At 45.6% G+C, this 125,558-nt stretch overlaps 1 protein-coding gene and 2 long non-coding RNA genes across 3 annotated transcripts; all 3 read right to left on the bottom strand.

Moving 5' to 3' along the window:
- Positions 1-7,454: 7,454 nt before the first annotated feature.
- On the bottom strand, positions 7,455-16,111 carry LOC119402768 (uncharacterized). Its single transcript, XM_037669843.2, has 3 exons — positions 15,876-16,111; positions 11,448-11,773; positions 7,455-7,928 (listed from the first exon to the last, which is right to left on the bottom strand). The coding sequence occupies exons 2-3, from the start codon at positions 11,579-11,581 to the stop codon at positions 7,538-7,540; spliced, it is 525 nt and encodes a 174-aa protein (XP_037525771.1). The 5' UTR covers positions 11,582-11,773; positions 15,876-16,111; the 3' UTR covers positions 7,455-7,537.
- A 10,738-nt stretch (positions 16,112-26,849) lies between these two features.
- On the bottom strand, positions 26,850-49,195 carry LOC119402767 (uncharacterized). Its single transcript, XR_005185917.2, has 4 exons — positions 48,982-49,195; positions 45,020-45,107; positions 35,121-35,199; positions 26,850-26,987 (listed from the first exon to the last, which is right to left on the bottom strand). It is a non-coding gene; the product is annotated as an uncharacterized LOC119402767 (long non-coding RNA).
- A 15,415-nt stretch (positions 49,196-64,610) lies between these two features.
- LOC119402766 (uncharacterized) lies at positions 64,611-75,150 on the bottom strand. The gene is made up of 4 exons (XR_005185916.2): positions 75,093-75,150; positions 70,990-71,043; positions 67,355-67,433; positions 64,611-64,738 (listed from the first exon to the last, which is right to left on the bottom strand). It is a non-coding gene; the product is annotated as an uncharacterized LOC119402766 (long non-coding RNA).
- Between the last annotated feature and the right edge of the window lie 50,408 nt (positions 75,151-125,558).

The following is a 125,558-nucleotide window of genomic DNA, read 5'->3' as shown; positions in this document are numbered from 1 at the left end:
ATCTGTGAAAAAAATAACGCCGTTACATACGCGGGTGAAACAGTCTCAGTGTCGAAATGTGGCCGAAAGAAGTTGTTGCGCTAAATATTTGTATTTTCTATCCAAAAATGTGGGATGATGGTAAGAACTTTCGCAGAACGTGAAGATAAAAGCCTAGCAGAATCCATGGCGATGCGGAATGAAGCTTTCAGTCTACTCGGTGACGTATAGGCACCATAGAGTGCAGCTTTCGGAATGCGGCAGAGACGATGTGGGCGAAGTAGACGCGCAGCTTGAGTGCTCACTTTTATTGGGTCAGCCATATTTGCTCTACCGAGGAGGTGAAGCATAGATATATAAGACCAGGCAAAGTAACCACAAAAAAAGGAACTAAGATATGAAAAGAGACAACATGAATCTACGCCTTGTCTCTTTCTGCGTACCGCGCACATTTGCGGCCAGTTTTCCTGGTAATGAATCTCCATACGGCTTACGCCCACACTTCTCCAAGGTGTACATAGATCTTTCGCCTTGAAAGTCATGCTTCGAACATATTCGGTTATTTACTGCCTATATGTGCTACTCGTCTACGTGGTGTGACAAACGACGCGTATATAAGCTTGCTTGTAATAATTCTTGCAGGCTTGAACGCATATTAGAAGCAACAAGGGGCACGCCCTCTGTGGAGGAGATCATCATCGCACACAATACTGGTGTTGCATCACATCACCCGAACGATATCACGGTTAACTTGTCTAACGACGGTTCCAGCGAGGCAAGATGGCTCAAATACGAGATCGATGCATACAGCGCTTATGCGCTGCATTGCAAGCCTACTGAAGATCTTGGAGTCAACACGAGGGTCAACCTTCAGACACGCATGCTCCCGAGTCTTTGCGCCCGCCGAGAACTCCCTGGCTCTCTCGGCGCATTCAAGACGTGCTCGCATACAGTGACACGCCATCAACGACCTTTTGATTTTATGCTTTGTGTCATAGCGCATATACACAGACGCGACGAAGATCATATATTGGTATATTAAAATTAGGCGGACATTAGGGATGGATTTCGTTTGGGTCCGGGGAATGAGGTGGATGAACGGCACAAATATACACCGCCAGCCAGTCTAGAGTTTATTGACGACCCTCGCAAGGCTCAAAAATGCGCAAATATTTCGCAGCACTAAACTATACAGCATACCAAACATATAGTGGTGTATAGCTAAACTTTATGATGTACACCAGCAACACCGCCAGCGCATTTCGTGTAAATAACTTCCTGCCACGCCAGCTACACGTATAAATTCATAGGGACGTTGTGGCGCGCTTCAATATGTGTCACAGATATTCAAGCAGCCAACTGATTGTCACTATAAAGAAAATTATTGAATGCTTTTAAATAGAGAGGGAATTAGTGCATTGTTAATTGCTTATCCTTCAGGTTATTTTAAGACAGGTCAGTACTTCTTGCTCTTAGAAGTAGTTTGAAGCCGTTGCTATGTGAATCAGGCTTTCAAGCTTGTTTTCTTGGAATTATAAGGACGCGAACATAAACTGAGATATTACCGTTGTGGCAACGTAGCGTACTGTCAGTCGCAAAAGCTTGCGGGACCTCAAGCTGGTGGCGGAGCGACAACAAACTGCGTCGGTGCGCCACCTACCTTCAAATGACGGGGTGTTTAGGCTATCGGCAATGACCTCCGCGATTAGCTCCGCAACGCGCCTTTGCCGGAACTAATTGCGGAGGTCACAGTGGATAGCCGCAACACCACGCCGCGTAAAATGCTGCACACATGGTGCGAATGCGGATGCGATTCGCCCTACGGCTCTTCGCGCCAACAGCCGCATCCGAAAGACGTCCAAGAGGTTCCAACAGCATGCGGAGACGATTCGCACGCCGCACAGGCATCCAGGTTGCTGAATGTAGTCGCACGGCTGTCGTGTCCGTCTACGGCCGCAGCAAACGGCAGCGCGGCAGACGTCCGACGTCATGCCTCTGGTGGTGCTCTTGCTGATGGTCCATTCCTTGCCGCTCCCACGACACCGATGGCTCCCATCACCTTGGCATGCCGATATCGCCGTTGACGGCGGCATGAAAAATATTGGCTTTACTCTGCTTATGACTTCAAATATTTCATGATCGAGTAAAGTGATGTTAGAAGCGTGCGCTTTCTGCAAGGCGACGCCCGTTTCCGAACCACTAAGGAGTTATCGAGCCCCGATACAAGGCCATTTCGCATGTAAACAGTGGCACTAGCCGCCGTCTCGGCGAGACAGCTCGCTTCGCTTCCATCTTTGCTCTTCACTTCGAGGCCACCAAGAAAGGCAATTGCACGTGTAAACGCGTCAAATAAGAGTACAAGTCTTAATTATGTTGGCCAAAATGAGTTCTTTACGATGAGCACGCGTTTGGTCACGACCCGCTCTAGCGACGCCTCCCGCCTTGCTAGGCCAACTCTGGGAGTCATGAGTGAATGCGGGCTCTTACGATGTTTGTTGCTCACGAAGGCATAGCTTCAGTGACAATGTTCTTATAGAATCAAGAAGAACTGTACAATGTTGTTTGCTTTGTACTCAATGAAGAGGTACGATATCCACCGAGTGTGCATGGAGAGGCGCCGGATGTGGGCGGAGCTTGCGAGCAGCTCGTTCGCCTCGTGCGAGCTGAATCGTCGTACACCGCGTGCGGCGTCGTCCGTCGGATCAGATGCCTAATTGCACCTTTTGTCTTGCGCCTAACGGTAGTTGGAGCAGCAATTCAGCTTCCCGTACGGCGCCTCGATGCATCCGCGTCCTCTGCTACAGGACGGAGACACTGCATTTGTGAGTGGCATATAGTTTCAAATGTTCCCATTCGCTGACACTGCCTGACATGCAGCGATGGAGCACTCTCAGTGGAATGCGTGAAGTTTTGTCAAGTTTGTCTCTTTTGAAAGTAGAGCTTGGACATAATTGTTGGTAACCAGTAGGTTATGCATTCATTTTTAAACAAAGCATTTCAATGGCGAGGCAAAGGCAATGTGTGCGTATCTATATCTATCTAATTGACCGTCTAGGCCTTAGTGCTTTCGCGGCCGTTTCCTTATTTGATGCATACAAAAAATGGCATGACATGAAAAGAGTGTATGACGAACTTAAATGACGTCATGACATACATTACACGGTCATGGTGCTCTAGCAGTCGTCATGGTGCGGAAATGGGTGTTTAACACTGCACGGCTTTGTCAGTGATGCTCTTGTCGGTTCTATCCGGATTAGCTTAGTCCGGGCTGATTCGGATTAAGATAATCTGGAATCCACCCATGTATTTGTGGACTCAGCACTGGATTTTTCACAAGACTCCACAGCCAGGACCGCTTTCGCGCCGCCTGCCGTCTCTGTGTTCGTTTTTGCACTCTCATTACTCGGGATCGTCCGCTCTTCGCAACCGTTTCGACGCGGCAGCTTCGTCACGGTAGGACGACCAGGGTCGCAGGCGTTTCGATCGCTCGCGAGTGGCGGTTTGAAAAGCTTCCCGATGAGTGGCCTCTTCCTCGGGCCAGTGTACTTCTTCGGCCGCTCCATGTTCGGTGACAGGCTCGACGCGCAGACTCCGGGAATTCTTTCGCCGAAGCTGTGACACCGATATATATCGTCCGAGTGTCGTCATGGCTAAGTTTCAACCACGCAGCTTCCGGCCAGAGCTAGACGAAGCCCACACCAGCCGCGAACGAAGCCGATGCTCAATGAGGTCACGGTCTTTGCTACGCCAACGCAGATGCGGGAGCTACCCTGGGTACGAGCGACACGGCTGGGAGAAGCGAAGTAACGCCACGGCTCGGCACACCTGTAAGAAGCTGAGTGACGGCTATATACAGCTAGGGCAAGCGTAGTCTCGGCTCGGCACAGCTATGATAAGCGGTTGCACTAATGACGCCATGGCTGGACACCTGTGCGAAGTTCGGCGAAGCCATGCGCGGATTTGCTAGGTGGCTGAGAGGATACTTTCAGAGTGCATTTTGTCCGCCATGAAATGCTTCGCATTTATAGCCAACTTTTGACGCACGAAAAGCGTCCCGTTCATGTTTGTTTACAAAATCAATAAAGCATTTAAATAATTCAGGTCCAGTTAATTTCCTCCTCGCTTGAGCAGCGGCATTGAGCGATTTGTCTTCTACCGCTAGGGAACAGTCCCTTTGTGCTGTGGGCTCTAGATAGGATAGCACTACTGATTCGGAGTCCTGGGGTAGCATAGGTAATGCCGCTACAGCCTCAAGAGGACAAATGATTAAAGACAGTTAAGGCAGCTTCGAGTCGCTCATACCAAGAACGCATACTAATTTATTTTATTTTGACAGGCTTTTTGCTTGGTCCAGCAAAACTATTACGCGTTTAATTGATACGTGTTCTAAAGCTCTAAAGTATATATGCAGCACCTGCACGCACAAGCATAGGATTGCCCATGTGGAAGGGCAGTGAACCTCCACCCACTACCCCGTAATCACCTGAGGGGGGGGGTTGAAAGTGTGGCCCATACTTTGACTCAGTCGGACCTGTCCCGCTATACTTAAAGAGGAGGGTTATCACGACGCATATCTTTGATGATAATGGCGGCCGAAAGCACCTGAGCACGGTGTAAGACTATACTCATGTGCTGACACTCACTCCCCAACGCGTGGAAAACCGCAATCCACGCGCCGCCCGATTATGTTCGGGTTCTTATCAGTTGACTTGCAGTTTCATCGGCGCCTTCTTGGAGGGCGCTAGGAAAAGGGGGACAGTCGTCTCCACAGCAACGCGCATGCTGCTGATAATGCGCCTTTTGCTGGCATGTGCAGCCGCGTTGTTTTGAAGCCAGGCCATTTTGTCCGTGTTCGTTTATGCACGGCTGTTTTATGCTCTTCAATCGACGAAGGTGAGAGGTGTTTGCAATGGGTACGACGTGCTTAGTACAGAACTGCCGTTCTGGCTGTCGGACTCGCGCGGAGCGTGTGCCTTTCTACAAAGCGCCGTCCGACAGGGATCGTCTGGAGCAGTGGAACAGACTTGGTTGTGTCTGAAACTTTCGACTGCCAAAATAGAGGCACCCCACAGGCGGCCATACTATCCCCGATACTTTTTAATGTAGGGCTCGTAAAGCTAGCATGTGGGCTGAAAAATCTGAAAGGTAGGGACAGGTCTTCATAAAGGCGATGTAACTTTATGGGCCATAGGTGGGTACTATGCGGAAAAATAAAACGAGTGCAAACGTAGCCATGGACTTAGGGCCCGGCCATAAGTGCCTGAATTTATTTTTTTCTGGATAAAACTTCTTTTTCGTCCTAGTATGCCAGTTGACTAGGGTGCAAATCATTGCTCCGGTAAAATCGTATGCACAGTTTATTTCATTGTTACTTCTGTTACTGCCGTAGCAACAACTTCGATCAGCGTTTGTGATTCTATATAGCAGAAGACCAAAAAAGAGCGAAAGGTCGGCGCCTGGGCGGCGGACAGCGTCGTCTGCATTGTGCGCGGTGTGGCTTGGCGGCTCTGCGCCGCTAGAATTCCTGTAAATGCTACGTTTAGGTATATCCTATCTAAAGGTAGCATACACAGTAACTCTACGCGGCGCTTGGCGCAGAGCCGCCAGGTGGCGTCGAGGGGCGAAATTGAGAGAGTAACAGGAGAGGGCACGGCGGCGCTCACGCAGCACCACCGTGGATCGGCTACTCGCGGGCGCTCACTGCCTGGATCCATAATATGGCGCCAGGCTCAACGGATCCATGACCGAACATACTTTCGCCGCCTAGGCGCGCGCAGTGTCAACACCTGAATATTCTTACACTGCGCTCCGCACGCTGCATTTTAAGATGACCTTACCTACCATCGCTACTCTGTGAAACAAAGGGACCTAAGACAGTCCGTTGTGAGAATCGCTTCATCCCTTGATATTCATTTTTTCATACATTGAAAAGCATGTTGTCTTTTCGACTCGACCAAAGGAGGGGGGGGCTGTGATGAAACTTTGCCCCCCAGAAGGAGAACCCAGCGCGCGTCTGTGCACACGAGCACTCAGCACTGAATAGTTTAGAGCTTTTACGTTTCTGGTGACTGATTCTGCTTCATTCTTGAGGACTCGAACTAGTTTACAGAAAATACAAAAAAAAGGGGATAAGTAGCACGAAGAGTCGTCGTTGCATGCACCGCCAGTCACTATGTGTGCCACTTCTCTCCTATGTGCTTCCTTACTGGCTGGTTGAAATCTTTCAAGAATATGCGCAAATAACACAGATTGGAACTTTGGTACAATATTTTTATTGCGTAGCTCTTATTACGATGAAAAAGAGATACCTACGATATTGATAAGCACCACACCCGCTGATGAGCAAGCACCATTTATAAATGCTTTATAAATGCTTCAGTGACAACACAGGTTTGAGACATAGGCAAAGAGTAATGTATGTATTCCTTTGCCCAACTGATAAAAACTTTTGTACGGGCAAGCTCGTGGACATATATAGTGACAGGAGAGGCCCGTTTAAGAAAGTCTGTGCAATAAAAGCACGTTGTAAAAAGGTACAGGTAATAAAATACAGGTAAAATACAGGTAAAATAAAGGTATAAATCATAAAAGTAACTCTGGATGCGAAAGAAGGTGAACATGCTAAGACAAATAGCCCAAGCGGGTGATTAAAACATGAACGCATTTTACAGGCTTGGTATTGTGAGATGCTGTACAGTTACAAAAAAAGAAGGCAAGTAAAAGGTAGAATCATAAGGTTCATTACATATTCAAAGTTAGGATGCTCGAGTAGCTACAGAGGAGTTACATAGTTCCCGGTGGTTTAACTTGTTGCATTATAATCGTGCGTACATTGCTATTTTCTGTTTGTGCCAGAAGATAATATTTATGCGGACGCTTTGCGTTATCATATAATGTTATTCTGATTGGATGATAGCCCACAAAATAAGTTGCATGTAGCTCATCCATATTACAATTGAGGTTAGGATGAGATGCGTATATTTGGCACTTATTTTTCTCTCATTATAAAAGGAGGAGCCGGGTATTCGTTATTTAAACAAACATTTGGAGCTCAAAACAAGCAAGCAGGAGCTCGAATGTTTGAAGGGAGTTTGGCATAAATAGGCCTGACAATCAAGGTGTCGCAGCCCTTCATATGCTTTCTATTCATTGGACACAAACTGTTTTTTTTTTTTGGAGAAGTGAGGTTCACTAGCGAATATATTTCTCCACATATAAGTGGCTTATAATCAGAGATATTTTTGATGAACTGGTGGGTATGTTACCGAATATCGTTGTTCTAACAAACCGTTGCTTATTTGGCACCAGCAATATCAGGCATATTTGCGAAGAGAAAATATGGTAACTTCCAATGCCGCAAACGATTCGGAATATCGGAAAGGCGCACTAAACTGTGATCAATCACTTCACGGCCGCACCAAAGTGAATTTTATAGGCATCCCATTCATAGTACTGTCTTCTAGCGTTTTTAGGGAATGGCGTACAAACGTAAGTAGGACGAAGCTCTGGTTTGTTGGTCGGCCTCCGCAAAAAAAAAGGAAGATATGCTTCGAAATTCTCAGTCTGAATCCGATTCGTCGCTACTGCGCCTGCGTACAATCGCATTCACACGAAGAACATGATGATGCGGCAATAACGGCAGCTCGACGGTGACAATGTAGGGTCCCATGTCGCGCGGGGATCCTGTCAGTTCTCGAAGGGCGCAGAGTTTAGGGAGTGCGACTGTCTGAACTCCAAACGTTCCACCAACCGCCAACTTGTTAGTGCAGAGCAGATCAGCGTAGTCTGGGTCGACCTCGTATTTGAGCTTCTGAAGTTCGCCGGAACCACTGAGGGCAAAGCTTAGGGCGATTTCCATTCGGCGGAGGGCAACCTGTTCAGTCTGGAGCTCTATTACGAAATGCTGCAGGTAGGGCATCTCGAAGGTTGCTTCCAATATTTGTACAAGCCTGCGATGAATATCGTGAGCACAATCATCATTAACTGCATCCAAGATACGCCTTACACCGCTCACATATCTTGAATATGGGTGGAGCTGGGTGATAGACCAGTCACGAGGGTCATATATATGTGGGAGAATATGCAAGGGGGAGGTCAGAAGCAGCAGAAAATAAACATGCCATAAAACGAATGCAAGAGCTGACACACGATTATTTCGAATACATAAAGACGAAATGAAAAAAGCATACATTCTTCTTAATACAACTGGTGTAGTAATAGCATTTGCACTATATTTCAACCCCTTCCTTTCCGTTGACGAGTATAGTCCTCATGCGATCGTGTACCAAAATGATCGATGACGACTGTACTCGTCGTCAACAAGAGTTGGTCCCACAGGAACCAATGAAGACTATACTCGTCATAGTTGCGTTGCTTGACGCTAGATGTCCGCACTTGTCAATGTTGTGCCATATGTGTCTCGGCTTTGATTGTACATTGTCATGTTTAATTTTATTACCATGCGATGAAGCCATCTTCGAGCTATCTTTTCGCAATTTGCCAAATAAAGGAATCCCATTGAATTGAAATAATGGTACCATTTTGTTCAGAAAATTAGCTCTACAACATCACCGAAAAAAAAATTCCGCGAAATTCGGTACAATTTGCTGTTTCTGTGGTCAACGTACACTTAGATGTGTACGTTGTGATGTGAAGTATCTCGGCGTTCATTTTACCGAATCGATTACATGAAACAAACATACTGACACGACTATAGCAAAAACTAGTAGGATGCTTCACTTTATCCGCAGGAATTTCAAACAGCTGATGCGCAAAATCAAGAAAACTTTATATTTTTTTGCAAGTAAGGTCTATACTGGATTATGCATGCGTAATAAAGGATACCCACCAAGACTATCTGATAAATAGACTAGAAAATCTTCAGATCCAAGCGGCAAGGTTTGTTTGAAATGAAGGCAACTGTGGGATGGGATCTGCTCCGTGTACGTAGACGGAAACTGTGGCTTAAACTGCTGCGCCAGATATATATTTCTAACACAGGTATCAATCGTCCCAGCTGCCTTGTTGAACCATACTAAACATCCACTCACTGTGATAATAGCAAAAAGATTTCTACCTTTAAATGCAGATCCCACACATCTTTCTACTCGTTCTTTCCTAAAACAATAAGAGTTTGGAACAGCTTAACAGACGACATAGTAAATATAATAGATAATGATTTATTTTTTTATGCTGTGCAATTCTTTCATTAACGAATGTACATTCTACGTGTCTCGAAAATGTATTTGGTGATCCAGACTCATGTTACTTCTGATAACGTCACAGTGATGTTTGTTTATGTGTGTATATATCTCTTTGTGCAAAGCATTTCTTTGTAATGGTTATGTTTTTGTCCCCCCCCCCCCTACATATTGCCTGTATGGCGATTTAGGTAATCTGTAAATAAATAAATAAAGTTTACTTCTTTTTTACGGCAGGGAAGGGGTTTAGCAAGGTAACGTGATGATTAGTCAGAATATATAATATTGTAGCAAGATGGATTGCGCACATAAACAAACCGAAAGCTGTGTCCATAAATAAAAAAAACATTAATAGTAAAACTTCACAGGATTAAACAAAAACCAGGCAGCTTCAAGGCAGCATTATTGTTGCTGTGGCTTGGTTCACTTTGAACTTGAAATGCGGCAGCGCACGGAAATCGAGCAGGGGTGGTCCATGGTTAAATGATAAGCCGGCAGCGTTACTGCGTTTAGCGACCTTTGTCCCACATGATAAACCGTGTGCTAATGTACGGGAAACATGCCCTGAACCGATAATAAGTCATGACATGAGGCGTCGTTTCCGGTGCGCTAGGCATCGCAGATAGTTCATTTGGTGAGCTTGCTATCACTTTTTCTAGAGACCTGTGTGCTCAGATTTAGGTGCATGTCAGTAAATCTCAGATGCTCCAAATTTCTCGAGCCCTCCACTACGGCGTTTCCCATAATCATGTCGAGGTTTTACGACATCAAACACGAACAGTTATTGCCGTAAAATCTGGAGCAAGCACCATATTCTCAGCAAACGTCCCCCTCCCCTCTCGCAATTTGTTTTCAACCTGTTCTCCGCTACCGAATTCTGCAGCAGTGGTTCCTAGGAACCCAAGTTCAAAGCGTCTGTAGATATGCGCACGATTTCTTAGTACGTTTACAGTGTGATGCCCCCGGATTGCATTCTCAGATTGACTAGTTGTCGAAACGTTAAAAGAACGTCTCTCCCCCCTTCTCATAACACATCAAATTTTACGCGAGGATTCCCTTTGATGCAGTGAAACATTAAATGCAAGCGTATTCGAGAAATCCTTTGATTTGAAGCGCAGGTGTAAATTTTGCTTAGAGGCTCTTCCGCAGCTTATCTTTGCCGATTATCCTTCAACGTGAGGGCGAGGGGTGCTTGCTCGTGACTTGATGGTATGCTCTCACGTTCGATCAAAAGTAACAGGGTGGTAAGTCAAATTAACGCCGATTTCTCGACACGAAAAAAAGGAATGAAAGCGAACGCAAAAACCGGTACTTATCCTTGCAGAAAGGAGCATCCTATTCAGCGGAGTGGGCTTGCAAATTTTTTGTTACGAAGAAAAAAAATGGCGTTTAATTTTCCCATCGTGACGGAAATTTTTATATTTCTAAAGAAGCGACTTTTGACACAGACGCAAAGACGTACTTTTGATCGTGATGAAGGCCGATGCAAATCGCAATTCTTCATCGCGATCAACAATGGTCGCTTCAAGGCGGTCCAAACTAATCAGCATCGAGTTTTGTGCAGAAGTCAGTGAAATCACGATATGGTAGCCACATCGCTATGCCCAGATGACGATCGTCCTTTTCTCGCGGGGCATTATCACGCATAAAATTGACCATGCCGCATCTTATTCGGATCGAGCATGCCCGGGTCGACCCTGATTGCGAATAAAAGTGTCCATGCGATATATTTATCACGCTAATAGAAAAATGCATGTCCGATCCTACGGCGGATGGCGAGGAATGTCACTCTGAACAGCGAATTTTATTATTATATGCGTGCGGCATATAGTTGGTACTTCCTGAAGTCTTGATTCGCCCTGGATCTTAGTTGTGTAACTGAATGAAGCTTCGACAATTAAACTACCGCAAACTACATTCTACACACTAATTAGTACAGGTGTTACGTACGACTAACTGAGTTGCAGCAAATTAGTATTGGTGAGTGGTAAAGTATCAAGACAGACCAAAATGTGTCATTATCATGAAATTTATAATTAGGCCATCAAAAAGAGAACTCAGACCCTAAAAGGTCCCACTGAAACAAAAGTGACCGTTGCACTTTATGATTTACGAGTTGAGAGCACATGAAATGATAATAAAGGAAACGTTACGTAAAATTTTACCAACCATCAAATTAATGTTATTGCTTAAATTTATGGGCCATTTCTTGAAACTAATTACTTCGACTCCCCCTTGCACAAGCAAAAAAGAGGGCCAAGATGGTACCTGCGATCTTGGAATTCAGGAGGTCCATCCTTAAGAATCTCTTGAGAACAGATGTCGTAAAGGAGACCGCCAACTTTAATTTTCACCTGTTCAGGATTTCGTGCTTGCCGCAGGCGACGCAAGTACGGCAGCATAAAATCTAGACACGGGTCAGCATACGTCGCCACTTCAACAGTGATCAGTGCGGTACCATCTTCCAAACTGAAGCACTTGTAGAAGCGCTTCGGTAGCAGTGAAGTGGTCAAAATTCTGCAGGCACAAGCAACGGATGCAAACGTGAATGGTCAACAGAGCTCTTGTAAGCGATTCCCACCCGACGAGAGGATCTGTAAATGAACAAGAGATAATTTGATATGTAGACGAGATCATTTTTCCCAGCCTACAGCTACTTAATGAACAAAAGCTCAAGACAGGAATGGAGGCTCGCGACTGCTATCGAGCTGTCAACTTTGCCTATTGAAAACCCGCTGAACAAAGCTGTAGTCGGATACAGTTTAACAAGTCAAGATGGGCCGGCCCTGATGATCGAAGCGTGGCAGCCGATCGCCTCTGCGGCTGGCGAATAGTTCCACTTGTAGCGAAGCGTTCCTACTCAGTAATAGGTCGTCATCTTCAGCGCCTTCTAGTGGGTCGTCCTCTTCTCGGAGAGCACGCCACTCGTGCAGAGAGTCCGCCCCGCTTTAACTGTCGCTGTCGTGCGCCGTCGCCGAGTGCCCGCTAATAAACGTCTTGACAATTTTGTGGAGAGTGCTGTGCCCTTTAAAGGGCCCCTCACCAGGTTTGACAATTTTGAGCTGACGAGCGCAATCCATGCACTAGGCGTTCACCATTACGTCTGCCAAAATTTGCAACGCTACGCGCCGCGTAAATAGGTCAAATTTCAAGCTGAACGCTGCTTGCCCTCCTTCTCGCGTCCACGCGCCCAGAGAATGAGGGGATGACGTGCATGAGAGAATGGCCCTACGTAGATAGTAGTGCTGTGACGTCGCTCCTCTACGTAGACGAGTGTGCTCTGACGTCGCCAACAGTAGCACGTGACACTGCGATAATTATTTGACACGACGCGTAGTTTTTGTAATTTGTTGCTTGAGTGGATGAATAAAACTTGAGAGCAATAATAAAACACACAAACGGAATGTGTGCGTTTTCTTTTTTAATTTTTACTGCGAATCGCAGCGAGATTCGAGACTAATCTACCTCCGTTTCGCACGCGTTCGTGTTCTCGCGCTTTGCGCATCGTGCAGACGCCACCCTTTACAACGAAACTAATTTTCTACTGCGTTCCAGCGCTCATTAGGCTCATTTATCCTCCCGCGTCTAACTAGATGTTCATGCGGCACACCGCTAGTCTCGCGTCCGTACAAATGTTGCAGCTTTCGTGCTCAGTAATAGGTTGAAAGCCAAGTGATCGGCCAGGGCGCATTCGGCATAACTTGCAGAGACGAAGCGCAAAGAACGCCGCCACAACACCGCTCGCGTCTCGGGGGCTCGGGCTGGTTCGGGCGCGTCATGCGCTCGTGACATTCTGTGCGCATGACGTATTCATGCGTATGCGTTATGTGATCCTTCCGCTCGCGTGCCGAAGAGGGCAGGGAAGGGATTTGGCTTGCGAAGGCTACGCGGTGCGAGCGGCGAGGGTTTGCAGCTCGCCTCCTCGCATCATGGTTTCGCGCCGCTACAAATTATTGTTTTTCTCAGCTTCTAACCGACCGATTAGAAAAATTCTTGTGACATAATGCTCTTTATTGGGCTCGCAACAACTTGCAATGTGTAACTAAAATTCGTTAGGTCACCTGGTGAGGGGCCCTTTAAACAACTACGGCCCGCATTCGATGCCCTTGGAGCTTCGATCCCGTACCGTACCTGCTACCATGACTCAAGACGCCTCCCGGCAAACGCCTCCTCTTGCACCGACGCCATGTCCAGGTGTCCCCCGCATGCCGCGACGCTCCTGTCTACACCAGCGCGGATGGCACCGACGTCGAGGACTGGCTCGCGATTTGCGAGCGTGTGAGTGTCCCCAATAAATGGGACGAGGCAGCAAATTGAGCAACCTCGTTTTCTACCTAGCGGGTGTGGCAAGTCTATGGTACAACAGCCACGCATTGATTTCGCTACGTGGTCCCACTTTCAAGACCGCCATCATCGACGTGTTTGGCCGCCCTGCCGTTCGCAAGCTGCAAGCCGAACAGCGTTTACGTGAACGAGCCCAGCAGTCCGGCGAGTCTTTCACGAGCTACATTGAAGACGTGTTCGACTTGTGCAAGAAAGCCAACGCGACCATGTCTGAAGCCGACAAGATCTGGAACGTCATGAAAGGCATCGACGAGGATGCCTTCACCATGCTGCTCGCCAAAAACGCTCGCACTGTGACAGAGGTCATCACATTGTGCCAAAGCTACGAGGAGCTGCGCCGGCAGCTGTTGATGACGCGTAGACCTCCTATAACGCGACGCCGATCTCGCAGGCTTGTCGGCCGTGTCGGACGACTCCGTCTTAGTCGCCGAGATCAAGTCATTCGTGCGTGAGGAAATTACCCGCTAGTTCTCTTTACTGGCCTTCTCTCACCCGCAGCATGTTGATCAGCCGTCGACCACACTGCTGCCTCCCCTACGCCGGGCTATTGAGCAGGAAATCGCGGAGGTCATGCCGGAATACCACCAGCCTCCTCCGGCGCGTGCGCTACTCAGTTACGCGCAAGTTGTAGCCAGACCGCCCCCACCACTCCCTGTAGTGCCCCCGCTTACATACGCCGGAGCCGTCCCCAGGCCTCAGGCCTTCGAAGCGAGTGTGCCGGCTCGTGTGGCTCGAGGTGGGCTGCTCGAGTGTGGGCTGCATACGCCCCGACTGCAGCCCACCATGCAGTCGTCATATCAGCAGCTGCTCCGTCCTTCGCGTGCTACGACGTGGAAGGGACCTAGCCCGGCAAACCGATGGCGCACTTCCGACAACCGCCCGATCTGCTTTGAGTGCGGTTGCGTCGGTCGCATCGCCCGCTATCGCAATCGCGTGCAGCCGCCTCGAGTCGGATCAGCCGTCAGCAACTAGTCCAGCCGCCCGTATTACGACCCGCCGCCGCCTATGTCACCGACGTCGCGCCCAGGTCCATCTACCCGTCGTTCACCGTCCCCACAACGCCGCTCACTGTCACCGATGCGGCCTCGTCCGGTCGCACGAGACCAGGAAAACTAGTCGTCGCAGTCCAAGAGGCAAGGGCTGCGACGCTATCGAACTGCGAAAGTCCATCAAACGTGGTATACGTGTTTGTAGATGGTGTGCGCACATTGGCCCTTGTAGACACTAGAGCTGCCGTATCTGTTATGAACGCTAAGTTTAGCCGACTACTAGGAAAAGTGACGACGCCACTTTCCGGGCTCTCCCTCCGTACAGCCAGCGCCCAAAGAATTCACCCGACAGCGGTGTGCACAGCCCGTGGCATCATTCAGGACGCTCAGTACGCCGTTGAATTCATAATTTCTTCATGCTCTCACGACGTCATCCTGGGATGGGATTTTCTCGCCCGTCACGCCACCGTAATTTGTTGCGCACCAGCCCAAATAGAGCTCTCACCATTCTAGGATTTGACGCCGATGGATAGTCTACCGGCAGCGACCAAGGTACTCGTCAAAGACACCACAGTTCCTGCAAACTCGTCAACGGCTGCGTCAGTCTATTGCACCGGTCTCGCCGACGCCGTTGCACTCCTTTCTCCATCTGATCGCGTTTTCACTAGGAAAGGCTTGTTGGTGCCATTTGCGACCGTGCAAGTCATTCAGGGCGACACCAATATTTTTGTTACGGACCCATTCCCGTACATTGTTAGGTTCGTGCAAGAGAGAAAAGAGGTTGGTCAAGAGAGGGAGCAAGAGAGAAAAGCGGCGTCTCTCAAGCGGTGAGCCGCGCGTGGTTAAGTGCCACGCCGCCAGGATGTTCGTACCTTTACAAAATTCTAACGAAATCGCGATTCAGAATGAAGGTATCGAAATCTTCCATCGTGTTCTGGCATTCATGAGTTCTACCACTATTACGAAAAAGTCGGCCTCAATAATTGATCTTACGATTTCTCCTGCCGGCGAATGATAAGCTCGCAAGGCTACGCCACGCGAGTAATCCAAAATTAACGCAATGTTAATCGGCTTGAATGAGCTTATCTGCATTCTGCGAATTGCGGGGCGTACAACGGAGACATATGTTATGGTACACTATGCGCAAGACCTACAAGACGCTTTCAGAAAGGCCGGCAATGTCTTGCCGGTGGAAGGTTCGCATTTTTCGTAAACAAGGCAAACTCCCGCCTATTTGTGACCCGTAGCACACACTACCGGTAAAAAAAGGCGATGTCAAAACAGACTGACTGTATATCTGAATTCCAAATGAAAGCTTTGTTACAATATCGACTGCCTTCCTTTGACAGTTGAAACTGCCCACCTGTTCTTTCAGCACAGACATTTGTGCTGGAATCTTCGCCGCCATGCATCAGGGTGAAGCAGCAGGGCCCTTCTACGCTGTCCACGAGGTCAGAGGGAATATACACTCTTCGCGGTGCTTCAAGCTGCTGGCTGGGCAACACTCTTCGTGCGTGTAATCCAGCATAGCGTTCTAACGTCTGCCACATGGCGTAATTCGGCGAACTCCGAGATACCTCACAAGCACGTCCTTCCGGTGTTTCCGAACAAGAGGGTTCGTCGACCAGTACAGAGTGGGCGCTGCTGGATTCCGTGGCCTGCCTAGTATCTGCGGTGACCTGCGGAAGCAACGCAATGTTCCGGTACACCGCAAACGGAGAACCAGTGATGTGTAACACAAGAGCAAACAGCCCGTTTTGTGCTGCAGCACATGCAAGAACATCAACGTAAGCACGTCTTCTTCTTCGGAGAATGTCTCGTTCCGCGAGACCGTCAGAGCGCGCATCATCTTCGTTGCCTACATAGAGCGGGCAGGCAATATTTGCCTTTCTAAACAGATGAAGCAACCGGCCCTCACCACACGACGAGCGACTTGTCGCTTCCAAGTGATGAAAGTTAATTCCGGTAGATCACACGCATTGTAGGAATCGTTATGTCAAGCCACATTGTTTGGCTTCGGGAGCGATAAACTTTGTTTTGAATATTACGTAGTTGAGTGCATATCGGGGGCTTACCAGGTCAGTCGGCTACAATAACGCCTAAGAGATACCTATGAGCCGAAGTGATGTCGGCACTCGCGTTAGAATACAAGCATCATATTTACAGCAATGAAATAGGTGGTAGGGTGCGCTGATGCGCATGTCATAAGCAGCACTATTTAGCGTGTTCCTGCGGGCTCGAGCAACTAGGCTATATATTCCTGTGTCATAGTATTAGATGTGTAACGTTTATCAGATTGGAATAAGAGTGGATGGCCAACACTGCAATCGCACTTGACTTTAAAAAAACCACAACCCGCGCCACGTCTGATGTAAGACAAGCATATTCGTAACTGCTAAGGTAATGCATTTATCACCGTAGCAGTTATGCATTAGCATTGCATTAATAATACAAGTAGGTAATTAACGAATTGCTGTTTGACGAGCCGCTCCGTCAACGGCGCGTGCAAAATGCATGTGTCCACCGCCGACTTTCCTTTTCACACCCCTCAAGGTCGTTCGTAATGTGCAGCAAACTCGGCAGATCTACGTTAGCCTATGCCTCCAGCACACCGCTGCTGGTCTGCTTATACAAGTTGCATTCTTTATATGACTCTTCAACCATTACTGCAGTGTATGACAGCTTTCTTTTTCTTCGTTGAACTTCTTGTGAGAAGGGCGAAATATTGAAAGAACAGATGCATTACGCCCATTCATTGATTCATGCTCAAGAAAAACGGCGTATAAACACAGAACATAATTTTATATAGGCCTAATTTCCTAGGAACAGGTGCAATAAAGAATACCAATAGTGGTATTCACAGACGCAGCTTTACACAGACCGCGCACCCTTAATATTATGACTTCAACATCATGCTCACACCCACTGGAAGGTACCGTGTTCTTGTCCGATAAGAATTGTTGTGTACCATTACCTGAGGCGGCAGATGAACTGCCCTAGAAAGCCTAAATGAAGCGACTTAGGAACTATCTTAAGCCTTCAGCCAGAAATTCGGACGAGGCCAACCGTTTGCATGAGAATCGAGCTTGTGGGACGGACCGGGGCATTGGAAGAAGTAGTCCGTGGGCGCTACCAATTTTACGCAACAGAAATTGAACGTGCAGTCATTTAATAGGGTATCTATTAATATACCTTGCACTAAAACAGTTGTCTGTATCGCAAATTCATGCATGACACATTCACGTTGCTTTCGGTCAGCGTTCCGGTCGCTATGTTTTAACATTAGCGTGAGCATCTGAACCGTCCCCCACAATTCATTTGCACTGGTGTCGTGAGGCTTCGAGTGTAATCGCGATTCTCTTGCGTTTGGCTTTACGGACGGCAAACTATATTCTCAAAAATCAACGGCAGGCATAACCGAACTCAACAAACCATAACAACCATACGCCCTCGAAACCCGTCGAAAATGTATATATTATCGTAATAAAAATTTCCATTTAACCAAGTAACGGTACTTGCCTTTGTAGTGCCTAATTCTGTCGCTGGAACTGTTGTATCGTCTTTGGTCTTTGGGACTTGATCATAGCGAGCTCGTTCCATAATTTCCGGCAGTCATCCGTTGGATTTAGCTGTTGAATTTCTTTGAGGGAACCCGCCCCATTCGTCCGTAATCTTTCACGTTTAGCAAATTTGAGCTACTCCGCCAGAGCGACCGTTCCAAGCGCCTTTCGGTAGCGTCACGTGTCCAAACCGCATTGACGTCACCAAAGAAAACTACGCATACGCGACCTGTGGTATGCAGAGATGATAACATTTCAGATTACGCGCGCTCGCTGTTGGTAACTCTCATAGGCATTATAAGGCATTTTCGATACAGTGCAATGTTTATCAGAAACGTTGTACTTTAATCTAAGTACGCATTGTGTAGGCTACACTATACACAAAATGAAATACGTACTCACAGTGAAGAACATCGCTCCCGGTTTCTTTCTTCAAATCGGCTGAACCCATTTATTTCGATTATCTAATTTCAATATGAATGGACAGAAAATGACAAAAATATTCCATAAATTTCAACGTATATTCGTAGTGCGAGAAACTGTGTGTAGGCAGCTCTGGGATCGTTTTCCACCGAAAGACGTCACTACGTGCGGTCACATGGAAAGCAGGTCTCGCAGCCTCTCAAATCTGCAGCGATGACAGAAAAGGACATCTACAGTGTTTGCATTTACTCGAAGTACTTCCCGTCGCAGCAACTACAGCGCGTGTGCTATAACACCCTCGCGCGATATTCACTACTGTACCACACTAACGTGAGCGTTTGGGTGATTTGGTGACTTATCGTCAAGAAAATTTTCCACGGCGCGCAAAAAAAACACGACTGGACGAAGGAAGGTGAGACGGGCAAGGCCTAACTTATGGCTAAGGTTTGATTATGGAAAAGAGACGTATATGCAGTTGAAAAAAAATGCGAAACTGCGCAAGAAAAGCATTAGACACAACAAGGAAGCCGATATTATTTTCTATGCAGATTTACATGTCGGATAATGCTTTTCACTTTGTCACCAGTTTGCTTTTATGAGCAGTGCTTGTCGCATGCTTTTTGCGCAATTTTGCTATTTTTGGAAATTACATGTGCGCAGGGGCGGAGCCAGAATTTTTTTTTTTAGGGGGGGGGGGAGGATCAACCATACTTTATGTATGTTCGTGTGTGCGTTTGTATGTGTGCGTGTATATAGACACAAGCTAAATTGAACATTTTCGGGGGGGGGGGGGTGAAACTGCGCTACCCCTGCCCCCTTGGCTACGCCCTTGCACATGCTTGTCTTTCCCGAATTGAACCCATACTTGGAAGTCACCGGCTCCCGTGTCGCCTCTCTTCGTCCGTTCGTACTTTTCCGCGCTGTTGAAATATTTATAGATTATACTAGCGAATACTGAATCTGACGTCACCGCTGACATGACAGCCTGTATTCATAACATTCGCAACCGACGAGAACGTCTTCTCAGCATCGCTGTGCTGTTGGCGCACATCTGTACGCCCGTTTCGGCCGTGGACTCTGTAGCCTGAACACAGGTGTGAAACACAAGGACCGCTTTGTTCTTTTGGAGAAGCTCTTGAGTGGCATGGAGTCCGCCAGCTTAATTTAGATTTGCGGACATTCTGACACCGCTCCTTCCATGCGCTGTTTAATCCTCGTGTCAGTTGATGGTAACGTTACCGTAAACAGATGCTGCTGTGCTTTATTTGTGGCGTGAGCGTCCCTTTATTTGCTGCCCAGGCTTCTGCGATAGCCCATACGAAACGCTTACAGGCCTCTCTCGCGCCCGCTCATGTCGATCACGAACTGTGCCTGCATGGTTGCTACAAAACACTGAATAATTCCTACGCATAAGTTATAAAAACTTCTCTTAAAATGAGAACAAGATTCCGTGGTCGGTGAGTGTCTGACGTGGCCATAAAACTACATACGCCAGGAACAATTTGATACAATGTTGGCCCCTTCGTATTTGAGGTTCATTTTGGAGAGACCTAATGCAGCGGTTCACTTTGCAATTTTTGACAGAGGCAGCAGCGTGATATCAAAAACGATGGACTAAGCTAAGTTTTTTTTTTTCTACCGTAGTAAGCTTATGGTGTAATTGGCCGCCTGCAGTTATGTGGACGTCTCTAAACGATTTACCACAAATTCTAGCAAGTCAAATTTTTATTGTTGCGTGTAACTGGTTTTTCATTAGGCGACACGCTAGTTCTTCGTTCTTCGTGGTCGCGAGCTTTAGTACGTTACCGCATGTAACTATGCATTTTATTTATTATATGTTTCCATGATGCTTCACGTGGCCTCTCCATCGGGTCATGAATGTCACTGTTACACCAGCGTTTTCGCTTTCTCTTTGCTTTCCAGACAACGTTCTGCTTCTCTTTCCTTATTTCGATCGTGATTAGATGTAGGAGCTCACTATACCCCAGTCCTCGCCTCGTATTTCTTCTACTCTTACCTCGACTCTTCAGGTTATATTTGTTACTTATGTATTTACTTATTTACATTACCCTCAGGGAGCTTAAAGGTGTTATCGAGGGGCGAGTAATATAACAAAAAATCACCGCTACGCCACTACTGTGAATCATGACGAGTGGCGAAGCGCTGGGTATCGTACCAGTATGTCACCGTACGTCACCCGCGCGTTGCCACCGCGAATATAAATTGAGTGGCTTAACGCGTTCATGTGTAGAAATGTATTTATTTTGTTCCTCCTAATGTTCCACTATTTTAATCCTCTTGTTAATTTTCGTATATCGTCTTGAATTCTGGGTTCCGTTTTCCCTTCAATATTACTGCTTTGTGGTCTGGGAAATGGAGAGCCCGTGTCCAAACTGTGAGGTACGACTTCTTCCAGATTCCACTGTGCACATCCTTCGAAATTGTGATAGCCAGATTTGTTGATTTCGACAACATAGTTCCTTCGATTATTATTCGATTTCATTTTTATTAAGATAATTAGGAGTGTATTGAAGCCTCCGATAAGAGATATGACTCTTATTTGAGACTTCATAGTCGTAATCGTAATCGCAACTCATAATTCGTATATCGTCTTGAGTTATGGATTGCGTTTTTCCTTCATTTCGTTTTTGTTTTTCGTTGTGCAGGTGGTCAGTTTCGGTTTCGGTTTTGTGTAGCGTGACGGACGCCGACAAGACTAGGCCCCAAGAGAGCTACGCCCCTATAAATTCAGCAAAAGAGAACACAATAGTGCAGCAAACAATGAGAATACATGTTCAAATAATACTCAGTTATTAGAGGCTTAAGATATCGCCACACACTCTCCTTTCTTTCTCTTTTCTGTTACCGGCCCATTGCACGTGTAGCTGCTGCCTTGCGCAAAGCGCGCCAGAATGTCTGAGAACATTCTAGATTGTAGTAGATCATTTTGTTCAGATTGCGCACATGACGCGAATAGTCAAGATTATTCCAGAGCTTGCGCGACCACCAGTGATAAGGCTGGAAAGTTCGATGCTTGACGTATAAAAGACGGCGCACCCAGCGATGTTCAGTTGTATCGACGGTCGACGCTCTGTTCGCCGCTATCAGTGCATGCCGTGTGTAATACATGCAAATTAACTTTCCAGTTCTAGGCGACAAGTTCAGCCAAACAGATTGTTTCATCTTGGACACGTCGCCTGCGGTCTTCGTCGACGTCACGACCACGTGACATCTGGCGGAGCGTGCTGCTTCTTTTATGTACCGGACGCCCCCGTCGCGAAGAAAACACTGACACCATCAGCGACAGTAGAGCCAGCCGCAGACTGAAAGGACTTCCCCCTCAATTTGGACTCCTACCGGACAAGCTGAGAGCCACGGCGATGAAGACAACAGCTACGTTGACAGCCACTGTGCCGCTTGCACCGATTCTGCTCCGGCAACCAAGGGAGCCGCCAACGTTCCGCTGTTCATCATTCGAGGACCCGGAAACCTGGGTTGAAAGGTACGACCGTGTCGCCGCCTTTAACAATTGGAGCACTGAAGACAAGCTGCGCCACGTCTACTTCTACCTGGAAGACGCGGCAAGAACCTGGTTTGAGAATCAAGAGTCCTCCCTCCAAACCTGGGACCTATTCCGCAGCGCATTCCTGCACACGTTCGCAAGCGTTGTCCCCAATGAAAGTGCCGCTTCCTTGCTGGAGACCCGGTTGCAGCTGATGAAAACGTCACCATCTTCACGGAAGAGATGACTCGACTGTTCCGCCAAGCCAACGCTGTGGTGCCCGAGGACAAAAAAGTTCGCCTGCTTATGCGGGGTGTAAACCAAGAACTGTTCGCGGGACTGGTCCGCCACCCGCCCACGTCGGTCGCCGAATTCCTCGCCGAGGCTTTGAAAATCGAGAAAACGCTTGAGCTGCGAACGCGGCAATACAACCGCAGCTTCTCGGGCACAAGCTACGCATAAGTTCACATAATCTTGCATAAGTTCATATGTTTTTCCCGGGCTAGAATTCACGTTTGAAATGTCAACTGAGTCTTCTTTAAAATTTCTAGACGTTCAGATTCTAAATTGTGATCATACATGTTGGACGTACTTAACAAAAGAAACAAATGCTATCATGAGATAGAGTTCTGCGCATTCAAAGTTAATCAAAAGGGGAGTACCATTTTCTAGTCTAAAGGAAAGTTTGCAGAAATCCTGTCCTCATATAATAGCGCAGAGCGTCAACATACAGGTGGAAAGGCTGAAGTGCAGTGAATTTCCTGATTGTGTGATTACGTCGGTGGCTGAAAAGCTGCTAAAGACAATTAACGGAAAAAAAGAATTGTAAAAGTGACGAATCCCGCTACCGAAAAGGCAGGATCAATAGTTCTTGTCATATATCCACACAGTCTCACATAAGCTAAAAAAGATTGCAAATGCACAGCATGCCGAACTGGTTTTCTCGGCTCCAGAAAAACTAATATGAATGTGTCGAAGGGTTAACAGCTGCAAGGAAAGAAGCCGCAGAAACAATTGCGGTATAAACCACATTAGAAAGTGTGTGGCATGCAATAAGGAAGTGATTTACGACATTCCCTTGACATGCGGTAGGAGATACGTCGGACCGACGAAAAGATGTTTAAATACAAGATAAAGAGAGCATCGAAATAACTGCCAACTAATCACGCATCCGCGAAATCTAGCAACACATGTTTGGCAGTGTAAATGTGAGCCGCTTTTCGAGAAAACCACTAATCTTGTCACAGGTACACGATAAAATGGAACGAGTTATAACCGAATCTTATATGACGACGCAGGCACATGCAGACGAATGTATCGGCGCACCATCCATTAATCTTTATTCAAAAGAAATCCACTTCATCGGAACAAACTAACTATTGCCATGTGTATGCCCATTTGAATATTTTATCTTGCTTCGGGTTTTCGCGACGCTTTCCATTAGGTATATATGTAAGGAAAATGTCTTGAAATAAAACAGTTGGTCTGCGCTTTGTGTTTGTGTGTACTCAGTCCGTCCTCGTACAATAAAAAGCGCAAATTTCCAAGATGCAACACCAACTAGCCCCTGTTGCTTCTCTTATTGTCATAAAGAGCTCACGCATTTTTGTAATTTGTGATGTCATATGACTTCACATGGGACGTCATTACGTGAAGATAACTTTACGCATCACTCACGTTGACGCCAACGCCGCGGGACTCCGCTGGAGACTGACGCCGCAGACTGTCAATTTTGGCATTTGATGAGACATCTAAGACTTTCGCCTTAAAATGCAAGTAGCGCTGAAAACATTTATGAAAGACAAAAAAGCTATCCCTTCGTTAATGGCCACATCCGCGATTTTCAGCCAACCTCTCGGGGGGAAAAATCCTGCGGCGATTACATGAGTATATCCGGCTTATTTTCAGCAGTTTTTTAAAATATCTTGCTGCCATGAGACAATAATCAATGTTCGATTCCTCTCTCCGACGTCACACGTGATCTGCCTATCACACTTAGGCCGTATGTTACCTATCACAAAAATATGTTGCTCCTAGAGATCTACTAATAAATTTTTATTGGTATCTCTATAACTGTCATGTTGTTTTATGTGGTCAATCATGTTTCCTAAGAGGATGATTTCGGCCGCATTTCATTTTTTTAAATATCCGTGCTTACGGAAATCGCAACTCCCGATTCTTTTCTCTGGTGTTCTCTGCCATCGAGAAGAAAGCTACTCCTAGCAACGTTTTCTTTCCATTTACTGTGCCCGAAACCTAGTGGTGCTCTGAACACGAGATCAATTAGCATTATAGTACCCCCACCATTCATTTCTGATATTGTGTTGCGCACTTCCTAAACATAATTTCCAATGTGTGGTCGGTCATCCAAATTTCTCAGATGTGTTTTTTAACCGCGTAAATACCCGTGTTCTATTTGTCGAATTGTTTCTCAATTCCTAACCATTTATCCTTCTCCGTACCGCCATGCATGTTTACGTAACTTATTGCAACACGCGTGCTCTTCGTTTTTCTCTTACATTTGCTTCGGTTCTTCACGCTGCCACGTGTCGAATAATTGCTATGCTTGTTTTCTTTGTTACAAGCTACCCTGGCCTTTAAAGGACCCGCGTGCGCTACCGCGCGTCCGCGCGTCCTGCCAAGCACCAGTTCACCTCCTGACCAAGAATTATGTCTCTCAGGGAATTCACTCGCTTCCGAATACACCCCACCACTGCACCTCCATCTTTATTTCCACTGCCTAGAAACTTTTCTTTCGACCCATTCGATATCATTTTCTTGGCGGAGACACCCGCTTTTTGCAGGTTGCCGTCGTGCACTGGCACATCATGCAATGTAGTACATACGGCAATGTGCACTTGGCGGAGCACTGCGAGCATCTCATTGACCCCTTCTGTCAAGTTCATCGCTTGTCCTCACGATGCTTCGTTCAAGACGCTGTTTAGTCCTCCCGCAAATACCACGAGGTAGCGTTCTTGAGCTCTGACTGCGAGGTTTAATGAAGCTTTATGTCCCTCTCAGTTGTCCATGAGAACCGAAAACACAATTCATGAAAGTACACATACAAAATGGAAATATCTGCATATCTGCAGAAACTATACGGGACTATATACGCATCTGCGCACACGAGAGCAATGCCACGCGACATAGGTACCTTATAACCCCACAGTTCAAAAGCCCATCAGCAGTTATACCTACAAGAACTGTCTACGCATCTTAACACTGAATAGAATAATGGCGCATGGCATGTCTATAGTAAAACACTACAGTTGGCACACCAAATTGTACCGATACGAACATGAGAACTGCAACGCCACGCTACCAAAACGAACTGCACATATCGTATGTGCATTGCATTACGCGCATCACGCAATGCGTTCCCAGCCTACACAATAGGTAGGCCGCAGGTGCAGCGCACAGCAGAAGAGGCTGCGTGCGTGAACGTAAGCGCGATCGCGATCGTGCCCGTGTGACCGATCTCGTGTATCGGCAACGGCATGCAGAAGCCATGCGTATCCGTTGGCAATCCGATCTCAGCGTCCGCATCAAGAATACGGAAGCCAGATGTCGTCGAGGCGCTGATCACGATGTTCGCAACCGGGACAACGCGGCCAAACGCCAGTGACTGGACGCGGAACCACCTGAAGAGGTGCTTTCAAGCGCGGCCCCCGAACCATCAAGTAGCACGAGTGAGGGAACCGAAGGAGGTCTTTGAACAATAGTACATTCAGGCGAAGCATCGCATCGGGTCGCTCAGAATTTCTTGGGTTCGTTGCGTGGTCGCTAGCATTCGTATTTGATTCAGTTTGTATGAGGGAAAACTTTATGTTCAGCCATATTTCTTTATTAGAGGGACTTCAGTTTTTTTCTCTCCCTTGCCTTACGCCCTACCCCAGCTTATGTTCTGTGAATGTCCCAATCGGAACTCTTTTATCGCTCTTAACCCTCTCCTTGATTACATCTGTGCATCTTTCTCGTCACCGGCAATAATGACGTGTTCAAGCTTCCTAGCCCAATGACCTGCACCTCGCAACTGCCCTGGTGACTAGCATGGGTCACGGCCGAAATTTTACCTCCTGCTTTCCTCAAAAATAATTCCCGATAGCTCGGCCTTGTTGTCCGTGCACCTGCCTTTGCCATGTCCGATCCCTTTTCGTAGTTTTCATGCTCGAAATCAACGACCTAGTGTTTCTGCCGTCACCTGCCTCTTCTCTGTTAACCTTGACGACCTCCAATGCCTCTGCGTCCGTCGCTTTAAGTCGTTCTCTTATAGCCTTTGTTCGGTCTCATTCTGTTGCCAGAGTATTCCGAGCTCTACGATTCTCATCATGACCTCCCACTGCGCAGCTATCATTTTCTCTATTTTCGCCTCGACCTCACAGCAAACAAAGGTTTAAACAAACAAGAACAAGCAAAACCAGCCTGTCACTCGAAAACCATAGGTTAACCGCATTGCAATATTTTATTTGTTATGAAATCAATCCACGACATTTTATGAGGGGTCAGTTTCCACTCATTATCTTCCAGCAAACGATACAATCGGTTTGGGTCGTGGTGCACTTTCGCGAAGGACGAGTGTGCACTGAGGTGAAGAGGCGAAGCGTGCAAGAATAGAAAGCTTGAGTTCCTGCACTAGACCGCCATGCGCACGAGCTTCAACAGCGTCATATTGCCAAAACTCTGTTGTTTGCTGATAGCATGACGTGCATATAATATAAAGCCAATGTAAGGTAGTCGCATATGGCGGAATTCTAACCGGTCCGCTTTACTTTTATCGTATTACATTACCAGTTAAAGCTCCAAATATGCATATTTTTATTTGAGTGTGGAAGTAACACAGGCATTGCGACACTGCCAGACCATTCTTTATTTTCAAGAAGAAACATTTGTTGAGTAGTACTCAGTAGCAGAATGCTCGCGGTTTTAGAAAAAGGATTGTACCGCTACAACCGTGGCAATGAGGTGGGCAGACGTGCCCATTCTCGCATTTCTGAAAAAAATACCAAACGCAAATTACAGAGGTACCGCATGGTACATATATATAAACCCACATAAGAAAACTCAAATTCCACGAAACGTGCGTTGGTATAGCCGATATTTGTTACAGACGGGTTGCAATACTGAAGAAAAGTAGGGGCACGGTCGGTTTTTTTTTTATTCAACTATAATATCGACGCACAAAAGAGCGTAGTAGCACATAAAGCTATTTTTTGCCAACTTGCTTTACTTAGAATAAGCGACGGGTTTAGTAAAGCATTGGTTATGCCCTGCTCTTCACAAATGTAGCGTCCTGAGTAAATGCAAGTGTATTCAAAGATTTCACGTTTTTAACGCGAAAGTGGTTTACGCCGGGGTCCACCCGGCATAAACCACTTTTCGTCACCAATATGACGTCGTAAAGTATACACTAACAGATGGCAAAGAAAGATATCGAAGAAAATGTTCCGTCGCCGGGAGTCGAACATAGGACCCCTCGCTCCGCAGCGCGCGGCGCGAAACCACTCGGCCACAGAGCGCACGTTGTTAAACTCAATAACGGCAAGCTATTTATATAGGGAACCAGCGCTGGAGATTCCGCGGTGTGGGCAGTGCCGCCCTGGCGGTCAAAGCGCGCATACTAAAGCCGCTCCCGCGGACGAGAGTGGCGACTGGTTGTGGCGATGCGGGCGCGTATCGCCGAAACAAAGCTAAAGGGTGCTTGCGGTACTGTTGCGCATTCAAGTGCCACAATACGTAGAAATGAGGGAGGACGTATCCTTCTATGCTTTTCCTTATAAAACATATGAAGAGGAATGGATGCGGCGTTGCATCCCTGTAGTCATGCCAGCACAATATGTTCTGCGCTTGCTTTCCTGTCTAGTGGCGTCGGGCTGGTTTCTAAACCGAATTGCGCGTGCCTGCAAGATTTATTCGATAGTGAGCGCCACCAGTGGAAACCGGGGCCAACAAACAGAATTTAATCGGCGTTTTGTAGTAAATAAAACGTACATATTATACGTCATGCGGCATATGTAACAATCTTTTCATCTGACCACGACTAAGCTCCTTCTGATGCCTCCGCGTGCAGTGAATATGATACGATAGGCAGGGAGTCTACAGTATTTGCAAACAGTTACGCAGAATGAAAGCTGTCTGTCTACGAGATGCGTACGGGGGCACGTTCGCGGAAGCCGCTGAACTGTTATGAGAAATACGCACGCGATGGATGCCTCTGTTGAACGTCACTTGTGCTACAGACAGAGTTGTCACGAACAAGGCAGCGGACTACTCGAAGCTTTGCATTCTGGAGTCAGCCGATGCGGTAACGCTTCTTTGTGCATCGGCTGCCGCGGTGAAGTGACATCGCAATTTATGCCTTGCTAAAAAAGGGTCAAATATCTTGGATTTTTACTCGCCCTTTTTTTCGCCTAACGTACTGTGTTAGTTTTTTCGCTTGCCTGTGACTGCTCAGAATAAACGTGTTTGATCAACATCGACGATTGCTGGTGTTTTACGCGTCAAACAAGGTATGATTATGAGACACGCTGTAGTGTGGGAATCAGGATTAATTTTGACCACTTGGGTTTCTTTATTGTGAACATAAATCTCAGTGTGCGGGTGTTGTTTGTATTTGAACCCCATCGAAATGCGGCCACCATGCCTGGGAATCTATACCGCGCCCTCGAGCATTACAGCGCGACACCATACATGCTTTGCTAGCACGGTGATTTGCTTGATCAACGTCCGAGTGCATACATACCGCGGGCTGGGCAGACATGCCACGGCAGAAAAACGTTGACGCAGCCACCCCTTTCCTCTTATTTTAATTTTACTGCAGTTGTGGGCAGCTGCTATCGACGCAGCATGTACTTATTTTATGGAGGCTTGTGAGCCTGCACTAGCTTGACACAAATCCCAGGACGCAAAAAGAAAATTGTGACGACGGAGTCGCCACCACGGCACAGCACTGTCTCTTCGACGCCGTATGCACAGACGTAGTATGCTTTGCAGGGCTTCTCTCCGTTTTCCAGTGCTTTCCTGAGAAAGTAGCCTTCGGACAAAGTTATTTTTCACTAGACCATAGAGCACTATTACTGGCGCAATGGCTGCTAGAGCTGTTCGCGCCAAAATGAAGCACGGCAACGGCGCACGCGCGTGCGCTCACCGCTGTACAGTGCTGCCGGTCGTCTGAGTGCGAGCGGCATGGCCTCCGAGATTAGCTTGCGGCGCGGAGGCCATGCGAGTTGTGTCGCGACGCCCCGCCAGGCGCCCTTTTTCGGCGCGCCACATATCCAGCGCTGGTCTCCCATACACCATTTACCGTTCACGGTACTGAGAGCTCGGTGTCTTTAGCGTGTTCTTGTTATCACTAGCGAGATGGCGTGAAGAGCGTGAAGAGCGCGCAGGGCGCGCTTTAAAGGTCGACGCCCCGCGCGTCGCGATGCGAGCGCGTTTCTACAGGGGTGTCTCGTGCGCGCTTTTACCTCGTGATGGGGGCGCCTTGTAACGTCTTGTCCTTTCACCGCAAGTTTCCATTGACGATTCAGAGAGAACACAGGTCAGTTCGCTCGCTGCAGTGGGCGCGTTTCCGAAAAGAGCGCGCTGCTCACACGCAAAGAACTAACATTTCTGACAGTTGTTAGTTCGCGCTCTTCCTTTACATGTTGTTTTCATGCCTCCTTTCTGCTTTAGAGCGCGCTGCAAGTTTCGAGCTGCTTGCCGTTATTCGCGCGACATTAGAAATTGTTGCTGTGGCATTAATTCATTCGCCCTTGTGGCGAAACAATGCACAATAAACGCTCAACTACCCCTGTGAAGACATGTTTCACTTTCGTGTTATACCGATTCCTATGAAAGGGGGATCAGCCACGTTTTGTAATAAGCACTCCTTGCCAATACGAGGCCAATTTTACAGCGAAGCTACGGCGAAGCCGTACTGACGCCCCGTCCCAGACCTTGGAATCGGTGACAGAGCGCAGGCTTTGCCGTGTTAGTAATTCATCTACTATTTTAACGCACTTAGTAGCAACAGAGTGGACAGAAGCACGACGCGCACACATCACTCTGAATGGGCTTGACAGAATAGCGAGAGATGCGTTGCATACGCGGGTGCTCATACGGTCGTTCTGCGGATTCACAGAACCTGGCCTCCGGGCATTAGATGCGAAATGCCGTTACCAGTGGCCATGTATTACGAAACTATTACATGACCGGTGTTTCGACTGAGGCACTTGTGAGTCCTTGATGAAACAAGCAAAGGTTTACTGTTCAGTCCCCCATCACTACAAAAGTTCGCAAGCTACGTGACTCATAGTTGATGAGGACTCATTAACAAGGTGTTGCACAGCTATCTAACTTTGAGTGAAGTTGACTGCACAGTAAAGGTTCTGTTGTGAAAAATGTCTTTACTTTTTGAGAAATCCCTATGAATGTGATTGCAATTTTTAGCTTGTAAGATGTGCGTTTAGCAAGTTTGCTTCCCGCGTCGCGCAGCTTTGCAGTATTGCTCCCTAAGATGTTGTTGAAGGACTACATTTTAAACATGAATAATTTCACTGTTTCGACGCAAGGAGAAAGTAACAAATAAGATAGCAAAAAATTGCAACGTCACACAAAGTAATGCGAGGAGCTTACCAGGCGCAACTCAAACTCTGCCATTATAAAACGTAGCTTGTATAGCGGCCTCATTGCTGCTCATGCATTATAGAAAAACTTAGCGGTGTGAGCACAAAATACACAGGGGTGGGTGCTGTCTGGTGGTCCTTGCAAAGGCAGCGCGTGCGATTTCTTAACACTTTAGTGACCGCGCCGATTCCCATCGTTAGTAAGCTAACGATGACTTCAACTTCAAATTTTGGCGCTCTCTGAGCGCTTCTGGACAGTTCACTCCCTCCAAAGGGTAAAAGAAGAAGTACTTCATCCGTTTCGCTTGTGAGTTTCTTTTTTCCGCCGCGGGGAGACCTTTAAAGCTCCTTCGAAGTCGGGGAGGAGAGCGCTCGATGTTTCGGGCGTGTCGTCGACATCGCTCGCGGGTGGTACACGAAAACGGTGAATATTGAGCGACTCCGTGAATCTGAGCGGGAACCTCTGGATGATGATAGCAGCACAGGCTCGGAAGACGACTTTAATTATTCCGACTTCAGCACGGACAGCGACATGGCTTCAAACCGCGCCGCAACATCAGCGGGCATCCACCGGTAAATTTCGATCTCCTCTCGGGGCGTTTTGTTGCTGTCGCTCCTTGACGTAAACGTATCCAGTGCGTATCAAAGGTCATAGTTCTGATCTGCAAGGTGTCAACGTCGTTCGCGCGGGAGCGTTTGGCGCAGCCTGCAGAAGGAGCGGAGTTTTCTCCGCGAAGACGGCGCGGAGTGGAAGTTGACCTAGCGCTCCGGAGTGCCGCGCAGTGGTTTGTTCGTGTAGTTTTTCATCGCAGAAGATATCAGAGAGATATGCAACCGCATAAATAAGTACGCTTGGATGCATATTTTCAAAAACCAACGCACAGTAAGAGGGACGGGCCCTGAAAGGAGGTCACTGAGAAGGAGATTCGCCAGTTCGTGAGAATTTTGGTGTACACGGGAATCGTCCAAGTCCCGCGCCTAAATTGCTAGTGGAGTCGACGACCCATATTTCCGGGCCTTCCACCATCAGTGATGCCACGGAAAAAGTTCAAGGCGTTGTTTGCCTTCTTGAGCCTCTAATCTAAAGAAACACCAACGTCGCATCTGACGGGAAGTTTCACCGCGGGTTTTCTCTGCTGCAACACGTGAACGATTCATTCGCGCTATTTTCTCAACCACGTCGGAACCTTTCCGTGGACAAGAAATGATGAAATCAAAAGGTCCGTCTGGTATTCGGCAGTACATGAGGGACAAAGTGGTGAAATGAGAATGCAAGTTTTGGGTTTTGGAAGATTCGGAAACGGGGTACACTGTTCATATCAGCGTATACACGGGAAGGCGACTCAGGGTCCCCTGCACCAACCACAAAAAAAAATTGAAAAATACCAGAACAGCTACGATGAAAGAAAAGTTGAACAGAAAAAAAATGTTTTATGCAAAACATGTGCAACCAGCCTTTGTTTGACAGCGTCGAGAAACTACGTCGCGCGGTAGCATGATAGGCACAGTGCTTACATTTGTGTATGCATGTAAGTAAATTTTGCACTTACAGAGCCTATATTTCAGGTATTATTCTATTAGGATCTTAGGCTGAAAACATATATTTGGAATTCTTTATGTTTACCCTGTGCAGAGTAGCATTGATGTTTGCATGCATTTTTTTCTTGCTACATGATATCAGGGGTTTAACGTCCGAAAACCACGATATGATTATGAAAGACGCCGTAGTGGAGGGATCAGGAAATTTTGACTACCTGGGGTTCTTCAACGTGCACCTAAATCTAAGTACACGGGCCTCAAACATTTTCGCCTCTATCGAAAATGCAGCTGCCGCGCCCGGTATTCGATCCCGCGACTTTTGGGTAAGCAGTCAAGTGCCATAAGAACTAGACCACTGTGGCGCAACGTTGTTTCAAATTAACGCTGTTGGAAAATCCAATTCCTCCTCTCTCATTTGATTCCTAAACTTTAGCATCAATTAATTTCTGTGGCAGGGAACACATATTTCCTGGACTAGACAAAAACAGCCGAATTTTTCGTGGTCACGAAAGTGTTAAAGTAGGCAGTTTCTGCCAGGACCATGCGGCGCCCCTAAGGGACCTCTCCCCCTCGCCCCTCTCTCACTTGAGCCTTCCACGCGGTGAAAGAGCCACGATCGTGGGCTGTTCTTGCACGCTTTCACTCGCACATTTAAGATACGGCAAGCGGGGTGGTGTTCTCGCCCTTCGAATTTATAACGAACCTCACAGCGATGCTGACGGCGACGGAAAACTGAGGTCGGGGAGTTCATATAAATGCTATCACAATGACGAAATGTTTGGCAGTCTTCACATACGTTGACTCTAATTGTCTCGTTTTAAATGTAGAAGGTTCTACCAAGGTAAGTAAATGCCACAAGGAAGATGTTCCGTTTCGTAGCATTGTTAGCGAGTGTGAATCTTGGCAACGTCATGTAAGCCAGTTTCTTAAAACACCTGAAAACGGTGAACGTAGTCGATTCATTCGAGACAAAGAACTCAAGTGATGTAATAGTTTTTTTTTTAATCTTGTGGCACTATAGGGACTTTTTTCTCGGTCGATATTAAAGACCTTTTTTACTCTATTCCGCACAAAGAGCTGTTCGTAGCCGTTCAGTCCTGCATTGAAAGCAAAGGTGCTGTGTTCTTTCAGAATTCGGTTGGAATGTCAGTGGATAAGTTTCTTAGTTTACTACAGTTCTACCTGAGTGCTACGTTAGTACAGTTCAAGGATCGAGTGTACAGTAACGAAAGGGCATCTGTATAGGGTCCTGTGTAGCCCCAGTGCTAAGCAGTATCTTCCTCTCTGCAGTTGATGGAATTTTAGATAAGATGTTTGACAAAAGGAAGGTTCTTAAAGTATTTAGGTACGTTGACGATTTTGTAATAGTGTTAAACAAACAGGATCCATCAGAACATCCAGGCACTGTTGAAGAAATTCTGAAAGTGTTCAGAGAAAATATTCACGGGTTGGAATACACTTACAAACTACCGGAAAGCAATAAGTTACAATTTTTAGACCCGGAACTAACCTTGGGAAAAGAAGAGGTGCACTGGATGTACAACCCCCGAGCACAAAAAGAGCTCTTGTCGTATCAGTCAGCGTGCTCAAAGACCATTAAAAGAGGCATCGCCAAAGCGGCATTGGAGTCCGCTAACAAAAATCATGTAAACATTGCATGCAAGGCAGTTTTCAACACCAAGTTGAACGACTACAAAGGACAGGCTATCCTCACACAGTGCTCACAGCAATAGTGGAGTCCTTGCTCCAGAAAAAGAAAGGAAAACAAACAAGAATACACACACCAGAAGAATACAGGAGTGTGAGACCAGTAGTACTACCCTAATCTCACCGCGTAGCTCACAACCTCAAGAAAGTCGCAAATAAGTACATGGTTTTCAGCCCCTTTTAAACTTGCTTCCCTGTGCCCTCGGATTAACAACACGAAAAAATAAACAAGAAGACCTGCGGAACCCAGCACGCAAGACCATTTGTCGCGTGCAAGGAAATTGTGGTGTAGATTTACATAGGACAAACGGGACGTTGTCTAAATGAGCGGTTGAGAGAACATGAGCGTTCACTTGACAAAGGTAGTGGGTCCAATTTAGCAATTCATTGTAAAGCCTGCGCGTGCGTTCCTCGTCTAAAGGAAACTTTGGTTTTGGGTAGGAGTCGAGAGAAACTTGCACGCGAGCTCAAATAAGCCTTCTGTATCAGAGGAAAGGGCGATAACTGCGTCTGCGAACCATCAAAAGTGTTATACGAATGCGAAATCTCCTTTTTAGAAGCACTAGGGTAAAGTAACTTGTCGCATTAGGTGGTATACCGACCGTGCATGTCTGGAAGAGGAAAAATGTTCTTTATGGGGGGTTCCGTGCAATCAGTTTCCATGTTTTGTTGCTGTTATCATTTATTCAATTGTTGCTCTTTCATATTCATGTTGTATTCGCCTTATACACCACGTGTCATCGATCATATGTGCTTTTTTGTTAAACACACGTCATCACGTATAGTTTTATCGCTTTTAAGGATACCATGTGATTAGCGCTGTCGAAATGTGAGCCTATATGTATTCCCGTTTTCTTCGAATAAAATAAGTTGTCAGTAGGCGTTCGCCAATGTCACTTCTTGTGTTCGTCTCTTTTGCGCCTGATTCCTTTCGTTAAAGGTAGTTAAATGCTATGTAAGTAAATGCGCCTAGAGTGTTTTGTAATGGTTGTCGCAATAAAACGAACTCAGTGAGAGTCTTTAGGTACTACGTCGTCTATACGTGTCTTCTTTTAGAGATATAAGGTCATGCCAAGGTAAATAAATGCTAGGTTTGTCTTCATTCTCTCTACAAGTTACCTGTAATGACGCTAATGCAGCTTATAGTTGTTTGTACTGTGTAAAACACTGTACTCATTGGAATGGGAGCATAAAGTAGGAACAGGAAGTTTGATTGTCATCTGTCTTGTATGAATCCTCAATGTTTTTATATTTGCCATAATACTGTTACTCACATATCTGTAGCAGGTCGATGTATCAATTCGCTCTTCAATTTTCCCATTTATTGCTATGTCTTGTGGCCGACTTTCGCATCTGAAATGTTTCGAGATGTGCAATAAAAGACTTACATCATTACCAGAAAATAATGTAGTACGATTCACTTTCATACCTATGTTCATAGAAGTTTGGATACAGAAGGTAACACTTCATTTACAAGTAAAAGCTCAGGGGAGAGCTCTGATATAGCAGCTCAGTAGACATAATTTGTACTGTCGAGCATTGAGATTGCAGGTTATGAGGACCCCGCGACCCATATTAAGGGAATATAAATGAAAACGCGTGTTTAGCGTGCACGGATCGCAGGACCAAGGACTCAATCATTTTTTACGCTGTGGGCTGACCTGAAAGAATCTTCGTTCAATGGATAGTGCTTCGGTCTGTCTTATTTTTATTCTCATAAATAGGCGATAGTGTGGTTGCTGCCTCGATATTCGCACGGACTTGGCTCTACCTTGTATATCAGGCTCCGAGTCTCTGTATATAATATGCAAATATATTTGCGACGCTTTTTCTCTCCGTGACATTTCGGCAGAGAGTGCGGGTCACCAGATTCGACATTCACGACGATAATTCGTAGTGGACGCTCCATGGCTGCCTCTGCGATGTCTGCTCAAGACGGGAATGAGAATGAACTGGAAACATCACCAACCATGCCTCGACGAACCGAGCCGTAACCAACAGCCACTAGCCACACCATAATCCTGACAACCGCATGACCCAGGCACCTTTTTCGGCACCGGCAACGCTGATGTCGAGGATTGCCTTGAGCTTTACGAACGGGTGATCGCACTCTACAACTGGGATCCGACGTTCATGCTGGCCAGTATCCTATTATACGTTGAGAGAACGGCTAAAGTGTGGTTTTGCAAACACGAGCAAGAGATCGCGAGTTGAGACGTCTCCAAGCAAAAACTCATTGATCTGCTCGGCAAGCCCGTTGGGCACCGTCATGCTGCGCAGAAAGAACTGGCGTACCATAACTGTACCGAGTCATACGCGACCTATATTGAAGATGTTCTCACCCTCTGCCGCAAGGTCGATGAGAGGATGCCGGAAGCTGAAGAGGCCGCGCAAATTTTCAAAGGAATCGCGCATGATGCGTTCACTGTACTGACGTTCAAAACTCGTCGACAGTGGACGGCATCAATAATGAATGCCGACGCTATGTAGAAGCGAAGAGGCATTGGATTACTCAACACTTTTCACGTCATCCCCATTGCGAGGACATCCGTCCACCGTGCGAGGACATCCGTCCACCACCTGTTCCTGCTCCAACCGATAATATTGTACGCCTCGTCCACCCCTAAATTGAAGCTGCTTTTCCAGTTCCTACGCAAGCACGTGCCCCCGACCATTCACGATGTACGCCAGGTGCTCGCCAACGCAGCACTCCAGACGTTCTTCGCGGTGGACAGACCCGATTACCGTCATCCCGGTCTACCTTATGGGCTCCAAAATTTGTACGCCCGTCCTCGTTACCAAAACTCGGCCAAATGCCTCTTTTGCGGGCGCGTCATAGTTGCTGCCACTGCCACAGTTCATGGAACTCACAGCCCTGGCCGAGGTATTCCAACAACCAACGTTCCCGCGGTAGTTTCCACCTGCCCGCGCACCTTGAAGACTATGCTGCTACACCCTTATCGCCCGCACGACCAAACAGTTTTTCTTCGCCGTGAAATTGCCTGTTCCGCTCTCCTATTCACCGTTGCTCTCTTTCGCCATTGTACTCTCTCCGCTCCTCGGAAAACAAATGGGCGCAGATCCTAGAGGTGAGGCGGCCTCGACGACCCAACACCAAATTCCTCTGCTTACACTGCTTGGACAAAACAACCTGATGATTGTAGATGTCTAAGACGCACCTGTCATAGCACTCAACATCGGCGCTCACGTGTCTGTTATGAACGTGAACCTCCATGATCAGCTAAAGCAGGTTCTCGCACTCGCTCCGATTGCTGTAGTCGCCGTACACCAGTTATCACTGGAACGTGTACTGCCCTTGTCACTAATGCTGGACGCCACATTCTGCTTTTTTTACGTATTGGAGCAGTGTCCGCATAAAATCACCTTAGGAATTGATTTTTTGTCGTCTGATTCAGCTCTCATCTAATGTGCCCCGGGTGTTGTCGCACTCGCCCTACCGTATGCATTAAGCCTCCTGATCCTGCACCGAGCAGGCGGGGCTCTGCCGATTACATTCGTGTACCCACTCTGGCCGTTACGTATATTGACGTCTCCTGATTCACCTGTGGCGGACGGTAATTATGTCGTGTGTCCCAACGCTGCCTTACTCTGCTCGCCAAATGGCATGTTCCTGCATACGGTCATCAGTGTACAGGACAATGCAGCATGTCTCCCTATCATAAATTTTGAACTATATATGCTCTCAAGTGCTGCCCAGGGTATCTCTTTCGCGACCCTGCCAAGGCCTGCGACTGCCGTTTTTCCGCCTTAATCGGGAATAAACCATCACCTACCAGTCCTTATTTGGCCGAACTATCTTAGAAAGCAAGACGAAAATGATCACCTCTCACCTACCGACAGAATATGTGCAAGCCCTTTCTGCCCTTCTCGCATCGTATCAGGACATATTTTACCCCAATGACCGAACACTGGACTAGACAATCGTTGTGAAGCATCGAATCAACACCGGTGATGCTAACCCGTTATACCGACGGCTCTCTTGTGCTTCCTCTATTGAGCGGAAGTCATACAAAAAGACATGGTTGATCCCTCTGTCATTGGAATCGGTATAACACGAAAGTAAAACGTGTCTTCACAGACGTAGTTGAGCGTTTGTTGTGCATTGTTTCGCCCCGAGGGCGAAGGAATGAATGCTATACCAACAAGTTGTAATGTCACGCGAGGAACAGCAAGCAGCTCGAAACTTCCAACGCGTTGCTCAAGCAGAAAAGACGCATGGAACGAACATAAACAGGATGAGCCTGAACTAACAACTGTCACAGCTCGACAGTTAAAGCGCGCTGGTCAAATACAAAGGAGGACGCACGAAACGAACGCACAAGTATACACAGGGTGAGCGCGAACTGTCACAGTTGTAACTTATTTGTTTGTGAGCAGCGCGCTCCTTTCGCAAAAGCGGCCGCTGCGGTCAGCGAAATGACCTTCCTGCTCCCTGTAACTTGAACGCAAGCTTGCGGCGAAAGCGCAAGACATACAAGATAAGCGCGCGCGCAGGAGCGACCACGCCCTGTAGAGGCACACGCTCATCTCAACGCGTGGGCGACGACATTTAAAGCGCTCTCTTCCAGCCCTTCGCGCCATCTCGCTAGTGATAACGAAAACACGCTGATGTACCCTGATCTCTGAGTACCGCCACTGGCAAATGGTGTACATAAATAGAACGCCGTTAGAATGACGAAAAACGTGCCGTTTGTGGCAGAGTCCTTTTGCGCTGCGCGCTGGGGATCGAGAGGTCGGAAGTTCGATTCCAAGTGACGGAACTTTTAGGGGCGAACCACCTTAAGGCGGCACCCGTTCGTCCCTCGTAGTCGTAGTAGTCGTAGTGCGTAACCAGTCGTAACGCTAGTACCAGATCTTGACCTCCAAGGTGGTGCCGGTGGGAGATTTTTCCTGTGCGTTGTTGAACAATAAAAAATTCGCAGCGTCCGCGTTAACTAAAAGCCGAATTCTTCTGTCTCTCATTCCCCATTAGCAGCCATTGGCATGTTCCAGTAGGAAACGTTAGTAGAAGTGTAAGTGTTAGCTAAAAGTCGACTTCTTCTGTCTCTCATTCCCATTAGCAGCCATTGTTTACCTCCAAGGTAGTGCCTGGTGAGATTTCTCCTGTACGTGATTAAACAATAAATATTTTGTTCAGAACGCCGTTGATAGATGAAATAAACCAACGAAAGACGCCAGATGTTTTCTAAAAGCAAAACAAAATAACGCCAGATGTTTCTAAAGCAAAACGAAAAGACGCCAGCTGCTTAACGAAAGACGCCAGAAGTTTTCTAAAGCAATGGTTTTCTAAACAATGAAAATTCACAGCGTACATGTAAAATTAAAGTGAGCTGCAAGTCGTCATAACTCTCATCGAACCTTTAGTATAAACGCGCCCGATCTCACGTCGGTGATGATGTACTGGGCAGAATTCACGGAAGATTCACGGTTTACCGATGAACCTCCTCAGCTTCGCCCACTCATCATCATTCACTCCGTGGGTATGCTGTGATTTTTTTCTTCAAGATTTTTCTTTGCCATATGTTAGTCTTTATATTTTACAACGTCATATCCGTGACAGAAATGCGTCAGTGGAGCCGTGGTGGACCCCGGCATAAAACACTTTCGTGTTAAAAGAAGTCGACAGCATGATTGCTCGAGACATCACTGGACATTCAAGACCTTGAGCTTTCCATGTCGTGCTCATCCGGAAGAAGGACAACAGCTGGCGCTTCTGTGTCGATCACCGAAATCTCAACAAGGTAACAAAAAATACGTGTACCCCCTACCCCGGATCGATAACACCCTTGACTGTCTCAGTGGTGCAAAGTATTTCTCTCTAATAGAACTTCGTTCCGAGTACTGGGAGATTACAGTTGACAAGGACCGCGTAAAGACCGCTTTTATTACACCTCATGGCGTTTATCAGAATAAATTGAGGTCGCTCCGGTTATGCAACTCTCCAGCTACAATCGAATCATTATTCGACGCTCTCCTTCACGGTTTTAATGGTCAATCTGCTTGCGCTATCTCGATGACGTGATTGTCTATTCGCCTACTTTTGAGACATACCTTGAGTGTCTTTCGAGAATTCTTTCGGTTTTCTGCAAGGCAGGACATCAGCTCAACTCGTCAAAATGTCACTTCGGCCGCCGGACACGTACTGTCCTCGGACACCTTGTCGAATCTTCTGGTGTTCGTTCCGATCCCGATATAGTTCGCGCAGTCTAGGATATCCCTGCACCGTCCTGTTCGAACAACATTTGAAGCTTTGTAGGGCTCTGCTCCTACTTCAGAAGATTTGTGCGCAAATTCACTGACGTTGGACGCCCTCTCACAGAATTACTCAAGAAGGATGCGGCTTTTGTCTGGGGTCCTGCACAAGCCAATACATTCGCTGAACTAACCATGCGACTGACGTCGCAGTCGACTCTTCGCCACTTTGATATGTCCGCTCCAACATAAGTGCGCACCAATGCCAGTGGCCGTGATACTGGCGCTGTTTTGGCTCGACAATTGCATGGTAGTGACCATGTCATTGTATACGCTAGTTGTTCTCTCGCCAGCGGAGCGAAATTTTTCGATCACCAAACGCAAATGCCTCGCGCTCTTCTGGGCAGTGGCTGGGTTGCGAGGGCGAAAAGGCAAAAACTAGATACGCGGGTGTGGGAGAACAACTCTGAGGTTTTTATTTAAACAGCTAAATGGAAAAGCATTTTCGCCAAAATGCAAGTATGCACAGCATGACCACTTCAAAACTAGTATTTCCAATATTCAAGCATAAATTGTTCTCTTTAGCAAAATGATCCTAAAGTTGCTTGCGCTGTTGAAATAAAATTTCACCATCTCCCACTAAAGGGAACCATGTGGGGATGCGAAGGAGAGCATGGGTCGACTTAAAGTTCTGTTCATCACGGGCACCTTGCCCGATGTTAACACGTCCTTGTATGTGGAACACACAATGAATTTACTGTAGTTGCTGTTGCTGTTACCCGTCCCGAACTCTTGTTGGAGCATGCTACGTGCGTTCATTGCGCATCTGCAGAATCTCGTTCCCCGACGCCATTACCTGATTGCCGAGAGAGTGCTAGGGGGAGAGGTCACAGCGTTTTACCCAGCCCCTTACTAGAGTGTACTATAATATTCTGGTACACTCGACCCTTACACAGGACCGAACGTGCTAGCGCGTGCCAGCACACGTGGTTTTGTCTGCGTTACGCCAAGCTAGGACAGCATACGGCAGCCCGGGCCCCTGAAGTGCTCTGCACATATCATCATCAAGGCGGCCGAAGAACAAGACGAACAAGTTTTGTTTTCTATATTGTACTACGAAGTTTCTCACCATGTTTATTACCGTAGCCAGAATAAGTTGCCAGAAGATATATATATATATATATATATATATATATATATATATATATATATATATATATATATATATATATATATATATATATAAGGTCCCCGTTTAAGCCGGGGACCTCCCTTTATCAGTGCACACATGATGGAAGGGGCCCCTAACATGTGATCTATAACTATCACACAATATTCACTGCAGTAAGGCGAGTCATGCACGGTGAGAACAGCAGATCACTGCAAAGGCGTGTAAACACATCTGACTGAACTGGTGCTTCCATGAAAGAGATCGTGTGACTACCAATTTGGAAACCAGTGACAAGAACAAACAAAAACGACAGTTCTGCAAACGCCTATAGTAAAAGAAAATCGCTTGAACAAGACAAGATGCGTTACTAAACAATTTGAAAGGGTGCAACCATTGACATCAAAAAGCAAAGAAAACCCATCCAACGAAAGCGTGCAGCAAAAATCTACGTATACATCGATTATGATTAGATTGTGATGATGCTAGAACTTAGTTCTGCGCCGAAAGAAACGTCAGCTTGCCTGGAATTTCATTTATGCCAGGTGAGACAGCATATTGAACTTGTGTATGAAGAATGACTCGCGAATTTCTCTATCATGGTGCGAAGGGAAACGTGATTCGTATATAGTTGCTGTGAGTCTATCGAAAAAGTGGCCAGGCATATTATCGTGCCTGGACAGAGGTACATTAGGTAGGCTTATCGCATGTTACTTCTGGTTATTGAAACGCAGTCTAAAAGCGGTTTCAGTTTGCCCGATATATTGAAGTTTTCACACAGAGCATTAAAGCATGTACACAACGTTGCTTGTGCCACAATCAAAATACCTTTTTATTTTGAGATGAATGTTTGAAGCCGTGCTGTTTATATAACTTATGTTGGTCATGTGGTTGGATACGGTGCAACAGGGTTGTTGCAAGGTTGACAACCAGAATAATTTGCGGGGGTAATTTTTGACGATGTCAGTAAGTCGCGTAAGTTCCTCGATCTACGATATACCACACGTGGGGGGTCAGGAAAGATAGTTTTAAAGGAGCCATACACAACGTCTACGAAATATCAAGGGCCAATATAGCCTAGAACATAATTAAAATAAATTTTAAAGCGCATGCCGCACGACTGAGCGAGATGCGAGCACCTCGCGACGCCGACATCAACGCGGCGGATATGTAAACAAACCTACGTCACGAGTTTGTGTTGGCTGGTTGCTGGTTGTGCCCTGCGCTTGTGCGCTTGTGCTACCTGCCATGTCTTCCTGCGTGCCTGTGGCTTTGCGTGTGTTGGTTTTGCTCCCTTCCGCTGTTCGCTGGTCGTGCCATTTGGCAGATGTTATGGCCGCTCACGCTAGCGGCAAGCCTGCCGCAACGGCGTGTTGCCGCAGAACGTCGGCCGTCGGCGCATGCGCAAGAGCTGTCCAACGTGTACGGCAAGCTTCTTCGGCGAGGCATTCGCGCCTCAGAAAAACATGGCCGTACTGTCAAAAGCGGTTGTCGCCCACTTCGAATCTATCAAGTGGCCGCCGTGCGCTCTGTAGCGTGTAAGCTCCAAACTGATGCTTCCATTTGCTTTAGATTCGTGTCCTTAAGCTTCGAGAGCAATGTATTCGTCCGATTCGGCGCCGTTTTTGAGAGCCATAATCAAATAATCGATGCTGTAGGGTTAACGAGTTGAAATGGGCGCTTCCGAATGCTCGGAGGACATAGATTACGCGTTTTTTGGTTTCTAATCCTACATAGCTGGCGCCACATGACCTAGTGACACCTTGGGGACACTTTATTTGGTTTTACGCGACGCCTTTTCTAATACCGGACAGGCTAAAACGCTCTATTGACTGCTAGAACCATGCCTGGCAACGACACGGACGACGTCCACACTTCTAGCGTGAAAAACGCGGATCAAAAAGCAAGCAGCTCGAAGCGTCCCGCGTGAGACGAACTGGCGTAGCAGATGAACCGTAAGTGCGGCACCCGCCGCATCCGCTCTCGCGCGTCGCCTACGTCACAATTTCGCGTGGTCACGTGGCCAGCTGTGTTTACCCGTCCTCCGGAAGTAGTGCTGCCTAGCTCGGTGCGCTTTGAAACCGAAACTGCGACTGGGCGATCTAAAAACGTCTCTAAATAAATAACCGTCGTGCACTCGCGCAAACACAGTTTGCAGCCGTGGTAAGTGGATCATAAGCTATCTCTTGCAACAAAAAAAGCAAGGTGCAAAAGTTTTGTGTCAGTGCTCCTTTAAGGTGCTCGCTGTGCAAATGTAAGTTGTAATGATTCTGAAGAACTCTGTTTATGTTAGGTGCCGATGCGTATTGTGTTAAAACCACATTAGTGTTGTACTGCGCAGCGTTCTTCTTTCGAATAAAAAGTTATGTGCGGTCAACACCATAAGCCCGTTTAATAGCATCGTCAATACTCTCGGGTTGATATTTTTGTTTCTTTAGTGCGTCCCGATGTTTCTTGTAGCTTTCGGTGAAGTCCGAATCGGTGGAACATATCATTTGAAAAGGTAGCGCTCGACCGTAAGGGATCGCCGTTTCTTCATCTGTATATTTCAGTGGTACAGCGAGAGATACACGTTAAATGTCGAGGAAGAACGTCAAAAATGCCGCCCGTGGCCTCACACCGGAAGGTGCAATACTAAATATTCGGGGTCATTACACTGTCCGTTTTGGGAAAGGTGGGGCGCGGAGGCTGTATTGTTTTCAAAATATGGCACCGCTTCCTAAACTAACACACTATTCGCGTTAAGCAAAATCATTCTTACTAACCCCCATGACATCCTGTTCCTTTTTTTTTTCTTGTTACGTTCCTCTTGTCCCCTCCTTTCCGCCCATTCCCCTCTACTCATAAGATGTTATAAGGGGACACACACACGCTGTAAATATTATGCATTGAAGAAGACGGGGCTCCCGCCGAAACGTCAACAAAAACAACAACCAGTTTTTTGATGCGGGCGCATCTACGTTATGCTTATAACCTTGGGGCAACCGAAGCTACTCTCACGCATATAAGCCTTATATATATATATATATATATATATATATATATATATATATATATATATATATATATATATATATATATATATATATATATATATATATATATTCACCTTCTCTCTCCAGCTTTATAGACCCTGCTCTTGTATTCACGGGGTGCCATTTCCTGTATTTCTCACATCTAAAACAGGTTGTAACGCAGAAGGTTGTCTTCATCCTACTTCTCATGAAATACGCTAACATTCTGTTTTTTCAGAAGTTAGTATTTTAATTACCCGAAGCTCCACGCTCTACTACTTCTGGCGCAAAAATTAATGATAAAAAATTATTAACCGTCCAATTTTTTCTCAATTTGGAATGGAACTTCAGGCAGTTATTTAAGGGATCAGTGCTGCGCCAAACTATGTCAGGTTTATTGCATTTGAGAATCTCACACGTTATAATTGTTGCTGGCTTCCAGTTCTGCTTGCTGTGTCAGCTATTAGCCTACATATGAAGGCAGGTCCGCAGCGACGATGATATTGTCTTTAATTCTATTACTTTTAAATTTCATCATTTTAGCAGTGGTCCACTGTAGAGCACGTTTATTAGCTCGAAATGTTATAGCGAAAAGTTATCTGACACAGTCAATAACTTACAAATATAGGAAATACTGTAACATGTACCACTTTTCGCAATAAATATCGCAGTCTAATTGAAAACACCAACCTAAATTTTAAGCAAGCGAGTAGTTCAAAAAACACACTGTTTTCATGGCGCAGCATTGAGAGGTCAAACAATTTGTTTTTTTGCTTACCTCATTATGCAGAAGACAACTAATATTACCAGAAATGCCTTCATCTTGTCCATACGAAATGATAATTTCAGTTTTCAGGATAGAAAACCTGCGAAGGTCAAATTATACATTCTCTACAGAGGTTGAATATGCACTTGAAAAAAAGTATTTTCCTCGATATGGTTTATCTTGTATCGAAAAAAATTATGGTCGTGTACATTGCGTGCCTTTCAGTTTGTCCATTGCGCCAGAGAGCAATTTTCACAAAACTGTCGAAAGCTCAGCGTTTTAAAGGAAGTAAAGTGTGCTGGACAGATGACGGGGATTGCTCTTCAAGACACCGTAAAGAAGGCGATCATTTCTATCATTTCTAAAGCACATTGGAATTGAATGTTTAGGGAAATCGTTAGTTTTTAGTTTGAAATTAAAAAAGGCAGCGCGTACAAAAACTTGCATTTTCAGCAAAGGGTTTTGGGACCCTGGCCGAGTCCATCGTCAGCACAGAAGGCTTTAAAAGCATTATTGCGCTTCTTCCGGACAACTGGTCTTAGAGACAGACTCTAAGAAGTGACATATTCTCGTTTCCTTTTTTTCCCATCTCTTTTTCTTTTTCCTTTTCTGGCTCTCCTTTTTTCTAACATCTCTCTTCTATCATCTTTTATCCCCCTTACCCCTTCCCTCAGCACAGGGTAGCCAGCCGGTCTAAGAACTGGCTAACCTCCCTGTATTTCCGCTTGTTTCTTCCTTTCCTTTCCTTCAGCATACACAGTGTATAATGATATATTGAGAGGCAGGATAAGGATCGAGGGTGACTGCCGTATGCGCACAGAAAGTGCACTATTTATCTACTTGCACTTTCGCACTTAAAAGTAAAGCTCGAAACCAACCTACGCAATTGGCTTCCCGAATATAAGCTATCGTAGCTCAGCAGGAAAGTTGTCACGCCGCTTAGACCAAAAGCGAAGGCAATAATTCCGGCCACACGAATCGCTTTTGTGTACAGGTAAAATGAAGGAACAGCCAAGTCACTAAAACAACGCGAGATATAGGTGCATGGTAAATGGGCTCTAATTGTTCAGGAATAATCTGAATTGACCCACTACGTCGTTCCTCATGCATAGTTCTGGCATGTACTGCGGTTGTCCCACGTCAAACCAAATACTAATCTTTTTTTCTTTTGTGGTAGTTTTTTTTCCAAAGCTGGTTGCAAAGTGGACACTAAGGCGCGGTAATGTGCATATCACAGGCAGCGCCCGCTCGCGTATTTCTTTGGGGTCGAACAGCGCATCGGTATACCTGGCTATTCATATGAATATATATGAAATTTTGATTGCATTCTTATATAAGCGGATATCCAGCACTTCATCCACACCCGATAATGCCGCGACATGGCGCCTGCATAGGTTTTTCGCAAATAACTTCGGAGACCTGGCATAGCTCTATAACACGTTACCTGAACGCCACGCTGAATGCCTGCGTTTGATTCCGCCTCGAATTTAGATTTTGATAATACGCTTCCGTCGGGATTTTTCTCTCACTGATAACGCCGACACCGGATTTTGTGCGGAACGGGCTCCTTAAAGCTCTCTCATCAAAATGCCCAACGTCTTCTCTCCATGCTCCTGGATTTACATAGACTGTGAATCACCTGTGGCGCTCACGTACATTCCACAGCCCCTATTATGTTGGTCTATCCCACACGTGACGGGAGGAAACGGTCTCGTGCCGCACGCGACAGGCTAGTCATATTATTTATGTGATAACCTCTTAGTCATGTGCGTTATGTATTCATACCCTTCTGAGCCAACTTTGATATTGCCACGCCCGCTACTTTTTTTTATTTTGATGTGTTCGAGTTTGACCAGCAAGGACGGTTGTCAACGCTGGACGCTGGCCGCGATGCAGTGTTCGAGAAGCTTCACGATTTTTGTAGATCGTTTTGTTAAGATTGCGCGCCGCACGCGAATGTTCCAGCTTTGTCGAGAGATAACGCCGCCACCAGCGATATTGCTGGAAAGTTCCATAGCGCCTGTATAAAAGCCGACGCGCTTGATCGCTTGTCAGTTGATCGACGGACGACGCCCTGTTCGCCGTTATCTTTGTACAGCGTGTATTGCTGTAGTTCTAGTTCTCATTTTCCGGCCACAAGTTCGGCCAAATAAACAGTTTCATCCTGCAAACGCCGACTGCTGCCTTCGTCGACGTCACGACCACTTGACAATATACACCAAGTTAAGGGGATGACAATGAGAGCATCTGACGTAGACAACTAGATTGGTAGAAACGGTCGAAAGGCCATTGGTCCGCTGATAAACGCTTCACATTTAAAAAGACAGCAGGTTCTCGTACTTCATTGTACTGGAAACACAAGTGCGCTCTGCGATTCATACGCACTATCTGAGATGCAAGGAAACAGGTGTGTCGCATGGCTGAGGAGTCTTATTTCACTGCGACCATGCTGTGGCGCAGTTGTAGTCGCTTGGAAAGCCGACATTTTGACTGTAGATTGCTGGCGCATACCGGAACCAGTAACGATTCAGCCTGTCTGAAATGCCTCCAGGATTACATGCTGTGGAAGGTATTCACAGTATAAATGTATCATATTTGATTCGATATTAACAAGAGATACGAATCTGGGTGGTTTAAAACTGCTGTTACAATCTCTAGCTCAAAAACGTGCAGGGCATGTTCTATGGCATTTATAGCGGCGTGTGCAAAATTGCATTGATGAGCTACTCAGGAACAAGTTGCAACCAATGATTACCGAATTGGACAAGGAACGCAGAATGGTAGGTCTGAAAATTAATATGCAGAAAACTTAAGTAATGTGCAACAGTCCGGGAAGAGAGCAGTGCTTTGCGATCGAAAGCAACGCACTGGAATTGGTAAAACAATACGTCTACTTAGGACAGTTCATAACCGGGGAGCCATATCGTGGCACCGACGCTACTAGAAAAAGTAGGATGGGATGGAGCACATTCGGCAAGCGCTCTCAAATCATGAATGGTAGTTTAACACGATCACTCAAGAGGAAAGTATATAACAGCTACGTCTTACCAGTGCTTACCTACGGAGCAGAAACCTGGAGGCTTACATATAGGGTTCAACCTCAACTGAGGACGACGCAGCGAGTAATCGAGAGGAATATGATATGTGTAACCTTAGGGACAAGAGAGAGCAGAATGGGTCATGGAACAAACGGGCGTTAAGGAGGTCTTGGTTGAAATCAAGAAGAAGAAATGGTCATGGACAGTGCATGTAGCGCGACGGCAGGACAGCCGCTGTTCATTAAGAGAAACTGAGTAGGTACCAATAGAAGGGAAATGCGTGACGGGAGACAGAAAGCTAGGTTGGCAGTTGATATTAAAAAGTTTACGGATATAACGTGGCAGCAGCAAGCACGGGACCTGGTTGAACGGCCGAACATGGCAGCGGTTTTCGCCCTGCGGTGAGCGTAGTCAAGCATTCTCAAATCATGAATTGTAGTTTACCACTGTCACTCAAAAGGAAGGTATATAACAAGTGTATTTTACCGGTACTTACCTAAGCAGCAGAAACCTGGTGGTTCACAAAGAGGGCTCAACTTAACTGAGTCAGGCTATGTTAGTACCTCGGGCTTAAACGTAATCAGGTTAATTATGATGATGATGGTGATAGTGTCGGATCACTATCATTCCTCATATTGCTCTTTGAAATGAGAAGAAAATATGTTGGCAAGAGGGATAGCAAGTAGTGGGGACCCCGTTTTGATTGCGTATTTTCGTTATTGCATTCAAACCCAACGTTGTCAAGCTGGCAGAACGAGAAAGCTTTCCAGTGCCATGGACACTAATTCCGGCGTACCGTTTAGAAAATTTGTAAATACTTAAGCGCTTCTACGTCGACTGAATAAGAAACCTGTCTATCCTTTTGTGTGTCCCTCTGTCACGCAAAGTAATCGATGCTGTAAAGAAATATATGAATAACAGAAAAGAAATATTTACCCTGGTGCTTCACCTTCAGAGTGGTTACAAGCTATAAGGCGGCAAACCTTTGGGCAGTCCTAAAAATTTTCTCTGCGAGAACTTGGAGATAAAGTACAGCACTAGTGACGGTGACCACCTCGCATCAGTAAAACCTTAATCAACTTACTGCTAGTTTCACTGTTGCCAAAACCCAACAAATACCCCGAAGCGTGGTATAGTATTGGGGTAATCAGCTGATTGAGAACGCTACAGTTGTGTAGGCAGAGCGCCTATATATACTAAAATTTACTGTTTGCGCAACGCGATCGCAGCAATGTTGGGTATAATACCAGGCTCAATTAGCATATGCTGCTCTTAACACAAATAGTTATGTTGTCGTGCTGAAATACAGTGGATCAGGCTAATTATTCATTTCATGCTGATGTTGGTACCAGCTTATGTGTTCTCATCAATACTTCCTCGTTGCCGCATTTATCTTGTGATGTATAGGCAGCGATGCACTAGAGATCTGTGAGGGCGGTGTTCTGCGCACATGTTTAGAAGTTACGTTAATCATAAAAACGAAAAAACTCGGCCTATCACCTGCACGTCATTGCACGTGCTCTTCTTTTTGTTCTTTTATACTTCGAAATTTCGGACCTAAATCTATTGACGGCTTTCGAGGCCTTCTTCAGACGTTGTTTTATATCACAGGCTCCTTCCCTTTCCCACAAGGCGAAGGAAACGTCATTTCATCATGAGTGTGCGTGTCTGGCTGGAGTTGCAAATATGTTCGTTCGAGTTAGCCGAAACATTGCTGACTTTCTCGAAATTATCTTGACAGTAATGTCCGCCGCGGTGGTCTCGTGGGTATGGAGCTCGACTGCTGACCCGAAGGTTGCGGGTTGGAATCCGGGCCAAGGCGGTGGCATTTCGGTGGAGGCGTTATAGTAAGAGAACGTGTGCTGAGATTTAGGGGCACGTTAAAGAAACGCAAGTGGTCGATATTTCCGAAGCTCTCCACTATGACGTTTCTCATAATCATATTGTGGTTTTGCGACGTAAAACTCACATAATAATAATAATGATAATAATAATAATAATAATAATAATAATAATAATAATAATAATAATAATAATAACAATAATAATATTAATAATAATAATAGTAGTAGTAGTAGTAGTAGTAATAATAATAATAATAATAATAATAACTATTATTATTATTATTATTATTATTATTATTATTATTATTATTATCTAAGCCGAATTGCTGTTTAATGCCAGCGACTATAACGGCTAATAACAAGGGTGGCTCAGCGGAAAGCCGGCGTGTGGTACCAAAAGTCACATGACCACCCACGCGTCTCTACCTCGAAGCTCTCGGTCTGCGCGTTCACTTCGCCTACGCGGCGTTCGCATGAATAGGCGAACTTAGTCATTGGGAAAGTGCGATGGTCGCTCACTTCATTGCGAAAGCCTGAAACATAGGCGATAAAAAGTATGAAGACGATGCGGCTACAGCAGACACCATGGAAAGATTCCGCGAAGTGATGCCCGCCGATTCGAGCGTATGAAGGAAGCGGTGTATGGTTTTCGTCTTCCAATAATCTTAGGCAAATGTATGGGACCCTGCAAGTCTTTTCGTATCGAAAGCATCGCCTACTTTATTTTGGCTCATTTTTACGAAAGCGTGGATATCGATCCTCAGGGCGCATTTTAGCAGTCGGCTGTCATGTTCCGAATGAGCTCGAAATCGATAACATGGCCCCCGCGTGTGGTGTGTTCTGTGTGCGCATGAAAGCGGGCGAGGGTTGCCGACGGTCGCATGTCAAGCAGATATGAAACGCGCCGGCAGTCTTCGTCGAGCCGACGGAGCATGAAGGGACGGCCGAAAAGGGGTGGGTGGTGTGTCACTGGAAATGATACTGCAAGGGTTAATAAAACGGTCGCGGTGGTGTATAGTGCTGCACCCGCTATCTCGACAGGCATCAGCAGACGCCTGATACATTTGTATGTACGCTGTGTGATTTTACCACTTAGTTATGTTGCCGCAATCGAGAACAACAAAGTTGCTTTGGTCGTTGCAGCGGCCGTATTCCGAGCGTTTTGTAGAGTTACGACGGGATGGGATCCTAGATAAGTGAGATCCGAGGCTTACTTCGCATAACATTTTAATTTAGTTCGGTTGCATTCACTGTTTCGCCCTTGCGGCGAAACGGTGACTTTTCTTTCAGATTCATGCTTTGCGTACAGAAAAATAAAGAATATTGAGTTCAGAACGCTTGTCCGCAAGTGTGGTGCAAGGCCGCTGACGTGACTGTCTACACTTCACAGTTGTACCAGGAGTTGACAATAGTGCTATTACTACGTGCGTCAAGAACATGGCGCCAATAAGGTGGTGAGGATTGCGACGCGAAGCTCGACGACAACTGGATCGCCTCCTGTGCTCAATCACTTTGCTCTTGGGACGCGGTGCGTATTCTGAGACGTGGTGCAGATACAGTAGATGCATTTGTGTCAAGATGTATATGCCACACTTGATTCATTAAAGCGCTCTATTGCATCGTTAAGCGGCACCTCGAGAACGCACATGTTCGCTGAATATTATCAATATATTATCATGTTACAACATGCAGTAGCAAAGAGTATACGTACCTTGCCTCCGATGTAGCATTCGTTGTTCGTAATTTTATGGTCTATGACACAATCGCCTGCAAGAAAGGCACACAGATAAAGATACGTTGTTATAATATTCATGAAAATTGTAAGAATGACGTAATCTTGTATGAGAAATTAATATTTTTTTTCGAAATACAGGCGCAGATGATGACGGAGCAGTTTCAGACACACTTGGCTTGGGGAAGCTCTGCACTTGATGTCTTACTGCTGATGAGCACTACTGCTTTGGACAACACGTAAGGCAGGCCACAGGTACAATGCAGCATACCCACCACGGACAGGCACATCATACGAGTGGGATACGCGCTCATTTCACTAATCAAGCATTCTCACAAAATACCAATCAGAAAGACAATGGCCGTCACTCAGGCGAAGCAGCTGGCACTGCGGTCGCCGGGGACACCTGATCCTGGAGTGATCTCTTTGCTTGTCTATAGGCCACAGGCCTTCTGCGACGTTGCTCCCTTACGCCCATTGTGCGCGTACTCTGCAATTAAATGATTACACACCGCGCTTAAGCAATGAAGATTTGCCTCTCATTTGGTCTTCGATTATGTTTCTGGCACGCATTGAAGGTCTTCAGCACAGTCTGCATCCAGGTGACATCACACTACGGGTGACGGGTGCAAGCAACGGTCACATCTAAGAGATTTTACGGCAAGAAATACGGTAGAGCGATACGTGACGAACTAAAATATTCTCCCCAGAAATCGGAGTTACTACTCTACAAACCTAGAGCAGAGGAGGCAGGCGCTTTCAAGAAAGATCCAACATGACAATCTAATCCGGGGACTAGCCCGATTCCTCGGGTAGAAACCATAGGCTTACTGGGACCTCACCTACAATACCCAGCCAACCATCACATTTGAAGAATCGGCAACAACAACTACGGCATTAAAGACCACAACCTAGTGCAAGTGATCGGGCAGGCAGAAGGTGGGGCTAGGACCGAAGGACTCATAGTTAAATTTAATTCGATTCAAGTTTTATTCCATTTTTCTTGGTATGCACAAAAGAGCATAAAATGTTGCCACCTAAGAGAGAGGAGACAAACACCGCTGACACTTGCGCTTTAATAAAATTCGTTACTCTCTCTTTTCTACTAAGGACAAGAAGCAGACCAGGCTTGATACTCCCATTCCCAGATTGTACCATGGAGCGCAGCCTTACAGTTGTATAAGGTGTGTTCGTGGTCACTCGATGTAGCATCAGGGGGGCGGCCTCGGCAGTTTCACGAACCATAGCTGCATTTTCCGGCGTTTGCCTTAACTGTGCAAGGCGCGCTCAGCTGGCGCCATCGTCTGCTTCACGCAATCTCGAAGATTTGGGTGGCTGCACGCTGTTTTGTATCACGAAAAAGGGTGAGCATGCAAACAAGGACGCAGAAGTGATTCAGGAACACAGGGCGTGTGTGTTATCTAGTATTCTTCACCTGTGCCCCCGTTTTGGACACCCACCTTTTCTCGTGATGAACAACTACGGCTTAGCTCAACTGCCTCTCAATCTAAGGTATTTTAGATGTTTTTACGTAAACTGCATCGAATAAATCAAGGTGACTGATGACGCAAAATTTAGAATGAGGTATTTTTTTCGCCATTTTCATTGTTGACGTTACTTTTGGCACTTTGAGTACGTAATATATTTTTGAACATCTAGAACGTCATGTTTCGCAGCTGCGGGAGATCGGCGTCAAGTATCACACCTTGTCTCGTGTTGATTAAGTATTCTGGTGTCTCTAGGGTTGGAACGTCAACGAGTGATGAAATGGTCGAAGTTACCACGTTGCTGATAATCGCCAGCGCTGAGAAGGAAGTCGCCGCTATCTAGTTCGCTTTGCATCCGAGAGTTATAGTGTAGAATAGTTACTTTGCGTCCATGAACGAAACAGTTCTGCCTGTCTTTCGTGGGCTTCTTATGTGTTGTACAGAAGAAGGAAATATTTTTTCGACAGGAGAAAAACCTTGAAGTTTCTTCATTGTGTCATTAGGCAGTAGAGGAAGTATTTTGGAAAGTTAAAGTAAAAACCACTAATGAATACGTAATTTCGGTAATGATGCCAGCTCCCCAGCACGGAGTCCGAGAGCGGGACGCGACAACACTACTTTAAACGAAGGCGACGTGTGCCATCGGCGCAATACCACTGAACTAACTGATAATTTTAACCGAATCTGAAAATTTAGACAATATGAAACGTCGCCTCTACGAAATTTTCAAACAATGGCATGGGAAGTCCAAGCACGAGGCCTTCTTCATCAAGCAGTCTCCTTCGCTGTTGCAGTAAAAAAAGTGGTTTCCATAGAGCGCGTAAAACCAGCCCTTGTGGCCCGCGCCAGCGAAGTACTTGCAAGACCTCGAGCTCCATCACCACAGGGACCCCCAGCAGACCAGACACGGTAGGCCGAACAAGATGTGCAAAGGTTCACGCGGAGTGGACAATGTACAAGACCTCCGTTGCGCATGAGCACATGTAACACAGCGTGTCGTCCGCGCGCTGTCATTTTTCGGCCTCACAATAAAGGGTAGACACTTTTAGACAATGGAACGGACAACACACACTTTTAGATAACGGAATTGTTTCGGTGATCTCGTTTCCGGGTGGGTGATATTTCGCCAGTCTGCCCGGTTGCGCTTCGCCCTGGCAACGTGAATGAAAACGCTATCTAGTCTCTATGCGTTTTTTTTGGCAGAGAAAACCATGAAAAAGACCAATGCTGCAGCTTCTCAAGAACAGGGCCCTGTCGAGCGACGCCGTAAGCTCTCCTGTCCATACATCACCATTCGCCTTCCTCTTTACTTTGGGTTATATCTTTCGGCGCAGTTTTCATATACTGAACGACTATTTCATATCGCTCACCTCACATTTGAAGCCATGAAGATTCACTACGATTTCATTCACTTTCACTACGATTCGATTTCAAAGTGAAGCGTACTCTGTCCCTTCATCGCGTTTGTGGCCATGAGTTACCCGCTATTTATCTGGCTGTCTATACACGTGAGCAGCGTTCTCCTAGCAAGGGGCGCCAAGTCTCGCCGCTGCTCTCCCCCCCCCCCACTTCTGTTGAGTCTGAAACAAACAAACAGGCTGAAAATTAAGCTGATTGCGTGCTTCTCAGATCGGCCGGACATAAACCCTTCCTTTACAGATGCAAACGTAGGAAGTAAACTGTTCTTTGAATCTGACATCATGGGTGCGCGGTCGAAATTATTGTCAAAAATCACAATGTAGCCATAACCCTGCACATTAAAATGGCCTAAGAGGTACATCTGAGTAAGGTAGAATTAGGTGCCCCCCTTAAGATAATTCATACGCACGCATATGTGGCTGTCTGACCTTAGGGCCATTTCATCGCCGGCCGTACGTTAATTTCTGTGGCCGCAACTTTAACCCCTTCTGCAGAGAACCTGTTGAGCTTCCGAATACTCGGCGCGTGAGAATGGGCCATTTACTACATGTCGGAGCTCAGAAGGCCAGCCCAGTCATTTCAAAGGGCACCCACAAAGTACCAGCCGGCGTTCTCAGTCTCGTCAGCTCCGTTTCCATGTCAGTGTCAAATTCTTTCATCAGTGTGTCTGTCCAACCTACTCGCCACTCACATGCGTGAAATCACCGAATGTTGTACCCCCTCGTTGCGTAAATCGGCCCTGACATTAGAAGACGTTGTGTTGTGTCCAGATACACCGATATCTACGTGCCCGCAGTTAGATCAGGTCCCGTGCCGTATGTGGATTGCGTAGTTCAGCTGCACATCCACAATAGTCAGCGAATGCAGTCCGAGTTCGACTAGAACCCTTCAAGCGAGTTCCTCATGCTCATTTCAAGAACGCGCCTCGCATAATCGCGTACCACCCACTTTCAAATGAACTTGTTGAGCGCCTTCACTGACATCTCAAATCTTTCAATTATGATAAATGCGTAGCCGCACAAGTGGGTACTTCAATTTACGCTCCTCTTGCTCGGCATCAGAGGTACGCTCAAGAACGACTTAGGTTAAACATGTTCTCACTGGGCATGCGGCACTCTGCTACGTATTGCGTGTTATTTCGATCAGCATACTTATGTCATTACATTTTTAACTACCTTTTTGAAATACGGTTCTTTACTTCGAGCATGTTTCAGCCAGTGATGTACCTTGCTAAGGGATCGCAAGAAATATGTTCGCCCTACGTTTTTTCCGGCTTTCCCCAGTGCCATTGTAGCGGCCTGTCCACGCCGAACGGGTCATTTCACGCCAGCTTAAGAGGCCGCGAATTCAACGTGCTGCGCTCTCTGTCGCGGCCATAAAATCCGCCGCTGAAGCTTAGAACGTAGAGTGTCGCACTGCTAAACTCGAGGTCGCGTTATGTATTCCCGGCCATGGCGACCGTATTTCGCTGGGGACGAAATGCAAAGACAAACCGTGTACTTAGATTTACGTGCTCGGTACATAACCCCATTTGGTCGAAATTTGTGGAGCCCCTCACAAGGGCGTCTCATAATAATATTTTGGTTTTGGGACGGGAAGAACATAAAAGCCCCAAAACAATTATCAACATTATATCTTCGCCATAATGTGACCAATGTAAATGTGTTTTTAGTTAGAAATGATGCCTAAACTTGAACTTTTGTGTTTCTATACGTGCTGCCCATACAACGTAGTCTGAAAATCGCGGCGTAAGCCTCTTTTTGTGAAATAAAGACACGACATTTTGTAAAAGGTGAATTTCAACTGATTCCCATCTACCAAGAAGACACCTTGTGTACGTCGTGCTGTACATCTCTTTTACAGATGATGAGGCCCTACTGTGGTGAGCAGCGAAGTGCACATGTCCACGCAGGCAGTAGTACGATGAAGTTGCTGCCACAGTTGGTCAGGCACGAAAGCTCCTCGAACGTTATACGCCAAAACGATCCTGGTTACTACTGGCAAGATTTGGTTACATATTTCAGGCCGGTGAAGAGTTGTTTCGTAGCTTGGACTTCTTACTTTTAACCCAGGCAGCACACAAGCTCGGGCCGATATTGGTTTTACGGCGGCTGTGCGCGGCCCCACCTCGGGCCAGCATTGCCAGCCTGGCGCCGACATCGGCGGAGCCGGTGACTTCTGCCGGCAAAATTGGCCCGATTTTGCGGCCTTTCAGCCGATGTTGGTCTTTCACCGGCAACATTGGGCCGAGTTATCCGGCCCTCTGCCGTCTTCCCGCCGATATCGGCTTAGCCGATTTCTTTCAGCGGCAACATTGGGCCGAGTTTGCCGGCGTTTTGCTGTTCTTCCGCCGATATCGGCTTAGCCGATGGCTTTAACCGGCAACATTGGGCCGTGTTAGCCGCCGTTTTGCCGTACTTTCGCCGATATCGGCTTAGCCGATGGCTTTCACCGGCAACATTGGGCCGAGCATGCCGTCATTCTGCCGTGCTTCAGCTGACATCGGCGGAGCCGATGGGTTATCGACGATGTTGGAACTTTCTTGTCTCCCTTCAGACAGTTATACATGCCCTGTTGAGTACGTCCTCCTGCGTCGCGGCGCTCCAAAAGTCCTCGTCACCGACAGAGGTACGGCTTTTACGGCAGAGCTAACGCAAACCATCTTCAAAATAGAGCCACACAAGTCACCGACCGACATCACCCGAAGGCGAATGGCCTCACCGAGCGGCTAAATGAAGCCCTCGCCGACATGCTGGCAATGTACTGCACGTACGTCGAACACATGACATGGGACGCCATAATATCTTCCGCACATAACCTGAAGTTAACACGGCAGTCTAAGAAATGGCGCACATATGACGCCGTTCAATCTAGTTGACGGAAGCCCCTCAACGATGCTGGACGCCGTGTTGCCGGCCGTCAGTGACGAGAATAACCTCGACGTTGCGCTCTACCTTCAGCCCGCCGAAGAAACACGGCATCTCGCCCGCCTAGGATACAATCGTAATGCAATAGAGCATTAGGCGCTTGAATATTTGTAGCTTAAGCTGTAGAATACCGCTACATGGATTGCTGCACTAGCACAAATAACAAAGTTCAAATATTGTACCGTGCTAATGCCGCACGTACGACTCGGGGCGCGAAGTATCGCCGACTGAACAGCTTGCATTCTCTTATTAGTTTCTGCTATGACAATGACTAACAACTATCACTAGCACAGTTACTTTTCTACCAAAAAGATGGTCTTTAGAAGAAAAACTGACTGAAAATAGATGGCCACTTCGTTGACCAGTTGTTCAACGCTATCAAAAATGTTGAAACGTTATAACACATACCATTAACTTCATGGGCCAAATTCGAAGTACTTCTGTTTTGTAAATGATTTTGCCACTGGTCGGCCGACTTCACTGATGTATCCAGCATCAAAATTCACCCAAACATTCCCGCACGAATGCTTTTAGCGGAAGAAGTTTTATGTGAATACTAATTCTGTGCATAAATCGAGCCTGTCATCATATTTATAGCGCTATATCCTTTCAGCCGCTGAATGTCTGGCGCGAGCGCTCATATACTACACGGACAGTTTCCGATCTCTGTGTTTACACGTATTTACTCACGTGCGTGTCTGGGTCAAGCGTAACAAGCGCATTTGCTTCAGTGATGTCACATAATTTTACTTTATGAAAATAGTAAAAAGCTCAGCAAGGCGTGTTGCTGAGCTAGTTGGTTCATTACTTGAGAAAAATAGGTATGGTGCAAAAAAGACCGGGCGAAGTGAAGACACGTTTTTTGGCGTTTGAATGTTTACAAATCAACTAGCCCGCTGACCATCTTTAACGAACTGACAAACAAGTGTTTGCCACGTGTTTGTCAGTTCGCATTTGCACTTCGTTGCCGTCCATTTTGTGACATACATATCTTTTTCAAGTAAAAATCTCGCTCAACGATTGCTTCCCACGTGCTTTCAGAAACAGTCGTATAAAATTATTATGGCACGTGAAATACGATGAGAAATGCGGCTCCAACGTGGTGTACGCAAAGTTTTCATGTAGCGACATGTGGCAACAAGTGATGCATTGAAAATTCGACGAACGCCTTTCTCAAACGGCATGCCCATAGACATGCTGGGGGGGATCGCACACCATTGTGGTAGGCTGAGCCATGCTTTCAAGAAGGGAGAATTCGCATTTTTTTTTCGTCTCCTTCAACCTCTACCCCCACCCCTCCCTCCCTTCCCCTCGTTCAGCGTCATTGTCGCGAAACTCGCTTGACCAGGCAGGGTAGGGTAGCCGTCCAGACGGAGGGACAATCGTAGCTGCGGGAGCAGGTTTTTTTCACTCCGACCAGCAGAATTCTTCAAGAAGTGCGGTGTGTGGACATGTGTGGTGGAAAGTCAAATCGTGCACGAGACGGATACGCGGCAGGATTCCGGCATTGTTTTCGGCAGAGATCACCGCAGCGAGAAACCAGTGGCCCCCTGCGTCCATGTTGAACTCGCTCACCTCATATAAGGCCACCACGCGTTTACTACTGTTTACGTGTCATCAGATTTTTGTTCTCTTCTTCTCGCGTATTCTCTATTGACCATCGTGTTTTGTGTATTCTGATATGGTGCGCTTGCATTTTTTATTCGCTCGTGTTTTAGCGATCCAACGGGCACACGTGAGTGGTTTTTATGCACGATTCCTCTCTGTTACAATCTTACCTTTAGATTAGGAATGCGTGCGTGTCTATCTTGTTTAGATGTAGAGTTCATGGGATCTTGTGGTACCGCTCGCAATGTTTCTCGCGTCGTGTGCAGCAGTTTATCCATCTTTTTGGCTCTAAAGTTATCACTGAAAAATTGCAATTCCCGCTTAAAGGATAACGCTAATTTAATTGCCAGTCATGTGTTGCGAATGCCTACCGTTCCTTGGTGAACTTAATAAACGTGGGGGGGGGTGCTCCTCTGCTCGTAATTAGCTCACGCGTGTACACAATCTTCTAGTCTAGTTCTCGCTTTTTCGGCAAGCCGCCTAACATTATCTTTCTTTTCTTCGGGTCCGTGTTTAATCCTACTTTAATGCTGCCTTCGTTTACATCTCCAGAATTTTTTTCGTGATTCGGCACCGTCGTTACTGAAAAGCGCGATATCGTCCGCAAAACGCAAGTAGCTAAGGTATTCTTCGTTAATCCTTATTCCTATTTTTGTCCGTTTTAGTTCTTTCAATATTTATAGTGAATGTGCCGCGCATAACGTTGAAGAGATTGTAACTCTTCGCATAGGCGTGCGCACAGTGGGGCAGGGGGGCGGCCGGCCCACGTAGTCACCAAAGAAGAGGTGGGCGCAAGGTCTGCCAAACACATTGACTTAATAGGGAGGGCGGGGGGGGGCGATGAACCTTCGCCCCCCACCCCCTCTGAAGGGGAACCCTGCTCACGCCTATGATTTTGCGCCCGATCCCATTCTCGATTAGGATTGTCCTGCTTTTTTTGAGGAATACGGTGGCTGTGGGGTTGTTTTAGATGTTGGCTACGGTATCTATAGATGTTTAGATATTCCTTTATGGCATAATTATTCCGGAACTGCTGGCGTGTGTTGATATCTGTGAATAAATTTGTGTTTATCACCTTGCAAATGTGTTGCTCCTTAATTTCTCAGACAGTTGGTGCAGCAGGCCTTTCATCAATTTAGTTTTGTTAGAGACAATATTGACTTTCGTTCTCGGCCTTGCACGGTTCGACAGAATTGTGGGTCTTAATCGCACACTAAGACATCAGTGGAGCAGTCTACCGCCGGTGTCTCCATATAAACTAGCTATGTGCCGACCACGACGGTACAGTACTACTGTACTTAACGCACGGTAAGCCACCACTGCTAAAACATAATAACGGGTGTAAACGGTCACGCCGGCGGCTACCCGACGTCGGCGGGGCCGACGCCGCGCCAGCATCGGCTAGCATACATAGGCCCAATGACGGCTTGCCATCATCGGCTGAATAACGGCAGGCCCGTCTCGGACCGACGCTGGCAGGCCCACGTCGGCCCGAAGCCGGCAAGCCCGCATCGGCCCAAAGGCGGCTAGCCGACGTCGGGCCGATGCGGGTGAAAGTAGCGCGAGCGTGATTTGCCGACGTGGGGCCAATATTGCTGCCGTCATTACCCGACGTTGGGCCGAGATCGGTCCAATGGCGGCGTGCTGCCTGGGAATGGACACCACTTTTAACGACATTGGATTGCATGTATTCCCTGCAGGTATGTACGACCTTTAACACCGGAAGTAGCTGAGTCATTGCAAACAGTGTTTAACCATGTCTTATTTTTATATTGACTACATTTTTAGGATTGTCTACAGGAGCACTGTGTTCAAAATATACCTCTACAACTGCAATGAAGGCGGCAGCCGTTAGCACAATTCGGCAAAAAGCAAGTCGACAATTAGACATATGCCGCAGCAATATATATATATATATATGTATATATATATATATATATATATATATATATATATATATATATATATATATGTATATATATATATTATTGTAGTAGCGCGAAGAGGCATGAAAGGGCACCATGAAGGTGCGGTCGGGCTGCCACTGCGAATTTCAATCAAAATGGCGCGCTACCTCGATAGGCATGGCACAAGGATCATATAGTCTTGTTCGCGTTGTGCTCTTGCCGGTTGCTTCGTATTGAGACAGGAGACAGTACGAAAGTAGCCTCGCTGCCTGGAGCCGTCGTATTCCTTTACGCTATCGGTTTGTAGTTAAACGAGATTGGCTCATAAGAAGTTAGCTGCTAGCCTTAGTTTGTATAACGTTCCTAGTTGTCGACGCAGCATCCAATTCTGCGCCCTTGCGGCGAGAGTGAGGTTTTTGTTTTGTAATAAAATTCCTCAAAATGCTATAGATTCCTCGAACTTACCTATTTGCGTAAGAGATAAAACAATAAGAAGCTCAGTGAAACTGTGTTATGTGGTGGCGGGCGAAATAAGACACACCTATTAACGGCTTTAACCTAACATTAAGAAGTGTCAATGCTTTCGTGAGCACGTTCAGAAAGCAGCGCAAGAACTGTCCGAAATAGAAGAAAATCGCAAGGAGCATTCTTATGTTTATCGGCTGATACAGTTACCGCCGTTGTGAGTGTGAACATAGAAGGCAGATTTCGATGTTTTTCACTGGGCTCCAGCGTCCAAAAGTTGTCAACTTCGAAGGGGATTCTGATCTTTTGTCAAGGAATATACATAAGCAAAATGTCATCAGTGTGGTGGTGGTGGTGTCTTGACCACTTTTGCTGAACATCATTTTTGGTGCTTGACTCACGGTTACATTTACATTCAAGGCACGCCGCACTTTTCGTTATCAAGGATGCAAAATATTTCGTGTATTTTTAAAATCATGAATGACAAGGCTATTTTCGAGATTGTTCAATACGGTTCATTATTCATTTCAGCGCAATAGCACGTTCCAGAATACACATCCGTATACACGTCACGTACAAAATCTGATTATATGGCATAAGTGTGGATATCATGAGCAATACTTTTGTGACTAGATTAGGCGATAGAATTTTGTGACTAGATTAGGTGATACAAAGTAGGTATGAAGTGATCCGCCTGGGTCGGCATGTCCGCGGCTGGTAAAGTTTAATGCTCTAGCCAGGCGGTCCGCCCGTTGGTTTGCGGCTACATTTTCGTGAGCGGGTCACCATGTGATGTCATGGTCTTTTTGAAGGTTGGATCTTAGTATCCTAGGATGCTCTGGGGAAGGACGCCTCAGAGAAACAGTCGACAAGCGTCTCGTGAATCTTGGATAACCTGCGCAGATTGTCCGTTGTCCCCTGCTGCCCGGATGGCTAGTGCTATGACCGCCGCTTCTGCTACCGCGGTTCTCTTCGTACGTATTGTCGCCGACGTGATCGTTTGGTTTCCATTGGCGACGATCGCTGCAAATGCTTTTTGCCTCGTTGGGTATGGGCTGGAATCTGTATAGCAGGTGTCTGGGTCATTTCGTAACTGTTCCAACGCCACCGCTCTTGGTCGTCTGCGGCCGGCATTAACCGTGCGGTGTGTGTTTTTCGGAACCGGGCCGACGTGCATGCGTCCGCTCTGCTATTCAACATAGGAATGCGGAAATTGGCTCTAATGTTGGAGGATGACACTGAACTTGGAGTAGACATCTACGCCGAAGACATCACCTTTTGGGTGACGAAAGGTTCCTATGGAGACCGACAATACACTCTACGAAGAGCAGTCGACACAATTGACGAATACGCCAAGAGGGCAGGCATGGCAGGCGCGCCGGAAAAATCTGAATTCATACAAACCAGGCCCAAGAACACCCGCCGCACGCGCTCCCCAACATTCAACCTGGAGCTGAGCGGAAACCAGATAAAACAAGTGTCGGAGCTCAAGGTGCTGGGAATGCAGATAGAGGTGACTGACAGCGTGTTGTTAACGCTAAAGAAACTTAAGCACACAACCAGGAGCGTAGCGAGACTCATAAGGAGAGTAACCTGCAGTAATGAGAACATGACTGAAGGAGACACCAGAAGGCTGGTACATGCCTTCATCATTAGCTGCATTACATATGCTATCCCGTACCAACTCACACGCAGATGGGAAGCAGAGCTGGCCAACATACTCATACGCATTGCCTACAAAGCCGCACTGGGCCTCCCTGACTGCACTGACACAGAGCGCTTGGAAAGCTTGGGAATTTATAATACATACTACGAACACGCTGCAGCCGTGATCGCGCAGTGAGAGAGTCTCAACTCGGCGATGCAAGGCAGAGTATTGCTAAAAAGATCCCACGGTGCGCAACCGGGAGAACGCAGCCAAACGCCAGTGACTCGACGCAAACCCACCTCCAAATATGCTACCAAGGGCGGCACCAGACACACTAGCAACATCAAGGAGGTCTTTGCGGGACCACGAGTCAGTTGAGGCGATGCCTCGCATCGGGTCGCTCAGCAGTTCTTTGCCTCCTTGCGTGGTCGTTGCCTTTGGATATTGACATTGATCCAATTTGTATGAGGGGAAGCTTCGCGTTCAGCCATATTTCTTTAAGAAAAAGAGGCAGATTTTCTTCTCTCGCCTGCCTTACGACTACCCCAGCTAATGCCCTGCGAACATCCCTATCGAATCTCTTGCATCGCGCTTCCCCCTTTCCGTGATTGCCTTTGCGCATCCGAACGAATTCGAGTCGTAGAAAATAATGACGTGCTGTAGCTTTCGAGACGAAGTGACCTGGGCTTGGCTGTTTACCTTTTGAGCCTCATGAGTCACGGCTGAGGCTTTCTCCCCTTCTTCCCTCAAAACTACTTCCGAAAAGCTGGACCTTGTGGTCATTGCCCCGTCTTTGCCATGTCCGATTCTCTTTTCGCATCTCGCGTGCTCTGGATCGACGCCATCATCTTTCCGCCATCACCTGCCTCTTCTTTGTTCACCTTGACGACCTTCCATAACTCTTCTGCAATTGTTTAAGACTTTCTCATATAGCCTTCGTTATGTCTCGCTCTGTTGCTAGTGCACTCTCTAAGCCTGCGAGTTTCGTCAGTCCGGGCTGCCATCACTCACCATTTCCGCCTCTACCTCAAAATAAACCAACGTTTATAAACTAAACTTAACCGAGCAAACCGGAGATGTCGCTTGGCACTCATAGTTTGCCGCATTGCATTTTCTTATTTTGGTATGAAATAAAAAATAAATTTTTTGAGGCTTCAGTTTCCACTCGTTACCTTCAAGCAAACCGTACAATGTGTTTAGGTCGTGGTGCACATATTTTCACGAAGGGCGAGTCTGCACTCTGTCCAACCGGTGAAGCGTCCAAGCCATTCCAGGGAGTTCCAGTTAGTTGAATGATGAACTGGGCACTCAGACGCAGCAGCTTCAATTGCATCATACTGCGAAAACTGGGCTGGTCACTAATAGCATGACATGTATATCGTTAACGCCTAGGAAGAGTAGTCACACATGTCGGACTTCTGAGCCGTCCACTATTATTTTTACCCGTATTTCACTAGAAGTATTCGCTTGAAATATCTATTTTTTAAACTGTAGAAGTAACACAGAAATTGCAACACTGCACGGCCATTCTTTATTTTCAAAAATAACCGATTTGGTGAGTAGTAATCAGTAGCAATATGCTCGTGGTTTTAGAAAAACGATTGTGCCACTACATCCATGGCAATGAGGTGGGCAGGTGTATCCATTCTCGCATTTCTGAAAAAAAAAAACCAGCGCACAATAACAACCGTGACACACACACACACACATACACACACATATATATATATATATATATATATATATATATATATATATATATATATATATATATATATATATAATTCAGACCTACTTATAAGAATACTCGCATACCGCGAAAGTTCCATTGTAATAGCCGATCATTGTCATAAGCGGGTTCCATTATGAAACGTAGGGGTACGGCAGGCTGTTGTGAGAAAAGTATAACATCGATTGGAATATGCCAGCACAGATCAGTACTAAGGACTACGCTGTTGCAGATTTTTCGCACACGCTTCACCGACGCTTTCACGGCGCAGCCACAAGACCCACAGAGTCAATCTATAGCTTTACGAATTGGTTTCGGTTGCGCCATAGTGTGCCTTGTTAATGTTGCCGTTTTGTATCCAGGGTAGCTCCTCTAATACCACATAATTTCAATTTCGTCTCATAGAACGATTCCTGAAAGGTGCCTTTAAGAGGCTCCGGGATGGTGCAAGCTCTGGTTTGAAGGCACCTCAAGTCAGCCAACTTAAACCTCTCCATTACTGTGCTGGGGGGTGGCTACATACACCTCCAATTTCTGCTGAATTGGATAGTGTCACCAAATGAGAAGAGTCTAGACCTATCGTTCCGTTCCATCTCCTCCACGGCCACTGTGCCACCCCCCCCCCCTCCTTTCTAAATCACTGTGCATATTTCAACACAAGTGCGTAGTAATGCTTCAAGTTCATAGAGCTTTTGCCAAGTTGAACAATATTACAATAACCCATGGGTATAGTGGAGCATCCGTTACGTTCGGCTCCGCAGACCTAACGCGGCTTCAGTAAATGCAGGTGAATTATAAATTTATTTTTTTATCCGCACTCTTTACCAAGACGAGGTCAACGTTGCAACGAAACAGCGGCTCGCCGTGGGGGCTCGCCGTCACTGTCTCTCAAATGGGACTTGAACGTAGGCTTTGGCGTGTTGCTAATCCATTTCACTATTCTAACGCACTTGTTAACAACGCAAACGACAGAAGAACGTCACGGTTACATGACTCTGGATGGGCTGGACAGGGTAGCTAGAGATGGCTGAGCATGCGGAAGCACATGGTCGTTCTCGAGACTCGCAATGCTTGGCCACTGGCCATGAATGTCATATACCGTTGCCACTGGGCATGTAATACGATACTATCACATGACCCGTGTTTCCACTCAGCCATATGTGGGGCCTTGATGAAGCAAGCGAAGGTTTACTGTTCAGTCACCTTCGCTCGAAATGTTCGCGAGCTACGTGACTCGTGGTTAACTAGGACTCATTTAAAAGGTGTAGCAAAGCTCGCAATCGTTTGGGGTGAACGTGAATGAACAGTAAATATTGTGTGGGGAAAATTGCTTTACTTTTTGAGAAATGCCTGGGGCTGTACTTTTCACTTTCTGCTTGTAAAATGTGCGTTTAGCAAGCATGCTGCCCGCGTAGCACCGAAGCCTTGCGGTATTGTTCTCGGGGATATTGCTCAATAAGAAGAGTTAAACATGAATAATATGACAGTTTCACCGCAAAGGCAAATCAATGAATGCGATAGCAGCAAATTGGAATGATACGCAATGTAACTCTAGCCGCTAACGACTTTATCACACAACCTGGCGCAATTCAACAGAATGCGCTCGTAAGGAAAAGTGCCCAGTTTAGCGACCGAAGCGACCTTCTTGGTGTTCACGCCTTCAAGAAAAAATTAGCTGCGAAAATACAGGAGATAGAAAGGTGGGAGCCGTCTGCTGACCGCTGCAAAGACAGGGCGCGTGCGACTGTTAAAAGTACGCTGTTTTTGCCAGAGACTAGCTCCTAAAGACGACAGACACATTTACTTTCGGCATGAGCTGCGATCGTCGGCTGCTCTTTTACACTTTCACTTGCACATTTAAGATTCGGCAAGCGGGGTGGTGTTATCGCACTTAGCGTCTATTAGGAACATCACGGCGACGCTTACTGCGATGCAAATAATGCGCCTGGAGTGTTCATTTATTGGTTATCGCAATAAAACAAACGGTGTGGCAGTCCTTGGATACGTTGACTATATTTGTCTTTTAAGGAAAGAAGGCTCTACCAAGGTAGGCAAATGCTAAGTAGGTAAATGTTCCTGGGGTATTCGTATATTGGCTATCGCAATGATACAAAATGTTTGGCAGTCTTCTGATACGTTGACTATATTTGTCTTCTTCTGAAGATAGAAGGCTGTACCAAGTAAAAGTTAGGTACGTATATGAACTTGGAGTGCTTATATAATGGCTATCACAATAAAAGGAACTGTTGCCGTCTTTAGGGACGTTAACTACATATGCTTCCTTTAAATGTAGAAAAATGAGCCAAGGTAGGTGAATCCTAGGTTCAGCTTCGCTCTCGCTACAAGTAACCTGTGACGACACTAACACACGTTATAGTTGGTTATACTGTGTACTTATGCTGTATACTGTGTATTTGGTTATAGTGTATATACTGTACTCGTTGAAATGAGAGCATACAATAGGGACAAAAAGTTTGGTACGTTGTCATCTGTCTTGTACGAATCCTCATTGTTTTCACATTTGTCATAATACTGTTACTCACATATTTATAGCAGCTCTCGCTAGCAATTCGCTCTTCAACTTTCCCATTTACTGACAGGTCCTGCGGCCGGCCTTCGCATCTGAAATGTTTCAAAGTATGCATTAGAAGGCTTGCATAATTCTCAAGAAATGTTCTGTATTTAACTTGCATACCTACGACCATAGGTCGGCAAACTCACTCATGAGTCGACTCACTCAGACTCACTCAGGCTCAGATCGGGACGTGAGTGTGAGTCTGAGTGAGCCCGAGTGAGTAATGTTTTTGTGAGTCTGAGTCCGAGTGAGTCCGGTTGAGAAAAAAATATAGTGAGTCTGAGTCCGAGTGAGTCCAGTTGAAAATTTTTGTGAGTCTGAGTCCGAGTCAACACTAAGGACAAGATATATTTCATGAGTGAGTCTGAGTGAGCTCCACATGTTTTGCTGACCTATGGTCCTATCACCTCAACTTCAGCGTTACTATCAGCCTTATGTCGGCTCACGTTTATACTCACGTCTACTCACATATACTTCCACGCGCTACCGTTCATACGTAAGCTCGATATTTATTGAGAGGCGTGAGTTACAGAGGGAGAGGGGGCGTCCTGACCTCTCCCCGCAAACTTTTTCACGGGAAGTTATTGATAAAAATATCTCGTGTGAGTCATCTCTTTCAATAAAATGTCCTTACTGAATTGCAAACTCTGATAACTCGTATTCGAAGGTACGAGATCAAAATGTCCAAAGTAGAGCATCGATAATGCGAGATGTTGGTGTGAAAGAGCATTGAAACTACGGCAGAAAAAGCTAATTACATGCGAACGGACTCATGAGTCGACTCACTCAGACTCACTCAGACTCAGATCGAGCTGTGAGTCTGAGTCTGAGTGAGTCCGAGTGAATTAAATTTTGGTGAGTCTGAGTCCGAGTGAGTCCGGTCGAGAAGAATTATAGTGAGCCTGAGTCCAAGTGAGTCCAGTTGAGGAAAAGTTTGGTGAGTCTGAGTTCGAGTGAGCCCTAAGGGCAAAATACATTTCGTGAGTGAGTCTGAGTGATCCCCAGAATTTTTGCCGACCTATGCCTACGACCATAGAAGTCTGGATACAGAACTTTACACTTCATTTAAAATAAAAGGTCAAGAGGGAGCTCTGTTATAGGAGTCGAGCTTGAGATTGCAGGCTCTTGCTCTGTTGTCAGCTGCGGCCGCGACACGCCGCCTCCACTGCAGCGGTAGGCCGATAAGTTTACGGTGGCTTCTTGGCCCAGGCTCGCTACAACTTGCACCGTCAGGCGCGCCAACTAGCTGACGCGGGCCAAGAAACCATCGCCAGCTAATCGGCCGGCCACTGCAACAGAGCCGGGGAGTGGCAGCCTCAGCTGATTTGCTTCGCTCAAGCCACGGCTGAGAGCAGCACCTTCGCTCCCGCGCGAATGCGCTAGTCACGTGGTTCTTTTTTGTATTTCGAGGACTTTCTTTGCGGCTTGGAAGAACTGGTGTACGTGAGACTTTCTTTATCGCAAATAATGCAATTGCGGTTTCTGAAGACGGTCTCGAACTTTGCAAATCGCATTTCTTGTCTAAATCAATGTTTAGAAATTTAGTTAAACAATTCTAATGAACAAACTGGTTATTAACCGAACAAAAAAAATATCTGTGCTGCGCAGGATGACTGTCAGCAATTTGCAACTGAGTTGAGTCGCCTGCCTCTAATATTGTATTTGTATGTAGCCCTTGGCTAAATATAACTGGGGCACCCGGTATATATATATATATATATATATATATATATATATATATATATATATATATATATATATATATATGTATATATATATATAGAATTTCTGGCTACCGTAATAAAAAAAATTGTGAAAAACTTCGTACAATAATTTAGGAAATAGGAAACAAAACACACAATTATTTTACCCTAACAATTTCGGCGGGCGGTCCAGCCTTATTCGGCGGATATATATATATATATATATATATATATATATATATATATAGAGAGAGAGAGAGAGAGAGAGAGAAAATATTAATAAGAACTAACAGACAATAACGCCAAGAAATATATAGTGTTGTTTGTAGTAATTTGAATATAAATATGAAGAAATTAAAGTGGACGAAAAGATAACTTGCCCCGAGAAAGGACCGAACCTGCGATTTTCGAATAACGCGTCCGATGCTCTACCACTGAGCTACTGCGGCATTCATCCTCTCGTCCACTTTATGGGGTATATATGTGGATTTAAAGGGACAATAAAGAGCAAAACGATTTTTCTCGCATTAGTAAAGTAGTCTTCCACGATACCAAAAACACCACGCTTTCTACGCGAAGACGCTTAATAAGCGAGAAAACGCGCAGAAAGGAAATACAGGTGGCGACGCCACCTTGGAATTCCCGCACCATTTGCCGTGACGTCACATATTTTTGATGGCGCCTGCTTGGGCCTACCTAGCCCCTAATCGGTTAAATCGAAGTACATTGTCATCTGAAGCGGCCAGACACTTGACATAACGAGTTTGTTGAAATTTTGTCGAGCCAGTGGCGCCAAAATACGTTAAATGCTATTGGAAGTCTCTTACGTCACGAATTACAAAGTTCGGCGCGAAATTTAAAAATGAAACTTTGAACTTGGTTTTCTCCTCTAACAATAAACCTATGGTGGTGAAATAAACTACACAAGAGTTCTCCGAGCACACTTTATCAATCTAAACCAATTCATTGTTTCTCTTTAGTGTCCCTTTAAACCTAGGAGCGTTAGCCAGTGCCGATCGCAGCCATGGCGGCGAGCGTGGTGCACTCTTTTTCTGCCTGTTGGCGTCACGTCGTACATCATGTTTTTTAGGAGCGGGCAGCTGACTTTACGTTTTCACATTTATCTTCTAATTACTACAAATAGCACGCCCTATATTTTCCTTGGCATTATTGCCTGTCAGTTCCCTACTGAAACGTTCCGTATGCCATTCCAATAATTGTTTCCATACGGAATCCATATATTTTCCGTATATTTTCCATATATTCCCGTAAGATTCTTACGGAAACATGCGGAATTATTGCAATGGCATACGCAAAGTTTTAGTATGATTATGATTCTATATATATATATATATATATATATATATATATATATATATATATATATATATATATATATATATATATATATATATAGCTTTATAGACCCTGCTCTTGTTTTCACAGGTTGCCAGTTTCCTATAATTCTCGCATTTAAAAGATGGTGTTCCGCTGTAGGTTCTCTTCATCCTACTCCTCATGAAATACTTTAACATTAGGTTTTTTTCTGAATTTCGTACTTTAATTAACCGTCCAGTTGTCTATTCCCGAATTGGAAAGGAATTTAAGGCAGGTATTTAGGGATCGGTGGTGCGCCACAGTACGCCACATTTATTGCGTTTGAGAATCTCACACCTTTTAGTTGCTGACTCTTCTTTTTGTGTCAGCTATTAACGTACACCTGTCGGCGGGTCTGTAGCGACGATAATATTCTTCCTAATCTATATATGTACCACTTTTCGCGATCAATATCACTCATTGAAAACACCAACATAGGTTTAGGGTAATAGAGCACTTCAAAAAATGAACTGTGATTTAATGGCAGAGCGTTGAAATATCAATAAGACTTGTTTTTGCTTACCTCATTGTGCAGAATACAAGTAATATTACTAAAAATGTGCTCATCTTGTCCATACTGAAACAGTAATTTAGGTTTTCAGGATATAAAGCATGTGAAGGTCAAATTATACAGTCTGTACACATGTTGAATACGCACTTGAAAAACATTTTTCTAATAAAGTGTATATCTTGTATCGAAAAAAATTATCGTCATGTGCATTGCGTGCCTTTCAGTTAGTCGAAATCGCAGTCTTCACGAAACTGTTGAAAGCTCAGGGGTTTCAAGGAGTGCGCTGCACAGATGACGGTGATTTCTCTTCAGTACGCCGTAATGCAGGCGATCATTTCTAAAGCACATCCGAAAAGAACATTTAAGGAAGTTGCTAGTTTTGCGTTTGAAACTGAAATGTAATGCATCCAAATACTTGGATTTTCAGCATGCACAATGTAAAATGATATACTGAGACGCAGGGTACGGAACGAGGGAGACAGCTGTATGCGCACAGAAACTGCTTAGTTACCTGTTTGCAATTTTGCACTAAAAACTAGAGCTCAAAACCAACATAGATAATTGGCTTACGAAATATCAGCTATCGTAGCTTAGCAGGTCAGTTGTCACGCCGCTAACCTCGAGAATGAAGGTCATATTTCCGGCCACATGGACCGATTTTGTATGCTGGTAAAATGCAAAAACAGGCAAGTCACTAAAACACAGGCGAGATATAGGTGCATGGTAAGTGACTCAAGCTCTTCAGGATTAATCTGAATTGCCCCGCTATGCCGTTTGCCATGCATGGTTCAGGTATGTACCGCGGTTGTCCCACGCCAAACCAAATACTAATCTTCTTTAATCTTAGTGTAGCTTTTTGGCGAAGCTCGTTGCAAAGTGGACACTCTGGTCCCGTGATCTGCATCTCGCACCCATCGTCCCCTTGCGTATGTTTTCGGGGTTGAGCAACGCATCGGTATAAATACAGTGAAACCTCGGTGATACGAATCTCACGGGACCACCAAAAATATTCGTATCATCCGAAATTCGTATCACCAGAAAGCATGGAAAATTAGCATGCGACAAAACAAAGCTGGCGTACATTTTCATTGTTTTTCAGGGCCGCAGCAACGTCAGGAAGAACCCTGAATGATTGTCAGTTAACGTTTTAGATATCGGCAATCATACCAGCACTCGTAAATATATGACCGGTACGCGCGTATTTAATTAATGAACCAGGTGCGTCGTGATCCGCGACAGCAGTAGCCGCTTCCAAATTTAGTATGCTTTTTTGCATGACACCCGCGTACTGCAGCGAAAGTAACAAAAGAAGCGCTTTGACGCGATGGATTAAGGCCACAAAATTACAGAACCACGGTCCTGTGTTATGATTTTGTTATCGCGAAGGTTTTTGGGTTGTTTTTTGGGAGATTTACGGCCGTGCCCGCACAAGTGCGACGTCAACGGTCGCGCATGTTGAGGTTGTGAGGCCTGACTCCATCACCAAGACCGTCCTCGCCTGCTTTCGGTCCTGGTCCTCCTTTCATAGGATTTATGATGCACGAGGCAGGCACGTGTTCACACAGTACAACGACAGGAGCCCACGTCGACGCGTTAAAAAAAAAGCAGGGAGCTAATGCCCTCTACATGTAATCTAAACGCGAAGGCACATGGAGGCACATGAGAGCCTCAAAGATTCGCACACACTATCTCGGAGGCCGTGACGCGTGTCTGAAGGTTTTTTCTGACCGCAAGAAAAGTGTTTTTCTTACACCGTGACTCGGACGATTTGGCGGTGCTGCGCGCATGCCCACACTTGCTTTCCCGCGCTCGCACGTGCTTGGCGCGCCTTCCGCGACAGCGCGGACAGCACCTCTTCGTACCTGGGCGGTAGCGTACGTTCGTATCAAACGTCGCTGGGTGAAAATCGGTTCGCAACAACCGTACTCCATTACACTGCAGGCCAATGGGCCTTGGCCGGGACCAAGGAAAAATTTGTGTCACCCGGAAATTCGTATGAGCTGTGATCGTATCACCGAGGTTTAACTGTAGTTCGTCCTATGAGTACATATTGAAATTTTTGATTCAATCTTATAAAAGCGTATAGCCACACTTCATCCACAATCCCACATCTGATAATGCCCCAACATGATGCCTGCATAGGGTTCTTTCCAATACACTTTCGAGACACGCCATAGCTTTATGGAAAATTACCTGAGCGTCACACTGATGCGTGTGTTGGATTCCACCTCGAATTCAGATTTTGATCATTTGCTTCCGCCGGAATTTTTCCCTCACTGATAACGCCGACACCGGATTTTCTGCGGCAGGGGCCCCTTAAAGCTCTCTCGTCAAAATGCCCAACGTCTGCTTTCGATGTTCCTGGATTTACATAGACTATTATGTTGGTATGTCCCACACGTGTCTGGGAGAAACGGGCTCCTGGCGTAAACGACAGGCATTTCATATTATTTATGTTATGAACTCTGGGTCATGTTCGTCATATACTCATGCCCTTGTGGTTCAATTTTGGTATACGCCAAGTTAAGGAGATCCCGATGAGAGCGCCTAACGTCGACGCCTGGATAACGGTTGAAAAGCCTTTTGTCCCCTGAGAAATGCTTCACATTTAAAAACAGAGCCGTTTTTCGCACTGGATTGCACAGGAAACACAAGTACGCTCTCGGATTCATATGCACTACTGCGAGATGCCAGGAAACAGGTGTGTCGCATGGCTGAGGAGACTTATTTCACTGCGACCATGCTGTGGCGCACTGCTTGGCGCTTGATACGCTGACACTTTAGGTGCAGACTGCTGGCACATACTGGAGCCAGTAATGATTCATCCTCTCTGAAATGCCTCCAGGATTACATGCTGTGGAAGGTATTCACATTATAAGAGGAAAGTGTGTAACAGCTACATCTTACCAGTGCTTACCTACGGAGCAGAAACCTGGAGGCTTACATATAGGGTTCAACTTCAACTGAGGGCGACGCAGCGAGGAATCGAGAGGAATATGATAGGTGTAACCTTAGGGACAAGAGAGAGCAGAGTGGGTCATGGAACAAACGGGCGTTAAGGACGTTTTGGTTGAAATGAAGAAGAAGAAATGGTCATGGGCAGTGCATGTAGCGCGACGGCAAGAAACCGCTGGTCAGTAGAAAAAATTGACTGGATTCCAAGAGAAGAGAAATGCGTGAGGGGGAGACAAAAAGTTAGGTTCGCAGTTGATATTAAGAAGTTTGGGGATATGACGTGGCAGGAGCAAGCACGGGACCCGGTCGATCGGCGGGGCATGGGAGAGGTTTTTACCCGGTGGTGGGCGTAGTCAAGCATTCTCAAATCATGAATTGTAGTGTGCCACTATCACTCAAAAGGAAGATATATGACAGCTGCATCTTACTCGTACGTACCCACGAAGCAGAAACCTGGCGGTTCACAAAGAGGGCTCAACTTAAATGTGTCAGGCTATGTTAGTAACCCAGGCTTAACCGTAGTCAGGTTCATGACGATGATGATGACCATGATAGTGTAAGATCACTATCGTTTCGCATATACCTCTTTGAAATGCGAGGAAAATATGTTGGCAAGATGAATAGCAAGCTGCGATGACCCCATTTTGAATGTGTATTGTCATTATTGCATTCAAGCCCATCGTCGTCAAGCTGGTTGAACGAGAAGGCTTTACAATGCCATGGACACTAATTGCGGTATACCCTTTAGAAAATTTCAAATATTAAGCATTTCTACGCTGCCCGAGTAAGAAAACGGTCTATTCGTCTATGTGTCCCTCTGTCACGCAAGGCGATCGAAGCTGTAAGGAAATAAATGAATAACAGAAAAGAAATATTTACCCGGATGCTTCACTTTGAACCAGGCCCGCAATCCGAAAGCGAGTGTCTAAACTATTAGGGTTAACGCTTATTTTTTCTTTATTACTAGGCGGAAAGCCGCTACACTTCTAACATCACGTTACAATCATGATGGCAGGATCCAATACGTTCAGAGTGGTTACGAGCTGCAAGGCGGCAAACCATTTGGCAGTCCTAAAAATTCTCTCTACAAGAACTTGGACATAAAGTAAAGCAATAGTGACGGTGACCACCTCGCGTCAGTAAAACCTTAATAAACTTACTGCTTGTTTCACTGTTGCAAAAACCCAACAAATACCCCGAAGTGTGATGAAGTGTTGGGGTAATCAGCTGAATGAGAACGCTACAGTTCTGTAGACAGAGCGCCTTTATATACTAGAATTTAATGCGATCGCAGCAGTGTTGAATATTATACAAGGCTAAATTAGCATAGGCTGCTCTTAACATAAATAGTTATGATGTCGTGCTGGAACACAGTGGATCAGGCTAACTATTCATTTCATGCTGATGTTGCTACCAGCTTATGTGTTCTCAGCAATACTTCCTCGTTGCCGCATTTATCATGTGATGTAGATGCAGTGATGCACTAGAGATCTGTGAGGGCGGTATTCTGCGCATATATTAGGAAGTTATGTTAATCATAAATACGAAAGAACTCGGCCTATCCACTGCACGTCATTGCACGTGCTCTTCTTTTTTTTATTTTATACTTCGAAATTTCAGCCTTAAATCCATTGACGGCATTCGAGACCTTCTTCAGACGTTGTGTTATATCACAGGCTCCTTCCCTTTCCCACAAGGCGAAGGAAACGTCATTTCATCATGGGTGTGCGTGTCTGGCTAGAGTTGCAAATATGTTCGTTCGAGTTAGCCGAAACATTGCCGACTTTCTCGAAATTATCTTGGCAGTAATGTCCGCCGCGGTGGTCTCGTGGTTATGGAGCTCGACTGCTGACCCGAAGGTTGCGGGTTCGAATCCGGGCCAAGGCGGCCGCATTTAGGTGGAGGCGTTATAGTATGAGCCCGTGTGCTGAGATTTAGGGGCACGTTAAAGAAACGCAAGTGGTCGATATTTCCGGAGCCCTCCACTACGACGTTTCTCATAATCATATAGTGTGTGTAATAATAATAATAATAATAATAATAATAATAATATATTATTATTATTATTATTATTATTATTATTATTATTATTATTATTATTATTATTATTATTATTATTATTATTATTATTATTATCTGAGCAGTATTGCTGATTAAAGCCAGCAAATATAACGGCTAATAAGAAGGGTGGGTTAGCCGAAAGCCGGCGTGTGGTACGAAAAGTCGCATCACCACCCACGCGTCTCTTTCCTCGAGGCTCTCGCTCTGCGCGTTCACTTCGCCTACACGGTGTTCGCATGAATAGGCAACATCGTCTTTGATAAAGTGTGATTGTCGCTCTCTTCTTTGCGAAAGCCTGAAACCTAGGCGATAAAAAGCATAAAGACGATGCCGTCAGAGCAGACGCCACTGAAAGCTTCCACGGACGGATGCTGGCCGACTGGAGAGTATGAAGGAAGCGGTGGATGGTTTCCGTCTTCCATTGATCTTAGGCAAATGCATGGGACCCTGTGAGTCTTTCCATATCGAAAGCATCCTCTACTTCATTTAGGCTCATTTTTATGAAACCACAGATATTGACACGCAAGCGCATTTCTGGAGTAGCTATCATGTTCCGAATAACCCCCAAATCGATAACATGGCCCCCGCGTGTGATGTGTTATATGTGCACATGAGAGCGTGCCAGGACTGCCGATCATCGAACCTGAAGCAGATATGAAACGCGCCGGCAGTCTCCGTCTCGCGCGGAGGCGCATGAAGGGGCGGCCGAAGGGGGGGGGGATGTCTCACAAGTAAAGGTACTGGAAATGTTACTAAAACAGTCGCGGTGGAGAGTAGTGTCGCACTCGCTACCTCGACAGGGATCAGCAGACACCTCATACATTCGTATGTACGCTGTCTGCGTTTACCACTTAGTTATGTTGAAGCAAAAGACAGCAAGAAAGTCGCTTCGCTCGCTGCAGCAGCCGCGTTCCGAGGAGCGTTTTGTAGAGTTATGACTGATCGGATCCTAGATAAGTAAGAAGCCAGACTTGCTTCATATAATATTCTAATTTATTGCGGTTACATTCACTGCTTCGCCATTGCGGCAAAATGGTGACTTCTCTTTCAGATTCATTCTTTGCGGTCACAAGAATAAAAAAAAATGGAGTTGAGAACATTTGTCCGCAGGTGCGGTGCAAGAGTGCTGACGTGACTGTCTACAGTTCACAGTTCCACCAGGTGTTGACATTTGTGCTATTACAACGTGCGTCAAGAACATGGCGCCAATTAGGCGGTGAGGACTGCGACGCGAACATTGACAAAAACTGGATCACCTCCCGTACTCAATCATCTTGCCCATGGGAGGCAGTGCGTATTCTTAGACGTGGTGTTGTTATAGTCGATGTAATTGTATCAAGAGGTAGATCTCACACTTGAGTCATTAAATCGCTCTTTTATATTGTTAAGCGGCACCTCAAGAGCACGCATGTTCCCGGAATATTATGTATATGTCATATCATTACGACAAGCAGTAACAAGGAGGATACCTTGCATTTCAAGTGGCATCCGTTGTCCGTAGTTTTATGCTACATGACACAATCGTCCGCAGGAAAGGCACATACATGAACATATGTCATTACAGTCGAAACCCGCGATAACGAAATCCCGAGCGAACGAATTTCTCACCGCAACGAAATATTTTCAGAGCACCAGCGAACGCCCATAGGAGTCAACGCATTTCGTAACTCGCGACCACGAAAGATATTCATACCGCAGTCCCTCATTAACGAAATTTTCGAAACACGAGTGCGCAAATCTACTTTCTCAGCATTCACTACATTCGAAAACTACTGAAATGCATTCATGCTACACTTAAATTCTGCAAAACTATCGCTACAGCGCACTTGAGAAGTAGCCGCCATCATTGTTTACAAAAAAAAACATAAAGCTGGCGACAATGATGATGATGATGGCTTGCCGAAACACCTGCTCGTTATCGCCGACTACGTAGTCAAATCCACATTCCGTTTGGAGTTTCGTTCGTTGGCTAGGCTCGGTGCTTGGCTCGGTGCTTGGCTTTGTCGGCTTTGCGTGCACATGGTCGCGTCTGTGGAGCCCTTTGTGGAGCGTTTGCTTGGTCGATTGGCGCAACGCGAACTGTATGTTCCGATTGCTTCGTCCGATTTCGCTGCCTGCGAAGACGCCGCCTCCAACGAAAAAGCGGAAGTTCATCACGCTGGAAGATAAGGCTGCAGTCGTCAGTGAGGTGGAAAAGGGCAGGGAAAAAATGGACATCGCCGAAGAATTCGGCGTTGCGTGCAGCTTGCTGTCCACGATTCTGCGCTGATACTCGCTGCGCCAGCAGAGCCGGAAGAAGGTTCGCCTGTAGGCGCACTTGATGACGGTACTGGTGACAACGCAGTGCCACCATCGCTGACCAGTGCATGGGGCGGACTTTGTTCCGTGGCAAACGAGACTCCCGATGGCGAGTCATGAAACTGCTGCATGGTGAGACCCGCCAAAGCAAACTTACTGACGTCCCGAAATAAAAGGTGTTTTTTGTAAATTCCATGTCTTTTCTGCCGCATTCTCGCGCCAACGAAATTCCCGTAAGAGCGAAATTTTGTGCTTTCCCCGCCGATTTTCTTATTGCGGGTTTCAACTGCATAACAGTCATAAAAAGTATACGAATAACGTATTCTTATCTGTGGCATTAATATTTTTATTGTATCATCATCTTTTTATCGTCATCATCTATGCCAAAATACAGCCGTAGATGATGACGGAGCACTTTAAGACACTCTTGGCTGTGGGAATCTTTGCATTTGATGTAGTACTGCTGATGAACACTACTGCTTTGCTCAACAGGTACGGCAGGTCATCGGTGCAATGTGGCATCCCCCCACAGACAGACATATCATTCGAGTGGGATACGTGATCATTTAATTAATCAAGCATTCTGACCAAATATCAACCACGAAGACAATGGCCGTCACTCAGGCGCAGCAGCTGGTTCTGTGGTCTCTAGGGCACATTATCCTGGAGCGATTTCTTCGCTTGTTTCACGGCTACGAGCCTTCTGCGACGTTGCTTCCTTACGCCCCTTGTCTGCGTACTTTGCAATTAGAAGATTACAGACCGCGTTTAAGCAATAAATTGCCGCGTCTTATTTGAATTTCTATTATGTTTTTGAAACGCATCGAAGGACAGCACCACAGTATGTGTGCGGTGACATCATCCTCTGGGTGACGGGCGGAAGCAACCAGTTACATCGCAGAGACTTTGCAGCAAGAAGTAAATAGGGTGGAGCGAGACGTAGCGAACAAAAGCCTAAAATGTTTTCCCCAGAAACCGGAGCTACTGCTACAAAAACCTACGAGCAGAGGAGGCAAGCGCATTCAAGAAAGAGCCAACATAAAAGTCTAATCCGGGGATTACCCAATTCTTCAGGTAGAAACCAGTAGCTTACTGGGACCTGACGTACAATACCCAGCAAACCATCAGATTTGAATAATAGCCAACAAGAACTACGGCATGAAAGAGCACAACGTAGTGACCCTGATCGGGCAAGCCGAAGATGCGGATAGGACGCAAGGACTCGTAGTTGCCATCTAAGGGAGAGGAGAAAAACGCCGCTGACACTTCCGCTTGAGTAAAATTTGCTACTCTCTCTTTTATACTTAGGACAGGAAGCAGAGCAGGCTTGATACTAATATTCCTAGATTGTACCATAGAGCACAACCCTACGGTTGCATAAGGAGTGTTCGTGTACACTCGATGTAGCATAGGGGAGGCAGCTTCGGCAGTTGCACGATCCATGGCTACATTTTCCGGTGTTTGCCTTAACTGCGCGAGTTCGCAGTGTACAGCCGACCATATGTTTAACTGGAACGCGAGAGCGACGACTTTTCCTTGCGTCAGTGCCATATAACGGAGACAAGTAGCATACAAGGCGAGTTTAAGCGCATGCCCACAAGGTGCGCTCAGCTGGCGCCATCGTCTGCTTCACGCAATCTCGAAGATTTGGGTGGATGTACGCTCTTTTGTATCACGAAAAAGGGTGAGATGCAAACAAGGACACAGAGGTGAATGAGGAACACACGGCGTTTGTGTTATTTGGTATTCTTCTCCTGTGCCCGTGTTTGGACACCCATTTTTTTCTAGTGATGAACATCTACGGGCTAGCGCAACTCCCTCTCAATGTTTTATGTTTTAGATGTTGCGTAAACTGTACCGAATGAATCTATTTGATTGCTGACATACAATTGAAAATGGGGCATTTCAATTTCTTCTTTTCATTCTCGACGTTACTCATGACACTTTGAGAACGCGTTACTCTTTTTGAACATCTGGAAGTTCATGTGTTGCAGCTGCGGGAGATCACCGTCCACCATCACACCTTGTCTAGCGTTGAGTAAGCATACTGGTGTAGCTAGGGATGGAACATCAACGAGTGATACAATGTTCAAAGTACCACGTTGTTGATAATCGCCAGCGCTGAGAAGGAGGTTGCCGCTATGTAGTTCGCTTCGTATCCGAGAGTTATAGTGCCGAATAGTTCCTTCGCAACTATGAAGAAAATAGTTCAATCTGTCTTTTATGGGCTTCTAAAGTGTTGTACAGAAGAAGTAAATACTTTGTCTAGAGGAAAAGCGCATGGAACACAGCGTGTCGTCCGCGCGCAATCATTGAAAGGCACACAGTAGAGGGGTGGACACATTTTCAGACAAGCGAATTGTTTCGGTTCACTTGTTTTCGGGAGGGCGAGGCTTCGCCAGTCTGCGCGGTTGCGCTTCGCCGTAACAACGTGAAATAGGGCACGACGCTCTCCACACGCTCCTCTGGAAAGAAAGACCATTGAACAGACCAAAGCTGCGACTTCTCAAGACCAGGGCCCCCTGGAGTGATGCCGTAAGCTCTCCTCTTTATGTATCACCGTTCGGCTTCCTTTGTACTTGGAGTAATATCCGTCTGCGTGGTTTCCACATCCTGAACGACAATATCACATCACTCGCATTACATTTCAAGCCATGAAGATTCACTACCATTTTTTTTGCCGGTCTTTTTTTCTCCTTGAATGAGTTGAGCGCATACGAGGACACGGACAGAAGGAAGAGACGTACACACACTGGCGCTAGTGTGTGTACGTCTCTTCCTTCTGTCCGTGTCCTCGTATGCGCTCAACTCATTCAAGTATGACCAACCAACAAGCCCGCATCGCCACCCTCGTCGACTTCATTTCTCGTTCTTCGGGCCCTTTCTTATATGTGTTTCAAGATCCTAGCCGCACTGTCGCCATCCTTGCCACGGCCGTTTGCAAAACACGTTCTCTCAGCTTTTGTATACGCAACGGTTTTCTACCAGAAGACGTTTTGGCCATCTTTGGCTATTTTACTCCGTCCATTGGTCACGCCAAAAGAATATTGAAGATATTGCGCTCGGAATGGCAGCGGCAAGCCCGCCTGCTTCGGACCTTCCTCAGCGGTCAGCTACACAGGGCCTTTGAACCCAGTGTCGCGTCCTGTCTTCTCAAGAAGCACCTCCGTCTGGCGGATCAAGTTACGGAACACCTCTGGGTTATCCAGCTAAAGCATCTTCGTCGCCGCTGCGCAGAGGCTCGCCAAAAGGTCAGCAGCAGTGGTTGCATTCCTGAAGGTTTTAGCCTCCCTGCGGATGTGCGCCACGTTCTTAGCCTCGGACCTAAGTTTGGTGTTGAGACTAAGCTGAGTAACTCTGAGCTGCTTACCGTAGTTCGGCAGGTTTCAAAGCGCGTTCCCCCTGAGGACGAGCCGAGAATCAACTCGGAGGGAGTTGACGTGTTGCTCCGCTGCAAACCATCAGCTTCTAGACTTCCTGTGAAACGCGCGTGCTCCTACCTTCAAGAACATTCTCTCTGTGTAATACCCGCCGATAAAGAAGGCGGCTTTGCCGTCTTCTCGCGCAGTTGTTTTAACGAAAAAGCATGCAAAGCGGTGTCGGAAGTGTTTAACGAGCACAACAATGTTTCCTTGGCCAAAGTCAAGGCAAGAGCAGTGAAAATGTGCAAGAGCTTAGGCCTTGATAGACTACGCAAAAGTGTTGAAAAAAGTGACAAATTATCCTTAGATGTGTTCTTCAGCGCGAAGACCCACAAATTGAACATACCCTTCAGGGTTATCATATCCGAAAAAGGGACGTGGCAGAAGGAGATTGCTGTGTATCTACTCGATAAGCTTAGGCTTCTCGAAGTCCGGGATCCATTTCTTATCAAAAATTCTAACCAGGTTTTAGAGTTTTTAGCCACTCATGCTAAGGAAGGCCTGAAAACCTTTTCTGTCGACGTAAAAGACCTCTACTATTCTCTGCCCCATGACAAGCTTTTGCTTTGCATTGAAGAATCTATTGACGAATTTGGCTCCGTTAAGTTTTCCGGCGAAGCCGGTGTTTCGGTGGGTGCTTTCTTGGAGCTGCTCCAATTTTATCTAACTTCCACTTTCATCCAAAGGAAGGAAGTTTCCTTCCTACAGAAAGCAGGAGTATGTATCGGCTCCTGCCTAGCACCTATTTTAAGCGATCTGTTTTTAGCTAGAATTGACCGACAGATGTCCACGCAGCTTGACGCAAGGGGTAGCAGTGTAACAGTTTTTAGGTTCGTTGACGATTTTATTGTGTTTTTTAAATGTACGACTAATCATTTCAATGATCAGTGTAATGACCTTGTATCATTGATACGTAACTGTCTTTGTCCCTTGGTTGTGACTGTTGAGCAGCCTGCAGATGGTGTCATCAGATTTCTTGACGTATCGCTCACACTTGCAGATGATCTAATTTGCTGGTGTTACGAGCCCAGGGCAAATAAGTCGTTATTGGCGTTTAACTCGAGTCACTCTAAGCTCGTTAAAAGGGGCATCGTAAAAATGTGTCTCAAAAATGCCCTCAGTAAGTCCTGTGTGCACATGCTTGACGAGAGCTTTAGGAAGCAAGCTTCACGTTTACAAACAGCAGGGTACCCGACCTACCTCATAGTTGCAGTAGCCGAGTGTTTGCTTAAAGAATGTAAAGGTATGCACTGTAATGCCAGCACCAATCATCGCCCCTCGCCTGAAAATAGAAACGTGGCAGTCGTTCCGTATATCCATCAAGTATCGCACAATCTCAAAAAAAATAGCCGCCAGAGTTAACACCCGTGTTGTCTTTTCCGCCCCGTTTAAACTCAGTAAGTTGTGCAAGAAAACTAATCCAGATAAGACATCTCAGTCTGAATGCTCCATTAAGCACAGAAAACCTTTTGTGCAGTGTGTGACTAACGTTGTATACCGCATTCCTCTGTCTTGTGGCCGTGCTTACATTGGGCAGACTGGCCGCTGCCTAAATGTCCGGCTTGGTGAGCACTGTAATAAAGTGGGCAACTTCCCACCTGACGGCTTCCTGGCGCAACACTGCCATGGTTGTGCGTGCAAACCGAACTTTCAGGGAACCGTTGTCGTCAGCAGGAACCGGTCCGAAATTACTAGGCTGATCATTGAAGCCGAACAAATCGATTATCTTGGAGACGCTTGTGTTAGCAATCCCTCAATGTCCCTGAGTGCTAAAGAATTACACTTTCTGCGCATGAATGATTAAATTTGCTTGTCATTGCCTGTGCACCCTGTTTATCTTCTCGTGAGGTGAATTCCCTGGTTGTTATCAAATTGTTGTTTTTTATGAAAGAGTGTTCACGTGACTGTCGTGCGCAAAACTGGTATATGAATCGGCAGGAGAATGAAATAAACCATTGTTGTTAGAAGCGTCAGTGTGTGTACGTCTCTTCCTTCTGTCCGTGTCCTCGTATGCGCTCAACTCATTCAAGTATGACCAACCAACAAGCCCGCATCGCCACCCTCGTCTTTTTTTCTCCAACAAGTAAAACCTACGCTGTCGATCTGTTGCGTTTTGCCATGAGTTACGCGCTGTTTATCAGGCTGACCACAGATGTGCGCAGGGTTCTCCATCAGGGGGTGCCAGTCTCACCGTCCGCCCCCCCCCCTTCCTGCGTTTGTCGAGTACAAAAAAAAACAAGCTCTATCGTGGCTGCAAAACTGAAAGAGAAGTGATAGCGTGCTTCTCATATCAGCGTGACACACGCCCCGCATTTCCAAGTGTAAAGACGCGAACTAAACTGTCCTTTAAATGCCCCACCAAGGGTCCTCGGTGGCAATTGTCATTAAGCATGCGTAGCCCCAACCCTGCACATTAAAAACTGGCGTGAAATATGCGGCCTGGTAAAGGTGTGGGGCAGAATTGGCACCTCCTTCAGATAATTAGGAGGGGGTTCGCAACGCCCATGCGCCCCTGGTACGCACGCCTATGCGGCTGTCTGACGTTTAGCCATTTCATCGCTGGCCGTACATTTACTTCTGTAGCCGACCATTAACCCCCCCTTCTGCAGACAATCTGTTCAGCGTCCTGATGCTCGACGCGTGAGAACTGGCACATTTACTGCATGTCGCAGCTCAGAGCGACAACCCGTCATGTCAAGGGCACCCACACAGTACCAGCCGATGTTGTTCGTCTCGTCAGCTCCGTTTCCATGTTAGTGTCAAAGCCTTTCCTCATCGGTGTGGACCTACTCGCCACTCACATGCGCGACTACACCGACCTTTGTACCCTCCTTAATGCGTAAATCGCCCTGACATTGGGAAACGTGGTACTGTGTCCAGATAAACCGATATCTACGTGCCCGCAGTTAGATCAGGCCCCGTGCCTATGTGGTGTGCGTAGTTCAGCTGCACATCCACAATAGTCAGTGACTGCAGTCCTAGCTTGACTAGAACCCTTCAACGAGTTCCTCATGCTTCTTTCAAGAACCCGCCTCGCATAATCGCGTACTACCCACTTTCAAATGAATTTGTTGAGCGCTTTCACTGACATCTCAAATCTTTCATAACGGTGAATGCGTAGCCGATCGAGTGGGTACTTAAATTTTCACTCCTCTTGCTGGGCATCAGAGGTACGCTCAAGAACGACTTGGGTTAAACCTGTACTCAGTGGGACTGCAGTACTCAGCTATGTATTGCGTGCTATGTAAGCATACTTCTGCCCTTACATTTTCAACTACCTTTGCGAACTACGGTTCTTCGAACATTGTTCAGCCAGTGATGTACCTTGCCTAAGCGTTCGCAAGAAATATCTTCGCCCTACATTTTTTTCGGCTTTCCCCTGTGCCATTGTAGCAACCTGTCACCTGTCGATCGGGTCATTTCACGCTCGCTTAACAGGCGACGAATTCAACGAGCGGCACTTTCTCTCGTGGCCATAAAAGCCGCCGTCAAAGCTTAAAACGTAGAGTGTCGCGCTTCTTAACTCGAGGGCGCGTGATGGATTTCCCGCCTTGGCAGCCGCATTTCGCTTTGGGCGAAACGCAAAGAACAACCGTGTACTTAGATTTACGTGCACGGATAAGAACCCCATGTGGTCGCAATTTATGGAGCCCCTCACACCGGCGTCTCAATCATATCGTCGTTTTAGGACGTACAAAACGTAAAAGCCCAAACACAATTATTCACATTATCTCATCGCCATAATGTGGCAAAATAAATAAGCTTGTAGTCGGAAATGACGCCTAAATTTTTAGCTTTATGGTTTTCATTACGTGCTGCCCATACACCTTGTCTAATAATCGCGGTGTAAGCCTTTCTTCCTGAAATAAAGATATAAAATTTAGTGAAAATTGAATTTAAACTCATTCCTGTCTACGATGGAGACATTTTGTGCACGTCATGCTGTACTTTTATTTCGCGCAGAATGCGGCCGTACTGTAGTGAGCAGCGAAATGCACATGTCCACGCAGGCAGTAGCACGATAGAGTTCCTGCCACAGTTCGTCAGGCACAAAAGCTCTTGCAGCGGTATACGCCAAAACAATGCTGGTCACTACAGGTATGAGTTATGTACATGTTTCACGCCGATGAAGAGTACTTTCGTAGCTTGAACTTCTAACCTGTAACGGCCACCACTTTTAATCACATTGGACTGCAAGTATTCCCTGCAGATATGTATGATCTATAACACTGGAAGTAGCTGAACCATTGCAAACAGTGTTTAACCATGCTTTATTTCTATGTAGAATAGATTTGTACAATAGTCTTCAAGAGCAATGTGTGCGCAATATACCGCTACAACTGCAAGGAGGGGGGCAGCCGTTACCACAGTTCTGCAAAAAAGCAAGTGCACAATTACACAGATGCCGCAGCAAGATATATATATATATATATATATATATATATATATATATATATATATATATATATATATATATATATATATATATATATATATATATATATAGATAGATAGATAGATAGATAGATAGATAGATAGATAGATAGATAGATAGATAGATAGATAGATAGATAGATAGATAGATAGATAGATAGATAGATAGATAGATAATGAGAAAGACTGCCCGATGTTTCGATCTAAGACCGAGCTTCCATAAGGTAAAATTCAAATATAAGGAGCTTTCTATTAACATTTATAGTATCGTCACTGCCAAATGGCTCCAAGGTGGCCAAGACACGCGCAAAAGCATGTTTTGTCGGAAGAATAAAGTGCTGGAAGAGAATGAGAAGCACACCAGTAAAGAAGTTTCAGCATCGGCCAAAATAGCTATTTTGCCTAGTAAAAGATTTTCATCGCCGGGCGAAGCGACGTGAAAGGGCACCGTGAAAGGGCGGTCGGGCAGCCACTGCGAACTTTATTCAAAATGGCGCCTCGTCTGGACAGACATCACGACAAGGGTCGTATACTCTTGTTCGTGTTGTACTGCCAGCGCTTACTTCACATTGAGACAAGATGAGTTTGAGTTTGAGTTTATTCAACCACGTGACAAGTACATGAAAATACACTGTATACGTGGTTTGGTGCGAAGGGAAAAACGTTGCATTTCACAGCTTGACTGGCTCCTTCACCCAGAAAAAATCTAAATTACAATTTTACAAAAAATTACAAAAATCACGAACAATAAAGGCAGCGGAAAGCGACAATACAAAAAGAAACACGCATGTGGCCCATGACAGCAAATAATAGAATGACAACTCTGAAATACATACAAAAATATTCATAACAAAGCAATGCATGAAAGATATGAAACTAAATAACCATGACAGAAATCACCCATTATTCATGAACAACACAATCAGCACATCCGATTTAACGTTTCAGTTTTAGATAAAATACGCAGATTATCAATTGTTAGTTTCCATTTGTCCATCACACTTGGAAGACGGTAACGTAGTGTTTCAAATCCATAGTTTGTGCGAGGACATGGTACATGCCAAGTCTCCGTATACCGGGTAATGCGACTGGCAGGATTTGGTTGCAAGGTGGCCAAGGTGCATAAAAAGATACTTCCTCTGCGTATTTCTGATTTAAAAGCTGACAGAAGCTGGTATTCGTAATAACTGGTAATTCTTAAAATTCTATATTTTGCAAATATTGAAGCAGTGTGTGCGTTATAGGATACACCTTCAATGCATCGCAAGGCATTTTTGTAACACAACCAGGTTCTTTAAAGATGCTTTAGAGCCTGTAGACCAGACCAGATGACAATAGTGTGAATGTGAAGAAAAAAGAGCATTGTACACTAGTTTTTTTGTTTCACAGGTAGTATGTTCTGGCATCGACGCAACACACCTAAAACTTTACAAAGTTTGTGACTAATGTGTTCGGCATGGTAATTCCATGCCATGTGTTCGTGAAAATGCAGCACGAAAACAGCTTGGCTGCATGGAGTAGTCGTATTTATGTACGCCATCGGTTTGTAGAGTTACGCGAGATAGGCTCCGAGAGAAGTTACCTGCTAGCCTTAGTTCGTATAGAGTTCATATTTCCCGATGCAGGATCCCTTGCGTCGCCCTTGCAACTAAACTGAGTTCTTTCGTTTTGTGATAAAAATTCCTTAAAATGCTATAGGTTGCTCAAATTTACCTCTTTGCGTAGGATTTAAAACAATACGTAACTTTGTGAAAGCGTCGTAGAATAACGGCTTTAACGAAACTTTAGGAGTTGTGAATATCTGCATGAGGACGGTCAGAAATTAGTGAAATATTTGTTCGAAACAGAAGCAAATGGCAAGAAATGTTCTTGTGTTTATCAGCTGATACGCGTACCGCCGTTGTGAGTTTGAACATAGAAGGTAGATTTCAATGTTTGCGCTGGGCTCAAGGGAACAAATGTTGTCAGCTTGCGAGGGGTTTGTGATCGTTTGTCAGGGAACATGCATATGCAAAATGTCATCATCGTGGTGGTGGTGTTGTGTTAACCACTTTTGCTGAACATCTTTTTCGTTGGTTCACAAAGGGGCACATTTACATTCAAGGCATGCCTGAATTTTCGCTATCGACGAAATATTTGAAGTGATTTGTAAAGTCATGAATGACAAAGTGATTTTCGAGGTTGTTCAATGCGGTTCATTATTTATTTCAGCGTAACTCTGCTTTCCAGAATGCAGATCCCTATCTGAGTCGACTGAGTCAGCCTTACTCAGGCTCAGATCGGGCCGTGATACTGGGTTTGAGTGAGTCCGGGTGAGTAATATTTTGGGGAGTTTGAAGCCGAGTGAGTCCTGCTCAGGAAAGTTTTAGTGCGTTTGAGTCTGAGTACAAGTGAACCATATATTTCTCGAGTGAATCTTAGTGAGCTCCACAATTTTTGCCGACCTATGCGCATCCCTGTGCACGTGACGCACAAAATCTGATTATATGGCGAAAGTACGAATGTTATTCGCAATACTTTTCTGACTAAATTAGGTGATAAAATAAGGACTAAAATTGATTTTCGCCCACAATGCTATAGCTTCGTAACCGGTGACAAAATTGGGCCTGCAATAAAAGGTAATATTGCACGCATGCATATGTGTTAATATTAACCTTATAGATATAGCACCACAGCATAATATAGTCCGACCAGCGGCCACTCTTCAGTTTAAACCTTTGAAGCCTTATCCAATGTCTATTATGGCACTTGCAAAATAGAACAGCACGAAGGACGAGACGAAATACACAATAACCACAGGGCGAGTGCTGACTAACAACTGAGGTTTATTTGATGAAAGTGCATTTTTATAGTGTCACATGTCACCACCGTCAAGAGGCCCCCTCACGAAACCACTAATAGCACTAATCATGGACGCTGTCTGATAACAAAACCTGAATCGACGCACAGTTAAAACCCGGAACAGCACACACAGATGCAGCACACACGCATGGCAATTGTCGAAACACACTTAAAGAGCCGTTGTCACAGTTCAACAAGTAAGTGGACACATCTCGTTAAAACGCTGCATTGGGCATGCTGCTCCCTACCAGCAAAGACAGCAAGACAACACGGCGACTAAAACGTGGCAGCTGGGACAGACGATGAAACCATAACAGCTAAAACACAAGTGTGCTCTGTCACACAGATGATCAACAAATGAAACCCAGCCCTAATTAAAACTGAAAGGTTTCTCATAGATGGCCTTCCAAAAACCCAAAAACGCCATCTCGTCTTTGGAGAGAAATAAGGAAGGTTCACTAACACATTGACCACCAGCTTTGTTGATAAGAAACGCCTCCATTATCTCTCTCTCCAATTTGTTGCTCGCTCTTTTTAAAAAACTACTTCTCTCAAATTCTGGTGCACAACCACACCAGCAGCAGTGGTCTGCCAGGTGCCCTCCTGGCTTCTTTTGCACATTCAACCTGTGCTCTCGAACTGTATCATTAAAACATCGGCCCGTTTGGCCGATGTGTTTCCGTCCGCAACTGAGCGGGATTTCATAAACGACCTGAAACTGGCAATCAGTGAACTTGTTCCTGTTCTCTTCTCACACACCTCGGGCACCCTGTCTACTAGGGAACAATCTTTAGACAGCTTTCGAGGGGCAGAGAAAACAACATTGACTCCGTATCTTGATGCTACCTCTTTTTTTATTGTGCGATACTTTATTTAGGATGACTGCCAGTTGGGCGTGTTGGTATAGGTTCATGATGAAACAAGCGCAAAATATACGAAGACTCAGAAAGGACACAGGACGGAGCGCTTAAGCGCTCCGTCCTGTGTCCTTTCTGAGTCTTCGTATCACGCTTGTGCTTAAGCACAAGCGCTCCGTCCTGTGTCCTTTCTGAGTCTTCGTATATTTTGCGCTTGTTTCATCATGAACCGATACTTTATGTAGGTACGGAATTGCCTGTACTCTCTTCTTTGCTTTCTTGTTTCTCCTTCCCTCAGGGTGTTTTATTGTCTGCAGCAGCTGCTCACACACGGAAGTAATTGTTAATTCCGGGTATCCTGAACGCAAAAGGCGCGTAATTTGGGAGGAAAAGTCTGATTGCATATAGTGGGTACAAGACTTTCTTAACGACGCGCCTAGACAAGTGATGGCGATCCCTCTTTTGATAGTTTTAGAAGAAGCACTATCGTATGGTAGAAACCCTTTTGCAGAGCGCGGATTGTAAATTTAGCAGACACGAGCTTCATGAAAATGCACGCGTACATCTAAGAACTGAAGGACGTCATTATCTGGTTTCTCAAAAGTAAAGCGTAAACCACTGCCGTACAACCTAAAAGTGCTGATCACACCATCAATACATTCGTCAAGATCAAAACTAGCAACATCTTTCAGTACAACCAAAAAATAATCCGCATACCTAAAAATTTTTATTACTCTTGAATCAGATAGATTAGCCTGAACATCGGGATCTATATCCGACAAAAATATATTGTACAATGTGGGTGCGACACAATACATGTACCACTTCTTTGCACGTAATGCTTGTCCTCAAAGATTACAACAGTCGACTGAACATAGAATTCCAACAAAGTCATAAAATTTTCACTAGTCATGCCCGAGCTATTTTGAAATTTTGCGTCCTCCACTTCCTCAATGTTTGCTCTATCCGCACGTAAAGATTCCGCGTGCGGCACTGAGTAATATACGTCCTCTATGTCGATCGAGAAAGCCGTCAACCCAAATTCCTTTTCCATGTACTCCATAAATTCGACCAACTGAAATTAACTGCCGATACCGAACGGATCGTCACAGGGCAACGAGCTAAGCTGGGGCTGGAGAAAAAGACTGAGGTTAATCAACCACAAACGGCCTTCCGACACAATTGCATGAAACGGACAAGCAGGCTTATGGGTTTTGGATGGGACAAGCAGGCTTATGGGCCGCTGAGCCGCATCGTCGCTTGAATTCGAGAGGAGTGGCTTTCCTACTAAACGCTGAGGCGTCGACGCGCAAGATGGCAGACATAAGCGCAACTCTGCTCTTGCAGGGAGCATATACAGTAATTCTAGAGGATGGGTGGGTTTCTGCTCATTTGGTCGGGCAGCGGCTCACGCCACCTAGCCGTAACACATAAAGTTTATGAAGTCAAATACTGAATTTCCCTCGTGCCTTGATTTTAGCCACTAATCTGATAACCTCGTCTTTGTTATTTCTACCTGCTTAAAGTCTATTTTTCCTTCACTGTCCCTAAGCCCCAATGCTTGAAAAGTTTAATCTCATCGCCTTGGACTGTAGGGGGAAGCCCTTTGCCGAAAAGTAGCAGGTGTTCAGTCATTTCCTCTTCCTCTCCACATGCATCCCATAGTGTGTCTATCCCTTCGTAGATGGCTCGGTAGGTCTTATTCTGTAACACTCTCGGTCTGGCTTTAAACAAATGAGAGCTACTCCGATAGTTATCGGAAATATTCTTTTTGGCAGTGTTCTGCTTCAAATCATTGTACGTTTCTAGTGTTGATTTTGTAAGAGCATAGCTTTCTTTGCCAGGTCCATCTTGCTTCTTTAACTTTCTTTTACATCATGCTCATTTTTCGCTACGTCTCGTGCTGTTGTTTGAGTACTTACTTCACAGTTTTCTGGTTCAATTTCTCCGTTTTAAGCAGGGTTTGGTTCCAGAGACCTGGAAGTCCGCATCGGTGGTACTCATTCCAAAGCCGGGAAAACCTCCAGCACTCGCAAACCTTCGACCCATCTCCATCACGTCATGCGTTGGGAAGGTTGCAGATCACGTCATTCACAAACGCATGTATTTTGGTTCATGTAGAGAAGAGCAATTTATTTCCATACAACATGATTGGCTTCCGTTCGGCTTTGTCGACGCAGGATGTGATGAAGCTCATAAAGTGTCAAATAATCGACAATCGAACTAGAGACGTCGGGGCTATTCTGGATTTAGATTTGGATAAAGCTTTTAACAACGTCTCTCACGCACACATTCTGAATAGCATATCGGGTCTTAATTTGGGCGCAGCCTTTCACGATTACATCAGCTCCTTTCTCAAGGGGTGGAAAGCGGCACTAAAAATCGGATACCTAACAACAAAGGCTTTCGAGCTTGGCCCTAGACGCACGCCGCAGGAAGCGGTTGTTTCAGCGCTATTATTTAACATAGCAATGAGCGCACTCTCGCAAAAGCTCTCTGCTATAGACGGTGTTAGTCACACAATCTATGCAGACGACAAAACTATATGGTGCACCAAGAGATGTGAAGGAGATGTTGAGGCGAGTCTCCAATCGGCAGTCGATGAGGTTGAATCATACCTGGAAAACACGGTGCTAAAATGTTCCCCAGTAAGTCCGAGTTACTCCTTTATAGACCAATCAGACGAGGTCCCAAGCCCAGGGGATGGAAGCCACTCGCAGATGTCGATATCAGGTTATCCACACGTGACGGAAATCTCATTCCTAGAGTCGAGTCCACACGCATGTTGGGCATGGTTATTGAATCCAATGGATCCAATAGGCTTACGTTAGATAGGATTACCGAGAAAACGTAAATGGTCATCAGACTGCTAGGGCGTCTATTAGAAGAGGAGGCCTGAAAGAAGACAATTTACTGCGGATTTTCCATGCCTTCCTCATGAGCCACATTCATCTACGTAGCGGCCATGCGCACCTGGCACGACCTCGAGAAAAAGAAGCTTAACACCCTCATTCGGAAAAACATCAAAAGGGTGCTAGGCATTCCGATGACGGCTAGCACAGAACGCCTCTGTCAATTAGGCGTGCACAATACGATGGACCAAATCATCGAAGCACAAGAATCAGCCCAGTTTGCTCGACTGTCCTGCTCTTTGCCAGGGAGAAGAATCTTAGCCATTCTGTGCCTCAGTCAAGTGTTGGCAGAGGAAAGAAGCCATTGAATCACCATGGAGCAAAGAGAAAATATTCTTGTCGCACCGATTCCTCGCTAGATGCGGCTCAATATGGCCGCTCATCTCACTATGCCGTGGTCGCAATAGGTAATACAGGTGAAATAATCTCGTCGGCCTCCCTCGCTGGGACCACTTCTTCTAAAGCGGACAGGTTGCTATTGCATTAGCACTCTTGGATGACAAGAGGACGCAAATCTATTCAGATTCTAGATCGGCAGTCAGGGCGTTTGCCTCGGGCTCCATAGCGAAAGAGGCACACGGCGTTCTTAAGGACAGGACCATAACTATGCGCACGATCACTTGGTTCCCGGCACGCCTAGGTCAAAATTTGGACTCGCTCATCAACCTCAACGACATCGCCCACTCCCAAGCGCGTGCACTAACTCTCCGCGCGGGAAGAGAAACCTTGTCACAGAGCAGGGTTCAAGAGGTCTGAGACACTCTATTCACATTTAATCAATTCACAAATCATTTCTATCTGGAAAGAAGAGTATTTCCTCCACCACACAAAAAGCTCACGAGTCCACAGGCGACGACCCTTAGGATGCTACAAACTAATTCTTATCCGAATCTCGCTTTCATGCACTGTGTATTCCCAAGTGATTTAAGCTAGGAATGCCCTGGCTGCGGGGGAACGTGCGATTTAGAGCACATGTTTTGGCAGTGCCCCTCGTTACGTGGGGATAAGGACCTCACAGAGCAGATCTGGAGCTCGGCCCTCAAGAGCTCGGAATATCAGCATCAACTTTGGGCTCTCCAGAGAGCCTGCGATGTGGCGGTCAGGCTAGGTCTAACTGTCCCCACGTGGGAGCGGCCCGCGGTATCACCCTAAGGGATGGCACTTCTCCGGATCTTTAAATAAAGTTATCAGTACCGTACCGTATCTACACAGAGTGATACTGCTGATACTGCCACCAAGACAAGTTATCGCAGATCTTTTCTTTGACAATTTACTGCTAAAATATTCTGTACGCTTTTAGTTCTGGTTTCATAAGCATCCTTCTTTTCCCAGCCCCCTCTCTACTTCCTTAACATTTTTCTTAAACGGCGATTGTTTTTTTGTTGGTCTGCTATTGTCTAAGTATTGACAAGTTTTCTGTTCGATTTTTTGTATTTTGTATCTACGTAGAGGGATGCTGCTGATAGTGCCACCAAGCCGGAGCTTCCAACTAATTGTAAACCGGATAGTACTTCAGCTCTGAAACCCTGAAACAGTTTTTTTGAAGTTTCGTCAGCGTTTAGGAAAGAGCATCCCCAAATCATTCGCACCAGAAATTAAGCGACGCACCGTGTACCAAGGCCGCTACGGACAATTATATCTATACCCTCCTCCTCGCCACTGTCCTGCACCCTCAACTGACAGATGCCAGCGATCGCAGCGCTCTCATGAGCGCACTCGACGGTTTGAGCTTCGCCCAGTCATGGCGTCCGATATTGCACGCCGACATGTTGCGCGATATCTCGGAGACCCAGCGTGCCCGACAGCATGCAGTCTGGCAACAAAGTCGAAGCTCGCGGAGGGGTTGATATCTACTCCGACAGATGCCGCCACACTACCAGCCGATCTGTTTTTATTCTCCAGTGCGGCGACAACCTGCAAAAGTATGCGGACAAACAAAAATAATTCGAGAACGATCACTGATAAGAGTAAATTCGAGCACTGTGGTTGTGTGTGCAGGGGTGAAGTTACAGCCACAGACACCTGGATCGTGGCGTTGAACAGATAGCGAGAGCGCGACGCTCATTGCAGCGACGAGCTGAAGGAATTCCGCTCGCCAGATGTCTCACAAACATTGCTGGATGTCGCAGCTTTACAAGTCACCAATTTGCTAGATAGGTAGTACACAACACGACAAGGGCGATTAATTTTGTCCAAGAAAATAAATATCGAGATAAACACTGTCGCTCAGCTCGCGACAACACGGAGAACGTTGTAACACAGGCAGACGACGCTCGCTGCCCACAGGAGGTTCAGTGACGTGGACTGGACATATACAATCAGATCTGTCGCCTGCGTGACGTCGCGCTTCCAAGACGACGGTCTCTGGAAGTGGGCGGTTTGAAAACGCGTTTGACTGAGCCGCTGTGATCGGTGGCGATTCGCAACTTAAGAGCCTTCTAATAAATTACACAGCTTAAAACGGCCTGTAAATGATCCTTAGGACTTGCTCTACCGGCCCAATGTGTCCGTACAAAATCGTCAAAACTGTTTCAGGGTCCCTTTAAGTGAAATTCAGTAGCCGTTTCAACGGCCACGTGATGGTTGTGGCCAACATGAACATGATTGATAGGATGACATGAGTGATGACATCACTGATTACCTGCCGCATCTGGGTATGTTTTCTGGCGCGAAAGTAAGGTGTTGCGATTACATCTATCCCCATTCCGTGAATAAAATATGCAGGTAGCAAATAGGTTTTCCAATAGGTGTGGAAGCGTCGGAATATATTTGACGAGGATGTTATGAAGACGTAGATTTTAAATTTCAGAATGAGATGACCACCAAAGAAGTATAGGCGATATTTTTAGGCACAATAGCCACAGAAGGTATTTGTAATATGTGTAAGGTTTGAGTTTGCGTTTGTGCGTGCCACAAGCTTGCTATAACGATGTGGCGGCCAAATCCATCGTTATGCAGGGGTAAAAAGCGATGCGCACTTTATGACAGCAAGAAATGACGAAAAAGTGTTGTAAGTCGCGAACATTCTGATAGCGAGGTTCGACTTCACACTTTTACTCACATATTTATGACAGGTACTGGAATCAATTCGTTCTTCAGCTGTTAAATTTTGGTCAATAGCGTGTGGCCGACTTTCGCATCTCAAATAAATGCAGACGTTGTAGAAACTTGCATTTCTCCCACAAAGTAATATGAAGTTTGGTTGTGTGTCTGCTGCACAATCAGGTGCATATAGGCAAGGTACACTTCATTGACAAATAACGAAATTCGTTGGGCAGTAACATACATACGGGGAAATGTTGCTGGCAATGCCGATTGCGTTCAGGGAAAACCTAGAGCATTCATGTTCGCCGCAAAAAAAGAGGCTGTGTCCTGCCACTGTGTGAAAGCAGCCAGCCTAGAAAATTAACTGTTCCTTTCCTTCCTTCATTCCCCCCTAAGCCACCGGGATTTTAAATTGGAAAAAAAATATCTTGTAGCGGTCGTCTGCCGCTTTGTCCTGAGAATCAATTACCCGTGATCATCACCTTGTGTGTAAGGCATTCTCCTAGAAAAATGCTACGAACCTTGCCCCGTACTTCCTTCAACCGGTTTCCCTTGCCGTGGGGTCATAAGATCTCGTGTTTGCTTGGTAACGAGGGAAAAAAGAATAATCCCAACAAGAAGACGCACCCGCCGCCACGCGGGAGAACCTGTTCTTGTCTGCGAATGAAACGACAGCATCATATCTGCCTCCGCGATACCGAGCTGTCGACATATATTTTTCGCATCTAAGTAGGTCCCCTCAAGTGTATGTGTAATTTAGCATTTTAATACTTCCTTGTATTCCATTTTGCGCCTTAATCAGCTGTCCCGTTTTTGCTCTCGACATTGAAGAAGAATTTTAGGCAGTTCTCGAAAGGCTCGGTGGTGGGTCAAATGCGTCATATTTATTACGTTTATGGATCTCATATTTGTAGTAACTGGTGTCGTCTTCTGGTTGGTGTTTCAGCTACTGGCTGACGTCTAACTGCTGCTCTGCAGTAACGAAAATACTCTTCGCAATGATAGTTCTTTACGCTACACTGTGTTAGGAGGGGTCCGTGATAGAGAGAGAGATATATATATGAAAAAAGGAAGGCCTTAAGGTTAACCTCCGTGATAAAGAATTATTAGTGATTGTGAATAGCGAGAGCAAGACTTGTTTTTTTCCGTGACGACCTAGAAAGAAAGGAGAGATTGATTTATATAACTCTGTTCGCACCAAATGTCATAGCACAGCTGAAAACGGATATATAAATTCTTGTGATATGAGCGCGTGAAAACAATGCAATTGAATTTAATAGCGCAACTTAAAAACCTCATAAATATCACTGTCTCTTTCTTACCTCATTACGGAGAGGGCAACAATTATTACTACAAGTATCTTCATCATCACCGTGGCGTTCCGCTATTCTGGTCTGGAAAACAATCCATACATACCAGTTCAAATTGTACTGATTCATTGCATTGTAGAGTAGAAGTTGAGTGCTTGCGGCTTTATTTTAGCTAGAAAGAGTTATCATCATATACCTTGCGTACCTTTTATTTTGGTAATGGAGTACTCGCACTGAGTCTAAGTAACGAACTATGCACTCGCTACAAGCGTGAGACAGGAAACCGGGTCGCGCAGATGCAACATATGATCACCTCAGAGCACTGAGCCCCGATCTGTGTGGTGCGACACCACAGTGCAGGTCAGGGGTCTGTGGACTGTGCTCTCTCTACAGTGTAAACAATACCAACTTCGGGGTAGATCAAGCTAGCGAAACGGCCGCCAGCGCACCATGAGCGTGGCACGTAAGTCATACTGTACATGACATATGTGTCATGACTTTCGTGTTAACTAGTGTTATTTATGTTCGTCACACAGTCACGTCGCAAGATACCAATTTCGGTGTATATCAAGATAGCGAAAGGGCCGCCAGCGCACCATGAGCATGGCACGTAAGTCATGCTGTACATGACATGCGTCATGAATTTTACGTTAACTCGTGTTTTTATGTTCGTCACACAGTCACGTCGCGCTATACGAGTTTCGGGGTAGATCAAGCTAGCGAAACGGCCAGCAGCGCCCCATGAGCGTGGCACGTAAGTCATGCTGTACATGACATGCATGTCATGATTTTCATGTTATCTCGTGGTATTTATGTTCATCACAGAGTGACGTCGGAAGATACCACTTTTGGTGCATATCAAGCTAGCGAAACGGCCGCCAGCGCCCTATGAGCGTGGCACGTAAGTCAAGCTGTACATGACATGCGTGTCATGGTTTTCATGTTAACTCGTGTTTTTATGTTCGTCACACAGACAAGTCGCGCCATGCCAATTCCGGGGTAGATCAAGCTAGCGAAACGGCCGCCAGCGCACCATGAGCGTGGCACGTAAGTCATGCTGTACATGACATGTGTGTCATGACTTTCATGTTAACTCGTGTTATTTATGTTCGTCACACAGTCACGTCGCAAGATTCCAATTTCGGTGTATATCAAGCTAGCGAAACGGCCACCAGCGCCCCATGAGCGTGCCACGTAAGTCATGCTGTACACGACATGCGTGTCATGATTCTCATGTTAACTCGTGTTATTTATGTTCGTTACACAGCCACGTCACAAGATATCAATTTTGGTGTATATGAAGCTAGCAAAACGGCCGCCAGCGCACCATGAGTGTGACATGTAAACCATGCTGTACATGACATACATGCCATGATTTTCATGTCAACTCGTGTAATTTATGTTCGTCACACAGTCACGTCACGCAATACCAATTTCGGGGTAGATCAAGCTGGCGAAACGGCCACCAGCGCCCCATGAGCGTGGCACGTAAGTCATGCTGTACATGACATGCGTGTCATGATTCTCATGTTGACTCATGTTATTTATGTTCGTTACACAGTCACGTCGCAAGATACCAATTTTTGTGTATACAAAGCTAGCGAAACGGCCGCCAGCGCACCATGAGCGTGGCACGTAAGTCATGCTGTACATGACATGCGTGTCATGATTTTCATATTAACTCGTGTGTTATTTATGTTCGTCACACAGTCAAGTCACGCAATACCATTTTCGGGGTAGATCAAGCTAGCGAAACGGCCGCCAGCGCACCATGGGCGTGGCACGTAAGCCATGCTGTACATGACATGCGTGTCATGATTTTCATGTTATGACTTGTCATTTATGTTCGTCATCAGTCATGTTAAGCCACAGCAATTTTGGTTTACATTCGATTAACCAAGTGACCAGGAGAGCACAAAGTCGTAGGCGGATAGATAGATAGATAGATAGATAGATAGATAGATAGATAGATAGATAGATAGATAGATAGATAGATAGATAGATAGATAGATAGATAGATAGATAGATAGATAGATAGATAGATAGATAGATAGATAGATAGATAGATAGATAGATAGATAGATAGATACGCTCAAAGTCGCAGAAGTTCGCTAAGAAATGCTTCGCATTTAAAAGGTCCGTGTAGCTCGCGGCGTTGTGTCAACCACCGCTGACAGTTGCGACACCGCCTATTGGCCTGCCCGTTTTCCGAGTTCGCGGATTCAAAGGCGCTTTAACTTTTGATGGTAGCGGGGCTATATGAGACCTACACGCTGCGCCATGACCACAGCCCTGTGAAAGAAAATTTCAGGGATCATTCAGTGAGCTGTTTTCGTGTATGGCTGCGCAACGAGACACCATGGTAGTTACTTAGTACGCGAATAGTTTTCTTGACTATTTCGTGTGGTGCTCGCACAAGCCTCTTTGGTGACGTTTAGCATTCTGCGTTTTGCCTCTAGGTTACCTGGCGTTGTGCGTAGAAAACGGTTGATGCGTTGTTGCACATAATCATAGTGTCACGTTCTAGCGGCGATAAGAATTGCTGTAACCGAAGGGTACTGCTCCCTCTGTTCGGCGAAAATTTGCCCAGCTAGCAATGAAATTAGCGAGCACGGCGAGCAGGTTCTGGGTCTTCGAAATTCATATTATTTCAGTAATGTACGCAGCATGTCCAGATCGATAATTGCACTATTCCAACAAGTATCTTTCACCTCACGAACGTTTAAATATAAACGTCACTGTTGATCTAAAGCATTCACTCTGACTAACAAGCATAGGCGTGCGCACGGGGTGTAGGAGGCCTTATCACCTAAGAGGAGGCACCAAATCACCCCATATAGTTACTAAGTCAGACCTGCCTCCTTATTAAATGCGATGCATTTCTTAGGGAACTTCTGCGTCTTTGAATGACTATATCTATCTATCTATCTATCTATCTATCTATCTATCTATCTATCTATCTATCTATCTATCTATCTATCTATCTATCTATCTATCTATCTATCTATCTATCTATCTATCTATCTATCTATCTATCTAGTCGCCTACGACTTTGTGCTCTCCTCCCCGTTCCGTTAATGAGATGTATGCCAAAAAGATATGGCATAGCATGACTATGTGACGAATGTAAATGACAGATCCTAACATAAAAATCATGATATGCATGTCATGAACGGCATGATTTGCATGCTGCGGTCTTGGTGCCCTAGGGGGTGTTTCCTTAACTTGATATATACCACAATTGGTATGGCGTCACAAAAGCGTATTACGAACATAAATGACAGCTTCTAACGTGTCACTCATGACACGCATGCCATGCAGAGCATGATTTACATGACATTCTCTCAATGCGCTCTAGGGTCCTTTTAATATGTATATACCAAAAATATTACGACGATACATTTCCGTATGATGAACATAAATGACAAGTATTCAGATGAAAATCATGACATGCATGTGATGTAAGTCATGACTCACATGCCACGCTCATTGTGCGCTTACGGCTGTTTGGCTAGCTTGAGATAGACCAAAATTAAAATTTGGTGATGTTATTGCTGACGAATATAAATGACAGGTGGTAACATGAAAATTGTCATGTACGGCATGACTTACGTGCCACGCTCTTGGTGCGCTCGCAGCCATTTCGCTAGACTGGCATGCCCCAAATTTGGTATTGCGTGACGTAAGTGTATGACGAACATAAATGACAGTTGGTAGCATGGAAATCACGACATGAGTGTCATGTATGGTGTTACTTACAAGCTACGCTCATGATGCGCTGACGGCCGCTTCGCTAGCTTGATCTACACTAGCACTGGTATTACGTTGACGTGACTGTATGAATAACATAAATCACAGGCCGTAACATGAAAATCATGACAAGCATGTCGTGTACGCTATGATTGACATGCCACATTGATGGTGCGCTCGCGGTCGGTTCGCTAGCTTGACATGCACCAAAGTTGGTATTGCGCGACGTGACCGCATGACGAACATAAATTACAGGTCTTAACATGCAGATCATGAGAGGCATAGCATGTACGGCATTTTTACATGGCACTGTCTTCATGCGCTCCGGCCGTTTTCTTAACTGGATATATAAGAAAATTGGCATGGCATGGCAAGAGTGTGTGACGAACATAAATGGCAGGTCATGAAGTATATACACCAGAATGTACCTTTATTAGCGTGGTATATACCAGAGTGTACATGCATGCATGCATAACAAACACGCGATATATAGTGAACTAGACGTCATTACATGAATGACTTCATTTGCCTCCAATAAAAACAAGGCCGTGCATGCAGCTCTTTGCCGGCTGCTTCGCATTACATCGATTCCCGCAGTGCCTGGTACCTGCCGCCGAATTTTCTTTAAAGGGACTGTCTACCATCCTTCATCGCTTTTCAGTTTTGCACCGCAATAGAAAGCGTACCGTCTGAAATGTCCAAACTTGCAGCGGTTTCTCTAGAAAGTGAGCAGAAATTTTTAAAACAGAATTTTTCCATCTGCGTTCGGTCTTCTTCCATTGGCGTCAAACGTGCCGACAACACTGGTTGGTGGACGCGATGACGATTGTAGTGCCGGTAAAAATGAAAACCGAAAGCACATGTGATTTCTGTAGGATTACTTTATTTTCGCTGAACGCTAATGTAATGAGTGTAACAGCTGTTTTCAGCGCGCTAGCGGTTAAATAAAGCCTTATTATACGATTACGGAAAACTTGTTTTGTTGTAATCGCAGTCTATGCGCTTATTTTAGCGCTGCTGCCACAATCTAAGCCAAGTCGATTCATCAAAAAGAGACGATAAATGCACGCCTTCACAGCGCAGCACGTTTGGGACATCCTAACAACAATACAGTAGCACAGTACGACCAGTGAGGAGGGCCGCATGGCATAGCGCATGAGTTAAATCAGACTAAATTTAAGACGGCGCCGCAAGCAGCACAACCGGGCGCCCGTTTTGGATGCGTGAGAAAAAAAACCTAAAAATTACTCTGACGCAACCGAAAGCTGCCTCAAGTGCGTAAAATACAATTTCAAGTTGTACATGTTTGTTTTTAAGCAAAATGAGTCTACCTGCGAGGATTTTTTGTCCTACCAGTAGATTGACCACATCGCTGTTTGGTGACGCTAGGGGTCATTCTTTCACGATTTTCAATATCAAATTAAAAATGTAATTCCTTCTCTATGGAGCAAAAGCATGCTCGTTGCCACCGATGTGACGAACGATCTTCTCATTTTCACCACAATCAGTAAAATTGTTTCCGAGCGGTAGACAGTCCCTTTAATGCCTGTTTTTGACGATAATGGCAGCCGAGGACCTCCTCATGTCGCATTTTAAGAACTGCTTACTTCCAAATTTTAACCCCGGGAAACCGAGGATTGAAGGCAGGCCGTTGTGAGCAGCACATCATTCCTTTATTTTCATTTTACCTTCCATTGCGAAGTTTATGTCCTTTCGGACTCGTGCAGTGCAGGGGGAGGTTTGCGCTGCGGTGATACTATGGCCCACACAATGAAGACCCTTCCGCACGCCTGTGATATTATGGCAACTAATATATGTTCACTTGACAAAATTCCATAATTTTGTAACCGTTCTGAGCATGTGCACAATAGTAGCCTCGAACTAATATGTACGGTCACTCAAATATTGTGCTGTATAATAAGCATCAGAACAAATGAAAGGTCTTATCAGCTGAAACACGCGATGCGTAGCCGGATGAACTTCTCGCTCCTGCTATTGAATATAATACTTGCTTGGACCCAGAGGCATAACTTTTGGGATTGTGCAGTTAGAGGAAATCATAGAGGGGTACGAGTATGAGCATACTGCGAACGCCGAAAATAAACTTTCTCCGAGCACTGGACAGAAATGATAACAATAATATCAATATCTAGTATTTAGCGTACGAAACCATGTTATGATTTATCGGCACGCCGTAGGGGGGGAGGGGGCGCGCCTGAAATTACGACCATCCGGTGTTCTTTACCGTGCACTGACATCGCACAGTGCACGGGCATCTAGCATTTCGCTTTCATCAAATTGGGCAGAAATGCTCAGATGTTCCATTTTAAGCCCCCTCACAGTTACTCGGAACAGTAGCGCAAGAAATCACAGACGATACCAGAGCAAAACGACGCACAGCGCTAAACTAACAACTCAGTGTTTACTCCAGGTGAGCGCATATATATGCACATGACACCGCGCGAAAAAAAAAGAAGGGGGGCGACGGGGGCGAAGGAACACACAAGGCAATGAACCAAGCACACAAGTGGCTGACGCGATAAACATGGCATTTCCTTCTCCGATAGACGGATTGAAGGGCAACTTACCGCGTCTCTACGTTTTATCACTGCCGCTTCATTAATTTCCTGCGTTAGTTGGTCCGACGTTCTCGCTAGTGAATGCGCACGGTTGAATAGTGGCTTGCAACCGCAACGCGCACAATGTGCAGCGAAGCGGCTTGACAAGGCGAGATTCCCACATTGTACCTGATTTCCCAAATTGTCGTTGTCTGTGTGATTTTTCGCGCTACTGTTCCGAGTTATGCACTACCTACTAGCCCACCAGTCTGTCCTTTTGAACCACTTACAGTACATTTAAATTATCGTTTTCTTATTAGGACTGAAAAATCTGCGTCATAATAATTGACATGACCTTGCCCGTCTTCCAGGATATACAGGGATATCACGCTATAGTCGCGTCTGTTGCCCTATATGAACCCTAATCTCTAAATTTCCGACTGCTGTTACTTATATTTCCACTTTAGGCATTTTCGAGTACTAGTAACACCCTGAAAACAAGTTAGCAGAAAAAAAACAAATTAGGAGCGCTTCCCCAACTGGGGAAATGTGGCAAGCGAAGCTTGGCGTGGAAGTGCCTGACCTACTACTTTTCTTTCTTTCTTCCCACTGGATTGATCAATGCCCCTCCTAAAATTTCCTTCCTCCATGCCTCGAATTGGTCTTTTATCCACCTGCTCACAAGCGCAACACTTCAGTTGCTGCAGGCAACAGCGACGGTCGTGCATTCATATCTAGGCAACAATGAATATGTGGCAACGTGAAATGACAAGTCACCTCAATAAAACATCAGATTTTCATATCAGATAACGGCTGATAGCCAACAGGCCCGTGATCGACAGGCAATAATGATTGGAAAAGTGTACATCGAAATACCGCACTTATTTACGTAGCGGATGCCGCGTATTTGCGAAGAACGCCACCCAAGTTGGCAAATTAAACAAGCTTCGCTTGAAGCACATTCTCAGCGATTGTGATAATTTTGCATGAAAGAAACCAAGCCAAGTATGTAGCTTCTTTTTCCCAACACTGCCATTCTGAAAAATACCAGTAACGTTACTCCACGTGCTGATATTTGCTTATACTGCTTACATTATGAAATGGTCAGTTTATCCAAGTCATATTTTGATTGTTATGAGGTTATAGCATTTTTCCGCCTTCATCCACATCCGCCATTTTCAAACTAAATAAGTCGTCTTTTTCGTGGTAGTCGTAGGCTGATATCGTAGAATACCGAGAGCGTTCTGAAGTGGAGTTATTTATTGTATATTTTTTTCGCCAGAATACGGGTGCACATGTTGCTCTCGCCACTTTTGCTGATAGCTATCCTCAGAAATCCAAAGCCTTGCGCCATACAGAGCCGTGAAATCGCTATATAAGGTCGTATAAGCTTTATTATATTGTTATAGCAAAGAAAATGCACTTAGTTAAGCCGTCATGAGTCGATGTCCTGGGCTCTGAACACAGCCCCCGGAAAAATGTGTGACGCGACTGCGGATTTGTTCCACGGGCCGCCACAAACAGCTGGATGTCATTAGGGGCGTCCAGGTTGAGTGATAGGTCGCAGCAATGTTCTTGGAGCACAAGCGAAGCTGTGTGAAAATTCTTAGTCCTATCTTGTTTTCTACCTCAGTAAATCGTGCGTCAAATGTTTTGGTAACACTCATACATCCCTGGGAACGAATATTCCTTTGAACATTAACGAAGATGCATTGTGTGTGCGTTTGTGTCATATTGCTTGTGAAGGTGCCTTTTCCTCGCTTACCTGTATAGGTGCACATTTTCGAAATATTAGTGTCTGGTCTAAGAAGGACGTGGCACAGAGCGCTGATTGTTCTGGAAGCTGGCAGTATTTATACGCATAAGTATACACGCTTAATAGTGTAATTCATACTGTCACAATTTTCTTTAGCGAATTATCATGCTTTTTTCACCAAATGCACAACGTTAAGCAATCTGCATATGTATGCTGTATCAAGCACTAGCGCATATTATATGCTGTAGGCAACTGAAAGGCCCCAAAAAATTGAATGCAGTGTGAATGTACAAATCCGGAAAAATAATAGCGCCGCTAATAGAATGGTTTTCAAGAAATAATGAAATAGGCAGAGAAAAGACTGGTAAACATAACTGAAAGTGCCACTGCATCCAGTTCACAAGCAATAATTGTGCAAAATGCGGCACAAAAAGAAATAGATGTTCTTGATGCGAGATTCAGTACCCGTAGTTGAATGCGCAAAAATCTATCCTTATTTTTTTCGTGGAGGGGGGGGGGGGGAGTTTATGCTATAAAAATCACTTTGAATTCCAATGACAATCTCACATCGTGTTCAAGAAATTAGCTTTTGTTCCACTGTGGTTCTGAACTCAGTTTTCCTTAACGTATGTAGAAATGTATAAATCCGTATGTATAAATTTTGTGATATCTTTATGCAAGAGACAACAACAAAAACAGAAATGTGTACGTTTTTTTCGCAGAGAATGTCTTTCCACTGTTCGTGTTGCTTCATTTGCGTGGTAACGCAATGTTGAATCTTTCGCTTATAGGAACGTTGATCCCACAATTGCTTGTTCCCGGAATTTGGGGTCATGCTTTGGTTGAATGCAGTTATCACGTCTACGTATTCCAATTTCACACTCAATATCCTGATATCTATTCATTTAACATAACCCCATAATCTTGAGCGTTGATGGTCCGATCACATCACTACAGTGGATTCCGAATTGGAAGTAGAGTGCGCGTAATATGCGGAATTGGCAATCCTCGTACAGACAAAATAAATTTGCTTTCAGCTTATGTCAACTATTTTTCAATTTTTCAAGTGCATTATTACGATGCTTTAACATCACCAATATTCGCTTATGAAGTGTACTGTGTGATCAAATTCATACCAGTAAACTTACTTGTGCTTTGCTTCAATCGAAATGTACCTGCAAAACACGTATTAGCATGGCAATCAAGTCTATGGTGCCTTGTATCTACCCTTGGAACGTCTCTTTTGAAATGACAACTAAGACTTCAGCGTACAAGAACTTACAGCTTCAGCGATATTTTGAATATACACTAAGCGCTCGGAGGGAACATTTTTTGTAACTTGTTGGTGCAGTGGCTAACCTATTGAATATTGTTGAATGCGCATTGGAAGAAAGAAGAGAAAGAAATGTGGGCACGAAAGGAGAGCTCGCGCAGGGTGTGCCGAAACGAACGTTTGCCTAGCATGGACGTGTTTTGTTATTTGAGTCATTAAACCTTTGTTCGTTTCCATTCTACCGGCGAAGACACCTTTATTCAACATATCCTATGTACTGTGCTAACTACTGCGCCAAACGGTTGTACGCAAGAGAGCGCATTTTTAAACACTTGACTGCATGCCCGGATGTTTTCGTTTTTAAGTGCCAAGATAACGGCCGATGCCTTTGGTTCACGGTCATTTGAATGTCACACACAACGGAAACTAAAAGCATTTCATGCTGAAAATTAGAGTCATTGGGAAGTAAAAACAATTGGCGGACTACTTTGCAGCGGATGCGGCAACTATGTACATAAGTGTGCATATTTCTTACGCCCTTCTTTGCTTTCAAATTAGTATTTCCTCATCTCATGAAGCAGCAAAACTACAAGTAACAGGTACGAAGTACAGGTTCTTCGAATGGCAACTTTGTCACGTATATTTGGTTGTGCTTGCACATCGAGACATATGTCCACATCACTGTCATTGAGGCCACGTTTCTTAGATTAAAGAGAATGGAATGTACGGTTGTTTTCTAAAATCTTCCTAACATAATACGTGTTATGCTGAGAACATCACCGTTTATCAAATCATATCATGATCTTCTTCAGGAAACCTACAGGTTCCCAATACTCGCGCATGTTATACAAATATTCAATTCTGAAGAATCCCATCTCTCATTAAAAAGTGTAATACTTAAATAATACCCATATACTGGTGTCGTGCAACGTGTTTAAGATGAAAGATGAAACATATTTCATTAAATGATGTTTTACGTAGTGTCATAACACGTTAAATTTATTGCAATGCCTTGTTCTAAGCTGCGTCAATGTAACACATGCAGTACGGTTGCAATTTCTCTTTATAACTTCCTCGACGTGACTAATGCTCAATTGAGAAATATATTTGAATATATACACAGACGTCAACACCGTCGTCAGAGCTTCCAGTTTTAGCCACTTTAACCATAGCTTCCTCGCATTCCAGCAGAGCAGCTTAAAGCCCCAATTATATTGGGCAGAATATCAGGCTGGCGAATGGTTTCAAAATAATTTCTTTCGTGAAAGCCACGACGTAGGAATTTCAGTTTGACATTCGTTTGCGCAGGAGTAGTAACTGCCATGTCAAACAGTATGCGCATATGATTGAGACTCACTTTGCAGAGGATCATTGTTTTTTTATACAAGTCAAAGAGATCTTGACGTCACGAGCGCTAAAAAAGCGCATGTAGACTTCTAAGCGTCGAGACATGTTGCCATGGGTGTCATAAGGACGCGCGCAAAGCGAGTGGTGCGCATTAGGGGTTGTGTTTTCTTGTGATCGATCATTTTCATGGAAGCCTGCTTTTTGGACAAGGAACGTAGTCATCGACGCATAGGTTTGACGCACATACTTTATTTTACTGTACGTGTCATAATGACTTATTACAGCACTGTTGTATGCTATAACGCGGCAGCACGAGAACATATATTCCCGGACGAATTCTGTCATACGTGCGCTGTTACCATGATCGGGCTAATCGTATGCATGGCTAAGTTTTTGAAGTTATGACAAAGCTTTAAACCCCAAATATTGTTATATTAAGTTATGACACAATATCACAGTGACAGAAAGTAAAAAAAAGGGGTACCCTCCTTTCTAAGTCGCAATTGAACTGCAACATAGGAATGGAACACATTGAGATTATCCTGAAATTAGCTTACGAAACCGCTTGACTAGGCAATCAATTGTTTTTTGTGCTTTAAATACGAGAAACGTGTTTTTATCTTGCAGGCTTCGAACAAATTGTGTGAAGTGGTTGGATCATGAAAACAGCATTAGTATAGGTGGTATTACATGCAAAAATATTTTGTCATTCACAATTTTGTTGCGAGTGGCATTTGATATACAAATATTACGATAAGCAAAAAAAGAACGTGAGGAAGTTCTGGCAGCCCCCACGTATTTTGGGAATCAATTTCATAAGAAGCAGTCAGGGGGTGACACAATATTCCCGATTTTTCAATTTAAGCCAACCGTTAGGAGGTAGCTTGGCATCCTTGTGGAAATTAAATAGTTGCGCGCATTGCGTGGGCTTGCCAGGTACATCAAATACAGCAGCGTGTTAAGGGGAGCACATGGTTCTACGTAACATCGGAACTGACGTTAGAGCAGTGATGTTAGTTTTTTCGCAACGAAGAGCACGCTACCGTCCGCTGATTTGCCCACGATAGTATCTGGTGTTTAACGTCCCACAACCACGATATCATTACGAGGGACGCCGTACTGGAGGGCTCCGGAAATTTCTATCACCGTTGGTTCTTTAAAGTTCACCTAAATATAAATACGCGGGCGTAAAGCATTTTCGCCTGCACCAAAAATGCGGCCGCCGCGTTCGCAATTGATCCCGCAACTTTCGGGTCAGCAGTCGAGTGCCATAACCACTGGATCACCTTGGCGGGGTGATTTGAATATGATAAGCGTCCTTCGTTGGCGTATTCAAGCAACACTATACTATAGCTTCCTTAGTCAATGTTTATTAGATTCTCATAAAAGCGGGTAGGCAACCCTAAAAACCCAATTGGTGCTGCGTCGGTATGACGCTTGTGTGCGGCTGCCCCGCCACAGTGGCCCAGTAGTTATGGCGCTCGACTGCTGAGCCGAAGTTCGCGGGATCGAATCCCGGCCGCGGCGGCTGCATTTTCGATGTAGGCGAAAATGTTTGAGGTCCGTGTACTTAGATTTAGGTGCACGTTAAGGAACCCCAGGTGGTCGAAATTTCCGGAGCCCTCCATTACGGCGTCCCTCCTAATCATATCGTGGTTTTGGGACGTTAAACCCTAGATATTATTACGCTTGTGTGTGGTCTATTTCCTGAGCAATTTATAGCAGTGGTGTGGCTTGGTGTTAGAATAGCGGAATGCCATACGAAATGTCTGCGTTCGAGTCTCGCTTGAGTTATGATTTCCGTTCATTGCTTCCTTCGAGGTTTTCCGCTCAACGACAACGCCGTAAACGCCGACGCCGAACTTATGCCTCGTTCACACTGAGCATTCCGGCGACGGCGTGCCGCAGAATCCGCTTCCGCGGTGGCGAGATTCGCCGAATCGGCCCTATCCGCGCCGATCGCTCCCGGACCAATTTTTGCGGCAACCGCCACCGGATCCGCTCGCCGCTGATCAATGGGAACGCTCGTCAATGAACTTGAAAAAATGAAGGCGACGTCCGACACGCTCTTCAGGTCGCAGTCGAAAAACATCCAAATAGCAGAAATGCTAATCGAAATGACGCGGAACTACCCCGTCCTTTACGACGAACGCCACCCGAAGCACAAGGACAGTTTACTGAAGGACGATTTGCGGAATGAAATTGGCAACGAGCTTGGATTTACTGGTAAGTACGAGTTCTGATGTCTATCTTGCTTTGTTTTTCATATAGCTAGCACCAGTTTGAGCATCGCGATGGATCTGCCTTGCACGCCCTAGTCGGAGAGAGCGTTGACACGAGCATGGTTGTTTATAGCGGCGTTGAAGACCCGCAAAATTGAAACATAGCGTAGTTGCGAGCCGCGACAACATCCGGGCAACTGCGAGTCCATTCCGCGCTCACCCGTGGTTGATTGTTTACTCGACAGATGGCGCGATATGAATATCCGGCGGCGCGGTGCGCACGAAGTGCGAACGACGCTGTTGTTCGGCGACTGGAGCAATTCGCTCGCTGCAGGCGGCGGATTCTCCAGTCTGAACTAGGCATTACTGCGACACAAGCTCCTAAACGCATTTGCTTTCAGATTTGTTTATGACCTAGTATTCCCGGTTGGACTGTATATAATAATAATAATAATAATAGTAATAATAATAATAATAAAAATAATAATAATAATAATAATAACGTTTATTTCCACCAATACAAAGTGGATGGAGGGGGTGAGAATAAAAGCGACTGTCCGCTTGACTACGTTCTCACCCCCCTATACATCAGACAGAGGCGGTGGCGGCAACAGAACACAAGATCTGACGAGGGTATGCACAACATTCTAGAATCTAGCAATAACAGAAATTCGAAACAGCAGGCTGCGGTGCTGGCAGAAAGAAAAGGAACACAATGCAATAAACATATATACCTACAAGCAAGCATAGATCAGACGTCAGTACATAAACTACATTTACACTAAACACAAAATTTACGCGATAACAGTGTTGGTTATTTCCTCATTTTTATTTAGACACGTTATTTCAAGAAGTTTTCAATGTCAGATGAGTTAATGAGATATTGGCGTAGTTGAGAAAAGGTGATGTCTGCTATGTCAATACCTGAGGAATGTAGTCTGTTTAAATGTAACGGTAGCTGATAGGTAATTTTTTGTTGTCCATAATTAGTCCTCGTACGAGGAAGAATCCAGTGCGGTTGATGACGGTGGGGGTATTTTGGTTCATAACGCATCATGGAAGCAAACTCTGTAATAGTGGATAGACGTCTTTTTTGTTCGATCTCACAGTTGCGTAAAAGCCTGTAACTGTAGAGGTTGAAAACATTCATGATTTCGTATTCATTGAACAAATGTTGCGTTGTATGTCTGTAAGGAAGGTTGTAAATTAGGCGAAGAATTTTGTTATGTAGGTGTGAAATCTTCCGTAAATTTGTTTTAGTCGTCGTACCCACACTAACATGCAGTAGTTTAGATGGGAAAGAAATAAAGCATTGTATAATTGCTCATTGTTTCCAAGCGAGTACACACAGGTGATTCAGAATACAAGGAAATCTATACATTACGTCCAAATCTGTGCAGAGGTTTTTAACGTGCAAGCAATATCAATATCCAAGTAAGTGGTTATTTTCGTGGTGCAAAGCTGAAGAGGAGTACTAGAAATCTTCCGCTTTCATCCTGTACAATTTATAACGTCCAGCATTTCTACGACTGACTGTGATGGCATGTGTTTGCGCACGGAAAGTACGCCACTTATCTAGGTACGCTTGCAGAATCTGGAACTCCGGCGCTAATCTAGCAAACTATGAACGGCATATAGATTGAACGGCATATATAGCTCGCTTTATGAAGCCCGAGCCCAGCCCGCGCCCGGGCGTACATGACCGAACCCAGCACGAGCCCGGCCCGGGCGTTCCTTACTAAACTTATCCAGGGCGCGTGTGGCCCAACCCGGGCCCGCTAGAGGATATTAGTTGCTGATGATGATTATTAATGATGCCTTGGGCTTAACAAGTTATGTCCCTTTAATTCCCTCACTGCCCAAGCAAAAATTATTATAACGCTTTGGAGGACAGTTAAAGCTTACACACGCCATAACATATCAACAATTCGACCAGAAGGATAGCCACACAAGGACGCTAGCATCGAATACCGTTGTTTATATATATATATATATATATATATATATATATATATATATATATATATATATATATATATATATATATATATATATAGGTGAATTCATGAGCATACAGCATAAAATAAACGCAACAGGACAGGTGTATTTATACTGGTGAAAAAAAATAGAACTTCAACTGCTTTTTCTATTTTCTTTGCTAAGCTTTACTAAGAACCAGCTCTTTGCACGTGTCACTTCAGCTTGGCACAAAATGCCTTAGACCATGCAATGCACAACGTTCGCGCGTGCTCGAAGGACCGACTTAGGCCTTTTAATGAGCGGGCCCGAGTACGGCCCGGCCCGCAGCCTCAAGCCCGGGCCCGTCCCAGGCCCGATGGAAAACGCTTCGGACGGCCTGGGCCCGTGCAGTGCTCTACTGCTAAGCTGCATAACACAAGTTCGATTACCGGTTACGTCAACAGAATTTTGATACCGGCGCAGTCGAACAACACCCAAATTGTTATATTTCGCATCGCGTTGAAGAGCCCGAAGTAGTCGAGAATAAGATGGCGTGTCCCACAAGGGCCAGCCACATTCCTGGTTTTGGAATGTACTGTGGTTTGGTAACTGAATACCCACATGTTATAGCTACAAAAATATTCAATGTCACATTCCTCGGCGCATGTTAACCATTTCTGCCGTAGGTATGTCCACATGCTGTGTGAGTAAACGAGCTAGAACTGGATTGCTTCGGGAGCTAGAGTGATGACATTGGATACAATGAAAAAGGGAAAGTGCGCCTTGCGTGCTTCTTCTGGCAAGCTAGCAAATTGACGGTCAGTAACGAGGTATAAAGAGCGAATGTGTGCCTGTACTGCGTGAAAACTACAAGTCCTTAGTGGTAGATCTATGGTATGATGGCAACCATTGCTGCTGTTGAAGCCCAGCGCCTTAGCCTTAGACATTCGTGAATGGCTGGGCCATGAATCTTCTGGAAGACGTCAGTGTTATTTTTAGAGCGCTCGGTAATAATGCCATCTCTTTTTCGGTTCCCCGTGCATGTACTTCCTGCCAAGTATACTTCCACAACGCTCGAAAAAGGCGAGCCTACGTCCTACAGGTCTGAAGCGGAAAACCTCAGTGTCACTTATGCATCCGCCTTAGTTGACTTGAAGGCGAAAGCCATTTTCTTCTTTTTTTGTTGTAGATGTATTGAATGTACTTCCCACGCCTCCCTCCTGCAGATTTCTGCAACTAACATGGTTTCGCAATGCCTCCAGTATCGAAGGCATTGTAAGCTTTCGGCACCTCACCTTGTTTCGCACTGCCTCCGGGATCGTCTCGCCTTTGACGTAGCAATGACGTCATCGTATGGCATCACCACGTGACGTCACAATATGTTACATCACAATGACGTCATAACAATGTGACGTGGGCGAGAGAAAATTTTCGCTATCTGTGACGTCATGATCACGCAATAGGGTGACGTCATCACGTTATGTTTGCATCACTCTTGTTGACACCGCCGACGCGAGACGCGTGTCAATTTTCATGTTTGATGAGGCATCTAAGGCTTTCGCCTTAATATACAGGAACTTACAGATGCATCGTAGGCTAACCGTATGGATGTTCAAGCATACATTTACCATAGGGAATTGGCCCATTACTCCAAACGCGAGAAGGTAATACGTATCTGTGCACTTGTGTAATACATATAAATCGTTCCAAACGTAAGGCAGTATTTCATCGTGTATTGTTGCTTCCAAGGTAACAAATACGTGTCAATACGGAACGCAAATTTTTGGCAAATGCGCAATTTTTATAGAGCTGCTTCACTTTTTGCTTTAACGAGCCGAACATATGTTATTTAACACCGTCATGAAAGAATAGGTGAATGCGTCATTGCGTGTATCAAAATACACTTTATCGTTGTCCTAACGATAATAACTAATATATTCAAGATTACTTATGCCTTTCATAGGCGAACTGGCACCTAGCTTTGCAAGAAAAAACACAACGAGCACAGTATCTTGTCATGGAAATCTGATCTGCGTGTTTAAGGTAGTATTTCCAGGCCACTCATCATAACTTTTCATCGAAATTACGTTTGATCATGCCCGCTATAGAACAAACTCCATCATTCAACGATGGTATCGAGTCTGTTGAGGACGAGATTTCTCCAGCTTAATTTCAACGTAACTTGATGGATTTGTTACCCGTTTTTATTCGTAATCAATGGTCGCATCTAACGTGCCAATCGCATTCTCCAATGCGAGTGTGACAACAAACACATCGGTGTTAAATGGTTGAACGTCAGCTGAAATGCGTGAGGATAACCGCTCGTGCTTCTCCGTCCAGGTATTGAATTTAGAGCTTGCAGAACCCAAACTCACAGCGTTTGACTTTTCATGGCCACCAAACGCAAAAGAAAATATTTCTCTCATGAATCTGGCAGAAATATTTTTAAAAATAGAGCATTTCATGTTGTATTGCAAAGCACCGGAATTATGTTGTTACAAGGGACTGATCACTGTTTACGGAAATATAGAAACAGCGGGCGACGTCATCGGGTTAACACTAGAATGTCCCGCTAGATTTTTATCTAGATCCCCACATTTAACTACGTAAACATTAACGTTAACAGGAATTATTAACACTAATAAAGTTGTCGCACTAGAGATTGTCGTGAACAGTCAGAATGACACTTGTCTGGAGCGGCCAGTGCGCCCCTTCAGCCTTCACTGTCTAAAAAAATATGCAGAGACCGATGCAGTAATCATTCCAAACTGTCGTAGCGCATGCTAGGTCCTCGGCATAAAATCAAGGATGAAAGGAATCCTTTAACTACGGAAGCTTCGGCCGGCGCCAGCGTCCACAGCCATGCGATGTACCACTCTACACAAGTGTGATTGAGACTGTATATTCCGTCCGTTTATCTCATTTGTTGTTTGTTTTCCTCTGAATTGGCTAAAAAGCTTTTTAAAAAGCACAAGACCAAGTTCTACAATGCTTCGTGAAATATTGAACCAGAGTATCAGGCTGCCTAATTTGATACTGGGATCACATTTGTTCTCGGCAGTCATGCGCGCCACAGAGGTCAACCAATACACAACCTTAAAAATTTTCGTGTAAGGTAACAAAAATGGAATAACGAGCACCGTGACTGTAATCACGTCGTGTTAGCGAACTATAATTGAACTCACTCCTTGTTTCCGGGCTGCCAAGAAGCCAGGATATACTGTGAAGTCAGCAAATTCAATGGCGTAACCAGCCTAGCCGGAGCGGCGGAAGAGTCGCACAGAGCGGCAATATATATTAGAAAACTTGATGGGTGTGGTATTGAAATCAGTGTAACGGATGATATATGGTACGGCTAATAATACCATCACAATTTAATAATGATAGCGTGTTTTGTTGTTGCCATCTGCATATACACTGAGGTTGGACATACATTATTTTGGTATAATAATAATAGAATATTCGTTTTATTTAGAGCCAGAGTAGACAAATCGACTGTTAGCTTTACAGCATCACTGCTGCATTGATCACTAGCTGTTTCACAGGCAGCGAACAGGTGACATAACGAGGAGATTTACGAGCAAGGTAAGAAATTATTGCAAACACGAAATGAAACAAATTGTACATCTGTGCGGTATATTAGTTTATGGTCCTTTTTTTTTTGCTCTGTACTCTACACTACAAAATCTACTCCTACGAAGGCAGAATGATGACTTTGGCATTTGAGTATATATTAGAAGGGTTTCCAGCCAGTTACTATAGCATGTGTGTTCCACGAAATACCAAAGGCTGCTCCGGGCACAGATTTTAATTAAGCAGGCTATCAGTGACTGTAGTTGACTAAAAGTGATGGTAAGGGCTTACCGTTTAAAACAAACATCAGGCCTGCGCGCAAAGCTCCGCAGTCACAGCGAAACGTGGAAGGGCAGCATTTCTAAAGCCTGGTATAAAATCTCTTGGGACAAGTACACTAGTAACGTACCCACTACGCCACAAATCATAATTTTTGTGAAGTTGGGAAGCACCAACTATGCTATTATTCGTGATTCTGTGGAGAGGCGAGGTACCATCTGTAAGACATCATGTGCAATTTGTTGATGCGACGGCTGATGACTATGAAGAATATGGCTGAACGCTTTGTATTTGGAAGGAAGCTTTAAGCGACCCACTGGTCACGTAATTCGCATTGTGTGATCCCCGGTCGATATTTCACTCTACCCACCACACTATATAACATACGTTAACGTGAGAAAGAGAGAGAGGGAAATAACCAATACAAGTGCACTTGCGAGTAACCTACTACGCTGTAAATCCTAATTCTTGTGAAGTAGGGAAGCAGCCATTGTGCGTTTTTTCGTCATTCTGCGGAGAATCAGGTTTTCTTGCCCAACTCTCATGTAATGTCCCTCGGGACCCTTGAGGTACTAATAAACGAAACGAATAAACGAAAACCGTGGTATTCGCTAAACACCTGTAAGGCATTATGTGCACTTCGTTGATGCTGTGGGTGATGACGATGAAGAATTATGCCAGAGCCCTTTGCGATGAGTTGAAAGCATTAAACAACCCACTAGTTGCGCCTGTCACATTGTGTGACGCCTGGTTACAGAAATCGCACTGTGTGACGCCTGGTTGTCATTTTGCTCTTCTACCCCGCTACATAACATATGTAAGTGTGGTTCCTTCCCGACATGAAGCCTTTATAGGGTCTTTTTGCATAGCAGTTTCAAGCACCGACATGGCTCTCAGGTAGAATACTGGGCTCCAACGCAGAGGGCCCAGGTTCGAACTCCGTTCCATCCTGGAATGTTTTAGATGCGAAGCAGCTTTTACAGCGAAAGCTGTTATGAGATCATTTCACCGGCCGTTTTTGGCGCCGTAGTTGTCTGCCGCCGCCGCCGCCGGTGTCCGTAACCAGCATCGCTCGAAATAAAAAAAAATGAAATAAGAAAAAATTTCCAGGATGGAACGAGGTTCGAACCTGGGCCCTCTGCGTGGGAGCCCAGTATTCAACCTCTGAGCCATGCCGGTTTTTTTTTTCTTTATTGCCTCACAAAGTATTTTCATACACTAATCGTAAACCAGGGAACAGTAGGAAGTGCAGATGGATGTACCGGAGTGGGTTCCCAGAGTGGAGTCGTTGTTACACATGCCAAAGTTTTAACATGTAGTCAGCTAACAGCTGGTGGTGTATCATTGTACTGCTCTGAGCCATGCCGGTGCTTGAAACTGCTTTGCAAAAAGGTCCTATACAGGCTTCATGTCGGGAAGGAACCACACTAGCATATGCAATACAGCGTGGTTGAATAGTAAAATAAGCACCAAGCGTCGCACAACGCGAATTCTGTAACCAGGCGTCACACAATGCGAATTGCGCAACGAGTAGGTTGTTGAATGCTTCCAACCCATTACAAAAGGCTCCACTATAATTCTTCATCGTCATCAGGCACAGCATCAACAAAGTGCGCATAATGCCCTACATGCGTTTAGCAGGTACCACGGCTTTCCGTAGAATTACGAAAAATGGCACAGTACCCGCTGCCCTACTTCTCAAAAATTACAATGATTTATAGCGTAGTGGGTTCCTCGCAAGTGGACTTGTATTGGTTGCCAAGGAAGCCCATCAGCGCATGATCCACTTTCTCCGGGTCTCAGTAAAATTACAATGATTTATAGCGTAGTGGGTTCCTCGCAAGTGAACTTGTATTGTTTGCCAAGGAAGCCCATAAGCGCATGATCCATTTCCTCGGAGTCTCAGTGAAGTTCTTCGCCCCCCCCGGTCTCTCTCCCACGTCAACGTATGGTATACAGCATGACGGGAGAAGGAAATAGCGACCGGGCGTCACCCAATGCAAATTACGTAACTGATGGGCCGTTTAAAGCTTCCAACCCATTACAAAGGGCTGAGCCATAATTCTTCATCGTCATCAGTCGTCGCGTCAACAAAGTGCACATAATGCCTTACAGACGTGTAGCTCGTGCCTCGCTTCTCCGCAGAATGACGAATAATGGCTTAGTAGGTGCTTCCCAACTTGCGATTTATGGCGTAGTGTTTACCTTTCTAGTGTACTTGTATTGTCGCCCCAAGAGAGCTTAAAACGGGCTCTAGAAACGCCGCTCTTCCAGCTTTCGCTGTGACTGTGCTGCGGTTTTAGCGCAGGCCTGGCGTTTTTTTGTTCGGGGCTGTGTCCGGCGGTAGCGTCCGCGCTCCACTGCGCATGCGCGTGCTTTCTCTTCTTTCCTCTCCTACGCTCCCCCGCTCTCGCGCGCCTCATTCTCGCCCTCCGATGCTCCACCCCCCTCGCGGGCCTCATTATCTCCTGCGCAACGCCGCAATCAGCGCCAGCGCATGCGCGTCCTCTCCCCCTCTCTCGCCTCAATGCGGCCCCTCTCTCGCGCACCTGTCAACCACGTTCCACGCTCACCCTGTGAGAATTAATGACCACGCTAGAGGGAAGGCACGACGCGCCTCGCGTTTCTCTTCGCGTTCCGCGACGCTTTTAATGAATGGATGCAGCTTACGGCGGCACTTCGCCCCAGCTTAAGAATCTGGTGAGCCAGCTCCCAAAAAAATTACAGCATCTCCCGCTCAAGCCAATCATCTCCCGGCTGCTTCGCGTCCACACATGGTTCCATTTTGCGGGAGATGGTGTAATTTTTCTTATTTCGTGTGATACTGGTTACGGACACCGGCGGCGGCGGACAACTACGGCACCAAACACGGCCCTTGTTGTCATCTCATAAGAGCTGTAAAAAAACCTAGTTGATTCATCCGTCATAACAATCGGAATAACACGAAAGTGAACCGTGTCTTCACAGTCAAGTGTTTAATGTACAATGATATACGAGACCTCGTAAAATGTCTATTCGTGTTTGGGAGCTGCAGCACTGTTTGACGTGGATGAACCAACGTTGACGCCTATGGAGTGATCTCCATCCCGAGGACTAACGCGGAAGTTGATGAGTTAACCCTTGTGGTAGCTGAAATAGCTAACATACACTTGGACACACCATATGCTGAATGCCGCGCAAAGATAGCATCAACGATCACATAATACCGGTACTCGATATACATTCATTCAAAGAGTCTTCATTTGAGAAGAGAACGGCCAAAGTGCGCTCTCCCCAGTAATAGGACAACCTACGCCTGTGCTCATGCGTATACCATAGAGTGCTTCAGCAACGCGAGAGACAGATTTCGTAGCTTGAGCCGCGAACTCAGGAAGGCGTTCCGCTTTCCGCTGGCGTTTCTCTCACTGCACCTAAAGCTGAAACTACCGAAGCGATCCCTATCGGTGCCCGTTAGTGCCATTGTGCAGTACTTCGCTTCACCGATCCCAGATGGCGACACGTACCGCGCCAAGAAAGGTCAGTGTTAAAGGGAGATGTGCGAGATTTGAGGCGCGTTTGCGAAGCCTCACGCAGGAGCGTCGATAGTACAGTGAGTAGAGCGACCGTCGCCTATCGTTGCGGACCGAGATGAGGCGGCTTCGACTCTCAGGTGATCTAAATAGACGGAAATTTTAGTTTTTTTTTTCATTACGTTCATGTGCATTTTACCGACTTCACATCTGGGACGGAAATAATGTCAATGAAGTCTTGGTTGACGCCACCTACAACACTTTCGTTTTATACAAAGGAATTTTCGACTAAGATGCGGCTGCCACGTGTGAGTGAACGACGTTCACCACATTATCACCCTGGCATCCTCCATTCTGGCTCTTCGTTGGTGCGAAAATAAACGAAACGATGCCTATGTGGCATGAAATGCTGCCTACGGTCTCTTGTTACATTTGCCAGTTGCTGTTACTTTTTTGTTGAGTAATTTAGTTCCGTAAAGCGGGACACTGTTGCTCTCGCTTGACGACCATATGACAGTTCCCGATACCCTGTTTAGTGGACATCACGTCGCGGAGCAGCCTTTGATAATTCGTTCAACTTACATTTTAGTGCATTAAAGGCGCCGCGATTAAGGGCGTCAGTCATGTGGTATATTTAGGTGCGGAGCACTTTGGGAACTTGGGCTGTCGTCGACTCATGTCTCGTGCCGTGGCTTGGCGTAACGATCGGTGCCAGCAGTTCCTAGGACAGCTTAGCCATGTATAGTAAGTATAGCGAGGGAATGGAAACCCGAGATGACGGCGAGGAGAACGAAAAGGGGGAGCGCAGAGGGCAACTCATAGCATAGCCATCTATTTTATATCATAGCAAGTGGGTGGGAAAGAGAAGTGAGTGTAAGGAGGAGTGCTACGAGAATGGGGAGGATGATGGTAAATCATCGCATAGCCATGAATAGTGCCGTATAGCAAATGGTAGGAAGGCAGGTGAGGATGAGGATGGTGGAGATGAGTGGGAGAGGGTAAGGAATGGCATAGTTATGCTTTACACTCTCTCAGTATAATATGGAACGGGGTGGGAAAGGGAAGTGAGGAGGAGGAAAGGATTAGAGGAAGTAAAAGCATAGCCGTGTCAAGTGTAGTATAGCAAGGAAGGAGAAAAAAAGAAACCTTCTCACCCTTACTCGGAAAGGGATGTCAAAGTGAGGAGGAGTAATGGGAGAGTGACGAAGAGGGAAAGGAGGATGGGAACACCAGCTTCGCCGAATGGCAGGCGAACCACTGCTCCGCACTAACTACAACTTTGTCGATGAATTAACTGCATTGAATTTTGTTAAATTCGTGTGCCCTAACGAAAGGCTGAAAAAATTAACCAATGGAGTTAGCATAGGTGAAAAAATCTGATATTTCTGAGCAAGCGCTAAAACTTTTGTATTGAAGTTTTTTTAAATGCGAAGCATTTCTTATCGAAACTTTGGCACTTTGAGCGTTTCTGTGTACGTAGCTATCTATCAATCTATCTATCCATCAATAGAGCCGCCTACGTCTGGGTGCTCTCATGATCGCCTTCTTAACTTGGTGTATGCCAAAATTTGCATGAGAGGGTAAGAGGATTTGACGAATATGACTGCCGGTTCATCACATGAATAACGTGAAAATCCTGTCGCGTACATCGTCAAACCTTATCCTCCAGACAAGTGTGGCACATACCCGTTTACCACGAGCCGCGGTGTACGGGTGTACGCCGCAGGTGATTGACAGATTATATCTACCCACGAATAGCGAGAACAAACATTTGTAACTTAAATGCAAGAACGTTAAGAAAAACCGACTTCGGTAGCGTTGAATCGACTAATAGAAAGAATGAAAATCAGGATCCCAGCAGGAATAGAACCCAAGCATTCTGCGTGGCAATCAGGTATGGTACCACAGAGCCATGCCATGTAAATAAACTGGTTTGGAAAAACAGCCTAAGCAGGCGTAATATCGGTGCAACGTCAATTGTGGTTGTGCTACTTGATATCTAATTTTACAAGAAAGCAATGAACACTACATGATATTTCTACGATGTGTACTCTTTCGATACAGGCGTCATATCAGATTAACGTTTGTGGTTCCAGTGTTGGCTCCGCTTTTATGGCAGTCTAATAAACATTACATTTGTATTCCTATGATTCATCAAGCTATATTGAAGCATTGCTCGACCTCGGAGGAATACATTAACGAAGGTTACATATGACATTCACATCACTGCACCGTAATCTGCACTTAGTCTGCCAGAACGACGCAGTGCCCTCTTTATTTCTTACGAGGATGGGCGATGGCCTCATGCTGACCGAGGATGCTGCCAAATTGATTGACAGCCGCTTTGTAGACTTGGCTATGTAGGCCACATACGCCCAGGTAATCTACGAATGCAAGCGTTATCCACTGATGTTGGTCTACGTAGCACTGTCCAGGCCTACCAGCCTCGACGGCTTATACCTCACCAACGCGAAGGGGACTTCTGGTTCCGACATGACGCCGGCTCTATCTACAGACAACTTGTCGACGAAATGACCGAGGCATCCACGATTTCCAACAGCTCTACTATGCCTCATACTTCACTACACATGGCCCCTCGTCACCGCGATCACGACCTGATCCGATAACAATTAAGTCATGACCAGCTCCTGGTGCTCACTGATCAAGTTGATGATGGCCTTTTTCATGAACTGTCAAGAACTTCTTCCAGACATGTAATGGGTTCGTAAAACGTGCGTGCGTTCTCCATCATAAGGGGCAACTATAAGCACTACATATCAGCTTAGCGCTTATGGTGTTGGCAATACCCCCATCGCCGCTGGCAGCGGTACCCAACTGTAAACAACTGCTATATAATACATATGCGGCTCTTCAAAATATATGTGTGCAAAATTTATACAAATCTTTAGCGTCATTTTGTAACGTTTCGATCAGTAAAAAATTACGCCACTGTCACCATCCCGCCGCATGCTTCGCATGACTTCCACTCCCACGCTACGTGGGATGCGCCAAATTTTTTCATTGAGTTGTTACCATGTGAAACTGTTGTGTAAGCAATCTGTTAATTACCGAGCACCACACTTTGGCTTTTCTTGCTGCATGGCTTAGGCGTCCACTGAGAATCGAAGCCAGGCTAACGATTGGGAACGCGATACAAACATGGTCCGATTAGGCTATTGCGTTCTGCTCTTGAAAGCGAAACTAGCGTCCTCTAAGTTTTCATCGTGATATTGATGATGGTGTTGGCTAATGAATTTGTTTAATATTTATTTATAAGCTGCTAGTGTTGTTAAAACCATTTTATTTAAAAGCTGTTGATAAAGTGCCATCTCTGTAGCCAATGCTGTATTTCAACCTTCAGTTACAAAATATTTATAAGGCTCTTGTTGCAGCTGTATACGATTTTGCCTCTGTTTACATGATTGTCTTTTTTCTCAGTTAAAAGTAATCGTATGTTCCTTTGTTAAAGCTTGTGAGTTACATGTCTCAAATAAAATGTGGAATTCTCGGGCTGTATCGAAAATGGTGACATTACCATTCTAGGGCTGCTTTGAAAGTGACCGCCTTACTATTCGAATGGTATTCAAATAGTATTCGATTTGTATTCGTATTTGATTCGATGTCATTGCTATTCGATTCGTATTGAATTCGGTTGAAAAATTCAATATTCGCACACCTCTATACCTCATTATCACTTCCCTTTCCCACCCACTTGCCGCGCTATCCGCCTCGTGCACCGGTATGGTGGCGCCACCGCTCGGCTAAGGCGGTTGTGCCCTCTCCCAACCCCCCATAGGATCCCACGCATTTTGAATCAAGTTTGCGATTTCGTTGCGCAAAAACAAACTAGCGCCATCTCTCGACAATACGCCACACCGACGACGCAACACGTCCTCTTGCTTCCACCGACTGGCCATGCTCCAAGCTAACTCCTCGCTCCACTTTCTTTTATTTCTTTCGGTGGCCGTGAGAGCGCGCGCTGTGCACTGTGCTGTAGCGTACCCGACAAGACCGGCTGGGCTCGTCGCGTCTTCCTTGAACGTTGCAACGTTAATATTGTGTTAAGGCGGTGGCCACACGTCGGACGACGAGCCCTGATTTCGTTCAGCTGCCATCTCATCAACGGCAATGTTTCAGACGCCTCAGTTGTGTACTTTTGTCCGTTGGTTGCGGGACAAGATGGCCTCCTGCAAGACCGCGTTTTTCCAAGTCAGCTGTGTGCGTAGTTCTCGGCGTCGTAGAAGTTTGATGACGCGAGGACGTCAACTGGTGCTACATCGTGGGAACCGCTGAAGTGACTGCAAGCTTGACGACATTGTGCCAGAATATTCTAGCGTACTGTACGCGAACGATTGTGCTACACTTAAAATACCGCGCTTGGCCTCGAGCGTCAACCTGGTACGCCTGTGTGCAACAAGCGTCTTGTTATCGTTGTTGCGTCGGTTAATATTGAATTGCAATTGGAATACCGTTTTGGCAAAGGTAAGTGATGCTGTAAGTAGTTGCTCTGCTATATGCTCGCTACTCCACGAACATTACTTCTAGAATCGCATTTTATTTTGAGCTGCACGTACCAAAGGAGAATCTAGCATACGAGATACATTGCACACGTGCGCATTTCCTATATAAATCTGAGTAATGCCACGCGTGCGCATTTCCTATATAAGTCTCAGTAATGCCATGCTCAATTTAAAGCGCATGTGTTAGAGGATTGTGGCTTCAATGGTGAAAGTGATTAGATATTCCGAAATATGTGATTGCAATGCAGTTAGAACTTCCTCATATGTTAATACGGTCTGTGAACAAAAAAAGAAACGCTGTGTGAATGTTTGTTGGTCATTTGCTACAGTACTTTCACGCATTATTATGCAGCTGTGTGACGGCTGTTAAAACGTTCAGCAAGTTAGATTTTGGTTTTCTTGGCCTAGTTGAGTGCTACGAGTGTTGGGCGAAGATAAAATCGCGTGTCTTTTGTGCGTTTCTTAAGCAGGCATACAGCCGTAATAGTCATTGTTGTACTGTTTGGGGTGTTCAATAAAACAAGAATGCTGTTTTGTACTGCAACAATTTTTATTTCATCTGTGTTAACAGATCACGCAAACAACTTGGACACATGCACGTAAGAAACGTACGCAGTGCATCGCGCGCACGCATTAAAAAACGGGCCTGTCATTTTAAAGCAAATAATATAGAACAATGGACGTAACAGACGGCATGGTTGTCTAGTGGAGCAGCGTCGGCAGTACAAATATCAAACCAGAATGAAACATGAATAGAAAAACGGAGAGTAACAGGCGCTTTACCCACGGCTTCTCTGAGCCGCGCAGATCCACCTATCGCCACCGTCCGCCGTTGGTGGCGCCACCAGTACCACTGAAAGCAGCAGCGCACGAGGCGGATACTATTCAAGGTTATGCTATGCTTTACGCGCTTTACACTCTCCCCTCATCTTTCCTCTCACTCTCACTTCCTTTTCGGCCCCTTTATATACCTCTTTCCCTCCTCCTTTCCCTCATCCTTCTCTGCCCATCTACTGTCTATGTTCCTTAGCCTCTCTCCGAACCCCCTTTTTTCCCTGAGTTTCTTTCACATCAAAAGTTGTCCAACCCATACCATTATTGACAGCCTCATTTGTCGCATTCCCATGAGCGCCCAACACGAGGCGTCACACAGTCCTTTGATCCACGTCCCGTCCTGACTCCACCTCTGACTTCATGCACACGACTGAATTCTCAAATGTGGGCTCCAAAATCATTAAACCTTTCCATAAATCTGTAAGCAATAATGGTATTGCAGCATTCTGCTTTCCCTTTGATACCGTGGTTTTTTCGAGCATCTCCGCGGATCTATCACTCTCGTTTGCCCCACACTCCGGCGTACTTCTGCTATGTTACCCTCGGTATTTCCTGGCGTTGACAACACCTGATCATTAAATATTTTTAATGCACATTTTGTTACACTATATGCTAATTCTGGAGCTGCACCTTCCCACTTGCATATACCCGCCAGCCGCAGTATTTTGTCGCGGTGCAACGCGAAAAAGGACAATCACAACTTGGAACAGCGAGACAGCGTGTTCAAAAGCAGTTTTTGGTTGGTTGGAGCCTACTAATTCTGGCACATACCCACTCTGGGGGATTGGCCAAGAAAAATTATTGTAGCCACGGATGATAATTACGGTAGTTTTTTTAACCTCCCTATTACTAAAGTAGAAAAAAAA

This window comes from Rhipicephalus sanguineus, chromosome 8 (assembly GCF_013339695.2).
Source record: "Rhipicephalus sanguineus isolate Rsan-2018 chromosome 8, BIME_Rsan_1.4, whole genome shotgun sequence".
Classification (NCBI taxonomy): Eukaryota; Metazoa; Arthropoda; class Arachnida; order Ixodida; family Ixodidae; genus Rhipicephalus; species Rhipicephalus sanguineus.
The sequence above is the reverse complement of the archived record's forward strand: the minus strand, read 5'-3'. Positions and strand labels throughout refer to the sequence as shown.

Excerpts from the sequence above, each read along its gene's own strand:
- LOC119402768 (XM_037669843.2), bottom strand. The coding sequence starts at position 11,581 with ATGCTGCCGTACTTGCGTCGCCTGCGGCAAGCACGAAATCCTGAACAG. Across the intron at positions 7,929-11,447 it reads CCTGAATTCCAAGATCGCAG|GCTTGTACAAATATTGGAAG; the intron begins GTACCATCTTGG and ends TATTCATCGCAG.